At 38.8% G+C, this 144,179-nt stretch overlaps 5 protein-coding genes across 8 annotated transcripts; 3 read left to right on the top strand and 2 right to left on the bottom strand.

The window, feature by feature from the left end:
* Positions 1 to 6,156: 6,156 nt before the first annotated feature.
* On the bottom strand, positions 6,157 to 8,283 carry LOC129102822 (uncharacterized). Its single transcript, XM_054613093.1, has 3 exons — positions 8,191 to 8,283; positions 7,174 to 7,603; positions 6,157 to 6,619 (listed from the first exon to the last, which is right to left on the bottom strand). The coding sequence occupies exons 2-3, from the start codon at positions 7,485 to 7,487 to the stop codon at positions 6,157 to 6,159; spliced, it is 777 nt and encodes a 258-aa protein (XP_054469068.1). The 5' UTR covers positions 7,488 to 7,603; positions 8,191 to 8,283.
* A 36,539-nt stretch (positions 8,284 to 44,822) lies between these two features.
* On the top strand, positions 44,823 to 53,128 carry parm1 (prostate androgen-regulated mucin-like protein 1). Of its 2 annotated transcripts, XR_008531705.1 has the most exons (5): positions 44,823 to 44,943; positions 46,876 to 47,583; positions 51,299 to 51,377; positions 51,848 to 52,279; positions 52,346 to 53,128. XR_008531705.1 is itself a non-coding variant. In XM_054611975.1 (4 exons), the coding sequence occupies exons 1-4, from the start codon at positions 44,910 to 44,912 to the stop codon at positions 51,927 to 51,929; spliced, it is 903 nt and encodes a 300-aa protein (XP_054467950.1). In that variant the 5' UTR covers positions 44,823 to 44,909; the 3' UTR covers positions 51,930 to 53,128. The 2 variants fall into 2 exon arrangements, 1 of the variants encoding a protein (XP_054467950.1); XM_054611975.1 differs by having other exon boundaries at positions 51,848 to 53,128.
* A 9,431-nt stretch (positions 53,129 to 62,559) lies between these two features.
* scpp8 (secretory calcium-binding phosphoprotein 8) lies at positions 62,560 to 65,773 on the top strand. Its single transcript, XM_054611977.1, has 3 exons — positions 62,560 to 62,667; positions 63,021 to 63,100; positions 64,320 to 65,773. The coding sequence occupies exons 2-3, from the start codon at positions 63,038 to 63,040 to the stop codon at positions 64,755 to 64,757; spliced, it is 501 nt and encodes a 166-aa protein (XP_054467952.1). The 5' UTR covers positions 62,560 to 62,667; positions 63,021 to 63,037; the 3' UTR covers positions 64,758 to 65,773.
* Positions 65,774 to 71,024: 5,251 nt separating this feature from the next.
* spp1 (secreted phosphoprotein 1) lies at positions 71,025 to 105,420 on the bottom strand. The gene is made up of 9 exons (XM_054611974.1): positions 105,354 to 105,420; positions 78,304 to 78,579; positions 74,530 to 74,601; positions 74,323 to 74,367; positions 74,190 to 74,240; positions 73,637 to 73,693; positions 73,401 to 73,532; positions 72,480 to 72,824; positions 71,025 to 72,236 (listed from the first exon to the last, which is right to left on the bottom strand). The coding sequence occupies exons 3-9, from the start codon at positions 74,581 to 74,583 to the stop codon at positions 71,814 to 71,816; spliced, it is 1,107 nt and encodes a 368-aa protein (XP_054467949.1). The 5' UTR covers positions 74,584 to 74,601; positions 78,304 to 78,579; positions 105,354 to 105,420; the 3' UTR covers positions 71,025 to 71,813.
* Positions 105,421 to 119,192: 13,772 nt separating this feature from the next.
* Positions 119,193 to 141,437, top strand: sh3bp2 (SH3-domain binding protein 2). Of its 3 annotated transcripts, none has more exons than XM_054611969.1 (13): positions 119,193 to 119,237; positions 133,729 to 133,868; positions 133,976 to 134,078; positions 134,369 to 134,486; positions 134,818 to 134,885; positions 135,242 to 135,327; positions 135,414 to 135,491; positions 136,361 to 137,111; positions 137,223 to 137,346; positions 137,795 to 137,850; positions 138,166 to 138,241; positions 138,611 to 138,670; positions 138,794 to 141,437. In XM_054611969.1, the coding sequence occupies exons 2-13, from the start codon at positions 133,733 to 133,735 to the stop codon at positions 138,920 to 138,922; spliced, it is 1,785 nt and encodes a 594-aa protein (XP_054467944.1). In that variant the 5' UTR covers positions 119,193 to 119,237; positions 133,729 to 133,732; the 3' UTR covers positions 138,923 to 141,437. The 3 variants fall into 3 exon arrangements, with proteins under 3 accessions (XP_054467944.1, XP_054467943.1, XP_054467945.1); XM_054611968.1 differs by lacking the exon at positions 119,193 to 119,237 and adding an exon at positions 124,511 to 124,827; XM_054611970.1 differs by lacking the exon at positions 119,193 to 119,237 and adding an exon at positions 127,984 to 128,043.
* The last annotated feature ends 2,742 nt before the right edge of the window (positions 141,438 to 144,179 follow it).

Raw genomic sequence — 144,179 nt, 5'->3', positions numbered from 1 at the left:
TAATTTTTCATTGTCTTTATTTAATGTTTCATTCTCTTTATTTAACGTTTCGTGTTTGTCACAGTAGCGGTGCAGTGACGTAATGTCATGATGTTTTCACGGATGCTTCAATGGACGGCTCATCCTCCTGTATACCGGTGTGCCGGATTACCGGTGTTTTTCACGGTACCGGTACCTGTGGACCGGCCGGGGCTCAACCTCCTATAGCTAGCATAGCTAGAGGAGGTTGAGCCGCCCGGGAGCTACAGGAGCCGCCGTCCCGGTAGAATCCCGGTGACCGGGAAATAGGTTCGCGATCACCGCGCATTGCATGCCGGGTAGATTATATTTTTTTTTTTTTTTTTTTTTAAATTCAATAACTTTATTGAGACATTTGTTCATACATATAAAACACAATATATTTATATATATATGTATATATTTAAATTTTCAAGTTCTTATTTTTAAGATCTTAAATTGATGCCACGAAGGCTGCAATATCATCTATTATCTTTATTTAATGTTTTATTATCTTTATTTAATTTTTTCATTATCTTTATTTAATGTTTTATTTTCTTTATTTAATGTTTTATTTTCTTTATTGTTTTTTATTTAATTTTCTTTATTTAATGTATTATTTTCTTTATTTATTTTTTATTTTCTTTATTTAATGTTTTAATATCTTTATTTAATTATCTTTATTTAATGTCTTTATTTAATGTTTCATTCTCTTTATTTAACGTTTCGTGTTTGTCACAGTAGCGGTGCAGTGACGTAATGTCATGATGTTTTCACGGATGCTTCAATGGACGGCTCATCCTCCTGTATACCGGTGTGCCGGATTACCGGTGTTTTTCACGGTACCGGTACCGGTGGACCGGCCGGCTCAACCTCCTATAGCTAGCATAGCTAGAGGAGGTTGAGCCGTCCGGAGCTACAGGAGCCGTCCCGGTAGAATCCCGGTGACCGGGAAATAGGTTCCGGCGATCACCGCGCATTGCATGCCGGGTAGGTATTATTTTTTTTTTTTTTAAATTCAATAACTTTATTGAGACATTTGTTCATACATATAAAACACAATATATTTATATATATATGTATATATTTAAATTTTCAAGTTCTTATTTTTAAGATCTTAAATTGATGCCACGAAGGCTGCAATATCATCTATTATCTTTATTTAATGTTTTATTCTTTATTTAATGTTTTATTTTCTTTATTTAATTTTCATTATCTTTATTTAATGTTTTCATTATCTTTATTTAATGTTTTATTTTCTTTATTTAATGTTTCATTTCTTTATTTAATGTTTTATTTTCTTTATTTAATGTTTCATTATCTTTATGTTTTATTCTCTTTATTTAATGTTTTCATTATCTTTATTTAATGTTTTATTATCTTTATTTAATGTTTCATTCTCTTTATTTAATGTTTCATTATCTTTATTTAATGTGTTTTAATATCTTTATTTTGTTTCATTTCTTTATTTAATGTTTTAGTCTTTATTTAATGTTTCATTTTCTTTATTTAATGTTTTATTATCTTTATTTAATGTTTTAATGTCTTTATTTAATGTTTCATTATCTTTATTTTTATTTAACGTTTCGTGTTTGTCACAGTAGCGGTGCAGTGACGTAATGTCATGATGTTTTCACGGATGCTTCAATGGACGGCTCATCCTCCTGTATACCGGTGTGCCGGATTACCGGTGTTTTTCACGGTACCGGTACCGGTGGACCGGCCAGCTCAACCTCCTATAGCTAGCATAGCTAGAGGAGGTTGAGCGCCTGGGAGCTACAGGAGCCGTCCCGGTAGAATCCCGGTGACCGGGAAATAGGTTCCGGCGATCACCGCGCATTGCATGCCGGGTAGATTTTTTATTTAATTATTTTTTTTTTATTTTTTTTTTTTTAAATTCAATAACTTTATTGAGACATTTGTTCATACATATAAAACACAATATATTTATATATATATGTATATATTTAAATTTTCAAGTTCTTATTTTTAAGATCTTAAATTGATGCCACGAAGGCTGCAATATCATCTATTATCTTTATTTAATGTTTTATTTTCTTTATTTATTGTTTTATTTTCTTTATTTAATTTTTCATTATCTTTATTTAATGTTTTATTTTCTTTATTTATTGTTTTATTTTCTTTATTTAATTTTTCATTTCTTTATTTAATGTTTTATTTTCTTTATTTAATGTTTTTTTCTTTTTTAATGTTTCATTCATCTTTATTTAATGTTTTAATTTTCTTTATTTAATGTTTTCATTTTCTTTATTTAATGTTTCATTCTCTTTATTTAATGTTTTATTTTCTTTATTTAATGTTTTAATATCTTTATTTAATTTTTCATTCTCTTTATTTAATGTTTTAATGTCTTTATTTAATGTTTTATTTTCTTTATTTAATGTTTCATTCTTTATTTAATGTTTTATTATCTTTATTTAATGTTATGTTTTGTTTGTCACAGTAGCGGTGCAGTGACGTAATGTCATGATGTTTTCACGGATGCTTCAATGGACGGCTCATCCTCCTGTATACCGGTGTGCCGGATTACCGGTGTTTTTCACGGTACCGGTACCGGTGGACCGGCCGGCTCAACCTCCTATAGCTAGCATAGCTAGAGGAGGTTGAGCCGCCTGGGAGCTACAGGAGCCGTCCCGGTAGAATCCCGGTGACCGGGAAATAGGTTCCGGCGATCACCGCGCATTGCATGCCGGGTAGATTTTTTTTTTATTTTTTTTTTTATTTTTTTTTTAAATTCAATAACTTTATTGAGACATTTGTTCATACATATAAAACACAATATATTTTTATATATATATGTATATATTTAAATTTTCAAGTTCTTATTTTTAAGATCTTAAATTGATGCCACGAAGGCTGCAATATCATCTATTATCTTTATTTAATGTTTTATTTCTTTATTTAATGTTTTATTTTCTTTATTTAATTTTTCATTATCTTTATTTAATGTTTTATTTTCTTTATTTAATGTTTTATTTTCTTTATTTAATGTTTCATTATCTTTATTTAATGTTTTATTTTCTTTCTTTATTTATTGTTTTATTTTCTTTATTTAATGTTTCATTTTCTTTATTTAATGTTTCATTATCTTTATTTAATGTTTTAATGTCTTTATTTAATGTTTCATTCTCTTTATTTAACGTTTCGTGTTTGTCACAGTAGCGGTGCAGTGACGTAATGTCATGATGTTTTCACGGATGCTTCAATGGACGGCTCATCCTCCTGTATACCGGTGTGCCGGATTACCGGTGTTTTTCACGGTACCGGTACCGGGTGGACCGGCCGGCTCAACCTCCTATAGCTAGCATAGCTAGAGGAGGTTGAGCCGCCCGGAGCTACAGGAGCCGTTTAGAATCCCGGTGACCGGGAAATAGGTTCCGGCGATCACCGCGCATTGCATGCCGGGTAGATTTTTTTTAAATTTTTTTTTTTTTAATTTTTTTTTTTTTTTTTTTAAATTCAATAACTTTATTGAGACATTTGTTCATACATATAAAACACAATATATTTATATATATATGTATATATTTAAATTTTCAAGTTCTTATTTTTAAGATTTAAATTGATGCCACGAAGGCTGCAATATCATTATTATTTTCTTTATTTAATGTTTTATCTTTATTTAAATGTTTTAATGTCTTTATTTAATGTTTTATTTTCTTTATTTATTGTTTTATTTTCTTTATTTAATCATTTTCTTTATTTAATGTTTTATTATCTTTATTTAATGTTTTATTTTCTTTCTTTATTTTGTTTTATTTTCTTTATTTAATGTTTCATTATCTTTATTTAATGTTTTATTTTCTTTATTTAATGTTTTATTATCTTTATTTAATGTTTCATTATCTTTATTTAATGTTTTATTTTCTTTATTTTTTTTTATGTTTTATTTTCTTTATTTAATGTTTTATTAATGTTTCTTTATTTAACTTTATTTAATGTTTTTCGTGTTTGTCACAGTAGCGGTGCAGTGACGTAGCGTCATGATGTTTTCACGGATGCTTCAATGGACGGCTCATCCTCCTGTATACCGGTGTGCCGGATTACCGGTGTTTTTCACGGTACCGGTACCGGTGGACCGGCCGGCTCAACCTCCTATAGCTAGCATAGCTAGAGGAGGTTGAGCCGTCTGGGAGCTACAGGAGCCGTCCCGGTAGAATCCCGGTGACCGGGAAATAGGTTCCGGCGATCACCGCGCATTGCATGCCGGGTAGATTTTTTTTTTTTTTTTTTTTTTTAAATTCAATAACTTTATTGAGACATTTGTTCATACATATAAAACACAATATATTTATATATATATGTATATATTTAAATTTTCAAGTTCTTATTTTTAAGATCTTAAATTGATGCCACGAAGGCTGCAATATCATCTTTATTTATTATCTTTATTTAATGTTTTATTCTCTTTATTTAATGTTTTATTATCTTTATTTAATGTTTTATTTTCTTTATTTAATGTTTTTTTTTAGTTTTTATTTAATTTTTAATGTCTTTATTTTCATTTTCTTTTTATCTTTCTTTTAATGTTTTAATGTCTTTATTTAATGTTTTATTTTCTTTCTTTATTGTTTTATTTTCTTTATTTAATGTTTCATTATCTTTATTTAATGTTTTATTTTCTTTCTTTATTGTTTTATTTTCTTTATTTAATGTTTCATTATCTTTATTTAATGTTTTATTCTCTTTATTTAATGTTTTATTTCCTTTATTTAATTTTTCATTATCTTTATTTAATGTATTATTTTCTTTCTTTATTGTTTTATTTTCTTTATTTAATGTTTTATTATCTTTATTTAATATTTTCATTTAATTTTTCATTTTATTTAATGTTTTAATGTCTTTATTTAATGTTTCATTTTCTTTATTTAATTTTTCATTATCTTCATTTAATGTCTTTATTTAATGTTTCATTCTCTTTATTTAATGTTTTATTATCTTTATTTAATGTTTCATTCTCTTTATTTAATGTTTCATTCTCTTTATTTAATGTTTTATTCTCTTTATTTAATGTTTCATTATTTTTATTTAATGTTTTATTCTCTTTATTTAATTTTTCATTATCTTTATTTAATGTTTCATTCTCTTTATTTAATTTTTCATTCTCTTTATATATATCTAACTACAAATGTCAGTGATGACTCATCACTGACATTTGTAGTTAGATATCGTAAGTCTGGTCAATTAAAATTGTCTCATTCTTACAAGAGCCATTTCTGGGCTTCTATTCGTGCGTTCAGTCTTGTAACGGTAAAAGTTTGAGATTTCGGAAAACACCTATTCTTCTGCTAGTGAAAAATAAAAGACAACATACCCCTCTCATATCTGTCCTTTAAATTCAGGGCTACAGCCAGCAGACAGTTAGCTTAGCTTTGTACAAAAAACAGGATGCCTCTCTGTCAAATTGTAATAAAAAACAAAACAAAAGTATAAAACAATAATTTGCCAATTTACATGCAGTTATGTATCAAGCTATTTTTTTAACCACGACCGGTAACTTCCTGGATTCTCTATTGGTTGCCTGGCAACTGCTTGGAGCCTTCTCATCTAATCTCTTCTCATCTAAATATCCTCCAGAATGTCAAACTATTTCTTTAGAATAATGAGCTGATGTAATTAATCAAATGAAGTTGGTAAAAACCTTGCTAGCTAATTAGCATACTTCCTAGCATGCACTGTATTGTAGCTAAAGTTCTCCTGAAAGCCTACTGTTTTCAAATTTAAGGACATTTACATGATAGAGGTATCTCTGACCCAATTTCAAATATAGCAAACCATTAACTTTCTTATTTACCGCCAGAACAAGTTTCAGAATAGAAGTTGTAAAAGGTCTTTGGGAGAGACACTTCCACTGTGGGACTGTCACGCAGTGTTTCCACCAGTCTGAATAAAGAGACAACTCCATTCTCCAGCGGACCGAAACATATTTACAGATGTTTTACTCCTAACTGCCATTTTCTTGCAGAGGTCTGGCACAAAGTCCAGTATTTCTTAAAAAGAGTATAGTCTACTGCATACATACAGCATAAAGCACTCTCACCAAACAATCAACCATCTTTGGATGATAATCAGTTCAGCAGCAGCGGTTTTGGTAACCACTGGCATGTTGACGTCTCCAGTCAAGTTCTTCCTCAAAGGTCAGAGAGGAGTGCTCAAAAAGGATGACTTTTGATTGGTTGGAGAGGCTGGAGAGCCTGGAAGGCCTGAAAGCTCCGATCCGAGAGTACACATCCGCTTCTGAGCAGGCGCCCCACGACAGGTGAGGGCTGGGTGGGGTGTAGTGGATCGCAGGCAGCGGGAGAGGGAAGGCCAGGACGGGAAGTGTTGGGGTGAGAGGAGGTGGCGTGCGGAGCAGTGGTGGAGGCAGGACGGGAGGTGGGGGAGCGGCAGAGGGGGCGGAACAGGCACTGGTGGGGGCGGAAGCGGGGCGATGACAGCGTGTGTCACCGGGGTAACGTTTTGGACGGGTGGTGTGGCCTCAGGGACCGTCCCTTTCTTGGCTGGCAGGTCCTGACACGATGCACTGTGTTTGAGGGTGTAGGTGGCGGAGTGGTAGAAGCTGTAGTACTCTAGCGCGTGCCTCGCCCTGGCCAACATCAGCCTGCAGGACACAACAAAAAAACACAAGTCAGCACAAATTTTATTTTCCCTTTATTTTACACATAGACTGTATATAAGACAGTATATATGGCGTAGTCACCGTGGCTTTACCGATTGTATTTGAAGCCTTGAGTTTGGCATTTTGGCCGTTGCCATCTTGTTTTTTTGCAACCAGAAGTTACACAAGAGGGTGGAGTTTATGCAACGGATAGCTGAATAAGACATTTTTAGTCAACAAAAAAGTTACAATTAACTTTCATGAAGCCCAAAACACACTGCGAAAGGTTGAAGTTGTAAACGAAAAATACACGAAAACACAGACAACTCCGAGACCAGACCAAGTGAATGTTTGTGTCTTAACCATAGAGCCGGTATTGTAATATCTGAAAGCTACCACTGAAAGCTAATCCGGCATGAATTATTCTTTGATAAAAAAAATAAAAAAAAAAGCTGTGAAGAACTAACAGTAAAGAGGGTGTAAACAGCAGAAAGGATTTGATCTCATTAGATATAGATTGAGTTGGTTTCTTACAACATGTATTGCTCTGCACACACCTGTGTCTTAGCTGAAAGAGTTTGTACAGCAGCAGCAGGATTAAAGCTCCAGCTAGAGTCACCAGAAGAACAGCCACCCTCGCATCCAAGCTCCAGCATGACCTCCCGGCAGGTCCGGGTGAGCTGCAGCTCCCGGGGGGCTGTGGTGTCTGGAGGGGTTCCTCCATACCTCGCTTAGGATTGATGATGGCCTGGACCAAGACGGGCCGGAGGGTGTCCAGCAGGATTGGGTGTCGGCTCCTGAGTACAGCGGTCTCAGGCTGGGGAGGGATCTGAAGAGAGGTGCTGCTTGTTACCTGATGACCTACCGACATCGCTGCCAGGTTTGATCCAGAGGGGATGAGTGTCGTTTGATGAAACACACTCTTGAGAAGTGTGAGCAGGTGTCTGCAAGGAAGCGGCTTCAGATGGCTTTAATTGCCAGAATGCTCTGTAACATAAAAGGCTGCCATCACTGCACGTTTCAAAATGAAGCGTCAAACATAAGATAAAGACAAATCTGGCTTTTGTTTCGTTTTCCATCTGTACCCTATATCTTTAACTATGTCTGTTTGGTGGATGGGGCTGATACGGAGTGTACAGTGGGATTTTAGAGCTTTTGCTCTGAAAACAGCTGCCTGCTGTGGCCGAAAAACAACTCTATGAGAGCAGTGAGAGTGAACCAAACAAGTTGTGGGGCGGACAGCTTAACAATGATCTAAAACTCACAAACTTCATTAGGCCAAGGGGAGCTGCAGATTCAGATGAACGGGTTATTTCCTAGGTCCAAGCGTACCTTTAAATTATTATGATTTTATGGACAATCGTGCACTAAATGCTATTAATCACGCTTTATTTCAATTTCACTGTTGTTGTTAGACATGTATTTAAACATTTGTATTGATCTCAGTGTTTTAAAATCTGTGATTACAGATAAAAAATTGATTTACTGTCTATCAGGTGGACAAATATAGGACACCAAACAAAATGCTACTCACGTGAGGTTTGTCTGAAAATACTATCAAAATTGAAACTTACTTCATTCAAATGTGATGGCGTTGTAGTGGGCACATTCAAAATAGAACAAAAAAGAATAACAGAACACAACAAAGCGCTGGTTTAAAAACTGAGTGGCTATCCAGGACCAAATGCAAAATCCTGAGCACACCCCAATGGGAGGAAGCCAGTGAAAACAGCAGGAAACAGTGCACTTCCCTAACACAGTATACAGAAATGTGATTGGAGAACACTTCCTATCGCCATGGATACAGGAAACTGGTCAAGGATGTCTTTTTTTTTTCAAGGTCTACATTTTGAGTTGAGTGTGTTGGTCTGAAGAAAACACACACGTGAGCACACACAAACTCAGATTAGTACTGTTCCACATGGTCTACTTAGAAAAGAGAAACTTATTATTAGTCTTTCAGACAAGCTGTAATCCTTGCTATATAATATTATTGCACATCATCCATCCACATAAGATATAAAAAGCAAATTAAGCTGGAAAAGTAGGATGAAAGTCAAAAACTTGAGCTACAAAAAGAAGTCTTGTTTTAAGGCTTCTTTACTTTGATAAACCAGGAAACAAAACACCAAATAGTGTCTATAAAGTAGTAGAGCCGCACATACAGATCTGACCTTCAGATTCTGAGCTTTATCTGGAGGGAAAATCCAAATTATTTTTACAAAAGCATTATCAAAGTGAAATGGAAATGGTTGTTTCAGTGCCACCGACGCAGCCCACATTAGTCCCTGGCTGTACCAGTGCAGGTCAACGGATGCAGAGAGATGGTGGCTGCCGTGAAAGGCTGGCCGCTATCTGATTGAGCCAGTATTCAGGGGACGAATAAATGACACGCGGGGAACAGAAAGAGGCCAGCGCGGACGCAAGTCCAGCTCTCATTTATCTGTCTAATAAGTTTTGATGGTGGGCCAAAGCCGAAAGGGAGAGAAACTCTAAGCTCTCACTCAATATCCCCGCCTGGCACCCTCACAATCCTCTGATATTGGAGAAGAGAGTAATATTAAAAGATCTGTTATCAGAAGCCCAATTGTAATATGGGGGAGGGAGGTGATCTGCCCAGACAACCTGCTAGAAAAGGGATTCAGGACCTGTACTGTTTCTTAAAACCACAAAGACGATAATAGAAACAAGGGTCTTCGTTCAGATACCTTCATTATGTTCATTTATTCTTAATGGCTTTTCATATTCAGGTTTTTGGGTAGGCTCGTAAGAACAGGGGATGGACGAACAGTCCTTGTCATCTTTCCTATATAGTATTTTAAACAAATAGCAGCTGGCAAGTTTACATTGCCTGGATAAACTTGAATTCATTATTTTCCCAACTCCAGTGAGTACTGGGAGGAGGGACTTGTCACAATTGTCACATTGGAATAGCTGGTCCACATAAAAGGTCAGTCCACCTCAAGTGAGCCTGGGCCCTGGCTTGAGGAATTGGAGCATATATTCAATGACAAATAGCCTAAACTGTACACACACTGCACTGCTACGTTGACAACTATAACATTCTAATTTCTAATAAGAGTCCTACTTTCACCCTTGAACGCAGACTTGCTTGCGTTAAATACTCAACCTACAAGTTATTCCTTAATGTAGTTATATTTTATTAAAAAAGAGGCAGATGCTGTTAACACCCAGATGTCAGAAGCCAACAATATAATTTGCAGCAGGGCAGAATAGCCAATATAACAACCCTGGTATATATAGCACGGCAGAGACAAACACCCGGTGTCCGTAGCCAACAATGCTCTTTGCAATCTGACGTGGGTTCAAGTAGATACTGCATGTGAATATTTAGCCTACTTTTCATAAACCTAACCAAGTAGTTTTGTTGTCTAAATCTAACCAAACTGTGACTCAAAACTGAAATAATAATAATATTCAAAAAATAATAAGTCAACTGAGTGTAAAAACAGGCTTCTCCAGGGTGCAAATCCTTAGTTTGCCCCTAACATCCACAATACTCAATACTAGTATATATTTTTTTTACCTCCAGATCACAATCGAATGCTTACTTGCATTTATTCTCTATGTGTGTTGTATTACAATTTTTAGGGATTCATTTTCTGTGTGGTGATGATGATGTGGCGACGATGAGAACGCACTTATAAGGATGAAGGCAATGACGAGGACGGCGATGTAATGATGATGTTGTTGAGGAGGGGATGATGAAAGTGAAAATGATAATGATAATGATAATGGCAACGTTGATGATTGTGACAGTAAAAAAGACGAGAAGGATAGTGATGCTGATAATGAGGAGGATGAAGATGATGCTCTAACGCTGATTGTGCGAATATTAAAGACAGCGTGATGTGAAAGCAGTTGAGAGAATCGTCTGCTTAATGATGATCAATCTATTCATGAGCTCTCCATGTGAAGAGCTAATGGGCTGACGGAGCCAGCGGACGGCTGAAGTAGGAGTTCAGTGATTGGACTTTTGTTTTTCTGTGTGTATGACTAAAGACTACCAGGAGGCTGTTAAGTGCTCTTTGACTGGCCGTCCACTGTTAACCTACACTGTTAAATACAAAGCTGCTCATCACACACCACTCACTGCAACCGCCTTCAAAAGTCTTTAAGTGTAAGGAAGTGAGACAGGAAATGGAGCTTGTGGGCATATAATCACATAATAGACCGTCTAGGAGGGTACATGGAGGTTGAATCAAGAATAAATCATCAGTGTTTAGTTATGCAATGGTTTATGTTGCTAACAGAAAAAATGGCTTTGAGGCTTACATGATATGACCCGTTGGTACAGTATATAAAGGGGCTTAATAGGATCACATAATGGCCAGATGTGACCAATCCATATTAAGGACAGTCTTCTATTCTGCTCTGCAGCTAAGGTTGATCGAAAAGCCTGGTAAAAAGAGTCAGCACTTAACTCTGCTCATAAGCCCCAAAGACAGGACTGCTGAGCCATCCGTTCACTACTGAAGACCACAACAAGCGATTTAATGCTCCAGAAAAATGAGCAAATAAGTGAACATTTAAGTTGAGAATATAATTATACGAGTTACATTACATTACAGTCATTTAGCAGACGCTTTTATCCAAAGCGACTTACAATCAGTAGTATATTACATATCATTCACACACTGATGGCTACCATGCAAGGTGCATCAGACTGTAGCTAACATTCATGCAACATCCAGTCCACACCGATGGCAAGCCTTCAGGAGCAACTTGGGGTTAAGTGTCTTGCCCAAGGACACATCGACTGCCGAAGCCGGGTATCGAACCACCGACCCTCTGATTGGAGAACTACGCCACAGCCGCCCACATATTATTATAGTTATACGAGGTCATCATCTATTTTCGCAATGTTTTTTTCCAACAAAGTAAGAGCCCCAAAACCTTTTTCCCTTTACATGAACAACAGATATTTCTCAAAAAAATACACAATTTTATGATCTTTACTTGAGTTTTTTTGTAGTCTTGCTAACCAGTCTCATCATTAGCATATTGTGATTCAGTACCATACCTGGCATTGAGTACACTGCAGTCATGTCCTCTGCATTGTTTAATGTTTCTTTTTTTAACAAACAAATTAGACACTGACTTTTTATCATGGATAATTATATACCTAAGAGTTAAAAATGACAATAGTGAAAAAAAAACAGTGGCAGTGTGGACAATTGTTGGACCTTCACAAAAACTTTAGTTTATTTTTGGGGTTCATACCATTTATTGGTAAAATATGATACAATTTGATGTCACAAAAAAATGACCCAGAGAAAATGTTGATATTTTGTGTAATAAAATAGACTACTCTTGTGCCACATTCCCATTATCAGGTATCAACTGTATTTTCTTGAAAAGAAAAGTGCTCTCCACGGGAAGCAGTGTATTTTACATAAAAGAAGACTTAATTCAACAAGTAATTCAGCATACTCTTACTTTTTTTTAGATTCAATGGAGTGATTAGGCCTTATCTGTCAAGTCAACAGTGAGAAGGTAACTCACCCGAAAATAGCATCCACCCTGGCAAGCTGCAACGACTACTGGATCAAGGACTGAGCACTGAGTTTTAATTGTCAGTAATATCAAGTACAGTCCTTAGATAGATGTTGTGTTTGTGGAAGGAAATTATAAACTCTGTGATGCGTGTGTTACATTGATATCAGGAAATTGAACCCATTGCTGGAGCTCCAACAGCTCAGGAGCAAAGTGTCCGTTAATGCTGAGCTCAATAACGCAGCACACAGCATGCAGATAAATATCTGAGGGCTAAAACCGTTTGAGGCATATATGCGATTTAGGGATGTATAAATTAAATTGACTTGACAGGACTAGATGTTACCTTCTTTATCAAAACATTATTGTTTCTAAAAACCTAGCTAGATGATTCATTATCAGGGGAAATAACAGGAAAACTGTGATTAGGTTTATTAATCATATGATGTTTATATTGAAGAAAGTGCTTAAGTGACTTACGGGTTTTGATGTGATATCTCAGAATCCTAATTATTGAAAAGCTCATTCCATTTAAATGAATACATTTTCTGTGTTGCGTCCAGATGTATGTTCTGTGCTGGCCCACACTTTAGAGGAGCAATTACAGTATGATACTTTTCTGGCTAAAAAAATAAGCTAATTATATTCTGTTTATTGCAAACACAAACCAACAATGGATTGATCCTATCTAATCTGCCAGTATTCATGTTAAACGATGTCTTCATCCATCATTAGGCAACAGGCGACACTATTCTCTAGCCCTGACCATGGCTGGCCCCACCGGCTTAATAACGCAGTTTCATCTAACTGCCATGGCTCGCTCAGTTGTCCAACCTCCATCACCGTTTATCTAGTTTCACTAGACTTATAAACAGCCATTAAGTACGGGGATAAGAAACTGTTCCATTCCTGAATTATGTCCTTACACCTGTCTTACCAAGACACAACAATGTAGCGTAAAACAAGCTAATAAGCATGTTGTCGTCTCTGGCAACCAAACAAAAAAACTAAATGAAACACAACAGTTTGTGGTTGTATCAGGGCTATGTGCGGGACTGGTTGCCCTGGCAATCCCATGGTAACCACAATATCATTTTAGACATAGATACGAGATATGACAGAACATGTTAATTCGCCAGCTTTTGGAAGGCTGGTATATTGTTGTTTTCCCTTGATTACAGTCTATATGGTAAGCTAAGCTACCACTAGCTAAGCATCATATTTAGCACACAGACATGACCTGCCACAAAAGAGAATTAGCGTATTTCCTGGGACGTTGAAGTGTTCCTAAAGTACTGCTGTTGTAAAGTGCAGAGCACAGATGTTATTCAGTTGCTGCATAATTAATGTTGGCTGCATTATATTTAATATAAGTACTTTGTTTTAGAGACTCACTCCATCTTTGATGCTTAATGTGAGTAACGATCACAGCCTGGCAGGGCCGGATCAATGATTTTAGAATTCCTGGGCTCACAAGTCGAACTTTCCCCAGTGAAACCCCGCCCAGATAAGACGTTTTTGACTAGACACCAGACTTTTGAACATTTTGAACATTTTATGTATTAATTCAAACTATCTCCTGTAAAAAGTATTTCAATACAATGGTAAGTAATTATATTGGAGGATAAGAAATCCCATTAATTGTAATCTATTGAGTGTCTCCAATAAAAAAGCATAATTTTCTCAAATTCTAATCGTTCCAAAAACGATTAGAATTATCTTAAAAAATCTAATGTGTAATATGTGTTAAATTATAGAATGGAAATTCCATTTGATGTTATGTATGTAAATTGCCAGAATATTACTGACAACATGACCTCAGAGTCCTCAATGGTAGCTACGGCCCTGCCACCTGGTGAACTTGTCAAATCCTGCTATTGAAGGAAAGAAATGCAAAGAATATATGAAAATACTTCAATACTGTCAAAAACATTGTTCAGGATCAGGTCTGCCTTTCATTGTTCAATAGAAGTCTTCAACAGTGATACACACAAAGATCAATCATACAATCACCGTGGAGATTAGCAGAAGAGAAAATGGTTTGTATCTTTTCATCTGAGCCAGTTTTTGGCCCTGAATCTTCTCATCTGGCGAGTGTTCAGGAGTTGATGGGCAGGCACAGTCAGGGCTAACACCTCACAAGCTCAATATCTCGCTCCCGGTCATCTCAGCACTGACTGACTGCAGGGACTGAACTGTTGACCCATCGAATGCGTCACAGTCGCGCCACCTTACCAGACTAACTCTGCACGGCCAATTTTCAAAAGAGAGCGCTAATTGTTTAATTGATGTGCAAAGTGTCGTTGTTAATGGCGCAACGCCTCACAGTCCTCACAGCATCCTGACAACACGTCTGTCTGTCAGCCAGTCTGCGTCCTGGTGGTGATCTGCACTCCCCACATGTGGGTCCGCGGCCCCAGGTCACGCGCTGTCAGATCAGCTTTCCACGGCAGACAGCACAAGGTCATCAGACGACGACCCTCGACCGGGGCATCCCCGCGGCCGCTCAGCTGTCCAGATTCATTCTCAGTCAGCCGGTGTCCTGCACTCATACCAGCCGTCAGGCTGGCACCATTCTGAAGCCACACAAATACACTTACAGCTAAATATCTCCATCTAAAAGCATCATTTTGGGAAATTCACTGATTTGCTGTCTTTCTGGCCTTGAATCTTCTCATCTGGCGAGTGTTCAGGAGTTGATGGGCAGGCACAGTCAGGGCTAACACCTCACAAGCTCAATATCTCGCTCTGAGGGTGAGATGTCGATATTTAGTTTCATCTCTTGGCAGTCAGTGCAGAGACAGCTCAGTGTTTTAAGAGTTCATGAGGTTATGGAAATACCACTACTATTCTATTATATAAAGCTCACTTATATATCTCATATAATGTGTTAATAAGCCATCTTTAGAGGCACGGGTAGGGAGATTTTATTAGCTTTGGACAGAGCCAGGCTCGCAAGTTCCAGTCTTTATGCTAAGCTAACAGCCTCCTGGCTGTGAGATATGAAAGTGGTATGTATCTCATCATCTTACATTCGGCAAGAATGATATTACTTCACAGACTCTTCAATCCATCCATCTGTTCCATCAACAGCAAATAAATAAAAGTTTAAGGCAATGTCACATGATAACAATTGAGCGATGAGATGTGATGGGATGAGAACCCCAGAAAAAAATAGTTAGGGGACATTGAGCTTGCATATTTGTGTCAATACATGAATGTACACAACCTGCTTACAACAATTAAGGACTGTCACACATTGCACCCTCATGTCTCTTTTATGTGTTAAGAATTGTAATAATTGTCAACATAATAGTTGTGGGAAAAAAGTAAAAGAGAAGGATGGATAAAATAACAAAAGAAGCTGTGAATATAATAGTATGTTTCATGTAATTGTGTGACATGGAGACGTCAACACAGCAGTGAAGAGTCCATCTCTGATCACTGGGCCATGACCCTCTCTCCTCCCCACACCGTGAAACAACTCACGGGGAATGAACGGAGTCTTAATAGACCAGTAGAGGACAAATTGCAAGCTGTTTAGGACTCTTGATGGCAATCATTGGACAGCTTGGGCGGAAATTGGTGCTGCTGTTTAATGTGTCTCCGAGCCTGACAGAAAACACTGATGAGGGCTGAAGAGTTTCACCTTCCAAACCCTTCAACCCACACAAATAACCCACACATACACACAGACACATGACAGGACGGGCTACTAATGTCACCAAGAAGCTGCTCTTGTCATTACATCCAAAGATGAGAAACAAAATGAAAAAGAGTTTCAAAGGAGAATTCATTTTCATTCTTTCCAATTACAACACTCGGTATGCAGGGAAAGGGAATTGTGTTCCTACAGTGTTCCAATGTAAGCAATAAGAACAGATACAATAAAACACTGAGAATAAAGAACAATAGTACCAGCTATTGCATTTTGATTGGCTATTTGATAAGTACTGATGTCTTCATTTGCTCGCAGTTGGCCGTTTGGAAGTTTTGAATAAGGTAGTTGATGGTCAACATGAAAGATGAGGTTTATCCACTATAGCACAAATTGGGAAGTCTGCCTTTGAATTTTTTTTTGAGATTAAACACCTCTGGTAAAAATAATCAGATTTAATGTGGCGTGGTTCTCAGGATCTCGAAGGATCCTTCTGAGAGGATTACCAAACTTGAAAGCAGCAGATTATTACCAAAATTAACAGCGCACACAAATGGGGAACTGAGCATAAATTGAGGAAAACAAGTAGGCCTATATGTTCAGTCAGTTTGGGAAATGTGAAATTGCACATTATGTCAATTTTAATTAAGTCATTTTCTGGTTTTGCATCTGTTCAAAGCAGTTGTTGTGATATAACTTTAACACTTTTGTAAAAATAAAATAAAAAAATGATGTGGAATACCAGTGCTATGGATAATTATGGTTTGGGTCTTCTTTCAATGTTTGAAAAAAGAAAGACTTGACGGGCTGGTTGGTGAACTGCTGTGGCTAGTTAAATAATCCTTAACAAGCAGGATAACCAGGAACTTGCTCGCATTAGTCAGTCACAATAGCTTGCTGATCCTCTGGCTGTTTCCTCTGTAATGGGCTGTTTTCTCTGCCTGAAATTTTGCTCATCATTTCATTTAAACTTCTATATGCATTTTCTTAAACATACTGCCATTGATATGAACCGTTGTGCTGTGAAGGTTTAACCAGATTATCTAACTATTTTACTTGGAGTTCAAACCCTAAAAGTAGCGCACCTCAGAAATGCCCAAGACTGCAGTGGTTACACATCACCACTTTTATACCATAGCCTGGGCGAAAACTTCATTCTGATTGGCTGCAGGGTTTCACTTAATTGAGTTTTTTTTATATTGATATATTGATTTGGGGACAGTGACATGGCCGGATGGCTAGCTAATCTTGTTGTTAAACATAGGGTCAAATTATATTACTGATCGTCAACCATTTGCAATGTTGGTGACTTTGAATCTTGCTAGCATAATGTTAACATTCTGGCTCATAGCTGAGCCAAAGGGTTCTATGAGCTGAGCTGATTAGAAATATCGTTTATTGCCAAGTCGTATATACGGTCTGTCATATTTACTGGAGAAGTGAATGTTTCCATTGCATAAGGACCTTGTGGGTAATGATTATTCCAGGTATTAAACAAAACAAAACTGGAAACTGTGTGTATGGCTTGTGTAAAAGAGATGTACAGAAAATGAATTGACTTTGCGAAGACAACTTTCGGGCATTATCCCGTGATGTATGGTCACAGTCAAAGTCCACATTTGTACCCTTCACAACTCTATAAGAAGTTTTATTTCCACAACTTGTTCAACACTTAAAACCTTTGAGATCTGAGTGTGTACTTTAGGATCAGTTTTTACGCTTCGTGATTCAAAGTGGACGTTAGTGTCAGACTTGGTTTGTTGTGAATGTGGAGATGAGGTGTGGGTTAAAAGGCTTTCATTAGTCCCTAACAAAATGCTTAATAAATGCTTCACACTCATCAAGCTTTGGTTCAACTGACTTCATAATTTAAAAGCTTATTTCCATAATCATGGCGGTGATGTAGGGGTGAGAGTTTGAATCATTGTCAAGGTGCCTTTGAACAGACTTTATGTTGAGGATGTCTGGTTCACTTTACTCTTCTGCTGCGCCGTCTTAACGATTACAAGTTTGTTTATCACCTTGGAAACAGCAGACAGGTGAAACAATCTCAACTCAAATTGTGATATAATCCTAAAAATAAGTAATTAAATGTGTTCCTCAGGTTAAAAATAAACCTCCATGCTCAACGTCGAGGTCTAATTACAAGATTGGCCCGGAGCTTTTGACCATATCACATGGTTGTCATTAGTGAACAAAGTTTGTCAATGTCCGAACTTTCCATTTTTTTTGAGCACACGAGAAGCCCTGATCAATTTCTATAGTTCCATGACAACCCCATACTCTGATGAAGACTGTGTGATATGGTTGAATGAGATAGTAAGTGGACCTTGAGTTGAGATATTTCTCTTAATAAACTTTCAAAGTCACTTCTTAAAGATGTCAGATAAATGCAAAGCTTAAACATTGTTGAAGCTACAAGAAGGAACTTTTACTTTGTTTTTTATTTCGGTAAAATATATATAAAGTGTTTTAGAGCACCAGAGTCCCTTTAGAAAACTTCTCATTTTAACTGCAGCAAGGTCTAACAGTCTGCCCCGCTCAGTCCTGGTTCTAGTTCTCCTGTGCCTCCCATTTCTTCAGCGGCCCCAGCTATACAGCCTCGGTCTCCAGCAGCGTGGTGTCGGGTTTTGGCTCCCAGAGGAGCAGTGAGGTGGAGCTCTGCTGCTAGTCGCAGGGCTCTCCACCTCCTGCCACAGATCCGAAGGCAACAGCGAACTTAGAGGAACGTAGAAAATAGCTGATATAGAGGCATCAGTATTAGATTGACTGTTTCATAACAAGTTAAGAATTCCTCGCAGTACCTTTATAAATGTTTTTGCATTAAAAAACATCACTTCAATCACTGGGTATGTAATTCAAATTAGTAAAAAGGAAACAGCAGAGAAACATAAAAAACTAATCTAAACTATCCAAACTACCTACTGTCCTTTGTAGAAGGCATGATGTAGTGTATGTACCTGATTCCCTAATTACTTCCAACATCCATCCAGTGTATGTCTGCGTATCTCCAAGGTGGGCTGTCTAGTGACCTGCAGTCATCTTCACGAAAAAACAATTAAAGTTCTCATTTCCAGCCAGACGCATCCTTCTCACTGAATGAACTGAAAAGCTCTAAATCAAATGACTCTGATGACTTTCATAACTTCAACTGCACTTTCAGTCATGCAGGTGGTCGAGCACCTGTAGGCTCCTTTGTATGTAGTAACACACACACACACACACACACTTAGTGATTAGGTCACAGTTACATACGCAAATGATGAGGGAAAAAAATAAAACGCCACTTTTTTACCTTTTTTCCAGCAGCAGATAACAACTTTAAAGGTTTTCTTTGCCTCAAATATATCGACAGTTTTTTCCAAGGCAAAACAAACAAATTACAGAGCGACATACACAGTACTGTAGTCACAACAACAGGGTTTTTTCAGTAATTAAAATCTTCAGACAGAACCAAATCAGTTCATCTGCAAATAGATGCCCATCTGTGGGTGTAAACCGGTAGGAGCACTATTCTGAATCTAGCTTTATAAGCCACAAAAACAACTGGTTAAGAGAATAAACGTATCACTTCACCACATACTACCGCGCAGTAAAAAACATCTTCTCTAATCCTTTTAACAGCCCCTCTCCTGTTTGCTGGAAAGAGACATACGGGCTTTTGTCTCAGTGAAGGCAACATGAGGACACAGGAAGAGATGGTCCAAAAGCAGAGTGATTACAGTGCGTCTGGGAGCAAACTCAATCATTTTCTCTGAATATGTCGTAGGTGTTAAATTTAGATGTGTGCCTCCTCCTCCACCTCCACCTCCTCCGAAGATGGCTACACAAAGTGAGGAAGTGGGAGCCGTTAGAATTATTGCAATTTAAAATCCCCAGTTCCTGTATGAGAGATGAAGAAGAAAAGGTGATTTTGACATTCACTTTTATAATATCGATAAAACGAAAACGCTGTTATATATTGTATAGCTTAATTAAAGGGATAATAAGGTGATTAAGTAATGCACCTTCAAATACTTTAGGGGCTTGTGAGAAAAGAAAATTGAAGCAGAAAAGGCTGAGATATCGTGACTTTCAGCCCCTAGTGCAAGTCAAACTCCCAAAACACTGGATCCTACACTTCCCATAATGCAAAATCCGATTTTAAATTTCTGCATTGTACTCCTCATGACAAATTGACGAAATGTAATGCGCAAGAATGATGGACTGCCCCCATAATGACAAAGAGCAACAAGTGGCACTCATTCAAATGTAAGGAATTGTCCAATTCCCACTGTATATTTCATCACATCCATGCCTCACACAGGTATTGTACACATGCACACACATATCATACATAAATGAGCCCGCCTACAAACAAGAATAAACTCTATATTACAATTTGAACAGTAAATACCTAGCCTGGGAAGACCAAGAAACAGAGGAAAAAATATATATTTGTATCTATTTTTTGTTCTTGTTAGTCGGGAAGCGCAGAAGAGACTTTGTTTTGCTTAGTAACACCCTTCACTTTACCCAGCAGTTAGGAAGCAAGACAAGGGAACTTTACTTGAGGAGCTGCAGCATTTATTCATAGACAAACTGGAAACCTAGACTGTACATTTACTACCACTTACTGATAATTCTGCTGAGCCTGCCCTCTCTCTCTCTCTCTCTCTCGATGGACATACTACTCTTATAACATGCATAAAACTGTCTCGACCCTCTAAAAATATAGGATTGATATACCATATGTTTGAAACACATATGCAGGGAAAGTTAAATTTAGATAGGAATAAAATACATTATTTTAAAGCGTCCGTGAATTTCTCAGATGCGGCTTTCTGGGGAGCTCAGGATTCCTTCAGGAATTCCTTCAGGAATCCTGAGCTCCCTGCCTGTTCCCATGAGATAAAAATGAAGGACGACTTTGAAGAAGGGCATAGTACAAGTAAGAGTGCTGGAAGAAAAGGGGTGGAAAGTAGGGAAAGGGCCATCATTTTACGTCCTTGGTTCAATTTGGAGTTGCGGCTGTTGTGATCCCATCGCAAGATGGTCTCTAGTTTGATATCAATACTGGCTATAAGCAGATATATTTTCTGCCATGAGTCTAAGTTGCAGATGGAATCCATTGTAATTTATCTGAATCCAAACTGACTGCAGCTGCTTTCTTCCAAGAAGGAGCAACGGTGCAAATAAAACTAAAGTTTGTGACCAACAGTGCAGCACAGCGTTAACTTTGCACTTGAACATATTCTGCTTGTCCACTGCAGCTGAATGATGAAATGTTATAAACATGCAGTTTGAGTAACATAGACAGAGTGGTCAGGCCTCCACATGTCTCTATACAAACTATAAAAAGGTCTTGTACACAGTGAAAGGACGAGGCAGTCTGTTGTCCAACCTGCCTTTAATAATGTGGTTTCTACAATGGCCATTGTAGGTAAAAATAAATAAATATAGATACAGTCAAATTGTGAGTTCTTTCTCGTAAATTTGCCACCTTAATCTTAAAGAATATCCGTGTATATATTTCTCATAAATTTACAATTTGAATCTCATAAATTCAGGGGTTTTTCTCGGATTATTACCACTTCACCCGGCTCTGTAATTATTGTTTTCTTTTAACCTGCAATAGCTTTAATACGGCGTTGTAGGTTTGCATCAGACAGCTTTCTTAAATCTCAAAATATGCTCTTTGCTCTTTGTCCTGTGAGGAATGTAAATGCTCTGACAGAGAGAAATAGTCATATGCTTTTAGTCGCCATGGTTACTGTGAATGGTGCGACTCGGTCACCGGAACATGTGGAAACAGACATTTATTGAAATTTGGGTCATGTGTTTTTTTTGGTGAGAATGGAAAATGTCTGACAAACATGGGCCATGTGGGGAAATGTAGGACTGCACATGTTAAGTGCATCCATTTGAGATCATTTAGCCATTAGAGGCTTGAGAACACTGCCTCAACAACAGTGGTGCAAGCAGGCAGTAAGAGGGAGTGTACTGGAGACTTGGTCTGAGGATGAGGAAGAAAAGACTCAAGAGAGAGAGAGACACAAAGAGGGGGAAAAAAGCTCTGATATTCCCTTAACATTGAAATCTTGTCAATCAAAGTGAGGCAAATGATGTAGTGACAGTGCTGAAAAATAAACAGACAGTGGTTATCATAGGGCCAATAGACCAAAACATATAGCTGCTACAGTCTATGAAGATCAAGTAGTTATACAGCGTCTACAGGGCGTACAATTACGCCCTGTAGACAATTATTGTGTACAATTATTATATATAGATATGGTCACATGCAGTTATATTCAATAATGTACAGGGAAATGTATAACAACCTGCATTGTATGTCATGCTGAAGCAGCTTTAATTAATTTAAAAGGCTTCGATCTTGATTGGGTAACCATTTGCATGCGTGCCAATGGTGTCACATGGTAGCTTAACCAATGAGTGTGCAAGAGAGGTTTTTGTGAAATGTTAAAGTATCAAATTGTCTGAATGCTAAATAATCTCTTTCACAGTTTGTTTGGATTTATTTTTCCCATTCGGCGAAGACACACCTTACACCACCTCTGATTGGCGAGTACTCGTTGCCTTCTTTGCAGTATTTTTTTAGTTTATTGCTGATGAACAATATTGGTGGACGGTTGGGAGGTGTAATGATTTAATCTCCGACGTGGATGTTTTTATAAGGATGGCAGCCTTATCTCTCATATAATTGCAATATCCTGATTATGAGTGAAAGAAGTTTTAAAACAATGTTGCGAGGCTCTTTGCCTGTATGGATGGAATAAAAAAAAACCCAGATCTGTTGGAGATTTACATTTTTATGTGGTTTAACTTTAACGTGATTAAACTTAACGTCAACATTAATGTTGAAATGGCACACTGATTAACAAGAAAATGTAATGGCACTTCATATCAAAAAGGTTGAAAAACTGTTAGAAAAACAGGGAGAAATGAATGTGAATTGGTAGCAGACAAATATAATGTAACATAAATTGCTTATGTGGAGGAAATATTATTTTGTATAATTCTTCCAGAGGGGAGGAGTTCATATAAGTTGTTTAGATAGATTAAGAGGGGATGTGCTGTGACTTTCTTGTCCCATGCGGTGGCTGAGTCAAACCAGTTCGTGATAAAAGGACTGGATCCAGCAGAGGTTCGGACAAACGGTGCCCCAGGCCAAAACCCGCCTAACCACCGCCCCACTGTGTGTCTGTGCATGACTGATCCTAATATGTTATACTATGGAGGAAGAGCGCCGGCCTAGCACCACCGTGTGTGAGTGAAGGTGCCTGGAGTGTGAGGCTGCTTTTTTGAAAGTCGAAGAATCAGATTTATCTCCTGCTCCACTTCACCAGTCTGCATTCAGCTGTAATGACGAGCTCTCAAAACTGGTTCTGTAAATGGTTAGTGACTACTCACAGGGCTAGCTGGCGACTAAGCGCTAACACACTAGCCAGCCTCGACATGCTAGCACTGGACAGTCACGGTAGTCTCCTCATTTCCTGAATTCCAAACTGACTGTTGCCTAAAGCATGCTGAGGACCTCCACTGACTGGATGAGCAGCTCCTATTGTAGTTTGAACATCTGCCTTAGTTAACCATTTATAAGGTTAATTGAGGCTTCAACAGAGGTCAAACCATACAAAGGCAGTGACACAATATCAATTATTGAAAGTCTATTCATCATCAGTTATTGATCAGCTTTGTCAGTAGCCTTTAATTACCCAACAGAGGGATGCAAATTTTGCTCATTGTCCAAAGTGAAAATTTGGGCTACTTTTTGTTCAAACCGAATGCCATTTCAATTTATTACTACTAAGGTGACACTTTTAATTTTCCAAGCATTACTTTGTCAAATGCTCTGTTATCAGAGATATAACATTTTATATCTGTTATGAGTGAAACATGAAACATCTAAGACTAACTAAAATACTTTAGAGTTCCTTTTTTTTATTGAATTTGACAAACAAACAAACAAAAACATACAAATAAATAAATAATATAAAATGCATAACAGTTTATATATTCCAGACAGTTACAAATCATTCAAAATGATGACTTTGTCTGTCTTTCTTTAAAATATAGGATAGTCTCTCTGTTTGTCTCCTGTATCCAGATTCCAATAGGAGGTAGATTTATATTCTTCCATAATAGTGCAATTATCTGGCTTTTAAAAGCCCAAAGTCAGTAAGCAGTGTCTGTTGCACTGACAACAAAGTTTTCAGGGTACATTCCCAGTCCACAAAGTTTGGCTCAGAAAGGAATTTCCTCTCCAATATTGAGCATTGTGCATTTCATTACACTCTTCCAGAATCTCTGTAGCATTATACACCCCCATAAACAATAATTATTTTTTTCACTCTGCACAATAAGGAACATTTTACTTAACATTCTAGGTGTAAAATAAGTTTGCATTAACTATTTGTATTGTAATAACCAAAATATTGCATTAAAGGACTGGCTCTGGGCCTTAAATTAAGTTAAAAATAATAAAGCTATCGTAAAAAAGAAAAGAAAAATGACATTCAATATTATGTATATGAGAGTTTTTCTTGATTTTTAGTCACCCAAATAAAAAATACTGTTTTATTTCATGACTTCTATAAATAATCAGTAAAATTAGTTAGGCTAATTGTTAAATGTTAAAATGGAGGCAATAAGACCGATTTTGTATTTATTCTTGCCCATCTACTACATTTTTGGGGTTTAAAATACAAGTAATACATCTATCCAAATATTCTATATCCTGAACTGGGACAATCCATTATAGGTAAAACCATCTATTTAGACTTATCAACACTGACCATTGCTGCCAACGAAAATGGTAAAATCAGTTTATATTGATTTCAAGTCACACATAGAGTAAGTATGGTATGGTCAATTAGAGAAAGAAGAGCCGAGTTGGATCCATATCCAGTATGCGAAAGAAACATTTGACACCTCATTAAGATGGGGCAAATGATGGATGCAGTAACAGAGAAGATATTGACACAGTGACTGCATGTGTATGAGGTCGTATTTCCTTTGCAATTGAAATGAATGTGAATGAAGATTCTCACAGAGGTACTTCACATGATAGCTCAATAAAGTGATCTTTTAGGTATCCTGTTTCAGGTCTCATTCCAAGGGTGTCAAATACTAGCGCTTGGACAGTGCCCCTCTGTGTCATGATACTGACACACAATGCACCGTTTTGCCTTTGTATGAAACGCACCTGGCTTTAAACTAACTCCAACTAACTAACTAACTAACTAACTAACTAACTAAACCAGTATATTGATTAGACACAGAGCAACGGATGCAGTATTAAGCAAAAGTCCACTATGGGTGGGTGGTGGATAGGACAAACAAACAGAGGGTTTCAGAGGACCGGCGTTCATGTCCCTAGTGAAACCAAAAGTTGAGTGATTATACGACATTATGTAAAGGGACCATGACATTACAACATACTTCTCTAAAGCCAAACCATGCTGATTTTTCTAACCCTTAGCTTATCTGCGACAATTTCCCAACATTCACCACGCGTTGCAACATTAATCATGACCATTTCAAAGCGTGAGCCGTGTGTTACAAGTTAACTGCAGCCATTTTACAACGTCAACTGTTACAATGTTAACCAGACTGTTTCCTAACTTTATGAATTTCTTAAAAGATTAACCCCAACAGTTTTGCAATCTTAACCACGTGTTCCCTGTCATCGTTTGGAAATGTTGACCATTGTGTGGATGGACGAAAGCAGATTGAGTTATATTTGCATAATGTATTTATATTTTCTTCTGCTATCATTAGATAATTACTCAGCTAACCGCTATTGTAGTTAGCATTACAAAAAAAATTGTTAGATAGCGCGTTCCTTCTTACGGAAGTCTTTTGCCGAAACAGAGAGTAAACTAAATTTTTTGTGGATTTCTATATTTGAAAAATGCTATTTTGGTGTCAGAATGTTCAGAAAATACGTGGCATGTGAAATGTCAGTGCATCTTGATTTTTTTGTATTCCTAAAATAATATAGCCTGACCGAGGCTCCAACAGCTGTGGATAAAAGAACAACAGCATTACATGTGGAAGTCTAGGGCACACTATGGAGCAATGTTTTATGAATGGGACCCCATTTTTCTTAGCTTAGGACATGCATGTGCTTGCATGCAGGTGACACAGTACACACTCCAGCCAATGGTTTCGCAAAAAGTAAGTTATGAACAGGTGGCTGTACCATACCAAAAAAACACACTAATGCAATGTAGAAAACAAAATTGTAAACATAGATTTAAGGAAATGCATCCAACACCTAGACCTCAAGGACAGAAACAATGTTTCATTGATGATGTTTAACAGAGGAACCTCCCCAAATCTGCATAGATTATGTGACTGTGTTCAGACTAAAGCTGTGCTGAAGACCAGATAGGTTCTTTGTTGTGGTAAAACAGAGCGCGGGTAGAAGATTGAACGTCCTTTGCTGAATTTCAGAAAATCCTGTTATGAATGTAGTTATGAATGTATTTAAAGAGCAGTTTCCAGGAATCGACTGAACACTGATATAGTAAAAATGAGAGAAAACACTTTAACTTTCAAAACATCTGTATTTCTTTTAATTGAGCTATTAATCTGAAAACTAGCCATTTAACAGGCTGAGTTTCTCCCTCTTTTAAGAACCACTGAAAAAATGAAATTTGAAGCAAGAAAGGCGGACAAAGATTTAGACAAGCAGAGCCACCAGCTGCCGGTGTGTCTTTGCCTTTCCAGCCTCTGCTCAGGACTAGATTTGGAATCTGGACAGGAGTATATTTGCTCAGGACCCCCACAGCTGATTAAAACCCTGTGTGATTACGTTCTGTAAGCGACCAGGCTACAAATTAATCGTGTGTGAACCCCAGGGCGATGCGAATTGTGAGCGACACTCAGAGGAAATGACACAGTCAGATGATTTTACAGTGTTCGTCCACCAGCTCACATCAAAGAACCTCAGCTGAGTGATGATTGGTTTTTAAACGAGCTGTCTCAACTGCTGCCTGCTCAACATGATGATGATAATTCTCATTACCCTTAGGTTATAAAAACGCTGTGCTTTGTTATGCCCGCTGAGGCATTACACTGGCGGCTAATTATCTGTCATTACCTATGACAGCATCTGCCATTTGAGCACATACAGGATGTCTCAATCTGAAGTGAAAAAGAAAAGTACGCAGTGATAAACACGTGTAGAGAATTATGTCCCACAAAGCTCTGTGTATGTACATTTAGAATTTGAGCATTGAACTTTGCAACTTCATCTTTTTGTCTTTTTGTCTTTGACACTTGAGCACATTTAACATTATGACAGAGTATGCTCATCAACCTCAGAGAGGGAAGCATCGTGATTGGATTCATTTATGGGGATCCGACCTTGAGACGATCATGGCTGACCACCCAGCCAGACCTGCTGGACCAAACGCCACTGAAAGGGGAGTGGGCTGCCCCAGAAGCAGAGGGAGGAGAGCCAAGCTGGAAGCTAAGTCTCTCAGCTAGGACCTAATGCTATTCCGTCCAATTCTGGCTAATGTTCGGTCACATAAAAATTAAGGCCAAAACGAGAAACGGCATGTTGGTGGTCATTGTGCCGACATCTCTACAGAGACCTGGCTCTATCGTAGCATCAAGGAAAAGCTGCACTTGACCGTTGGACCGCAGGGCAGAGCGCAAGACCCTGGTGGGATGTGAGGAGGCAGACTCTTTTTACATCAGTGATGCTTGGTGCTCAAACATATATTCCCAGATGATGGACAGTGTTTCCCCCATGTCCAGTTTTTAATGTTAAGATGTCAGCAATATTGTTTAGCAAATTTTTTGTATGCAAACGCTGCTGTTTGCATTCCACTTAATGCATGTTCAAAGAATACTCTCAGGAATGTACTACTTTTTTTTGTTCTGTTCGTCATGTTTTTTTGTGCTACAACTGCATTTCGTCGTGCAGTCCCTGTGTTTCATAATGAAAATAGATTATGCTTGATTCCTTGAGTTTCAGATCAAGGCTGGACAATGTGTTAAAAAAAGACACATTTTAGAGCGGCCACTGATGAAAAGTGAAAGAGAGCGGCAGGTGACGGGGAATTATGAAGTGGAAGTATTTAGTGATAGAAGAGACCAACAAGTAGAGATGCATCGATCCAGTCCACTCGATCAGGCACCCGATGCTGCGTTCACACTACTAAGCATGCTGGTCATTTTCAATTGAAGACGATATGAAGCTACAATCGCTAGCTACAGAGGCCTGACATTTGTCAATGCGTGAAGGGCTTGGCTTCAAGACCCACCAAAGAGACGACCAATCAGATGCTTTTTTTTTTGTAAGTTGATGCGGATTTACTAATGCTTCGGGTAGGTGCAAGTACTAAAAAACCCTGACCCACGCATCATTACTGGGTTGAAATGCGTTAATGCTCACTCAAACCTGTTTGGTTGTTTCAGCTGGTCAGAACGATAGAATCTGGAAACAAATATTAATACCAGGTGTAAAGGTATTTACTTTAAATCATGTTCAGATACAATTTGGATATAACACACATTTTAATGCATGTGGGGCGGCTGTGGCGTAGTGGAGAGCAAGGTAGTTCTCCAATCAGAGGATCGGTGGTTCAATATCCGGCTTCGGCAGTCGATGTGTCCTTGGGCAAGACACTTAACCCCAAGTTGCTCCTGAAGGCTTGCCATCGGTGTGGACTGGATGTTGCATGAATGTTAGTTAGAGTCTGATGGTGGCACCTTGCATGGTAGCCTGTCATCAGTGTGTGAATGATATGTAATATACTACTGATTGTAAGTCGCTTTGGATAAAAGCGTCTGCTAAATGACTGTAATGTAATGTAATGTAATGATCTAAAGGGGGTCATGAAGACATCCAAGAAAACAGAGGAACGTTATTAACAAGGTTGCAAGTGCTGTATGTTTTTGGTCAGTGCTTTATGAGAGCAGTTTTAAAGTAGAACTGTAATAAAGGACTAGTGGCAAAAATAAAAAATAATAATAATAAAAAAGTAATTTGACAAACTACACAAGACTCAGCTTTTCAGGCACTTGGCCACTGAGAAACAGCAACAAATCAATCTGGCATCAAAAGTTGTGTTTGTTGCTTACGGACTCATCCATGATAGCTCCCTGAGTCAAACCTATCTCCTTCTGAATTATTGCCTTTCAACCACCAAAAACAATAAATGTACAGTTGTATAGAGAATATATCATAACAGTTATTTGAAATCACTGATTTCTTAGCACAGGTTGTATGACCGTAAAGTGCACCATATACAACATTCACCTTCTACGTGTGCGCACACCACCCGGTGTTTTGCTATGACACCTACAGAGTCCATCACCTTTCCCAGCATAAACGGGGAAGATGGGCTCATTTGAGAGAGGAGAGTCATCAGGCGGCATCTCGCCCACACAGACGCTGATATCTGCAATCAGCAGAAGAAGGAAGAAGGGGACTCGAGAGGGCAGCTCGTCAGCTCTGATAAGGCCTTTTTGTATCACCTCTGATTGAGTTGGAATACTTAGAAGATGCGCTATAATGATAGTCATCTCAGCTATAGTGCCAGTCTGAGGTCTGTTGTCTGAGGATCTCGGCCGTTTTGTATTCATGTGTGTGTTTGTAACAGCGAGGGAGTGAAGAGAGAAAGCCAGGACTTGAGTGTTTGCGTAAGTCAAGAACTTGTGCAGGGAAAATGTAAACACGACACGGCCGATCGACCTCCATCTAGAGATTCAATCTAATGTCATGTGGGATGAAATGGGAATGCAAAATGAGGACTGTCGGGAAAAGAGATACCGCACGCATTTGCATTTACATTGTGGGTGTTGTGCTGAGGCTGCTATTTAGGGGGATTTAGAGTGACTCCATCAACACAGTGAACATAGTTCTTGTTATGGTTCAATTGACAATTACCTGGAAATTACCTGGGAACCTTTTGCGATTGGGAAATGTATGCCCTATCTCTGTTTCAAAAGCCTTAACTAGACAGGATTTATTTCTCCAGGGGCAGTGTGACTCAAGCGTTTCATTGGTCAGTTCTGCTTAGGCCAAACACAACACTTGATTTTCCTTTTCCTGCCCCAATAATTAAGTGTTTCAAATTATTGATACATGAAAATTGAAATTATGACTTTAATATGATAACTACCCAATTATTTTTCAATTGAAACGATACCACGGCAAAACTTGATACATCAGGAAAAGTAATAGAATAAGATGACAGAACATGGAACTTAAAATTCATATTTTTTAGTGTTTAGGGTTTTGCGATAGTTTTCTAGAATCTGTATGCCAGAATGCCAAATATAACCTGGTTGCTGGTCCCAACATGTAAATAACTGCGGGTTTTCTGAGTCTTCAATGATAGTAAACTGATTATTTTTAGGTTATGGACATTTGTTCTGACAAAACAACCAGTTAGGCTCTGAGGTAATATGAAGCGTTTTTGCGCATTACTTTTTTAAACACTGATAAATTATTATTGGGGCAACAAAAAAAAAATCAAGTAGAAACTGTGAAACTTGTTGTTTTATCACAACTACCAAGAAACTAAAAGAAAAGAGCTTACTCGCTGACCGCCTAGCAGGCTGGCAAAGAATGGATCAGCAAGAGGCAGCCCTCAAATAACTGTATACCACCAGAGAAAAGGCAAAGTGATCTACCTCTAAGAAACAAACGTACCCAAAAGAAGAAACCAAAATGCAGTTTGATCTTTGGCAAACTGAGGCATTCGTAGGAGGATCTGTTATATGGGTTATCAATTGGACGCTGGTATGCTGGTGTACTCAGTGACTTCAATGCTGCCATTGTCCTCAGATAAATTCAGATCACATCTTAAAACATTGAATACTGATTGTATCTGTGATATAACATTTGCTAAAAGTCTACATTGCTGTGGATACCAGTCTGATTTGTCTCCATACACATTTTTCGCGACTACCAAATTATGCGAGATAATCCCCGGGGAAAATGCTGCTATTTAACATATTTGTGTACTCTGGTCATACTGTCAGTAGTTACCCAGAAGGGTGTGCATCTTCACTGGGAGATAAACGTGATAGATTCTGACACTCAAGTGCTACAGTTAATTTACTTTTATTGGCCGTACAATAACAGATGTCAAAGACTTAATATCTACAGGGGCCATGAGAATTCTTTAACACTATATGATGATTCATTTGATTTATTGTTAATATGAAATTATTGATAGGTGCAGCTGTAATGCTTAGCTCCCCTGTAATATAAATCCAGACCACAAACTCGGAAGCAAACTGTTGTCTAAAATATGACTGATTGATGTAGTATAAGCTGTACCTTCACTGAAACGATCAGGCCCAAACCATGAAAAACAGCCGCTTCTGTGCAGAAGAAAACAACTTCCATCTATTTTGAGTGCCACTGTTTGCCGGCGCCTTATTTACATGATTGTTGGTGGGAGTGGTTGTCTGGTGCTTTTTGACTTGCAGCATGTAGACGGTTTCCCAGAAAGCTCTTTGGCATCATAGAGCTGTCAAAACGTAGAAGGTCCAAGGCAGCTGAGCGTGCTGCAAGCAATCATATTCACAGATGACCAAGGCCATCCTAATATTATCTGATGTTGTCATATGAAGCTGGTATGGTGTGTTATCATAGTGTGTGCTGTATTAGTATTCACTAATCTACTTTAATACGTTTTACAAGCATAATTATTAGATTTTTGTTGGAAGATTAGATATTTTTTGTATATCTTTATTAAGAGCATCGTAAGCTTTAAAAAAAAAAGTACATTCTGTTTATAGTCTTGCATACAGAAACAAGTTATGAATGAACACAAAATATAGGTGGGATCACATTAACCTGACGCGCCAGAGGGTTTTTTCCACGGAATCATCTGAAACACCGTCATTGTAAACTGTTAGGGAAAAGGGCAGGCATTTCCAAAAGATACTTGGCAGGTGATTTAATGAAACATCTGTCAATCAAACTCTTAAGAAATGCTCTCCAGTTCTGATATAACTAATGCTATTGGAGCAGCTACGCTAACCTATTTAGAAGGCGCCTATTTTTGTTGTTTTAAACTGACAGATGCCTCTCTGTGTTGCCACATAAACCATGCCTGTAGCTGCCCATAGCTCCTTTCAGATATCTGATTGGTTGGATCACAAACACATAAGATGGATTTTTGTGGGATCTCATGATCCTGATAGATGGAAAGATGGATGGACGGATAGACATACTCCGTTCAGAGCTGCAGCCTTTGTCAACTGCGTTTCAAGCTCCTGCCCTGTTCCAACATCCGTATGAGCTATTTTCTCCCAGTTATAAATCAGAGCCCAGCTGCTGATAATGGGGCTCTGCCTGTGGTGAAGAAAAAAAGCCTGTAGCGCATTTTGGCCTTGGAATATTAACCTGCGAGGGCTCTATGGAAAGCCACTGCTTGTCCCCCAGAGCTTCATTCTATCTGGAACAATACTCCACTTTGAGAAATATGAAAATGTTTATCTGCAAAACCCTCTCCATAGAACAAAAGAGGCAAACGTTTTGATGAGCAATGTTCAAAGAGATGTAAACAAGCTGCTGAGTTTATGGCAAAAAAAAATACCAGGTAGACAGTTTCACACATCCTATCTGCAGTATCACCACCCACAACCGGCTACATCTGCTCACAGTACACAAGCTTCTATGCCCCACCCACCCAATCATCCCGCCAGTGGGGGAAGAACAACAGGTGATGGGAATTCAACTAGCGATTCATTGTATGTATTGTATAGGCTATAATCCATCTCAGGTCATATTGAGTACTTAGTAATTTTTTTTATTTTGTGTGTTTTAGGCATTTGATATATGTTGGCATAAAATGTTACATTAAATAACTATGTTTAACTTATGTACTTAACAACACCATGTACGTATGTTACATAACAAAACAACAGTGAAATAAGTTAACCAGTCTCCATTGTCAAAGTCCTGTGTTTGTTTGACCCATCCGTCCACCTTCACCTTCTCCCAAAACAGACTTTCTCTTTATACTAAGTCAGTTGTTTTTACCTTCTAATAATGACGTCGCTGGGTTTACATTGGAGCTGGTAGAGAGCCCAGTGAGTCTCATACTGTAGATGCTATAGTTTGCCTCAGTGCGTAGGTATCAGACGTCGAGGGCCGCTGACATAGCGTTGGTATTTCACGTTAGGACGGAGAACTGGTTGGTTCAGAAAGAGTCCATTAGAAAACCTTTTGTTAACATTCCTGTCAATGTTTTTATCTTAATTGAGTTGACCAGAATATTAACTTTGTTGTAAGAATGACTGGGTCGTGAACAATATAAAGAACCACATATATCCCAGGGTAGTAAACACTCATTAAGAGTTTCTTGACAAAGGTCAGAAAATTAAATGTGACTCAGGATTCCAGCACATAATACATTCAGCCAGAAAGTGATGTCAGCAACACATTTTTAAAGCATCATTTTGTGCAGTTTTATTACAAAGCATATTCTGTATGCATTCATATGGATTGTCTATTGATCCATCACCTCAGTAGATGACAACATTATTGCTACTGTTGTGAGGTTTATTGAATGATTATATGCTCTCCTCCTATGGAACAAGCTTCCTGAATATCTGAGGTGTACTGAAACTGTCAGCTCATTTAAATCAGGGCCTTAACATTTTTGTTTTCTGTGGCTTTACAATAAAATGGACACTTATGTTTAGTCCGTAACTATTTATTGGTTTTAATTGGTTTTTAAAAATGCGAATTCTCTCTTATTTTGAATGGCTTATTTGCTTGTTCTCACTTTCTGTTTTTGTTTTCATTGACTTTTAAATGCAACTAAAGAAAATTCTCAAAGTATTTGGTGTAATATATTTTTATGCCCTTGTTTAAGCATTTGATTTGCTTTGTGTCTGAATAGTGCTCTTTAAATGTTATTGCCATGCCTTGCCATTAAATATGTGTTTTTGTATCTCAGAAAATTATTAGAGGACGGACAATGATTAACCCCTATATTCCTCCCAATTAATAAAATCAACAGGGCTAATACAAAATAAGCTACTGGTAGTATTTTTACATAAATTAGGGATTTAATTGTGGTTCTCTGGCACTGGAGGTTAGACGAATAAAAGATGCATGCGTGAAAAAAGGTGTTGGTTTAATGAAAATGAAATAGAGGAATCCCCCCAAAATAGTTCCAGGAAAATTAAAAACCAACTAAACTGAAAAATTCACTGAGATTAGACAGCCTTACAGCTAGCTGCTCATAACAAACACTCTCCCACTCTAAATGTTTCAGTGGCTGATATATATATATATATATATATATATATATATATATATATATATATATATATATAAATTAAACCAAAGCCGTGATTTCGTTGATATTCTTATTGCAGTATTTTAGTTATTGCAGTATTTGAAAAAGGACTGTGGCATACAGTGAGGCAGAAACCTGAAGTGCTCAAGTCCATGGAAAGGCATAAATAAGTAGAGACCAAAGCCACTTCTGTCTGTGGCATTATCGAGGTCTGACATTTTTCAAGTTGTGTAGGCATTCAAATGGTGCATTATTCTAAAGGAAAAAAGAGTGATTACCTACCCATGAAATATATTTTTTCACTGGGAGAAAGCCTGACCTCTTCACAATTTCAAAATGCCGCAGTTCCTGTCATTCACAGGTCCCTGCTCCTTTTTGCCTTCCAGTCATTTCTGCAGTGGGAAACAGAATGCATCACCCACTGCTACCATCTGCCCGTCTGCACCGGCCTGACACGGGTAAGCAGGTTTTCACATTAACCAGAAGCTCACATGACCTCTCTACTTCCATATGGAGAAAAAAAAATACTTAAGCACATGGGGGATCAAAATTTTGGTGGCTGACAAGTTTATGCATCACTTTAATGCTTCTAATATGTATGTTCTTTGGTGTCAGAAAGAATTAACTGATTACAGCAGTATTATTATTATTATTATTATTATTATTATTATTATTATTATTATTATTATTATTATTATTAGCGCATGTTATGAATAATAATAAAAAGGGGAGAGACTAGACTGTTAAAAAAACCCTGGTGCAAATGACGGGCTGCACGGGCACATGCATGACGTGTCTTGTAATGTTTCAGGGTTTAATACTGTGAGATCGCTGTCACAACCTTTTTAATGGACTTAATAAACTTACAAAGTTTGTAGAGTCGGGTACAAGCCCAGCAGTTTTACTAGCTGACGAGCATAAGTATTGATTTGCATAAATGGGTTATATACATGGCCAGATCAATTATCAAGATTGTTATAAGATTGTTTGCGGAGAAGTTTCCATGATCAGGAGATGGATTTATAAATAGTTTGAAGTAATGGTAAAATCACAAACCACAAACGAACTGCACCAGAGTCTGAACCATACGGACCAAGCAAAAGGACCTGAGTTTGATTAAACCAAACCAAGCAGGTTAGGTTTGAAAGATCGCTTAATGTGTTCATAGACAAACTTCTAACACATAAGGTATACACCTGTCTGTATGTCAAAGGAATCAATCTTCCTGGAAGTCATTCAAGAAGAAAGTCAGGTAATTATGAGCTGTGCGAGAACACTGTGAGAGAGTAATTAAAGCAGAAAGTAAAAATAACACTGAGATGTGTGTGTGTGTGTGTGTGTGTGTGTGTGTGTGTGTGTGTGTGTGTGTGTGTGTGTGTGTGTGTGTGTGTGTGTGTGTGTGTGTGTGTCTCCTGGGGTGTGTGTCTCCTGGGGAGAAGAATCTCATTAATTAAAAGCACCCTGTTCAAGGTAATTGGGTTAGACTGCTGTCACAATATGGGACCTTAATTAAATATAAGACATCTCTGACAAAGATAATGATATTCATATATAATTTCAGAGCTACAGATAAAATAGGATGAGCATAATGTAGGTTAAATTAATGAACATGCAGCAATAAAACAAAACTATGTACTCTTTAAAATAAATTGTGGGAGAGGGATGAAAAAGGTTGGTTACAAGCTATTAAAATGTATACATTTTGATTTTGATGAAATTTAAACTATGCTTATGCTTAGCATGGTAGAGTGTTTATTTATTTCAGAAATCTACTTGTGCATGAAAATTATTTTATTTATTAGAGTGTTATCAAATAACAATAAAGACCAAAATAAAATGTCATTTTTAAACCTCCAATACCATAACTACCATAATATTAAGTATGCCGGATTTAATGTGTACCAATGTTATTGTATGTAAGATTGTATATCAAATGCAGAATGCCAAAAGTACCAGGATGTCCTATGCAAAAGGCTGTATTTTGCAATATGCAAGCCAGCATGCTTTTCTTGCTGTTCTGACCCACAATCCTCTGCTCAGCAAACATATGAGCAAGACGGTCAAAGATCAAGTTGCAATGTTATGAGACTGTAGTGCATACTGTATGCAAAAGTACATAATCTGTAAGGGCAGCGGCAGTATGTTCTAAAAGTAAAAAGAAAAAAGTATGCGATTCGGAAAGTCACCTTTTGCCACTGCCATTTTCCTGCAAATGCAAGATCTGTACTGTATGTGCAACTCTCAACAGAGATGAGTGGGAAGTGAGATGGGTCAGTCCTTATCTATTTTCCGAGCAGGCCTTATAGTCAAATGGTAATTGTAAGTCCAATATTCTCTCTCTTTTAACTCTGTTTTTGGTCTCTACCAACTTCTGAGGGAAATATCTATATATTTAGCTGCTAAATGCTCCACTATGTTCACCAGCTAGTATCTAACTGTGTATGTCTGCTGATTGGTGCTTAGTAGGTAGTGTACAGAGGGGTTTTAGAGCTTTTTTTAGCTGAAAACAGCTACCTGCCATGGCATGAATGAATGAAATGGCAAAACTATGAGAGCTGTGGGAGTGAATAAAAACTGTTGAGTAGCAGCCGGCGGATAAACAATGAGCTGATTTTCACTATAAAGCTCTGCAAAGCCGAGGGGAGCTGCAGAATCTGGTGATAATTCTCTATAGGTTCATCACCATGAGCGACCTCTGACATTGTAGCATTGTTTTCACATTACCATTTGGACTATGTTATAGTATAAATATCCTCTAGAGCTGCTTTGAGAATACTCTGTATTCTTTATTGGTTTAGTTGCTGTGTCTCTGATCAAAACCGTTTCTCTGATTGTCATTAGCAATGTTAGAGAGAGCAAAACTGTCTCTGCGCCCTCTCCCATTGGTTTCTTCTCGCAGCAGCTATTGATTGATCATCGCCATCGACCCCAATCTTCACAACGACCTTTGGGACTTCATCAGAACAATGTTTGAAACAACATGAAAAAAGTTGTCTGGTTTCATCTTGGCTGGGCAGACCAAATTGCGCCCAGATGATCCAATGTGTCATTTTTATCGGGCTGCAGCCGTTGCAACCGCCACTGCATCAATCAACATATTCTTCCCGTCAATATAAATGCAAATCGAACAATCTGGAAAGGCTGTGTGGATTATGACTTAGCAGTAGGCTGCCTGTGCAGAATGATGCTGTGAAAGGTCACTGGCTCATTAAGTTTGGGCGATTGCCAGAACCGGAACAGCAAGCATAAGGGGATGAGCAGACCCGTCTGTAGACTGTAAAGAGCAACTCTATTGCCGGGCCTTTTTCAAGATGTTCAGAGCTGGGACTGCTGCATCGGGTAGCAGGTGTACGATGTGTCTAAACACTTACAGTGAGGCAAACCTGCACACAGAATTGTGTGACCTTTCATCATTTGATTCAATGTTCATATACACTGGAATGGAAATTTAGTTCATTCTGCATCTCGTTTCATCTTTAGCTAAACTGTTCATAAAAAAACTTGAATTGATTCCTGCAGTCAACATATTATGGTTCATTATTTAGTTTTAAGAAAATTCTAAATCACGCAATAAGAATTAAAGAGGATAAATCGTATGGGGGAACAGTTTTACAGGTCGGAAATGTATAACAAACAATACACAAATTGAATGACTAGTAACCAAAATACCCACTACATAGGCCACATTACATGGACTGGGCTTTAGATGAAATGAGACACACACTCACACACACACATAAGCACATTTGCACAACTGACTGGATGGTTAGGATTTCAGTAGTTGGTTTTTTTTAACTCACTTTACATTTTAAAGCCACATCATATTTGATGTGGGTTTGGTAATTGTTGTTTTTTGATTTAGAAGACCCTGTGACATTTCCTCTAGTGCCACCTACAAGACAAGCTTTACATTTTAAGTCTACCGGAATAGAATTTATTTTTATTTTTTCTGTCTAACTCTTTCGTGTTAGTGTAGACACACAATAACAGGCATACATATACAAACACACACACACACACATGACATATCTGACTATATATTTGTATATATATATATACAGAGAAACTGACACCTCCATTCAGGACTTAATATAGTGGTTGCTAAACTCCAGCCTCAATCAAACAGTCCATTTTAATTGCAGACCTTTCTCCACTCCAGGGATAATTGCCCCCATTATTCCATTGATGAAGTGGCACCTGAAAAATCCCTTTAATGTTTTACTCCCTTTGTATGTTGCAACAGCAATACACCTTTGTGCTGCAAAAAGTTCTTTAAAAAAAGGTTGTAATGACCTCCATAAGAACCAAATGTCCACCTGTGTCAAACTGCGGTAAAGGAACACTTTACTCCAACAGCTGCTTCTCTGTGTTGTTAACATACTAAAGCAACAAAGTCCCCGTCATCTATTGTACCATAGATGATTATCATTATAAAACACTGAAAAAAATATGAAGTTGTTCCTCATATATTAGAGAAGTATGAGTCTTATTATTCATTCATGCAAGCCCTTCCTTTACTGCCCTTCCCCACAGAGGTTTCAGTGGCACGGCAGCAGTCCTCATTTGTTTTAATTCAGGGCTATCAGCAGCCAGGCCGATTAATTAGGCAAACGTTTGGGAGCAGAGGGAGTTAGTCACAGCAAAGTCACTGCAAGAGGCGTCCATTATTCCCATCTCCCACTGAGGTGTATTTAAACCTCTTACTGTTGGTCTTTATCAGTGAAGACAATACTAACCCACAGCAGAAAATGTCTTAACATAACATAACATAACTCATTTAAGGATTTTAGTGCAGGCCTTCTTCAGAAATAATTTGTTTATGACATACAGGTCATGGTGGTAATTATGTTACATTAAAGCCCTTAGTGCCAGATTGCTGCAATTTGCGTCAAAAAACCATACTCCTTCATAGAGTCATCTCTCGGTCAGAATTGGACAACCAAACAGTGTTACACATATTTTTTTCATTCAGAGTAGCTTGCACTTTTTTAGGATGTTATTATCTGTACACGTCGAAAACACGTCCATAGCTCAGAAATCATCGAAAAAAGACGCTCCTTATAATTTTCTGAACTTGCCTGAGAATCGTCACATTTTAAATTTTCTTCAGGGTCATAGTCATCCAGTCATAGTTTAGATAGCTTAGATAGGGTGCCTCAAGAGTTTTCTTCCATGATGCTGGCAAGCCTCAGCTAAAAACTTGGACAGGTAGTACATTCTGACATTTCTCTATTTGACCAATAGTGAAATTTTCTGTGTCATGGTGCCTTTAATCTCCTATGGCTTCACTGGTTTTGAAATCTCAGGTTACATTATATATGAATATGCTGCTCCCTTCTGGTTTACAATATGAACTGCAGATAATGAAAAAAAGCCACAGCTAGAGAATTGAATCAGTAAATATCAGAGCAACTATGAGCATTATAGCATTACATTTGTACACGAAAATGGGAAATCTTGAACCCCAAACATCCAGCACCAATGCCTGAACCTTTACCAGCTCACCACAGGGTCAGCTGTGTTTCTGACGGACTGAAAGAATGAAGTGAATCTTACCAATTCACACAATAACAATGATAGTCCAATGTTCTCAATCTGCATTCATGGGTCTTGGCATGCTTTCATTCCATTTATCAATAAAAAACTGAAATAATAACAAACTGCAATGTCTCATCAACATCTGCACCTCTCTACCTAAGAAAAAATCAATCAATTGACAGAAAATGAATAAACTCGGTTTGAAAAGTAATAATTGAATCATTTATGAAGCAAAAATGCTTCTCAAATGTGAGGATTTACTGCTTTTGTCTGTTTTATATCATTGTCAGTGCATTTTATATGGGATTTACACTGCTCATCTAACAAAACAAAAACCTGACAAGAAACTCATGGCAATTTTTCACAATTTCCTGACATTTTACAGACTAAACAATTAGTAGATAATGAAAACAATCATTAGTGGCAATCCATATTTCTGTCAGATTCTGATTCACGTTTTCTAGAATGAGCCAACATCACCAGGACGTCAAGATGGCCAGTCATGCATATTTTACTGACCAAAGCTTCCTGGTTATTTTGGAGCATGCACTGTTGTTCTTAATTCATAACCTGTGCATTATCATAACTCTTTTGTTCCATGTCTTACACACAGTGTTGGGGAAATTACTTATGTAATGTAAATGTAATCAGCTACTCATTAAATATGATTAATTGAAAAAGCAATAGTGTTACTTTACTAATAATCTCAATAAAGGGATTCTGCACTTATATTGAAAATCTGTATGCAACGCAACAAGAGTTTGGTATGAGAAGTGTTCTGGTTTCTGTTTATCGTCTTGTTGTATTGGGCCCACGGTAAAGGAAGTCTTGGAATGGATATCAGCAGGCTACACAGGAACCCCAGAAATATAGCCCCTTGGCCCCAAAGACTTATCCATCGTCAAATGGATAGCTGATGGGTTCAGATATTGCTCACTTAGTTGACCCTTTTCACACACTCTCATGCTACACATCCTTCTTTTTCAACGCAATGAAAAAAGAATGTGGCTGTCACAGTCTCCGTCGCGAACACTTCTTTGGCCTACTATTCAGTAAGCAAATGCCTGGTAAGAAGGCAAACATGCATGCCCTCAAATTATCTAAGTAATGTAGCCTTACTGGTATTAAATACTGTAATGTAATAACTGAATTTTAAACTGTAATCCCACAGTACTTGTTGGTGAAAACAGTAATGACATAAGTGTAACACACTATTAAGTAATTTCATAATATGCATGTAAATTAAGCTCTATATCCAATTAAACTTCAAGTCAAGCTGCTTAACAAGCTGCTGCCTTGGAGCTAATCAAGCCTGAAACTCCCCAAAATTACCATAACCTAGACATCTAGGTGCAATATTTGGTTCAGTTTAGTTTTTTTTCAAATTAAAATGAAGTCATCATTCAAGTGGTAACTTGTGTTTTATTTTCTTATCTCCACGCTCAGTCTGATGCCTCTCCCTTTTTCTGTGGTCTCGGACAAATTCTGTTTAATTCTGAGGCTTTGAAACTAATTGTCAAAGTTGCATCCCAGCATCGCTTCATTGCTTACCTTGAAACCGACCATCCGACAGATTTGAACTGAAAGGCATTACATGATCTGATCCACATTGCAGACCTTTAATTCAGCATGCACACAACCTCGGATTCTTAGGTAAAGCCATCCAGAAGTCTTCTGCCTGTCAGGAATATAGAGACAGGGCTGTAAAAAACAGGGCCTCTGCATTGTAGAATGACCTGCCTGAGGAGCAAAAGACCAGTGAATTAAAGACAATCTGGAAATAATGTAGGAATTTGTATTGACTGACAGGAGAGTAAGACCAAACAATGTCTTTGGCCAGTGTAGGTGATTTTGAGGACATTATGAGACCAAGTTTTGGGAAGCAATGATTTTCTCTCTGAAGGTAATGCTGGCACACTTTGAAAGGAAACTGTTTTGCTCATATTGAGGGACAGTTTTATTGGAAAAACCATAGGATGAAGATTCATTTTGGATCACAACATTGCGTATTTGTCAATAAAATGTGTTCTAGCTACGAGCAATAGAAAACTTTAAGGATCCTTTCTAATTATTTGTCTGTGTGAAGGCCAAATTAAACAAACTTCAAGTTCTCTAACAACATTGTATAAGTACGTTTTTACACTTTTTATTTAAACTTTCTGCTCCCTGACAAAAGTGTTAAAACTTTGGTACCACCTATGAGGATAACATAAGTATAAGATGGAAATATCTGTTATAAACAAAATGTTAACAGTTAAAAAAAAAAATCATCAATTTATAATTTAATTTCAGGCTGCAACGAATTACCTTTTATTACACATTGGGGATGCCGCTATGCAGTAAGAATACAAAAATATCATATCATATATTTTAGTGTCTATTTGCCCTTTCTTTGTGAAGTACTTCAAGTTTTGAAAAATGCTCTATGAATAAAGTTTAATAAAAGAAAAATAAATAACCACAACAATAGTAATAATAATTATAAATTGTATCATTATCATTATTATTATTATTATTATTATAGTCTTTATCGGGTATTGCTCAAGGTTCAGTTTTAAGGATACACTATAGATTGACTCTGACTGATGGCATGAAATGTTCCAAAACCTCCATTACATTACATTATAGTTCCCTTTCAAAGTAGTTGTGCGTTTATCTCTGTACCTATCTCCGCTGTATGAACTTATTATTAACTTATTTTTTATTAAATTCTTCTTTTAAATAACACCATTTACAAATCATCCTTTCAGTATCAACATGATGATTCACATTCCTTTGCAAAGAAAAGAAGTGAAAGTCTTGCCCTGACGGTTGAGCTCTCCCTTATCTAAATAAAAAAACTTGAAAGCTGGATGAAACAGCTTTATTTGACCACACAACAGGCAATGAATCTACAGTTTCAGTTTAGTTGCAGTTGGTGGGATTCCATGTATATGAGCCATTTACGGGAAACAGAAACTCATCTCAGAGTCAAATACTGTATGACCAAAACAGGAAAGATTAATCCTCCTCCCAATCACAAACAAACACACACACACACACCCTTCTCCTCCCTCACAGTTTAACTCCACCTTGATAAATTAAACATGTGTCTTGTGTAATTGTAGTATTCTTTGAAGTCTCAACGTACAATTATTTTATACATTCATTTTTTTTTTAAGTTGCCATTATATTTCACTTGATTATTCAGTAGTGGTGCAACGCATCATAAAACTCACGGTTTGGATTGTATCACAGATCGGAGTCAGCACAAAAGAAAAAAGGGAGCAAATAAAAACACACAATTCAAAAGATTAAGAAATGAAAGATTGTATTTTTATGGATTATACAAATCTTGTCATTAGATTTAATGATGTATAATAAGCTGCGTAGAGCTATCGTAAACAGGTATGATGTCAACACTGAAATTCTGTCCAAATTTTTTTTTTTAACTCACCACGTTTTTTCTTTTTTACTTTTGTCCTTGGAGCTGCTAAATACACTGATAAGGCCATTACGTCTTTTGCCTGTTACCTTAGATATTCCATTGGATAAGTGTTTGAAGCGAAAACGGAGCGCAGAACACACCAGTAAAGTCTGCTTACTTTTGTCGGATGACAGCCACCAAAAGTCTGAGTTAAGCCTGGACATTGCCATCTCTAGACCCATGTGGCTAGCTAGATGGCACAAATCAAAAAATTCTAATTTGAATTCCTGTGTATTTACTACCAAGCTATAAATTAAAGAAGAACAATCGTTGAAGCTACTAAATACTGCTAGTACAATACTAGTTTACTGATATAACACCAGTGATCATACTGTTACAGTAAGCTAGCTGCATTATGAGCTTGCTCGTTATATTTGTTTTGGTATACCTCTGAATTCAAATTCTACCTCTATCACAAACACCTCTGCTTTCATCCATCAAAGATACATTTACGATGGTTTAATTAACAGATATCTTGATTTTTCAGTGCTGCTGTTATGCTGTGACCACACAGGACAGACTGCAGCTGCCTCCACCCCAATATCTTCATCACCATCCTCGGGTGCACTGCACAACTCTCTTCCACCCACAGCTGTTCCTCTTTTGACGACTGAGGACAATGTCACCACCATGGACTCCCAGCCTACGTCGGTCTCTGTTACAGAAAATACCACAACTCTCCAGTCCTCATCTGCCCAACCTACCCCGTCACCTGTTGAGGTGACCACGACAAATTCAGCTCAGTCCACCAGGGATGGTGAATCCACTTCTACAGATTCTACTCAATCCACCGAGCGAGTTACAGACAGGATGAGAGAAACCAGAAACATCAGGACAGTCACCCATCCAGCTTCATCACCAGTGGACACCTCCTCTATGTCTTCTTCTTCCATATCCCGAACCAGCTCTACTTCAGGGCCTGACCCAACATCTGTGACCCAGACTACACCAGCCACCATCAACTCCTCAGGTAAGTTGATCTGAACACAAAATACTTTAGTGGAACAAGTCCAAGATTTTACAGACATGCTAGCGTCATTCTCCCACTGACAATGTTAGCATGCCCATATTTGGCACACATAATGTTTAACTTCTTGGTTTTACATGTTAGCATGCTATCATTTGCACAGGTACAACGGAGGCAGACAAGAGTGCCAGTAGTTTGGCTGGTATTTGGGTTTAAATGAAAGTATTGAATACATTTTAATCCTGAACTGACTGATTTAGCCTTGCATTTATATCACATTGTCGGACTCATGATTGAGAGTTGAACGAGGGATCAGAAACAGATATTTTCTTTAATATTCCACACATTAATCTCCCTTGTCAAAACCTGGCACTTGCACCACCCACATTCAGATATTTGAGTGTGTTATGCTAGTCAAGGCTCCATGTAGCCCTGGGCCGATAGCCTCGAGGAGCGAGAATGTGAGGTCTGGTAAGGTCACTTCTTTCTTACCTGCTTTCTGTTCATTTTCAAACTTGAAGTGTTCAGCTCCACACCAACACTGCCTGAAGTGATTAGGGCAGCTGTATAATGCTACCAATTTTTGGTAGCAAGTGGTATTCTGTTGGATGCAATCTGCAGCCTCACCACTAGATGCCACTAAATCATCCTTGAAGTCATCATTAAAGCACTTCATACTTTGAACAGGCCGTTCTTTTTTTCTTGTGTGTGCGTAACTCAGTCATCACGTAGCCTCGCCTCCAGGCTCTTGTAATCAGTCACCTCGAGTCACAGGCAGCCACACACACTACAATCTGTCCACAGGGAGCACAGAGCGTAGAGCTGCAGTTGTTGAGATATACAGTGAAAAGAGCACAATGATGAGGGTCAGCCTGCAAGCTCTGATATCATGTAAGTAAACTCTGACATCAATGCATGCTATTTGATGTGGTGACTAGCCCTGAAATCTGATTTCTCTCTTTGTATTTTTTTGAGCAAGACTTGTTAATGTCTCGAGCATGTCAGAATATGTGGAAGATCACGTCTCAAGTGTCAAGAAAATTCAATAAATTGAAGAAAGTTTTGCTTAGGGAAGTGGAGGGAATGTAGACATACCACTCTTAATATTTGGTTTTGTGTAAACCCTTGGAATTGTCAAAAATCTCTACAAATTTTGTTTAATTTGCTGTTTGCGTGTAAGTCAGGCTGGTTTCAAGACATTTTTTAACAATTCAAGTTGCAAAACCTCTTAAGAACAGAGTTTTTTACTGGTCTAAAAAAGATGTTAGTTAGATAGTATTCAATACAATACAGTTAAAATCACAAGCTGACACTTCCGGATGAGGGTTGACGTTACACAACGGAATGCTTCTTTGGTGTATAACATTTGATTTGGTGCTGAGCTGTAAAAAAGTGAGAAAGTATATTGGATATTTTAACTCTTTAAACTTTGTGATGATTAAACACATTTGTGTAGGTGGTACAGGGCAGGAAATCATTTTTTTTCTTCTTATCTTTAACTTTGGCTGTGAAGAAAACTCTGTGCAGTTGTAAAACCTGGGGGTAGTAATGGAGTTCTTACATCACTAGGTGATGTGTTATCAGTTAAATCTTCTGTCAGAGGATGATGTTTCTATACAATTCCAGTAAAATTGTGTAGTGACGTTCAATTCATACCTGATCTCTGCCCCGAATTCCTTTTTATTAAAACAAGAATGACAGCACTCTGCCTCTCCTACTAGAGCATTACATGGTTCTCAGAAAACAGAACCATGACATTTAACTGTGAACCTATCGGTTCTAAAGGAAAAGTTGTGAGTTGGTGAACTGTGTGTTAAAGTCCCAGCTGTTGAAATATGCTGATATACTGCATTGTTAAAGGATAAGGCTGGCATTATTTAATATTTTTCTGATTGTCAACAAATCCCTTGAAAAGAGTAAAACCAACAATGTGTCAATTAACCAATAAATCAATAGCCTCAGTAATTTCCTTAAACAGCTAATCACTGTAGATTTTTTTACAATCAATACTTACACAGGAGGAAATAGTGCATTTGGTGGCGACTATTTTTATTAATATACATTTAGTGGTCTAGTGAGTGTTTACGGCAGAAGGACCAATTCATTGATGGATTTTGACTGAAAGAAATATGTATTTATATATATAAGTTTGGTTGTATGGCACTCTATGTATTTAGTGCACTACATGATCAAAAGCATGTGGACATATGAACATTACACCTCTCTGTGATCGCCAAGCATCTCATTCCAAAACCATAGGCATTAATAATAATACCAGCCGCTGCTCCTCTCTTTTTTCAAATCACCTGCATTAATGTTTTACATAACACAACTCCTTTGCTAGCCCAGTTAGTCTTTGCCTTGAAGCCAGCTAACTTTACATCGGCACACCTGTTTTGCTGATTTATTTTTCTGCCTCGCCATCATTGGTTGATTTCAAGGCATCTTATTATCTGTTTTATTACTGATATTATTGGTAAAAGCCACGAAACTTCCATGAGTTTCAGGTGAACTGTAATTGCCACATTTGGAGTTGTCAGTGATAGAATTGGTAACAAAACACACAATTAATGTTAAAGGGGTACTCATATGATTTAGTATTTCACATCCATGACATCATCAGGGTTATTTTTCATGCTGAGTAAACTACCCGTAATGTGTAAAATACATGGAGTGTAAGATCATTATCATCCCTCTTTGGTGTCCTCAGAGATTATGGGGGCCCCTAATAACATCAAGAATATCTGTTATATGCTCTTATATCTGTTGAAACACATTGCCGTCGGAATGTACTTTAAACATTTTCTTGGTTTTAAATCGCAGGTCTGCTGTTGGGTGGTGCATTAACAGTAGAACAAGAAACTCAAACAGGGACATTGACGCCTGCTACCTCGACCACCGTCAGCTCCCAGGCTACAAGCTTATCATCTACTCAAACTACCATGTCAAGTGATGTCACCGATATAAATGACACCAGTGCAACTCTGTCCACCAACGATACAGCTTCCACCCAAAAGACAACCAGCAAAGAAAACACTCCATATTCAACAATTTCATCAGAAACACAAACCACGTCCTATTCATCTCCTTTCTCATCCCCATCCATCACAACTGACACCCAGGCCTCTAGCATCAGTACCACCACCAACACCGGCAGCAGCACCGGCACCAGCACAGGCACCAGCGCCAGCACCGGCACCAGCACCAGCGCCAGCACCAGCACAGGCGCCAGCACCAGCACCGGCACCAGCACCAGCACCAGCACCAGCACAGGCACAAGCACCAGCACCGGCACCAGCACCAGCACCAGCACCAGCACCAGCACAGGCGCCAGCACCAGCACCGGCACCAGCACCAGCACCAGCACAGGCACAAGCACCGGCACAGCACAAACCACCAGGCCCATCACAACCCAAAACACCATAAAAACAAGTACTACCAGTACCACCACCACCAGCACCACTACTACCAGTGCCATCAAAACCACCACACTGGTACAGGAAGGACATGAGTCCGAGGCTCTGAGCTCAGGTATGTAGAATGCTAACATTTGCTAATTCCGACCAAACACAAAGTAGGTGAGACAGTCATTAGTTTTAAAGTTATCTGGTCATAACAACATTGTTGAGCAAATCAAAGTTTAGACCAGATGATGATGCGAAATGAAAGGGCTCGAAGTTACTGCAGTTCAGCTTCTGGGCACCATGCATGTCCCAAACTTTCACAGCAATTCATCCGGTAGCTGTCATGATATTTTAATTTCAACGATAAAAGTCAAGCAGCTGGTAGCACAAATGGAAAAGTCGCCGTCTGACATGAGAATGCATCGTCTGGGGTCCATGAATGTCCATTTCAAATGTTGTTCCAAACAATCAAGAAGATATACAACATCACAGAAATATTTTACTGGTAACTTTTACCTGGAGAATTCATCCTTTAGGGACCCTAAATATGTGTAGCAAATTGCATGGCAATATTTGCAAAAGTTGTAAAGATATTTCACTCATAGAATATCAACCTCATGGTGATGCAAGACCAAGAATAATTAGGGCTCAGCATAATAAGTACAAAAAAATAGATCCGTCAGTTATACTTTACATTACATTACAGTCATTTAGCAGACGCTTTTATAATCAAACTTACAGGAAATAATAATTATAGGAAATAATATGGCAAAATACAGGTGAATAACTTCCCTCCACCCATAAATCCATGCTCACCTTTATAACTGCGGTGGTTATGTCAAAGAAAGCAACTAATACATCTATTTGGAAATTACCTGCATTACTTTTTTGACAAACATCTCACCAATGTTTTTGAACACGACCAACCTCGACCTGGGTGTGTTTTTCAAGGGCGCATTTAATGATTTGAGGGCCCTAGGCAAACCCTCTTCTACTTCACTTTTCCCTCTTTCTCTTACTGGGAATGTTGGTATTGGCAATTGAAGAAGAAGTACTCAAAAAAATGTTTTAATGTAAAAGTATAGACTATTTAAAGTAAAACCATTAATAACGCAAGTCAAATCTGAATCTGCAACATAGCTTGTAACTTTTCTATGTCAGGTTAATCTAGTACCACAATGTTTTCCTCTGAGGTAGAAGTACACAGTAAGTGTAGGCTATATCGCTGAGCTGCGTATTTTAAATTGCTTTGGGTGCTTTTTGTTACTTATTTCGGGATACAATGATTAAGAATGGTAACATTATTCGATACTTTTCATATCTTAACATCATCATTTATTTATAGCTGTTCGGGGCCCTTATATTTGGGTCCCCAGGCCCATGGTGCCTACCTCTCCCTTTTTATAAATCATTTTATAAAACATAGTCAAAACATATTGGCTGTAAACTGCATGTCATCTCACCAAATCAATTTGTTTTAATGTAGATGGTCCATCTGTCCTAAAAAATCAAAATGTGAGGGTCTCTGAGTGAAAAAAACGAACCAATTGACAAAGCACCGGTGATCAAATCTCTCTGATTAAAGAGGTCAATGTACGCATGCAGAGTCGATGTATCTCTTCCTCATTCTCTTTGACCTATTTAAGCACTGTGTCGAGCTGTGGTTAATATTTGAACAAAACACTTTACTCACACACTTCCTTGTTTACTTTGCAGTTGAGTCTTCACTAGTTGAATGAGTGAAAATGAACGGCGTAGGTTTGAAGAGACACGGCTGTCTGCCAGTTCTTTCCCTGCTCGTTCATCATTCACAAAACTGTTCAACACAGACCTGTGTTTTCATGGCATCCAGTCTTTGTCACCACGTCGTTCATTGTGGTAGCACAAGCCATTCATTATAGACCTCCTGTTAGTAAAGGCAAGGAGTTGTACCGGCAAACCTGGCATTGAAAATTCATAAGCTGCAATTGAGAAACTATTCAAATTTTTCCTTGTTTCTCAAGTTGTATGTTCAGTGATCTCTTTTGGATGTATGGTCTGTTTCATCATATTCAGTAACCACTGAATCTGATAACGCCTCTGACTCAGAACTTTTATGATGTGCCTCCGGGGCGCTGTTTTTAATGTGGACTGTTCTAGGCTAGGTGTCCAATAAAAATGTTAAGTACAATGAGTCACCCATGTGGCCAGAAATAGCCCAAGAAACTTAAGTCAGGAACTAAATGTGAAATCATTTTTCTGCAGTAATACGCTTTAGCAGAACCAAAAGTCCTAAACTGAAAGTACATGTTAGATTTCCAATCACATCTGAAAGCAAATTGGACCGGGTACAGTTTAAACCTTAATGGTTTCTTTGTTCATCGATCAGAACCCACCCCTGAAGCAGAGATTTTTAGGGGACGATGAACTAAATTTAGACCCTTGTTCTTCCAACTAAAATGAAAGTAAGGGCCTGAGCTCGTACAAAGTTTTCTGGAAGAGTTGTAGTGCTGTACTGTAAGACTGAATTTATTAACCAAATGTCTCAACAACTATTGGGTTGTTTTCCATGAAATGTAGTTCAAACATCCATGTTCCCTTCAGTATCAATTGTAAAACCAAAATACCTTTACTTTTCCTTGCTATCAAAGGTCATATTTCAATTTGTCCATTACAAAACGAACTAAAAACATTCCTATAGGCCTCAGCTATATTTTGTGTTTAGTGCTATTTGGCTAATGTTAGCATGCAAACACAACAAACAAAAAGGTCCTCCAACGTTAGAACACAACAAAGTAAGCAATTGCAATTTTCTTTACAGCTAGTTTATACATCTGTAACTTACTGTTTCTATTATCATTATTGTAAATTTTTATGCCTTAATTTGGGAGTTACAGTAGAGCGATGACAGGAAATCATGTAGCAAGGGATGGGGAATGAGCTGCAACAAAGGAGTGGCTTGGAGTGTGACAGGCACCTGAACATTATTTCTGGGAATCAGTGTGCTTGGTTCCTTTTTCCGGCTAGGATATTACTCATTAATACTTCAGCTCAAAGGTCAGCGTAGTCTGCTTGAAAATAAATTATCTTAAGGTCGTGGTACATTGTACCAGGGGAAGATTATAGTCAGTCACACAAAGTATAATCAGTTGAGGCCAGCCATGTACTGTATGGGTCCGACAAATAAGGGAACTATGAGGCGTGTTTGGATGATGACATGACATGCAACCTCATGAAAAACCTAAATGGCACAAACACATTTTTAAATCGGACCTTGTAAATCTTAAACAAATATGATCCTGTGAAATTGTAAATGTCTCAAATTCATTCTGAAACTAGATTTTTGCTGTGCTTTGCTAGTGTCATGGCTGTATGGATGGCAATGACTATCGGTCAGTCCATCAGCCCACCATTGCCAGATATCCATTGATTCCCAGATGATCAATTGTAATCAGTTTGTTGATCGCCTGACTGTTCATCTACCACCACCATGAGGTTGTCTCTAATATGTCCTTCTTTTTAATTATAAAAAACAACTACACAAATACATTTAAAAAGCACATTATTATATTTCAGTTGGACATAAAAGGCACCTTTGATGGAACCGTGCTGAGTAACAAAAAAAAAAATGTAATGAAATGCATTACTTTTGCTGAAGGGAATTAGTAAAACAGTTTGATATATACTTGCACAACACTGGCAAGACAAGATATACAGTTTAAGTTCAGAAGTATTTTGTAAAAGGTGGAAAGGAACTAATAGGAAGAAACCTAGGCAGGCAAAAATGTATTGATTGTCTGAGGACTAAACATGTTTTTACAACCAATCTTATGATACTTGTATCTCTCCCTTTCTCTCTCCAGGAAGTATTGCAGTCATTATTTTCATGTTCATAGTGATTGTCATCGTAGTGTTGGTTGTGCTTTTCTACTACAAGATCCGGTGAGTCCAGAACTCAAACAAATCTACCAGTGCATAACAAGTTATCATTAATGTACTAAAACTCAAGTGATGACATTGTGTTGGAAAAGTAACTTTAAAAACAAATTTTGCAGTTAATTTCAGTTTTATTCGTCAAAGTTTTTGATCTGTCTCTGAGATTTCTGGAAGATGAATGGAATTTCTTAGTGATGCTCATAACTTTAAAAAAAATAATGTGAATATCAAAAACATGTATTTTCATGAACCAAACACACCTGTGTACAGGTTTCATTGACTGTACTTACTATAGTAGAGGAGTGATTATTATTATTGTGTCAGAGTAACTCTTTAATGTTTTTTTAACCAAAACAGCATTTTGTATAGTATCTTAATTTCCCATTGTCTTTTGTAAATAAGAGTACAGTCATCATATTCCTTTCTCTTTATTCAACTTCTATCTTCGTTTTTTCTCTACTTCCTCTCCATTCCAGACATAAATCCTACGGCCCTCTTCTGGACTTAAACGACCACGGCAATATGGGAAACTTCGGCAACCCAATGTATGACCCTTGAATCCTTTTGAACCTCTAACTCCAGAAGTGACCCCCCAAACCCAGTCAGTGGATGGAAACGTTCTGATCAGAGTGGGTTTTTAGTGTTTGCGTAATGAGTTCAGCGAGGTCACATTTTATAACTGTGACTTGCTGATCGCTTGATTGCCAAAATGCAAAGCAAATGTGATGTTACTATTGATCTTTTTAAAAGTAGCCTAATTTTTTGTTTTATTTTACAGTAAAAACGTACAAAAAACTAAGGAATTGTAAAATGAGGCCTTAAGACTAGGAGTTGTAATAGATGAGGAAGATCTGACTGTCGCAAAAGTAGATGAATGTTCCGATACAAACCCGATATGTTGACAGGCTGTCTTAGCTTTTATCGAGAATGAAAATAGGAATAAGACAATAAAAATAGATTTTTTAAATCAAAAGGAAAAAAAGAAATAAAAATGAAGAAAAAAAAATTCACGTCTAGTGCTAATTCCTTAATCTTGGAAATATTTTTGACCATTTTTTAAGCAACATGAAGGGGCAATGTTAGCGTTAGCGGCTACGATAATCCAGAAAGAAGACTATTTTGAGGAAAATGATTTGCAAATTAAGTGTGTTAAGGAGTGTTTTTACATAAAAAGATTTCCGTCACATGCAGGTAAAATGAATAAGAATTGTTCTCATACTACAAACTGAATGGTGAAAAAGCAGAGAGAGACAAGCCTTTAAAAGGATAATTTCTGGTTTAAGCCCAGTGTTTTCATTTTACTGAAGTGAACTAAAATTGTGGATCCTCTCCTGCTCCATGTGCTGGTATGCATCTGAGCCTGAACGCTGAGCTCTCTGTGGAGGAACCAAATAAGGCAGCAATTGTTTTAGCATCGAGAACATGAGTTCTTAGAAACATCTCAGAAAATCTCAATTTACATAAAATGTGGACTAAATAAAATGTTGGGCAGGGAAAAGTGTCTCCTTCATACCGGATCAACTTTAACTACTATTTAAGAGTGAGTTCTTTTTATTATTAAATGTTATCAGTGTGATGTTTTTTTCATGTTTCTGTGGGTTTTTGCCTTGCCGAGCAGCTCAGCCAGGTTGCTTTTCTGATTGTAATTTTTTATTCCTTCAGTATTTCATTTAGTATTGATTGTTTGCATTCAGGTGAAGAATGATGTAACAACATTTTATTGTGTGATATGATCATATTCAATTGTTTGTGCAATAAAAGTGATAAAGGAGTAATTTGAGTCCCTGTGATGGTTGTGTCGATCAGAGAGGCTCAGAGAGAAATTTTAAGACACTTATATGTACTTGATGATAATGAGTGGCATATGACATACAGACACACACAAGCATTCATATGCTGTTCTCAGGGTGAAAATGTCTACCACTTTAGTCCGGACTGAAATATCTCAATAGGCTACTGGATGTATTGCCATTAAGTTTTATACAGACATTCATGGTGAGCAGTGGATGAATCATACTGATTTTGGTGATCTTCTGGTGATGAGTTTGACATATGTGGCTTTGAGCAAAATGTCTCAACAACTGTTTTGTCACATATTTTTATATATATATTGCAGACATCCGTGTTTTTTGACTGGATTATTTGCATTTACTTTTCTGTTTTTTTCATCGAGCAATATCACCAGGTAAAATTGCAACTTGTCAGGTAATTTTGTTTATGACCAAATACTTGCAAAACTAATGACCTTTCCACCAACTTTCGCTGTGCTTTGTGTTAAGTGCTAACTGGCAAACTTTAGCATGCTAAAATGCTTAATTAAGATGGATGACATGGTTAACATTATAGTCCCTTAATGTCAACAATTTACCATTGCATTTGTAGGCACATCAACATGCTAAAATTAGCATTAAGCTAACAAGTATGGCTAAAGCCTCACAGAGCTGTAAGCACGGCCGTATACTCTTTGTTCTATTCAACGCATCATAACGTTATATTTATTTATTATATTAAGGGGAAATTTGATTAAAAAAAAAAATTTAAAGTCTCAAAAATATAAAAATACCAACAAGTAAATGTTGTAAAAATACAGTTGTTTGGTTCAAAATATTGAGCTTTGGGGAAAAACATTGCAGAATGGATAGTCTATACATTGATTTGTCTTATTACAAATTCTGAAGTCATAAGTAATAATCTTAAACCAATAGTGTTAGTTGGTGATTTATGTTGGTCCAATTGTCTTTTATTTACTTAAACCAACCAAGGAGCAAAATGGGCTACACAAAAAAAAACATGACAGCTTTTAAAACATGTGAAAGAGATAAATTGATATGTAAACACAGTGTGTGCGTAAAAGACTCATGGATACTAAGGTTCAGCACGATGTCTTCATCTCTGCTCCTCAATGGGCTGTAGAGCATGTATTAGTGGAAGCTTTAATAATGGTGCTGTCTTCTCTGCTCTCCCATCGTGACTGCTTCTATTCTTCCTCTTTCTCATACACTTTCATGTAGCATCCTCTTCTCCTGCCCACACTCTTCTTCCTACTTTAAACCACAGTAGCTTCCATGTGTTGTTTTTATAACCTCCCATCTTCTTTCTTAAACTCCATTGAGATCCTAAAATTGTCAACTCTGGCTTTGTCATTTAGTTGACAAATTAAAATAATCTATTTATTGTAGTCTTTTTGACACTTCCATGGTTGCATATTGCTAAAATACTGTACTGTGACTGGACAATCATTGACTGGTTAACCTCAGCAGATAAGTCGAAGAACCCTGCGTGTCACCAGTTATGTTAAGTTCTTTCCTAACCAGAGTTACAGTTTAACGCTCCCTTCCTGGTTATTCACGAATTGACTTCCTGTCATATTCTCTCAAGATATAAGTTAAAATTTCACAATTTACATGTTTAACTAGTGATCAGATCCCCTAATTTAGGTAAAAGTAGAAACACAATAAAGTAAAAATACTTAATTAAAAGGAAAAGTCTTGCATTCAATATTATACCTGAAGGTAAATAGAAGTGTTACTACATATTTGTTTGAAGCCTTTTGTTTACAGAAGCAGCTGCGTTATGTCTGATAAATTGCATAACACTTTACTATCATAACACACCCAAATCTCAGACTAAACTGTTGATGAGTTGTTTTTCCACTTAAATTAGACTTTTAGTCAATGGCTTGTGTTAATGTTGAGATTATACCACATTAAAACATACCATAATGTAATACTAGCAAAGCCATGAAGCCAGCAAACGGACACAGTTACACAGCATATCAAAAGTTGGCTAAAATTACCACCATACCACACTAAGTGACGCTATAGCAGGAAAACCACTGAAATTATTCAGGATGCATTTTATTGCTTATGAATTTAGCTTGATGTGTGCAGTTTTTTAGAGTATAATATAAATATAATAATAAGCAAATGGAGGTACTCAAGCTGATGCAATTACCTCTAAAATGAACAAAAGCATAGTAGTGTAAATGCACTTAGTTACTTTCCGTCGCTGCTACATTGCCTCTGTATTTGTCGTCATTACTGGGCTGCAGTAATAATAGGGGTTGCAGATTTATGTGAATGCACTGCTATTATAAGGCCTTAAATACTCTAAGCATTGTTGTGTGTGTGTGTGTGTGTGTGTGTGTGTGTGTGTGTGTGTGTGTGTGTGTGTGTGTGTGTGTGTGTGTGTGTGTGTGTGTGTGTGTGTGTGTGTTTCATTATAATTACCCAGAGGGAAACACTGGACCATTTTCTGACTAAACAACCATCTGGACAGCAGAACTCTAAAATGATATACTTTAAATGGAGAGTCACTGTCTATGACCACTATTCAGGAGAGTGCACCTATGTGTCGGCAAACAGGGATTAAATAAGTAAATGTGCATTATGTTGTAGTGGCATGAGAAACAAGAGGAATAAAAGTCTCACAGGCCAGCAGTGATGCTCAGTGAAAATATTGGACAGTAAAGTTTGAGATACTGTAAATGATCATATGTTTTGTTCTTCCGTTCATTTACTGCCCTCATTGTACAGAGGAAGAAGCCATACAGGAAGAAGCCTCTTCCTCTCTCAATCTTCACTCGCTCAGGACTGTTTGAAACCACAGTCTGACAACATGCAGTATCGACACAGTAACAGAGAGGCAGCTTACACAAAGTATGAGAGTGTACAGGTATGCTAGCAGCTTTGCCAGACTCCACGTAGACACAGTGGAGCTTTGAGCTAAATGATAATGTCGGCATTGCTAACACGCTGATGTTAAGCAGGCATGATGTTTATCATGTTCAACATCTCAGGTTAGTGTGGTAGCATGCTAAAATTAGCTAATTGGCAGTGAACAAAAAATACAGCTGAGACTTGTGTCAATAGTTTGAGGGTATTTATGCATAAACCAAGTTTTACAAATCAATAATTAAAGCTGCTAAATGTACAAATCCCCAAAATTATTACAATTCATCCTTTTGGATATTTTTATCAAATGTTATTGTAATCTATCCAATAATTGTTGCGATATTTAAGTCCCAAATGTTTATATTGTGAGGCTCTTGAGGAATAAACTTAAAATAGGAATGTTGTGAATATGTATAAAGATAAAAAGTTACAGAAAAGTATAGAAATTGCAAGTGGAAACCTGAACCATACAGGCAGCATTGGTGAAGGGTAATACATTTTAACTCTAGTCTCATACCTTCAAAACCACACACACACACACACACACACACACACACACACACACACACAAAACACACACACACACACACACACACACACACACACACACACACACACACACACAAAGATCTACTAACAGAACGGAAACAACTGCTGGTTTCACTTTCTGCCCGACTGAGACTGAAGCTTCACCGTTTCAGGTTTCTTCTCAATTGTACATGTTTTAACTTTAGTATAACAAGCTGTTGTGAGGTCTAAATACACTTGAGTGTATAAAACATTCCATGACCCATTTGAGAAAGTGAAAACTGAAATTGAATTTTGGAGATGCAGTGAGAACAGCTGCATGAATATTGGTGGCTGTTTTATCAAGTGAAGTGTTTACTTCTTCTAAGAATAATTTCTCTGGTAATTGTTACACTTATTTTGACCTTGGCCCGTACTGGGGCTTCACAACCCTGTCCCACCACACGGTGAGGAATGTCACTGTATCCTTTGCAAAGTACTCGTGCGAAAAGTGTTATATTTAGATTCAGAAATCTGCATTTTTAGCACAAGGGTCCTCTTTCCATTTTCAGGTTAGCAATGTGAGGTGTTTCTGTTGATTTGTCAACCACCTGAAGTTGTGGTTCCTGTAGGTGGCACATGAGATTTACCACCAATAGATGTCACTAATCACCAGGGCTTGTTACATACAAGATTCAACACAGAGGAGACAGCTGAGAGGAATTTAAGGGCTGAGAAAGTGTGTGTGCCTGTGTGTGTTTGTTTGTTTGTGTGTGTGTCCATTCTTGTCTTTCTCTGTTTATTTGGACAACTGACAAAACACCTAAACTTTTAGCATCTTAGCAATTTCCTTGTGTAGACCAGCCAAAATGTCCCCCAAAAAATAAAAAAATAAGATGAGCTTGTTTTGGTCCTAATGATCTGTATGAGTTTCAGTAACCATCAGACAGGAGTATTTGTGTTCCTGGTCTACCCCTGCTGACCACACTCAGGTATTGCAGGTGAAATTTAATTTAGACGATAAAGAAGCAATCCAATTGTCTGCCTATGGGTTGGGAGTGTTATGATTGGCTGTTTCAGTTATGTGAAGCATGACTGTTGGGCTGCACAGGAACAAAATGTATGTATTTTAAAAACCAACTATATAAAAAATCTCCAGAATTATTCAAAATAGATAAATAATGATCATAATCATGATCAAATTTTGTAAACAAGTTACAATCTAATACAAAATACTTGAAAATGAGCTCTTCATCAACCAACTACAACCGTAAAATCCGGCTTTTACTTTAATGCAGGAATAATGGTAATGATATTGATAAATAGTCTGATTTAAATTCTCCTGCTTTAAGTCGATCTTACTGCCACTGTGTGTTCTTGTGCTCTTGATTGTTTGAGCGCACCTCAACACTTCAAGTACCTCCAGTTGAACCCACCTAGGACTGATTGATCTCGATCTTTTAATGTTAATAATTGTGCTCTATCTCAGTATGTGATGTTTGTGAATGTGCTGCATGGCTTCGGCCACCGGGTGGTACCTTTGATTGAGTCTAAGGGGAAGAGCGGTGCTCAACGTTGGCAGACACTGAGCATCAACCCAAACTGCACACTGCAGTGCGGGGTACTTGTAATTGTAGGTTCTGTATTAAAACATAATACATGCACTGCAGACATAAAACATGTTCATCACCACACTGAGACTGAGTACCACTGGTAGATATTGTAATTTCTCTGTTCAGTGAGTCAATGCCATACCATTGTTTGCTTTATTGAAAAGTGTTGATAATATATTAAAAGTAACAGATCATCAAATCATCACACACACACACACACACACACACACACACACACACACACACACACACACACACACACACACACACACAGTCAGACCACTAATAGACTACTTTCAACTTTGCACTTTCCTCATTTTTATTTTTTATCTTCAGGTCCTAACAGCAGTATATCAAACCAGAATAACTTTGCTCTAATTTGTTTTAGAAAAATTTGGCTTTATATAATTCTCATCTAAAATCAGTTTGAAGGTTGCCAGTCTTTTCCACATCTGAAACAACTCATATGTGTATACGGATCTCTTACATGAGAGGTTCAGGGTCTTGTCCCCTCCCAAAATGCAAGCTGGAATTGACATTTAAAATATTTAACTAAGAACACAATCTTCCCTTGACCCCAAACCAAGTTTTTTATTTGCCTTTCCGGACCTTAACCATGCAATAGATGCAGATTAGATGAAGAGAAATAGAGTGACATGCAGTACAAGATGTCCTTCTGCAGTCAAATCACATTGTCTGTTCATCAATAATCTCTTTCCATTTGCAAGGATAAGGGACAGTGTGCAGAATCAGCAACCACCTGCTGGTCTTCTCATGTATTTTATCCTTTGTTACCCCGTTTGTCACTTTAAGCTGAAATGGTTCTTGATTTAGTAACAACAAATATGTGTGGCAGCTCCGTGTTGCTAAAATAAGCAGCAGTGTTGCAGGAAATGTTTTAAGGCTGTGTTTGAGCAACAGACTTATGGGAGATGATCGGTAAACCAACAATAAGCCACAGCCTACTTTACTATTTTTTTTTTTACTCTCATGAAAGCAAGAGCAAGATGTCTTAAAACAACAGGCCCTATTCATGAAAACAGAGATTATGACCTTCAATTACCACAGGGGAAAGTACGCTGAGGGGGAGACGTTTACTGTCAACTCCTACAACATTGCCTCAATTCTTAAATCAACAAGGTTTCTATTGTGATACGTGTTTTGTTTTTTTAATATTTAACCAAAGCAATAGCTTTACTGTTTTAGTCGTCCTACTTCTAAACTGACCAGTTATCTTAAAGACTTCAATGCGGCTGTGGCACACAAGGTAGAGTGTTTGTCCCGTAACCACAAGGTTGGTGGTTCGAACCCCTCTACAGTCAACATGGCGAGGTGTCCTTGAGCAAGACACCTAACCCCAAGTTGCTCCCCGGGCGCTTCTTAGCAGCCCACTGCTCCTCCGGGATGGGTTAAATGCAGAGAATTGTAACTAATAAAGGCTTACTTATTATCATGAGCACTTCCTGTGCTTAACCATATGTGACTGAAGACTGCTGTGGTTGGATGACAGTGATATTTGACCAAAGTTAGGATTTTCCCAAGGATGGCTCTGGATGAAGATTTTCAATGTGGTTAAATCTGTTTCCAGAGCTGACTCTGACTCAGAGCAGATTTATTTAACTTCGTTCAAAGACGCTTACATATGCGTACGTGAATGAGGATGTGTGTGCAGTAGGAAGTGGGTTGATGTCTCATGCTGTTGGAGACATGTCGTCTGTGTGCCATGAAATTGATGGATACACTCTTGTGTGTCTTGTTCCGCTGTCACAATACATGGCTTTTTTGCAATATTACGTGTTGACATTCTCACAGTGGCATTACTGACATGCTGATGTTTAGCAGGTATAATGTTGACCAAGGTTACCATCTTAGTTTGGTATGTTAGCATGCTAACATTTGCTTAATATCACTGCACACAAAATACAGCTGCGGTTGATGGGAATGTCATTAGGTTTGCAAGTATTTGGTCATAAACTAATTTGTTTTTCACAAATTGATATTTTGACCTGATGATGATGCTAGAGGAACATTTATTGAAGATCATCCACAGGGGAACATGAGTGTCAGTATTGCATTAAAGGGTAATCAAACAATGTATCCTATGAATAGTTTTACCCAAAAATCCAAATGTCAACCTCACGGTGGCGCTGGAGGGGATCACCAAAGTCATTAGCATTCATTAATGTCGTTACAAATTTGAGTACAAATCTATCTAGTAGATGTTGAGATATGTCACCACATAATTTAAAACTTTGTCCTGCGCCGGATGAGAATCAGACAATCAGTTAAGTACTGGGATGCGTTGTCTGGGAATCACCGAAGCCTTTCTTTCTATTTTTAAACAAAAAATGTCAACCTCATACTGGCACAAGATATAAAGCAAAAGGGTCACCTTACTGACAGACCGACATTGCCATCCCTAAAGCCATGCTGCTAACGTGGCTTAGAAAATGGCCATCATACATTCCCAGAGCCCAAGGCTTGTTTTCTCTGACCAACAGTCCAAAACCCAAATTGGATTTGGTTTGTAGTGCTGATCTGTGTATTTAAACTTCTAAATAGTAAACCTTTCATGATTCATCTTTTCGCAAGGAGAAGAGAGAGGAAGAGAGGAGGGGGGAAGCTTTAGAGTGATGAGGTAACACAGTGGTGTCACACACACACACACACACAGATCAAAAGTGTGGCTACACTCTGACTCCAATGTAACATTCCACTGACTGCCTGTATGTTGGGTCATGTCTCAATCACCTCATTCAGACTTCCTTCTCCATTTGTCGTTTCTCAGTCGCCTCCTGTCGCCATGTCACATTTCAGTTCAGCCTTTAACACAAAGCGTCATCAAGCATCTTACCCCCGATTAAAAGTTCTTTCTTTCTACAATATCTGTAAATGGCTACTATGGTGTGGCTAAGTTTTTGGGAAGATTGTGGTTACGGTTAAAAAATATCCACCATGTCCATCCTCCATCACCACCTCAAAAGCATAACTTCCTGCCTCACTGCATAAAGGGTACACTACTTCCTGCATTGGTACTGATTATTTACATTGGAAGTGAATCCTAAGGAGCGTAGGTGACCATTCCTTTGTCCAACACCCTTAGTTACAGTTGCTAAGTCGGACAAAAAGAAACAAAGCGATGACGGTTCCTTTGAGGCAATATTGCTTCTTCAGGCCAACAGTAACAACTACAGCATGTGATGGGAAAAATGCATTCACAATAACTTTTACTCTAGTAACTTTTCCTGTTGAGATGTTACACGTCCTGTATGTCCAAATTAATAACACGGAAAGTTACTTTTCTTGGGATATTTTCACGCCATCTTAAAAATACGTCAACAGCCAACCTATTTTTTCCTTTTTTCGAATCTCTTTGAAATTACCATAGAAATAAAGAGGAAGCAAACCTGACTGACGTTGATGTTATTACATTAGGCCAACTCTTCTTGATAAATCTAATGTGTCTTACTGACATTAGCTAACTTAAGATGTGACTACATACTATACAAAGTGTCCGTGAAGATTGTGACACCGATGTCACCATTATAATGTTTCTTTTGAAGAGACGTTGCATATCTAAGTATAACAGGAAAAGGGGTATGCTGACTGACCAACTGTCATTAGAGCACAGAGCGAAAAGGTGCGGGACATAGGAAGGGTCAACGGTCCAATATGGACATTATTCCTATTATCTATATACTTGATGACTGTTACATTTTATTTGTGTTTTATTGTGTGCTTTCTTTTTGATTATTATAGCTAGTACCTACATGTTGTTCCCTTTCATGTACAACATATCCTGGAATGACAATAAATATGCTTATCCTTTTCCAAAACATTGCTTTACCCCAGGTATGGTTAAGGTGTTGAAAAGGTTGTGATTGCATGTTTTTTTTTATAAGGCAAACATAATTTAACTCTAGCCTCGCTACATAAATAACTTTCTGGGCCAATCCTCCTTTCTTAGCTTCTACATGTAAGCAGATGACAGACTCGTGATCACATCACCATAAAAGGTAAACTATAATGGCCCGTCTGATATGCTGAAATCAACAAACGTAGTATTTGATGCAGGAATATTTTACTTGATTGTACTTCCATTCTTCCTGGTATTTAGTACAGCCCCTAAAAGTAATGAGTGTGTAAACTATCTGCAAATTAGCCAAAGAAAATACATGACTCATTAAACACAATAAATAACATTTCCACTGATTCATGCATGCATTTAGGTAATCCAAAACTGTGTGTGGTAAACTTCCTCTCCTGCCCCTCCCCTCCAATCCACCCCCCTGGCAGCCCAGTCTTGCCCAATCCTCCCTCCAGGCCCTGTGACCGTCACAGCCCTGCCTAGCCCAGCCTCTATCGTCCAGGCAGCATATATGAGAAGCAGCCAGTCTCACATGGGGGTCAGTAGTCTGTCTGCATTAAAACAGAGAGTGATCAAAGCTGAAGAGGATCCCATTGATTTTATCAAGGATTTAAGATAATTAAGAAAGAAAATTGGTGAGTTTTTTAAAAATATATATTTACAATTTTTATTTGATTTAGATTTAAATGGTAAATGGTAAATGGACTGTACTTGTATAGCGCTTTTCTAGTCTTCTGACCACTCAAAGCGCTTTTACACATTTACATGTCTGTTTTAATGTACTGTATGTCTTGTGATGTTTTATGGATTTACGAGCAAGTTCTCCCCAAGTATGTAAATATTCATGTGATCTTGAGAAAATATGTTTTTATTGGATAGATTATTGCAATTCTCCAGTGTAAATCTGATTCTTGTGCCTCCGACACTGCCTTGTTCCTGGTTGTGTGTAAGTGAATGTGTTTTTGTGTGTGGCTACCCTCCTTCGCAGACAAGGACCAATCAGAGATGCAGCTTCTGACAACCGCCCTTGTCATCACTCTTCTGTTTACAACAGCCTCCTTTAAGCCGGTAAGCTAACCACAAAGCTGAATCTTTCCTCATCCTCCTCCCTCACTGCTCTTTCTCTCTAACTGACTGTGCCTCGGTTTCCCTATTGTTGTGTTTTGTTGCCGGAGTCAGACTGTAGTGTTTTTTTAATATAAATATTAACAGACTCTGTTTGAAGTATTCCGGTTTAAATAACCTCTGTTTATTGCTTCGTAGTGTTCATACTGAGACAATTCCCTGCGTATGCTGAATTTTAATTCTCCGCCTGCTCTAGTGCTGTATATTTGTTAATTACATACCAGCTTTACTCTTTTGATTACACCCTAAGGACACAGTTTTTATCCCTTTACTGATAAGCCTCTAAAAAAAAAGCTTATTACTGATAACCCTATGTTATAAGGATCAGTCTGTTTCAACCAACATATTCCTGTCATTGTATGTAACATTGTAAACTCCAGGAGGGCACACTATGCTTTAGACTTTTGGTTTTGTTTATTGATTTTTGTTTATTTTGACTGTTTGTACTTCGCCACATAGTAAAAACCTCAGAGATTATTTCCCCCATTCATTTACAAATATCACACATACATAAACTTATAAATAAACGTATCAATCATAACTTGCTCATTAATCATGAACTAGATAGATAGATTTTGAAATTGTACTGAAATTAGAATCCTTTTTTGTTAAGTTATTGGTAGTGGTGTTTGTTTTGACTTGTGTACGTATTTCGTTAAAATAAGCATCAGCGCAGAATTGCCAAAACCACTGACACTAAAAACATTTTGTTATATCACGTCAATTCTAACAGCCACACAGGAAGTTAACTAAGTGAGGGTCAATAGTGCCACGAGTCGGTATTTTGCTGGTGTTGTGAATTTTGGCTTACGGTTTTCTTTCAATGATGTTCAACTCTCAATTACCAATGTTAAAATGATATATTTCTGCAGCACCTGCTCATCGCAGCCTACTGACATTATGGTTTAAGGTATGGTTAAGGTGTTGAAAAGGTCATAATTGCAGTTTTTTTTTATAAGGCAAACACAATTAAGCTTTAGCCTTGCTACCAACTGGAAAGAACACACTACCTCCTACATTGGCGCTGAACTTAAATCACGTGCTGAGGAATCATAGAGGTGTTATCTAGGGATACTGGGCTGGAAAAACAGACAAGAAATTGATGTCTTTATTTGACAGCATCAGAGTGTAACTTCTCTCTCATTCGACATTCCCTCCACAGATTGGTTGGCCTCGGCATCAGGATGCTGACATCGCTGACAATGACTTGACACAGGGATTGCTGGACGGGACTAGCAGGTTGTCTTGGCGGTCTACTGAAACCTCCAGATACGATGACTCGTCTTCAGAGTCTTCGTCTTCGGAATCTAGTGAGTCTTCAGAAAGTCAATCTTCAGAGGAGTCTTCTGAGGAAGATCTGATCACAGATCAGACCACACAGGTTGTGATCGACACTGCCATGACGACCATCGCTACAGAAGGGACCACGTTCACCACTGAACCAGACACAGTCAGCACAGACGAGCCGACTGTGACAACGCCCCCGCCGGTAACACCGACCACATCTGTAGCTGCAACGTTACCTGGATGTGTGACTGATTGTTTTACCGAGGAAATTCCAACGGCAGCTCCCATCACAGAAATGAGAGGAGACAACTAACTAACCACATTCCTATTAAAGATGAGTCACTATGGCCCACTGATCCAAGCCCTGTATATGCAGTGTTACAAATCGGGTGGCGACTTTTCTGGGAAAAATAACAAGCGGCGCTCTCCGGGAAGTGAGATCTAAAAACACACCTTCAACAGCTTATGGCCACAGGTTCCGTCAAATAAAACAGGGATCTTAGAGATTGTAATTGTAAACCACAGAGGGCTGTAACAATTCAAGAAGCAAAAAGGTCAATACATAGGTACAGTCGGTGAAGCCAGTGTGAAATTAGAGGGTCCTATACAATAACTAATAACAGCATCACTAACTGCCTCAAGATACATTTGCTTTGCAGTCCACTAAAAAGAAGATATTTCTTAAAAGAAATTAAGAAATATTCTGTGCAAAATCATATTCTTAAAGAAAGCATCATGTTGTTGTATGCAGGCCTATATTTAAACGTATTTTTTTAAATTTAATCGATTGTTTTAATATTGACCAACAAATGATGACACTGAAGAACAACTTTCAGAGACCAGACTTATATATAGTAACTTTACATAAACAAATCTGTGGCTCAGTCTTGTTTACCTTTTTAAGTGTTAACTGATCAGACAAAGTACAGGGATCATACTTTGGTGGATTTATTTCAGTGAGCAGCGTAAGCTTGTAACAACAAGTGCATTTACATATTTTACAACAACCAAAAAAAAAACATCCAGAGTATGTATCCCGCAGCAGTTTGTTTATATACTGGGGTGGGTGCGCCCTGTTTGTCTAATTCAGTGTGTACAGACAGAAGACAAACTGGGTTATTGCCACAGTGGGTTGGTTTAATTATGGGTTGTGAATACATATTTTCCAAAATGAAATACAAAGACAATACCTAAATGTTGTTGGTTTGTTTGTTTTAACATGTGTTATACTTCATTATGTTTAACTGTATCTACTGGATGTGCAGGATTTTGTGTGTCGTATATAACAACAATGTTTTTTTCTTCTAAAGGAAAATAAAGAAATCTAAATTCCAATGAAATTGTCATACTTTGGAAAATCCTTAACTTTACTCAGGTAGATTGTGTTATCGATTTTTTTCGGTATGCTGGGGTCTTGTAATTGGTTTTACAATTGGTTTTTTTCTACCCTACTTTGAGAAAATTTTAAAAATAATTTGAATCTAGTTTTAAAAGCATGGAGAGAGCTGGAGGCAATTATTCATACTTACTTTTAATAAAACAAATATTGAATAAATATACCTGTTTATCATTACGAGAAATCACCCATGATGAAGTAAGAACATGGGGAATAAAATGGGGGTTCCGTTTAGGTAAAGATCAGTCCTAGTGTGCTCATTGTTGTTTAATCACGTGAAACTAGGAACGGTTGTGTTTTAGTTGCCTTAAAAATATTCCTTCATTTCTACATAGGGAATGGGTCCTCTTCACGGAGTCCATAGTGTTGCACTGCCATGTTTCTACAGTAGCCCAGAACGGACAAACACAACAATGGCTCTGGAAAAAGGTTTTCACGTTTTTTACGTTACCTAAAAGGCCACAGTAGTTCTCTGACAGTGTTACTATGGAATGGATAACCTCTAAGCGAGGCAGCTAACGTTACTGCAGTCTTGGAAATGGAGGAGTGAGCGAAGGGGTGTTCAGTTGAAAGCAATCTGCAACCACACCACTAGGTGCCACAAAATCCTACACACTGTCCCTTTAACAAAACAACATCATTTCTTCTGTGCTTGAAAGCAGTGATTGGGCCAATCATGTGAGAGACAGATTGCCTTGTATTGTAAGTAACTGCTGCAACTCATCTCCAACTCTTATGTCCTGCTTTAGTGTCCTTAACTGAGACAGCATACTGTGCCATGTCACATGCTGTATCTGCAAGTAATATTGACCTTTAAGTCCTTAAAAGTTGTTACTAACTACCGGGGATACTATCAAATTGCTTTGATCACTGCATAAAATACTGTTTGTTTCCTTTAACTCAAGTCTAAATAATAAAAATGTATCCTTATTCAAGGCAAGCATTGTAGACAAGAAGGTCTTGCAAATGGCATTTTAATGAATCGGCCCCATCTAGTGGGAAAAGTGATATACTACACACAGCACTACACAGGCGAAGCTGCGGTAGGCCCATTAAAATCATAAATGTGTTTTTCTTGACGGTTGGGACTCTGAACACACTGTTCCTCTCCAAAAACAGTCACTGTTTCCAAAGACTTGATTTGTTGATCGGTTCATCACGTCTCAATCCCCACTGCAGAATTACACGTCTCAATGTGACTCATGGATAAATAGGGTAATCAAAATTAGCCTATTACCCTGTTATTATTACTTCAGTTTTGTACATTAAAGTTAAGATCCGGCGTGCTTGGTGAGCTGTCAGTGGCCCTCCCTGAAGGAGTGGCATGATGCCGAGGTGAAGGCGAGGGCAGGAGAGATCTACACCAACCTCTGCAGGATAAGGACATCATTAAATAATCAAAAACCTGTGAAAAAAACACTGTTTAAAAAGTCTGAGAGGGGCCACCAGACGGTTAAAGACTTGAACCAACAACGTTGGGAGTTAAAATTCTGACATTTCTCACCTCTTTTTTCTCATTCTTATATTTCACACTAGTCTTTTGGCACAGCCATAAGCGCATTTCACCACACACATTGCTAAGTATCATTGAATCCTTAAAGACCACACAGCAAAAAATAAATAAAAAATGTTGAGGGAATTTCAAGTGATAAATATGACAGAATATAATATAAAGAAGGACATCAAATGCATCAGAAAGTATCACTGCATGTATCAAAACAGCACTGAAGGCCCACAGTATAAGAACATAGCAACACAAAACCAGATCTCATTAGTAAACTGCACAGCTGCAAACACTCACAAATCAACCAGGGAGCAGACAGAGTGAATCTGGCTCACGTGATTTAATGCTAAAGCCCATTTTTCTCTCCTTCATGGTGATGAAGTGATTTATGTCTCAGTTACTGTATATTTTGTTCAAAACTCCACCACTGCTAGCAAACCTGCACCGACTAGCTGACATTTATTAGCTGCACTGGAAACTAAGCTAGCCTACTCTGCCTGGGGGGTTGATTTAAATGTCGTTGCTAACTTTCAAGGATTATTGCGAGGCCAGAGAGCTACTTACTTCAGTTCACATTCTCTCTTGAACAGTAACTGATACACAGTAAAAGTGTATCTGACTCTTTGAAACTATTTTTCTTATCAGTGTAAAACTTAATGTGCTTTCTCTTGGGCCCCTCAGTGGTGGAATGAACTCCCCACTGACGTCAGGACAGCAGAGTCGCTGCCCATCTTTCGGCGCAGGCTGAAAACTCACCTCTTCAAGAAGTACTACCCTGAGCCTTCCTCGTAGCACTTATTGTATTCGTATTAGTTTGTTGCACTTATTGTTTTCGTAGTAATTTGCCTCTGCACTATACTTTTGCTCTGGTTTATGCTTTTAGATGCTTGTTTAAGAAAGGAGATGCACTTATGACTTCTGGTGACTAGTAGTTCTCTTGAATACCTATGTTGAATACACTTATTGTAAGTCGCTTTGGATAAAAGCGTCTGCTAAATGACTGTAATGTAATGTAATGTAATGTAATGTAATGTTATGCAATAATAGGCTCCTGACAGACTGACTGACAATTACAACCCAGAGGGTGATGTTTCCCACATTTGGAGAAACTCAATGAAAACTGGGGAACAGACGGCCACAAATCAACATAGTATAAGGTACATTTTATGTTAAGTTTGTATTTATTAGTTAATGAGAGTTTTGGTATCAAGGAGTCCTGGATTGCCTTAGTTCCTGTCATAAAACACACATAAGAACCATGTACATGCTACCCGTACATTTATGATAATCAGCATTACTAACAGAGGCCTCTCTTTGCACATTTATTTTTGCCTTTTTTAAGGCACTGAAGTCATTTACAGTGTATGTCTTTCTTTTTCAGAAGGGAAAATGAATCAAGTCATGGCCTGTCAGTGCACAACTGATTATCAAATCTGAAAAATTAAGATATCAGACTCAAATACTGAAACAAAGACAATAAAACAACCAATATGGGGTATTGTTTTATTGTTGCTCTGTTCTCAACTTCCTGGCTGGCTGCAGTACAAACACAATAATTAATCATTATGACAAATGGTGAAATGCTTCTGAAAAAGTACTGAGAATAGGCCGACTAACTATATTACAACTGTTCAGACTCACTACCACCTACTACAGCGCGCTGATCTTATCAGTCAGGGAAGCCTGCTCCCTTATTTTACATAAAATGATGGGGGGGTAGTGTTTTTAAGAGCATTGCCAATTAGTTTTACCTCTTCTGCCCTTATTTTTTTCAATTAAAATCACTTATCATTAGTTCAAAGATGTTTTCTAGGACACGTATAAAGTATACTTCTTTTTTTAATTCAGCCTGCAATTTGTTCTTTAAATTCTTGACCATATTTTGGCAAAATGAGGGGTTTTCTGTCATAGTTTGTACTGCTCTTCCCGCAGTCAGTTCAAATCATTATTAAACCGTGGTAAAGAGATGCTTTTTTAAATAAATACGTGCCAAATGAATGAGTGTTCCCTTAACTTAAATGACAAAACATGAAAAGTTGGATTACCGCAAGTATCTTGAGATGAAAGGAAGCATAAGCCTCTGTCTAAAATGAGCAAATTTATTGTTACCAAGGCAGCAGTAAAGTCTCTTTGCCAGCAAAAACACACCCTCCAGTGCTGCTCCTTTTGCTGTAGACTGTGGATAGTTGTACCCGTGAATAGACATCACTGTCGGTTCATTAACGTGTACCGCAGTTCAGAGTTGTGACAGAAACATAATTCTTAACACATTTTTTAACTGTCTCGTCTTTGCACCTGAGGGGATTCACAGCTGAAGTTTGGGGGCACAGACGATACAAAGTCTATAATCAGTCAGAGCTCCCTCTGTGTTTATATGTCTATACAGGGAGGCCATTGACAGATGAGCAGATGAAGTCTAGACAAAAGGGCCCTCAATATGAGATTTCTGTATAAATCACTATTTTATTGCAGTTTGTTCTGAACATTTCTGCCTTTAGAGGACACTAAGCAGGTCTGCACTCAGTCCAGGGCTTTGACTTGACAAATACAGGATATTTACAGTTCTACACGGATTAGAATGTGTTGAGCACATCAACAGAATCGTCCTGTCCTTTTGCTACAGGCCTGGCCGTCTACTTGATTTGGCTATTTTTTAAACAGATACCTATTTGCATAATTGTTGAAGTAAAAATGCAAGGAAGAGCTTTTCACAACTTATTTAGCAGTTGCTTGCTGATTTATCATTTATTTCATATAGGCTGAGCTTTGAGCTGAGGGCTGAGGAAGCAGGGGGAAACAGAGAATATGGGAATAGCTCTCTCAAAAAAGAAAATTTGTGGTTTTTACAGGGAGTTACGTGCTTTCGTCACAGCAATGTTGCCAGGCAACTACTAGCGGAGACGCTGCACTGAATCCATGGCAGATTGATAAACACCACCAAACTCCTCCGAAAACCTCATCTGTCATTTGTACATATCTTTTTGTCCATATGTTCAACGTATCCTAATACAACGGTTTGTATGATATGTTACATAAGTTACTTCTAAGTTTTTGTGAGTTCTCCTAAGAATTTCTAGAAACAAGAGCGATTGTTGCGCCTGTGCAAGCACCTGCAGTGTTCAGGCAGCAAAACTATTTTGTTAGGTTTAAGAAAAGATTGTGGTTTGTGATAAAATTTGTAATTTTGTAAGGTAGAATAAGTTTGTTTGCTATGTAACTTATATATAACAAATAGGATGTTCACTAACTTTGTAAGTTACATAACCAAATTAATTTAAAATAGTTGACCTTTGGTTTCAGTGCTAGTCCTTTCATAGGAATGAGTACAAACAGTGAATGATTGCAGCCTGATGTTCATAGTTTGTTTTTTTGTTTTACTTTGGACAGAGCCAGGCCAGCTGTTTCACCCTGATTCCAGTCTTTATGGTAACAACGTGCCTGCTGGCTCCTGCTTCTTATGTAACAATCAAACATTCTTTTAGTCCACTTCAATTTGTTTTGAACTGTTCTTGTATTACATTTTTTAAAATGATACATTGCTTTTTATTTATTTTCTCCCACCCGACCATCTTTATATCTAAGACAAATGTTAACAACCAGCATCCCTTTTTATGAAAAAGAACTTTATTAATATTTTAGAAATGGTACAATATGATACATTACAGTAAACAACATGGGACAAACAACATGTTCAGGTAGGTAATTGTGCAAATGAACAGGAATGTGTTGTGTGTACTGTATCTATACCGGATTGAACCCTTTGATAGATGGGGGTTTCTCTCCGTCTAAATCCTTTTATCTACACCAGCAGGTTTGATACTAGCGAGCAACTAAGCTAAGCCATACAGGCAGCAAATGTATGGCTTAATGTCAAGTTTAAATTATATCATGCTTGAAATGATTACAAGTACTTAAATAAACGGTGCACTTTTTTGCTCTTGTCTTATAAGCACAAAAACAATGTAAGTTTGCACGTTGCAGTTATTAGGTAATGGTTAAATGTAGTGATGTGCGAGTGTAGATATCAGGACTCAACTTTGTATCTATGTTCTTTTCCAGTTTTGACCTTTAACCCTTCAGTTAGAGAGGGTAGAGGACAAAAGTCATGAGGTCAGTCAACCTCTACGTTGCAGTCGTCTGTTTCAACATCCTACCACTTTTCCTCTGCGGGGTCAAACATGGGAATCTAGCAGGGCAACCAGACCACAGGATGCAGGAGTTATTGGTTTATTTAAATACAATCCAGAAGGAAAAGCATTTCTGTTTCCCAAAAGATGCACAAATAATCACAGAAATATTGTCTGAACATATTGAAATCATTAATATTTAGGCATGGTGGTCCCTGTTTGGCCCCAGAGTGGGAAGTGGCTCTGGGGGAGGGGGGAGTGATTTGCACCTGGATGCAGCGTGTGCTCTTTATGTGACCCTTTCTGACACAGCCCCCCATTCCCCTTTCAAGGAATTATCATCTATTTGGCAGTGATGACCACTGGCATGTCAGTGGTGGTGGCTTGTCCTGCCGCCTTCTCATCTGAATCGCTCTCGGTGCTCTCATCTGATTCGCTGTCAGCGGCTCCGGGCGTGGCAGTGGTCTCCTCGCTGCTCTGGCTGTCCTCGTCCTCCGACTCCTGGCTGGTGCTTGCACTGGCGGAGCTGTCACTCTGCTTCTCCTCCTCCTCCTCCGGAGTGCTGGAGCTCTCGCTCTCGCTGGTGGTGGCGTCGCTGGTGGTGGCGTCGCTGGTGCTTGCGCTCTCCTCCTCCTCTGGGAGGGGAGCCTGGCGGGGGCTGAGGTCCTGGTCCTGAGTGGTGCTGGCGGAGATGTCGAGGCCCTGGCTCTCCACCTCAGGGGTGCTGGTGTCCTCCTCCAGGAGGTCGGAGTGGACCTGAATAGCCTGGAGGTGAGGCAGAAGAGTGACGGGAGGATTCTTTTATTTAGGTGGTTTGAAGATGAAGTGAGATAATATTTAAGCACCAGTTCTAATTCAGCATAATTTAAAAGATTACATTTGGTAGGTGCAAGTGAGAAGGTAGCACTTCTGTGATTATTGGACAGTTAGTGGTAAGAACATTCTACAGCAGCTTAATGTCAAATTGGATTTCATTTGGACTCTATAGAAACTCAAACTAAACTGTACCTTGTACACCTTCAGTGACTTGTCCACCTCATTGCCCTCCGTCATGTCGTAGGCCATCTTCTTTCCTGTGCCCATATACTCGTAGGACTTGTAGGGAGCGGGGACCTTGTGGTAGGATTTGTCCTCCACGTAGATGATGGACTTGTAGTCGCTGGGGTAGCCTCCCAAGCTGTCGCCGCGGGCGGTTTCCATTTCCATGTCAGTGACGATGGTGGGCACGATGGGCTCAGCAGTGGTTTCAGCAACGGGTTCCTCTGTGACGATCACAGGGGTGACGGTGACAGGGGCGGGGCTGGAGGACTCGCCTGACTCTGTGCTTTCACTATCTTCATCCTCCTTGGTTTCCTGGAGACACAGAGGTGGGAGGTGAGCTGTTGCAGAGTTGGCGACTGAAAATGTGATTTGGTGTTTTGAGCATACAGGCATATAGCCGCGTCAGAAAATACATCCAATGGAAGTCACCATCTGTTTCACTCGTGGCGTTTATTGCAAGTCTACTTGCTGACATTGCCTTAACATAAACATTCTACTAAATTTTGTTTGGCACAAAGGTCAGGCAAGGTACTAGCTTGTTACTGTTAGCTTAAGCAGCATTTGCTACTGTTTCTGTCCAAAGTCAAAACAAAGTTTGACTCGCAAAAAAGTGGAAGAATTACCAGTAACCATAAAAAACATGAGCTTAATATTAATATACTGAATAAGTTAGTACTCATTATTTAAAGAAAAAAATGAAGAGGCACTTATAACAGGCCAACAATATTTGAGCCGTACAGTTTTGAGAAAATGAATGTCTATTTTGTCTGTATTATTATTGACAGGTGGTTATTGCGAATTATTTGGTTGAGTTAGGGTAATGAACTAAACACAGACCTTACACACTATATGTAGCCAGGTGCGTTATCCATGTGTTTTTTTACTCACACTCTCCTCTGCATCATCATCATCATCATCGCTGTCTTCACTGTCCTGGCTGTCGACAGTGGCTGTATCTGGGGATGAAGTTGTGTCCGTGATTTCGGATTTGACTTCTACTGGAGCCTCTGCTGCCGCCTGCTGCAAGAATCAATAAAATACACAGTCATAAGCTTCACCAGAGCTGTATTTTGCAGACTAAATACTTAATATTATGAGGGACATTATTGGAAATATTGTCTCACCACGTCTTCATCTGAACTCTCTGTGCTCTCGTCTGAGCCGGCTGCTGCAGCAAAGTTCTGCAACATGGGAGCGACACAACAAGTTTGATTCATTCTTTCTACTTTTACTGTTTTATTGCTTTTTCATTCATGTAACATGTCTCCAAGCTGTTGGGCGCCTGCTGACTGCATGTTCCTCCTGCTCTCTTTCTATTATCAACACAGGGCCTCAGGATGAGGTATTGATGCCAAACTTAAAGGGGTACTCCAGTGTTCCACCTCCATATAGTCGGGGAACTCATTAGACACAGGTTGAAAAAGGAATGGTTGAAATAGAAGAAGCAGAGGCTGAGATATCCTGACTTCCCTCATGAGGGTAAAGTTCCAAAACACTGGATCTTGCAGCTGAAATGCCCACATTTTTAGAGCCCAATAACTGCAGTTTGTAACCCGTCTTTTCTGTTGAAAATGTCATCAATTTTGGGAGAACCCTGATGACATCATCAACGAAACATAAGACAAGAGTAGGGCAAGTCGAACTAAACATGGCGGAGAGAGAAATATAATATTTCACCTGAACAGGAGCTGCAGGAACCTCTGCCGGCGGGGCTTCTGGTCGTCTCACCTGTGGACGAGACCAACGTCCATCAAAGTGGAAAAATCTCTCTCTCTCTTTAACCTTTTTATTTCTCTCTCTTGGTACTCACCACTTCCTCAGAGCTCTCTGAACTGCTGGCAGGAACTTTTCTCGCCTAAAAAGCAAAATAAATTTACACAAATGTAATTGAAGTTTCTATGTATATAAACCAAAACTCCAAAATGTATTTAAACTAATGTCAAACATTTTATTTGACAAAGCTGCATTCAGCAAAAGTCATCTTTCAGTTTTGACTTGACAGAAAAAAGCGACTCACCGGCCGGCAGAGAACCGTGGCGAAGAGCAGAACGAAAACAACGGCCACTTTCATTGTGTCACAGTTTGGTATCTGGATTGGGAGACAACCAGAGAGGTTAAAGTCACACAACAAAAACAATCAAACATAATCACGATGCACAGAGCTCGTATGACACCGAAATACCCGTACGGAGGCCATAACTTCACAGGAAACACAATGACATGTCAAACAGAAAAGGAGCTGCTAATCGTCTCGCCCAGATTCCATCCTAAAAATGAAGGCTGCGTGGTCACATGACCGTTAACTAGCAGTGGTACTTCCTGAGGCCTTGGTAGTTCACAGGAAGTCATTAAGTCCTTAATTACAGACATAAATGAGTGGTTGTGTCTCCCTGACATCTCTGTTTCGACACAGTAAAACATTTTCTCTGTCATCAGAGCGAGAAAATCACATAATTTGGTGGTTTATTCTAATTTGAGACAGGATGTTTCAGGCTGATTCTGGTCAAGACTATGTGAGAAAATAACAGGTATGACCTCAAAAGAGATGGATGTGGGTGTTTGGCTGAAAAGAGTTTAGACAGTAAAATCTGTCTGGGTCTAGCTTACATTTCCATCAATTACTCCACAAAGTACTCTCCAAGGAAGTACTGATCTTTACGTGTATTATGAGAGATTTAAATCAGCTGTTGTCTTGCAAACAGATCAACAGACATCCACTGCAAGAAACCCAAATACTACAAAATCATTAGGCCTTAGGACAAACACTATATTTATCTTGAAGTCCACATGAGCTCAGGGCCTGGTTTTAAGATTTTTTATAAAAAGTGTCAGCATGGTGAAATTTTAAGGAATAAGGCAAAATGCTGAAAAGGCTTTAAGAAAATAGAAGGAATAGTGCATTTGTTTGGGACTACTATCAGCAGAGTCAGTTCATAGTTGGTTTAAGTCTAGGGGTTTGTTGACAATCACAGTAACACTGAAGTAGACATTTAGAGTACTTTTGAAGTGAAATATCAGCAAAATGTTGTGCATCCCTCTTTTTACTGCAGGTATTAAACCTTGTAAACAGAAGCTCTAAAATCATTTCTATTTTTCTCTGTTCCCCTCCCTAACTGTAACTTACTTTTTGTATGTGCTGAGGGAGGAGCAGTCTGAGTGTCTGCATCTATCTTTAATGGTAGACTCGTCCTATACTGTGTAATTCACCAAGTTATAACTGGAAAGCCACAGAGTAGCAGAAACATGACACATGGCCATATGACCGTATGCGTGTGTGTATTTCTGTACGTCTGTCTTTGAGAGGGCCAATTTAAGTTTCAGACCTCAAGAGTATGGGCAATTTGTCTAGGGGCCCCACTTCTTTCAAGGGCTGCTTGAAGGTTAAGTGTTGGTTTTAGGGTGTAGGTCAGAACTGGGTTAGGGTTAAGGATAAGGGTAAGGATTAGACACCTAGCTGTGGTGGTTATAGGAATAGTTCATCATTTTAGGAAATCTGCCGACCAGCTTGAAATTTGTATGAGAAGACCATTACCAGACTCATATCTGTATGCTGCATTTATGTAGCTAAAGCTAGCAGAGAATCAGCTCAGTTTAGCATACAGACTGAGAGCAGGGAATGGAAATGTTGGACTGGCTCCGTCTAAACGTGACTAAATCCACCACCCATCCCTGCAAAGCTAACCAATTAAAGGGTGGGTCCATCTGCGCTCTTTTCCGTTTTTTTGTTTTTTTTTAAATGGAAACGCCCACTCAGTAGTTAGCAAAAATCAGTGAATTAGGTTACCAAAGTAAGCTGATCGATAAGGTTATTAATAATGTGAACCCTAAAAATGGCGGAGACAATGTTAGCTTTTCTAATGTTGGAAATAACTGAAAGGGTTAGTTCAGATTTGTGGAAGTAGAGTTCCAGTATACATCTGTGTTCTGAGAGGAAAAATTACTTTTTGTGAATCGTTGCATCGATGGGTGAGTTTGTTTGTTTTATTGTGTGAACTAATATGGCGTCAACACAGCCATACATTGCTTAGCTTTTGTGTTGGTGCTCCCGTCTGCTTCTCCAAACCGAGAGTATGAAAAGGCCATCTAAGTAACTGAAGGTTATAATACACACTGACTATGAATTAGGATATATGTATATATGTATAGAACGTCATCATGCAGAAAGCTACATTAGGTCACGTGGGAAAATGTTTTTAGAAGGACAATAGCATTTTGATGCTAAAACATGCGTACTTCCGCTAAAATTTGAATCTTCAGATTGAATGTATAAGAAACACCCATGGTAAGCTACAGAATCATAAAAAAACCTCAATAAAAAATATAAAAAACTTAAAATAATAGACCTGCCCTTTTACATATAACATCTCTTTTGGTCAATCTATAAAATGTATTAACGAGTTGTGGTTTTACAAGGGGTTATGGGCCAAACTATTTATTTTAGGAGCATTGACTTCCAGGAATCTTGCCTTCACAGTGAGATTTCAGGCAATCTTTGAGACTCAATCACTTGGCCACCAGGATGCCCCAAACCATCACAGCTCTTATTTTGAAAATTAACTCAGGGGTCTAAGAAGATGACATCTCTGACCCACCTCTCTCTTCAGTATAAAACACTGTTGACTGAGCTGGAAGTTAATAAGCATGTATGTGTGTTGTTAGTGTAACTTCCTGTAAGTTGCTTTGGATAAAAGGGTCTGCCAAATGACTGTAATGTAATGTAATGTAATGTGTGTTTATTCAGTGTGGTTAGTCGGGGCTGGACCTGCTCATGCGACACAAAATTCCATAAATTAGTATTGTGCTGCCCACAGCTTCCCCTTCCTGCTTTGGTGTCACCTTGATGCTAATCAGCAAATTAAACACAGCCGCCTCCACATTCAGCTCTGACCAATCACAGGCTGACTCCCACAGCTGTTAAGTCTTTAAAAATAACTCATAATTAACTGCAATAAAGTGCAGAGCTGCCATTGCAGATGACCAAACCCTCTTTGTGGTTCAACAAGTTTAATGTTAGTTTGCTCGACACTGACTTTTAATTTCTGCTAATGTTCTGCAGGTGTGTTTAAAATACAGTCCAAAAGAAGTTGCAGTTTGTAAGAAAACCCTCAGCTGCAGTTGGACTTTTTACCTTTTGGACTTGTTTGGACAATGTTTTATAAAGAAAGGTTTAGAATAAAATAATAAAATAAAATGTATTTCTTTATTTGTTCTTCTTTTCGCAGTGTAGTGTTCGTAAAATTAACTTTTTGATTACATTCACAACACTGGAAGAAGAAATGCATAAAGGAAATACACTACGTGGTAAAAAGTGCATTCCAGTTTGTCCCAATGGTGTTGGATTGGGTTGATGTCAGGGCCATGTGCAGGCCAGTCAAGTTTTTCTACATCTAACTGGGAAAATTATTTCTAAATAGAGCTGACTTTGTGCACTGGAGTAAAAGGCCTTCTCTCAAACTGTTGCCAAAAAGTTACACTAATGTCACAAAGTGATTCCCTTCATTGGAACTAAGATGTCCAGTCCACACCATGAAAACAGCCCCAGACAAAAAGTCTGTAGTCAGGGATGTCCACACACTTTGGCCATATAGTGTATTTTGAATGCATAAATTACTTTTGTTTTTAAGTTTCTAAATGTTGAATTATATTCTTTAAGTTAAATAAAGTACATTTCCAGCAGCTCATACAAAATAAACCTGCCCTCCCACTTTTCATCACACCACCAGTGCTGCAGGAAAAACTCCGGCCCAACACTGTACACAGTAAATATAAAGTCAAGTATATTCATTCTGACCTTGTTTGCACAGGGAGGAAGCTTCAGGAGTTCAGCGGCTGTAGGTTGTTGGAGCAGAAGCAGATAGACGTGGTCTGTCTAGAGTTTATCTCCTGAGTTTCCCTTGATGTCGTTCTCTGCTGAGTGATGCTTGTGCTGATGGTGAGGCTCCTGGTTGGCTTATAAACCCTCAAGCCTCAGGCAGCAGCCAATCAGCTCGCAGCTTGTGATGTCATGAGGTTAACCACTCCGTGGTCCACCTCTCCTCTCCCTCTCCCACTCTTCCTGTGGTTGGTGCTGTGGTGGTGCGGGGGCACACACACACACACACACACACACACACAATGCAAAGACAAATACATGGATGAAGACATGCAGACATTTACAGCCCAGACAGAAGTATGTGAATGTACTTTTTTGTGCCTCGCTCCTTCACTCCTCTCGCTCCTTGTGTGTGAAGTTAATTTAAGGACATGTAGTGACAGGCTCTGGGAAAATAAAAAGCAGCATATAGTGTCGGGTGGTATGACAATGATTCAGCTTCCTCACAGACAGAAGAAAATCATATGACTGAGGTCTCTCTGGATAATTGAGATTTTGTCTGCAACAACAGACTGATTTGTGTGTGTGTGTGTGTGTGTGTGTGTGTGTGTGTGTGTGTGTGTGTGTGTGTGTGTGTGTGTGTGTGTGTGTGTGTGTGTGTGTGTGTATGTGTAACAGTCTGTGTTATGTTTCCAAGAATATGAATATGTGACTTTTTAAAGCACAAATGATTGACATTTTGACTAACTCAACTAAACAACGTTGTTACATTTCAAGGGAATTTATTTTCTCTTTTATTACATATTCAGGGGAGATCAGGGTGGACATTTCAGTCAAACATTATTTCACACAGGAGACTGGTATTTGTGTCCCGTGTGAAACCAAAAGAAACATACTTATTTTATCTGAAACCATAATCTTTTACTAAACCTAACCAAGAAATTTTGTTGACTAAACCTAAAAGTAATTTATAGTGCAGTTTCGAAAAGCCACGAGCGGTTAAAACACTATCGATTTGATAAACACATATGTAATGTGTGGATATGGAACAAGTTTTTGGTTCGGAAACAATGAGAGTCAATGTATCCCTGGTCTGCAGAAGCATCCAATTTTATTATGGCGGAGGGGTTGTGATACATTACGTTTGGAAAAGGAATTGTCTTTATTCTAATGTGTTTAGTCGCCATGTTTAATACAACATTGCACTACAAGTCTACAAACTGTAGCATTGCTCTCATACAGGCTACTGTCTACAGTTTGTGATAACTCTGTGTAGTATTACCTTGTTACCTACCATGACATCACTTTCAAGTCACGTCATTTTTTTTACGTGACCAAAAATGGGACAATCCAGAGGAAAAGCAACAGACAAGGATACCATGACAATAGTCAAATTAAAATATAGAAACTCGGCAATATAAGGTAGATTTAAAATTAAAATTATTAAATTAAAAGTATGGATCACAGTAGTGTATAATTGAGACACTGTACAATTCCTATTTGAGTGATAAAGCGGAGGTCATGAGAGGCAAAACAAAGTGCTCTCAGTAAAGTTTACAAATATTGTTTGGTTTTTTGGCTCGTATCCAGGCAGACATTCCCCGAATTCTCTTGTCATTTGGATTTTATGGCTGCAGAGTTGTTGAGATATCACACACATCAGACTTGATTGGCTCATAAAGTGTCTGAGTCTGTCTGATGATATACACTGTATACATACACACACATACACACACAACCAGATTCAGAGTTGTTTACATCTAGGTGCACTTTGCTTCTGTAGACATATTCCTACATGTTTTGAGATTCATGGTCTAGAAAAACAAATGGATAAACAACAGAAAAAGAACCGGAGACCATCTTGCAATTGGATCACACAAGCTGCGACACAAAATCGGGCCAAGGGCTTAAAGTGTGCAGGGGACAATGGCAATCTTGTCCACAAAATCTGTCCCCAGACAGAAATATAAACACCTGGCAAAGTACTCAAACCGCTCCTGTGGTAGTTCCCGCCACAGTAGGTGTCTCCAGGGCTATGTTTTGTCTTGACGACACACATTCAGACTCCAAGGTGAAAACAATACCATCGGCGCTGTCGTGGCTGGCAAATACAGATACTTGATGTCAAAAAATGAAAAAATATAGCTTTGTCATATATATGTTTCTGAAAAAACTCTAAAGGAAGACCTATGTGATTGCTTACAGCCATTCACACACTCACGTTCCGTTTCTTTCTTCGCTTTCGCTGGTTAAACTGTAGCAAACGCTCAGCAGACACAAGTCAACAGTCTCACTTCTGATCAGCTCACATAGCCTACTATACACCCATCAATGTTGGGAAAACATCCGTCTTGATCTGGCTCAACAAAAAAGGTTATTCAACCTCTGTTATAGCCCAAAATTATCAATTAAATCAGCTTAAATTAAGTCCTTATAAAAATCTTTAATAGTGTATTGTAATAAATTTAAAAGCAAATGAATATCCACTTTTGCACTATTTAGTATTAGAAAATATTGTATTAAAACGCTTTTTGAATGGCAAATACTCGCTATCTGGCACTGTGCAGGTGACCTAACCGACAGATGGTTTATTTAACAGACCTTCTTTGAAACCTTTGTGGAAAACTGTTTGGAAAACCGGCACTCTCATAAAATACTTGATGGTGATTGGACGAACCATATGTTGGACACTAACGCAATACTTTGAGTCTGACAAGATGGATTTTCTTATGGTCTAGTGATATTGCAAGAATTCAGCTGTGGTGTGGTGACCGCAGGAGAACTGATCCAAAAAGTGATGGCAGACGACGCTAACTGCTGCATTGTAAAATTGGACATATACTTTTTAAAATGCTGTCACAGCAAAGCATATCCCTTTTGCTGGAAAACATAACTTAGATTTACAAGTCACAGTACTCCCTGCTTTGTAAACATTCCTAATGAACCTAAATCAGTAATTCAGAATAAACACAAAGGACAATTGGATGGCGATGGAGAATGTACACACAAACACATTTAAACATGCACAGGTGTTACATAAATAGTAATTTAATGCATTAGACACACTGATTTTTGAACACACACAAACACACAGAAGACCCACTGAGTTTATCTGTCGACGCCGTTAGTCACTGGGTGAACACACTCACACTGACTGACTGTCTGATTACAGTAACACTATGTGTCATCGCTCTGATCGTACAGACGTGTTGAACACAGACAGCTTGATGAGTTCTGAGGCCTCACAGTCACAAACGTACAATTACCCAACCGCTCAAATCAAAGCTTTCTCCTTCTACCGACACACTGAGGTATGTCGCACATGAGACACAGCCGGAGCGTCCTGCTCAGTCTTGTGTGAACCCGGAGAACCGTCGCTGTCTGATAATTGAAGATGATATATCTTCAATGTTTTTAAAGATGTCCTTGTCTAAGAGTCGATGAGTATTTAATCTTCCTATTAAACTAAAGCACCTTGTGATCTTTATCAGGACAACTGACTGACTTTTTAATACCTCTGTCGGGTGTTAAGTTTTGTGTATACTCGTGCTTGGCACCGTAGCACAAGCCCCTGCAGACGCTGCACAAGCTCCGAGCATGAACGGAGGCATTCATTCTATATGTGCTGTGTGCTGCATTATTCCCCGAAACACAAGAGGGTATACCTCCAAAATGAACTGTGAAGAATCAAAAACACAACGAGTGTAACCCTGAGATATGCCCATATACTGTAAGTGTAACCGGCAAAAAGCCACAAACCAACCTTCACAATGACAGGGAGGGATTGTGACTATCTGTAAACTCTAATATGCAGGGACTACTTTATTGTACAAACCTTGTAAAGAAAAAAGTCAAGTATTATATGCATTATAAAGAAACAAATGTTGAAAATCCTGTAAACAATTTGATTTGGCTCGCAACCTATATACTCACATGCAGATTTGTAAGACTAAATGTTTGTTAAGCATTTAAAAGCGAATTGGCCTTCTTTGTATAATCCCTAGCGTGTAAAAGGTCTTATCAGTGACGACCAAGCGCTGCGACCACTTGCGGATCATACGGGCCTCACGCGTCGGCAATTATTATATCATTTTCTGGCGGGTGGGATACTTGCTGCACTCATTACGGGGAGTATACACCAAGGTTTAGCCTTCATGTATCTGTCCACGGAGAATCTCGCACACTTAGACATCATTTTTTGTGATAGTATATGACTGTATGCTCAAGAACCTCTCGTGGTTGTGGTTACTGACATATTTTGAAAAACATACCGGTATTGACTGCTGACTCCTCACTCTTCTTACCCGGCCAGTAGGGGCCGCATGTGATCAGCAACCGTTTCAGAATCAAAAGGCAATTCTGGCAATAGCCTAGGCTCAAAACAAGCTCTACCTATTCTGTTGCATGCCATGTTTTTGTCCTCTGTCGAGACTCGAATAATGCCATCAAAACCTCAAAAGTGTTTGTCTCACATTTGAAATGTTTAGTTTTTTTCCATCAGTGAGCAGCTGTTTCATTTCATTTCTTAATTTGCAGTGTGGGGCAGTGGGGGACAGTCCATCAACAACCCGCTCTAAATTCAAACCAATTTGGTCTGCAAGCTAGCAGGTGCAGACAAATGCTAGTCTACGTACTCAAAACTCGGGAGTAGGATGTGGTGTACAACTAGGACACATGTACTGAAAACCAGTAATAAAAAGAACATGAATAGTTTGCACATGAAAGTTAATGCGATTAATTGTGTGGAAATGTGTCAGGGTCATTAATCATCTAACAGTTAAGCCAACAACTCCCATGAAATCTAATCACCAAGAAATTAGACATGAAGAGAAAATTGAAATGTGATGTGTCAGTTTCTGATTAGAAAATTAATGATTGAAAAGTGTTAAAGACGAAACCAGCTGTGACACCAAAATAGCTTGAAGAAGAAGAAGATGACAACTAAGACAAACCGCTGTAGCAACGATGAAAAAAGAAAACAGTGAAAACAATGAAAACAGTAAAAACATCAAATGTGATGAGCGGAGGATGGACTGGTCTGGGACACGGAGTCTCCGGTAAGGACTCCTACAGTTTACAACGTTGGGAACAAAAAATAAATCTGAGTTTATTTGGAAAAACACAAAAGGGTCGTTTCATAGTTCAATAAAATAGTCCCAAAACGAGAACCATTGTATAAACCAAAAACAAATCAAGTCCACTAATATGTGTCTGTTTATCTCTGTTTGTGCGTGTGTTACATATTGGACTGTCTTATTTGTGTGGTTTTCACTGCCAGTTGCTGTTTTCTCACTTTCTGTCTTTTTTTCAATACATTATTGCATTTCTCATATGTATGTGTATGTATTTAAAAATGATTTACACTGACATCTTCCCCGCTCCCTAAATAGATATCAAGGGCTCATTCTAAGCTAATAAATCAGCTGAAATGCTACATACTGGACTTCTAAGTCGACTGCAGGCAAATATAATGCTAAATATCATAGATATGCCAAAGAGCCAGGCCTTAAAGCGGTTATACTGGATATTTTTATAATAACAATGTATCAAATGACTGTGAAAAAATGTGGCCATGTGAAGGGCGTCCCTAAAGCAGCTCCCCCCGGCTTTAGGGAGCTCTATAGTGAGTTTTAGCTCTTTGTTTAGCTGTCCGGCTGCAGCTTTACTGTTTTCGCTCTCAACGTGTAATTTTCAGTCGTAGTAGGCAACTTTTTTCAGAGACAAAAACGTAAACACACCCACGGTACACGACCTGCTCCGCACCATATAGACATATAAGTATATATCATAAGTGCTTATAGTTTTTTTTTTGGTTCTCTAGGACTGAAACTCACATTCAGGCTTCTCAATGCCAACCGGTATCAAATAGTATAATTATTTACTGGACAAAATAAACTGAACTTGACATACGCTGACATCATTGGTCATTTTCTTCTTGCCGCTTCTTGTTAAATGCATGTGAGGGGCTTCTATCTCTGTGGTTGCCTCAGTGTGGAAATATTCCTTTAATAGCGACCTCAGGATATTTGTGTGTTCATACAATTTGCTGCATTAATCTTTAATAGTCCACTAGTTCATCAAGTTCTGTTATCGTAAAAAATATATATGAGAGTGTTAATGGATGCTGGGAGAGATCAGATGTGGTCTGGCTGCTGGTGGAGATGCAACAACTCGTTTAACACAAAAACACACAGACACACTATCAAAGACATGTATGAATATAATGCATGCCAACACACACACAGAGGAACAAATACACACACACAGTCTCCAGGCTATAAATGTAGTGGAACACTAGCTGGCAGACTGTAACAAGATGAGAAGAGTGTAAAAACCTGCTATAATAAGAACTTTCCTAGACTTTGTGTGTGTGTGTGTGTGTGTGTGTGTGTGTGTGTGTGTGTGTGTGTGTGTGTGTGTGTGTGTGTGTGTGTGTGTGTGTGTGTGTGTGTGTGTGTGTGTGTGTGTGTGTGTGTGCAGTGCAAGTATATGTGTTTTTTTGCTTATATGAGGACAACACTAAAACACTAAGAAGATGAGAAAAAGATTTGACTTACTTTTGCTACATCCCATCAATTCTGATGTATCAAAAATGTATACATTGACATAATCTGATATTCTAAGTTGTTTCATATCGATTGTGGATGATAAAAATGCTTTTTGGACCAGTGTGCGTCACGTTACGTTGCCAGAAAATTAGGATAAAGAGTATGGCCACTACGACTAAATCTCCTTGGATGTTCAATGTATCCTCATACAACTGTTCGGATAATATCTTACCAAAAGTGAATCCTCATTTTTTGTTTGTTTTCCTACGACAACCAGCAACATGTGTCAATTTTTGGTCATTACATAAATACAGTCTTTTCAAAATAAACTTCCAGCTTCACAGAAAACTACTTCGATAGGTTTATTAAAAGATTGCAAAATACTTGAAAAAATGAATGCTGGATGAGCCCAGCCTGGGATGGTTTACCCGGCAGCGACAGGAGGGCATATAGTGCACAAGGGCAAAGTTCAATTAAATGAAAGCTGGACTGGAAGAGCAGGAAAATTGGGACACAGCAACAAATCCCGACGGACAATTATCAATAAATTACAACGTAATCTAACGCCACCTCTTCATGCCAACTCTAGCTGCCCATTATACAATACAAGTGAGCCCTTTATATGAAACACAAGTAGAGCCCATACAGTAACATCACTTTGTGAGACTATCAAAGGACCAGATAAATGTGCAAGATTTGAGACAGTGGTTGTTCTAGCAAGCTTCTGCACTGATTACCTTCTTAGCCCCCCTGATCAAATGTCATTCTTCAGATAATGTAGCCAGATACGGATTGTAAGTTATTAGATGGGTCTGTATGATGAAAGAGCAAGTCTGAAAGGACACACGTAGAAACAGGCAAAGCTGACAACAAACAGACAGAGAAGCAAACAGAAACTGAAAGAGAGAAAGAAAAGGAAGCAGAGATACAACAACATTCACTCATAATACACATACTCACAAAATGGGCCAGCCTTTTCAGTTTTGACAAAACAAAATGAAAAATCAGGCCTTGAGCTATAAAAATGTTGAAACCGACCACAGTTTGGATCTTTTCCTCCTGAATTTTGCATCTCCCATAAACAAAGTCTGGATAAGCCGCGGTTGTTGAGACAGGAAATAAATACATTGTGAAACAGACTCCCGGCTTTATGTGACTGAGGTTTCCTATCTGCCGTGTATAAGATGCCAACAGTTTGACATCTGCAACACAAACACAGATTTCAGTAAGAATAACACAGTTAATCCGGTGAAAAGCTCTCAAATAAAAAAACAGTCGCCTCTCTGAGACAAGCTCTAAAACTGAGCAGGACGTGGACCAGAAAAACAACTCCTCTATGTTGTTGCTGATTTTAAAGCAGACATGTTTTTCTCATGTTCCAAATGAAATATTAAATTAACCATAAGACCAGTACGAAGAAAAGAGTGACAAACAGCTTGTAGTAAAACATGTTTTTGAAAAACAGAAAAATAAAATTGTTCTTTCAGAGCTTTTATCACTTCCTGATGTGATTCTTTTCTTGCTGACCACATGTTCACAAATCAAACACACAAACACAAACACAAACACACATAGACAAGTCAGGCACACACGACAGGTCTGTTGTATTTTAAGCTTCCACCCCCAGTTTCCACCATGACTGTGTGGCCGTTCACTTCCTGTATCTGGTTTGGCTACACTTGCTCACTTCCTGGAACCAGCAGCAAGTTTCCATGGAATGACATGGCTTTCAATGTGTTTGTATGTATGTGTGTTCGCATATGTACATAGCACACAAACACACACACACAAACAGGTTTTTAGGATCATGTGAGACAAGTCACGTTTTCATTTGTTCTAGGTGGGGCCTTATAATAATTTTCAACGTCAACTAACTTGTCTTCATATTATATGGCAGTTTTTCTTAGACAAATTTAAAATTCGAAGGACTCTTGGGATTATATATCATCCCAGAATCACTTTTTTATGTGAGATTTGTTCATACCAGTGTTCAAACTCAGATTAATCAAGCTCTTTTAACTACTCAAATTTGTCATAAATCCCTGGTTTTAAGCCTCTTTTATCATTTATAAGTGTTATTGTGCATTTTCACTTATCCTTTATGCCTGAGTGTAAACGCCGTAACTCAACTAAGATTAATGACCCCAAAACAAAACTCCCTAAATTTGAGTCTCAGTACAAGATATATGAACATTATCTGATCAAACTACAGGGAACAAACTCAAACACCAACATCATGGGTTGGAAGATGATTTAGGTTGACGTTTAAAAGCCAGAAAGCTAAATATTTCCTACCTTTAGCCGTTAAAATCTAACACTTTACAAGCAGTTTGACAAAATTTTGGTTTTGACTCTCCTGTTGCTAAAATCATGTGACCCCTGTTTACAAGCCCTGGATCAGTTGTAGATGGACACTGTAAAACGAAATATGACAACTGTGCTTCAGACCAAAGAAAATAACTTTAGTGGTGGTAACAAGATTTTCCGTAATGGCAGAGCTTGTGGAGGTGCTGGTTTGGTGAAGGATGGTCTTCAGTTTGTCAGCAGTGGTGCTGGCTGATTGTCATGTGGTGGAAACATGACCGGTGTTTTACAGGGTTTTGATCAGAGACAAAATACAGGATTTAAACAGGCGTATGGTTTCCTCCCTGAGTTTCTTTTTACAGCGTAAGCCTGCAGATTCTGATCAGAGAGCAGAATCACTTGAGTGAGATGTCATCGTCTGTTTCATACATTCATTCATTCAAGGTTTCAGCTGATGCATTTTTTATCTTATCCCAATGAAAATATTCACACAGTATGACAAGGAAAGCCATACCCATTGAAAACCTTCTGCTTCTTTTAATCTTTGCAAGCACAACGCATAACTGAAGTGATGGTGCAATCTAATTCTCAAGGTTATTATATAAATGTAAAAATTGGAAAGCCACTATAGAATTTCCCCCCTTAAGAGTTCAGGTTCAGCTCAAAGTTAAGATGCAGATTTACATTTTTCTTAGTTTTTTGTTTCCCCCCTTAAGAATTTGTGTGCTTCATTTTCAGCTACTCCAACAAAGTAAATATTTTTTTCTGTTCCAGAGTGTACTTTTTCTTCTCTTATAGAATCACTTTCACATTACAGCAGGTTGTATAACTATAGACGCTCTTTTTTCTGCCACTGAGTTTCATGTCAATCCTGCCAACTGTACAGTCTGTATATAGACCAGTACAGCTGTGTGCATGCTGCATGAAGAGAAAAAAATACTACTAGTTGTACAATAATACTGCTGGTGTTTCACAACTTTGTCAGGCAGGAATTCTTCATAGTAGAGAGGGTTATCTGAAGTCCGGCAGAAAATGGAGTGAACAGATTTCCCTTGTACATTTAGGGGAAACACCCCAGGTGAATAGGATAAAAAAAAAGTATCTAATATATATCGCCCTGAAAGCTTCCCAGCTGATTATTTACATTAGGAATATCATTTTTTGTATTGCAGGTTTTCTGAAAGTTTCTGTTTAAATAGGCCAATGAGGCATTCTCTTATTAAATATGTGCTAGTTGTGCATCGTTTCCAGAACACAAATCTGAACATTTGAATAAAGCCAGTATCAAAATTCTTATTTCATGTTGTTGACATACAATAGTAAAAGCATTACAGAGGTCTTTTTATCACTCCATGAATCAGGAGATACTGCCAACAGCCATGAAAAGATAAATAAATAAAGTTGTCTATAAATCAGGCTATGAATGATCAAACCCCTCTAAAAAAAAAAAAGGAAAGTTTTGGTGTATATAAGTTCTACTGAAGTGGAGATGTCTGGCTCAGAGTATTTTTTTAAAGAACGCTGCCTTTAAAGACATGTATTGTAAAATGACATACATTCGGCAAGACACTACAGGTGAATAGGGTAACAAAAATATATCACATGAAACTTCCCCAGTTGATTACCTACATTAAGGCAATCATTTTTTTAAAAGTTTTATTAAATGTTATGTTTAAATAAAGCATTAGTTATGCCAATTTAGGTGAAATCTACAGAAGCAAATGGACAAAATAGTAAAATAAACACCTAAATGTGTATTTTAAGATGTTTTCTTTCCACTATTTTGAAAGAAGATGTGTTTTGGAAACAAAATAGCCCCAAATCTCAAAATGAACCTGTATATGTAATAGTCTTTCCTTAAGATGATTTGATTTGCCCAATAGTTATGGTTGTGGGTTGGATCATTCTCCGGAGAGACTGTATACTGATAGACAACAGTTACAAAAATGTTGGGTGTTTATTTTTTCTGAGATTGGACAAATTGCAAAACAAATAAGAAGCGAATGATAAACATTTTCATCCAATCTTGTGGTGAAAATCAGTTTCCCCAGCAGATTGGACATTTTCTTTGGCTCTGGTGAATGAAATGGTTTAAAGAATGTGGAGCACAGCAGAAGGCGTAGACTTTAGGTATATATTTGCTGTGTCTTTACACCAGGATCTGCGTCAGTTTTAATTCACACAGACATGGAGCAGAGCAGGATTACAGGTCTGAAATATACGTTGAGCTTCCTGTCTGTGTGAGGAGCTCAGGGTGGTTCCCTAACAACCTTTCTCAGACATTCCATTTCTAATTATGCATGACATCTGCTCAGAGCTTGTATTTCACTGATGAGCAGCGATTTAATGGTTTCAACGTGTCCAGTTTCACAGAAGACAATGTTTTTTAACCTAATGTCCAATAAGATGCTGGCTGCTCCATGTTTTGAAAACGCCGCTTGCATTATGTTGCAAGAGGTGTCACAGTTGATTAACCAACACTGTAGTTTTTTTGAGTTCTTTTTTTTTTACTTCAAGGGACATTGATATAAATTTTACCAGTCAGGAACTAATTTTTCCAAATATTCAGACACCACATGAGTGCAGCACAAAAAATGCCTTATCTCGCAATGCTAATGAAAGGGAAAAATAAATAGTGCATAAACAGACAAACATAACCTCCTTGGCGGAGCTATCTAATATATTGACCTAAACGTAGCAGATGTGTTTTCTTGTCGAAATGTGATCGTGAATGATGGGATGTTGTATGTAGGTTTTGGCAGGGAGATTTTGTCCCCTCTTCCCAGTGGTACATGTATGCGGCACTGAATCTTTTAGTGGTTCGGAGTACCAGACTGTGCAGGCCTACTTTCACCGCTGCTTTTATCAGAAACACTAACATTTCTTTTTTTCAATTGTTAAATCTATTCTGTTGTTAGCGAGGATCAAGACCATCGTGCGGGTTTCTTTGGCTGCTGCCTTAAAGACTTATGTCACCCATTAGCAAGCAGTGTGACTATTATTTTTAATGACAATTATTCATTTTTAGAGTTTGTTCCTCACTCATTAGTGACCACCACAACCATTATTTTTTTAGACATTTAAGTCACTCCTGCTTCCTGACAATTTGCGGTTAAATTTGCTGCAGACTTGTGGAGTTAGATCAAAATGGGACAAGACCCAGCAGCTAATTATGCTCCAGTAGACGGAACCAAAATCAGAGGTCAAAACAAACACATTTAACCAGATTACACTGAGGGTAACAGCACTGATATCATCTCAGACTTTCTGTGTATGTGTGTCTCATTAAATGTTATGAGAGTCTGTGTGAACAATTAACTGTGGAGCGTTTCTGCTCTCTGAGATGTTTTTGCAGGAGCAAGGCAAGGTTTTTAAACGTGAAGATAACCGACACAGAGTGGAAACAAATATCAAGAACACCTCAACAGTCACATAATTCACTTAATTTCAACACCCCCGCAATAATTATTATCTTTGTAAATATTCTAGTATCCATTCTCTTTTGTTGAAATAAATGAAATGTATATTATTTTCTGAGAATATGGTTATTTTAAAGCTATGACTTTAATTTGTGTTGATGTTGGTAGAAAAACGTTTGAGTTTCTGAGCACCAGAGTCCCTTTACCAAACCTCCCATTTTACTGCACCAAGGTCTGAGAGTTAGTCTGCGCGAGTCTGCCCTGCACAGTCCTGGTTCTGCTTCACCCCTGTTTCCCTTCCCTCCAGCAGGACCAGCAATACAGCCTGGGTCTCCAACAGCTTGGTTTCAGTTCTAGCTCCCATCAAGGACCAGCAAAGCAGCTCTGCTTCTTGCCGGAGGGGGAGCACAGCTGCTGCCGGGCGCAGAGCTCTCCTCCTCCCAACAGAGCTTTGACTGCAGGTTGAAAGCAGGAGCGATGCCAGATCTGGGTCTGTCAACGGCAGACTGGTTGAAGAAATCTCTGGTGGACCTGAGTGCCAGAACTCGTTTCATCTGATTTTGCGGGGAATCTGACCCGGCGACATTCATTAAGAATAACTATATAGAAATAGCAAATAATCTCTTATGAATGTCACAGAGAGGCATCAGAATAAAGATGTCACTGTTTTATAAACATTTAAAAAGTTCCTTGTAGTAACTTAGAGCATCAAAATGATAACACAAAGTCAACCAACAAAGCTCTCAGACACAATCTTAGGAATTAGATCTTATCCAGTAAAACCTAAGCCAGACAGAGCAGTATTTTTTGCATATGTATTTGTGAAATGTGTTAAACCATAGCTGAAGAGAGGTTTCTTTTTGGACCAGAACAGAAAGTTGCTCATCTCATGACTGGTCTGTTCCTCAATAGCCATGGCCAACAGGCTCCCAATAAGCCCTGGGGTCTGAGTACAACCATGTTAAAACAGGTTTAGCAAGAGAATGTTGCAAGTCCTTGATCCAAGACTCCTTGCACAATATGACCTCTGCCCATGACCACATCTATGAAGTTTGTCCAAGTCCTGATAGACCAATGTTTCAGATGTGCTGAGTGTCTTAGAAAGAACTGTTACTGACAACCATTAGAAGCTTTACTATGATGCTGAGAGGATGGTGAGCAGTCGACAAGTCACCAAGTCAAGCCGGGAATAATAAAGGAGCCCCAAAAGGAGAATGCAAGCCAGGAGGAGGCAAGCTCTGCGTTAATGATCTGATGTGAAGAACTGGACCACCATCAAAAAGGAATTGATCTCAGACAGCTGGGTGGGTGAGTGTTTTTGTCTGTGCCACTCTGACGAATGACTTAAACTTCTGGGAATATCCAACTCCCACTTTATAGTTGACTGTCGCTGTTGTTTTTGAAGGTCACTGTGAGTAACCAGTGATGTTTTGAACAGTGAGCAGTTACTGCTGCGTCTGCCACCCAGTTATGTTTTTGCACTATATTTTGAGAGCAAGGAGCTTTAGCTAATGGCTGCATCAAGGCAGACCAACCCTTAGCGGCTCTCAAGGGTACTGCAAACCACCCTCTAATCTCAACATGTAATATTTACATAGGGTTGCAGCTTAAAAGATAAAGTGTTGTTGTTTCTAATATTAAGTTCAAATTTTGGTTTCTGGATGACTTTTTTTTATGACATCAGCCTCCGCAGTGGTTTGTGTTTGGACCTAATTAGCATGTTTTCAGCTCTTTCTCACCAGTCTCACAGAGCTGCAAGCATAGCTGTAGACTCATAGTGTTGTTTCTGGCTTATGTAATATTCGTTTGGTCAATAAAATGTGTTTTTTCCAATCTGAATGCATTCCCATGTCATTTATACCTGCACATGCATCTTTTGTTCATGCATATACAGTTTCAAGATACAGATTGCATGATAATTCAAGGTGTAAAATGATCTAGGAGACATGTAGGCTTTAGTTTTCAGATTTTTTCACGAAAACCTCTTCTAAGATCAGAATTTGACCAATAAGTCCCCCAAAGTCAGTCGCTAAAAGAGAGGATATGAATTCCATTATTGACCATGTGGCTGCTCATTCCACTCACCATGTCCCGATTCTTGGTACATCCTGAGCAGCTTACATCAGTATTTGAATTCAGATTGGCAGGGTTTAGTCAGTCCCATAGGGAGGTGTGTATGTGTGTCACCACCAGAAAGTTGCACCGCCAAAAAACTTATTGTGAATGATGTTCAGGCCATGCACCACCATGCACTGGCTTGTGTTCTCTGGTCATGTTGGCCCTGACTTGTTTGGGTGTTGGTCAGTGTTTTGGGGTATTCTGCTCACCAATAATATTTAACAAGCAGCCTGATAAAACCAGCCGTAAAGTTAAGCTCCAATATTGTGCACCATAACAGTTAAAAAACACTCTGGTGTCAATAAAACAAAGAAATATTTTTGCTTAATAGCTTATTGGCGCTCCTGAACCCGACCAATCACATATTTTTGGTTTCAGTATGAGAGCTTTGTTTTTGAGAATTGTCTGTGAATCTTCATTCCAATACTTTGGTTATAAACAACTAGATGCTTGATCGAGTTACATCTCTGAGAAGATTTAGGTCGATATTGTAACTCCATATATTTTGGTTTAAAAGCAGTATAGTTCCCCACAAGCGCCTGTGTAGTCTGTACTATATTTGCGCGAGGGTGTGGCTGCAGAAGGGTTGCATGGGGTATTTTTGTCTGCAAAGATGGACGCCTGTGTTCATGTTGTGGTCAGACTCTCCGATCGGACCAGACAGTTGCAAACTGCAGAAGAGAGAAAAGTAAAAAACATGAGAAAAGGAAGACATAAGAAGAGAGGAGAAGTAAAGAAGTTGCAGGAAAGGAGAGAAGAGAAGACTGTAACATTGGTTTAATGGTTTTATGAAGTTTCTTTTTTTCTTTATGATCCTTTAATAAAAGGTTAAGATCATGTAGCTACACTAGCGGCTCTGTGAAGCTGTACTTAGATGTCCTCTGGCAAATGTGTTGAACGTGCATCTCAGTGACCTGGTTACATTGAGTCTGCAGTTTATTTTGGACGGTAAACGCTACAGTTTAGTCCCTTATAACAACAAGCCAGCCTCATGTCATATACAGCCTCACTGTGGTGTCTGATACACTATCATTGTGGCAAACTCTACTTTGGCCACAGGTTTCTATCTATTGTTCTCCAAACCAATAATATAAATGGTGGTAGCTACTGTTGGGAAACCCCTTCTTTGTGTTTTTTCACCAATTCGGTGTGTTACGGAAAAATCAAGCAATAAAGTCAACAGACCTTCAATGAGTTGACTGTACAACAGCTTCTGTGTATATTTACGTGAAAGTAGTACTACTGTCAGATGGATGACGATTAACTGATGGCTCACATGTTCCTTTAACAAAACAGAAACAGTCATCAAAAATAGTTTGGTACATTCCATTACCAAGTTAGATTGGATGATCGGTACAAAGTGATTAACGGGTACGAGACTTTACATCTCAGAGTCCGCCCTGCTACTGTTTTGACCCCATGGCCTGGGATGAATTCCAATATTCAGCAGAAACTGTGCACATGTATGGATAGAATCTTACAATTTTCAAAATGCCTATTATTAGAATTATAAATAAACTATAGTTGTTGGCTGTGTTAACAATATTTGATCCTCTCAGCCCTGGGTAAATAGGGAGGTCATGAGATTTGGGCAAATTCAAGAGATCCAGAGACTGAAATCAAACTACTGACCTTCCAACTGTCAACCCCAACTGGCCCCTGTTTAAGCCCTATGATTAACTAGCAACCTGTCTAGGTGTACCATGCCTCTAGCCCAATATGAGCTGGGATAGACTCCTCTCACCCGCAGGATAAGCATACTGATGAAGATGGAGCTGTTAGATTCTCTGTGGCAGAAAGAGTGGTATGGTGAGTTAATTGTATGTGCCAGAGGACAAACAGTAACAAGCCATTTAATTTCTTGCACAAAAAAAATCATCCAGTGTTTTGCTCTAATATACTCACAAGCAGCCATAATTGACTAGACTTAACCAGAAAAAGAAAACATTAATACATCCAAAACTTATGTGCTTTCCCTAATTTAAAAGCTATGTATAGACTCCCGCCTCCCAATAAACATTTGGTTCTCAAACGTTAATTTCTATTCCAAAGTGACCCCAAACCTCTTGAATATTTACAGGAGATTTCCTACTAGCTTCTGACCCCTCTAATTCATTAATTTTCTAATGAACAGGGTTTATATGTAATATCTGCAGTAAAGCTGACCGCTGCGAGGTCGTAAATGTGGATTTTCATTGTGGCAAATGTGATGCTGAGCATTATAATGACAAAAGCATCACAGCTGATACAACGCAACTGTGAGATCAGAGACCCGAAAGTGTCTCACTGCGGGATCGGCAGTTCTCTAGTTTTGTTTTCATGGCCGACCACTGACGACTTCTCAGTGTGTTGCAGGTCCTAACAAAACGTTGAAATGTATTCATATGCAACTTAGACATCTATGTGCTTGGTCCACAGAAAAATACCATACAATGATTTACCTCCTATGTTTTTAAGAACTGTTCAAAATGAGGAAAAATGAAAAGGGAACTAAAACTGACATTGTAGACAAAATATCCCTAGAAGAAGTAAAAGGTTCCTTCGGTTTAGCAACTCATTCTGCTGCAATCTGTTGGATAAACTTTGAAAGTTTTCCAGAAAACTTGAACCTTAAACTGCCTTAAACCTAAAATGAATGCTTTTTTGACCACTTTGGTTTACTTATTAGTAAACAGTTGCATTTTAACACATAGACAGATAGAAACCAAGAAATCCTATTTTTTACATCCTGATGAATGTCAGTCCAATTTTCATCTCCTTTAGCTCACTTTTGGTCTCCACCAACTCCTGGGTAATACTAATAATAGCTGCTTAATACTCCACGGATCTGAGTAGGGAGTGTACACTGGGATTATCAGAGCTTTTTCACTGATAATAGTAACCAAAAATCTACAACATTCATGGATCAGTATCGTTAGGGTATTGGGAAACAAGCTGCTTGTTAAAGGACAAATTACCTACTGTCTTTAAAAGATTAACTTGTTGTGCTTTTATTCATTTCTTTAAACACAGTTTCACTCACTTCTCATCCGGACCCACAGTTTGGTGTTAAACTGCATGACTTTTGCACCGTGCATCAAAAAATTTCCCTATGAATCAAGGCCGTTATTAAAGCTGTTACAGCAGTTAGCATGTGGCCACGGCTAAAACACAGACACAAAGGTGGTGAATTTAGAACAAAAGCACAACAGCAGCTGTGAGCCAGCCCTCAGAAACCAAAGTGAGTGGGCTGAGCTTCTCGCGTGTTTACATCTTTCAGTCCAATCCTAGAAGAAGAGGCTGTGAAAAGAGCAGATTGCTTTACCAAGTAAAGCGTCAGAGACAGGGAGAAAGACACAAAGGCAGTTTTAACAAAAATATTTTGAGAGATATGTTTTTCTGAAAACTTTTTTTCCTTTTCAGAAACCTTTTTTCAAATATAATTTAAAATATATACTACAAGGAAATAAATCAAAGAAAAAAACAATCATAATTAAAATCAACTAATAAAGATGCTCTCCCTAAAGTTTCTTCCTTTTTTCCCTGTCAAAGTTTTTTTTATGTAAATACAGTGGCTCAGTGGAGAGCAGGGTCGTCCCCCAATCAGAGGATCGGCGGTGCGATCCCTGGCTCTGGCAGTCCATGTCGATGTGTCCTTGGGCAAGACACTTAACCCCAAATTGCTCCCGCAGGCTGTTCCTGCGGTGTATGTATGTGTATGAATGTTAGTTAGGGTCCTGATGGTCAGGTGGCACCTTGCATGGTAGCTCCTGTCATCAGTGTATGAATGGGTGTGAATGGGTGAATGATTAGTAATGTAAAAGCGCTTTGAGTGGTCGGAAGACTAGAAAAGCGCTATACAAGTACAGTCCATTTACCATTTACAGTATTTCTCTATTCCTTCCATTCTTGATGATCTCAACATGTGTGGGTTTTTTCCGCAGACACATGACTGTGTTGAAGATGACACTGCTGTTTTAATGGTGTTTCTAATAATATCACTCTCTCACACACACACACACACACACACACACACACACACACACACACACACACACACACACACACACACACACACACACACACACACACACACACACACACACACACACACACACACACACACACACACACACACACCACTACATGAAATCTGTGCTGAGCCAGTGATTCTATTTCCATCTTTACAAGCTCATAAACCCTGTGTAACCTTATTGCTGTCAGCAGCATCTTCATTTACTGTATCTGCTATTAAATTCCCACGCAGAGAGACAACGCTTTCAATGTGGACAACTGTGTGAACTTATTTTAAGTCATATAAACATGGCCTGAAATAGCCCTACATTTGTTTGGCCTAATTGCAAACAAATGTATGTCAGAGTTCCTGGCCACATGTTTAAATGTTTACCAAATAACCTGCCTACATTATCCGTTTGAACTGGCATCTCTTCAGGAAGTTTCTCTGCAGATTAGGCTAATGCTGGAACTTGGACAGAATGGCATTTTTGTTTATAAATGCTGCATTCTTCCTTGCGTCTATAGCTTCCATTAGTGTTACATTTTTTTCTATATACTGTTTAAAGTTACAATTTTTTACTTACAAAAATGATCACAAAACTCCATAACAGTTCCCATGCAGTTGGACAGAAGCAATGTAAGAGAAATCCATTTCATCTGTTTGATTCATACTTACTGCCCCATTTTTATAAACTGCTCCATACATGCAGAGGAGGTAGCTCCTCTGTAAGGGAGATTAAAGAAAAGTTAAGTTATTAATGCAGCATTTGCTGAAGTCAAGTGAGGAGTCAAACATTGTGTGAGAGAAAGTCATGTGGAACTTTAATAGATTATATTGTCCTTGATGTGACCAATTTTGTTTTAAAGTGGCCCTATTATGCTTTTCCACTTTTTCCCTCTCCTTTAGTGTGTTATATATTTATTTTATTTTTTTATGTAAAAAGTCCGTAGAGTGTAAAGCCTGAAGTCCACCCCTAAAAGGAGTTACCCTCCCCCTCAGAATCACTGCTCCTGAGCTGCCTGAAACGGCTGGATTGAATTCTCTCCTTCACTTCCGTAACTTTATGAGGTCATAATGTTACGAAAGTGATGTAAAGCTCCTTCCGGCTAGTTTGGCCCGCCCTCAAACAACAAAAGAGAGGGACGGAGCCGAAGCTCCTGAAGAAGAGTTTTTTTAAATGTGAAACGTTGACCAATCACAACAAAGCTGGCTAGTTGACCAATCAGAGCAGACTTTACTTTCTGGAGGGAGGAGCCAGCGCTACAACGGAGCATTTCAGAGAGAAGGTGAGAAGAGGTGCTGCAGGACAGCCAGGATGAGAAAAACAAGGTGGAATATGAGCATTAACGCATGTAAACATGTTGTAACTGTAACTTGAGCTAAAAAATATGCACCTGGAAAATAGCATAATAGGGCCTGTTTAAGGGGGACAGTTCAGGAAGTTGTACCGCTAAATGTTAAACAGATGTTCACTGTCATCTTTGGAATCACTGGTAGTTTTAAATCCACATTTTTTTCCCCTAAATAATGTTTTGATTTGAAGTTAGAAACAGCATTTTCTACATTGTTTAACATTTAAATTATGTTCTGTGTAAATATATTAGTGTTTAGGAGTTCAGTTACTAGTCTTGACCCTCCAGTTTTGCAACCTGCATGAATATGTGTGCCACGCTGTATCACTGTGCGTGTGTATGGACATAATCTCAGTGGTTAAAAGTTCACCACTTGTGGTAATAATATGAAAAGACTTTTAAGTGGTGTGTGTGTGTGTGTGTGTGTGTGTGTGTGTGTGTGTGTGTGTGTGTGTGTGTGTGTGTGTGTGTGTGTGTGTGTGTGTGTGTGTGTGTAAGCTGTGTGGTCAGTGACACATGACAGAAGGCTCATCCTCTTTAATGAGTCTGCACCCCAAAAGATTTAACAACACCGTAAATGTCAAACTTATTTTTGTGAGTCTTGAGATGTTTGTCTTTGTGTGCAAGCTTTTGTGCAATTTTAAGTGTGTGTGTGTGTGTGTGTGTGTGTGTGTGTGTGTGTGTGTGTGTACATGTGTGTGTGTGTGTAGGAGCATGCAGGTATGTGCTTTCTAGATATTGTGTGTGTATTTTTTGTTTGCGGTCACTCATGTCCTCATTCCGTGCCATGAGACATAACATTGTGCTGCATAAGTAGCATTTTATGAGGTATTGTTTCATATTTTGCCGCTAAAATAACTTATTAAGATCAAGCTGAAGGATTGAATCTATTTAAGACTACGTTAATGTAACACTTAGCCTACTCAAAAACGTATGAATATATAAAACATTTCTTTATAATACATCTTTTCTTTCTTTCTTTTCAATTAAAAATATACTTGAGGTTTTGTGAAATAACTTTGTTTTGACAACTTTGTTCTTTGAAATCTGGTTTAAAATGGACAGACTAAACAGTAACACTTTAAAGAACTATTTGGCCATGCCAGGTCACAGAAAACATTTTCATCATTGTGAGGTGCTTGGTGGAATATCTTTAGGATGGCTCCTCAGGTGTTTCAATCAGTAGAGACAAGTCAGATGAGGAAATATAAATGTTTATCACCACTGGTGGTGGTGGCTGATGAGGTGGACAGAATGATGAGTTGATGAAGCTAAAGAATCTGGGAAGATTGGGCGGAGATGCGTGAACGTACTGAAGGTAGATTTAAAAGGAGACAGCAGCAAGATGATAGGCTAACGATGTAATAGTGTTGCTGTGCTATTGGATTGAGGAGACCGGCTGATCTAAACAGCTGATATCATGATTGACAGCCCCGAACAATGACAGCAGGGATATTATGAGTGAGCATGCGTGAGGAGAGAATGGCAGATGTATGAGAAATAAACTACAAGACTAAGCATACGAGAGTATTGTCTTCCTGACTGAACTAACGCTTCCTTTGTCTAATACAAGGATCTGGTTGACTGTAGTGGAGTGTAAAAAATGTGAAATAAACATAATTCAAGGTCTACTTCATGGTCATAGTCGATCATATGCCTCTTTGAATCTCTCCGACTGTCTTCATGACCTAATTTATACTCAGTCACTTCATTTGTCTTGGGCGGATAGAATAGCTATTTGGTTTCAAAAAAGCTTTGTGTAAATGTGTGCACGTCCAGAGGTGGTTTGAGACGCATTCTAGCCAAATGTAGGAAAAAGTGTGAATGATCCCGTCTCTCCAAGAAGCATACGTAGTCTTTACTCCTCCCGTAGTATTAACTGTGTCAGAAGGCAGTCTGTGGAAATATTCACTCACCGTCTGGTTTTCAGGATACATTCATGGACTGTCTCCTCTCTCCTTGTGATTATGGCAGCTAAAGCTACAGATTGCAAAAAAGTATGATCTGACAAACATATGTGGCTTTGTGTAAATGAAAGTTTCTTAAATCTCATCTTGATTTCTCCGGACAGAAGTCACTTGAAATGAGAAATTTAAATGAGGCCCATGTTGCTGACTGTTAGCAGGTCCTCTACAGATTAAATTGATACAGCTGTAACGGCTAGCACTTCACTTGTTTTATCCACAGAACTGCATCGTGAAGCATTTTCTGAAGTGTGAGATCTATTGACCTACAACTTAAAAACAAGTAAAAACTGTGTTCACATTACTACATCTGCCTTTTGAGTCTTCAAGTGGAGTCCAACTTTCTGAGCAGTAGTCAAAACTGTTACAATGCCCATGACACAAAGCATTATTATAACAAACACTGCTATTAAAAACCTGAATTACTAAAAAACTAACCATGCCAAAATTCTCAAACAATCCACTACTAGTACTTTGTAGAGCTACCAGTTTAGATATAAAGAAGGATAAACAGGGTTTTGAACAAGCCTGACCATGAGAACAATCTGTTAATGGGCTCCTTTTTTATAAATCTTTACTTCTCAAGATATGAGGTATTATTAACCTCCAGTGAAAATGTATACATTTATACAAGGCTGTTATCATAGACTGTATATAAGTAATGGACAGTCATACAGTAAATTCCCCAGTGTTAAATATGCATTGTCAAAGTGTATTGACTCTTTCAGAGTTATAACAACAACAGCAAGAGTAATTCCAACCAATATATCCCCCAGTGTTGGTGAAAATATTCAGAGTTAAAATTGTTAGTGTAAAATAGACAGTGTAAAAGTACATTGACTATTTCAGTGTTATTACAACAACAGCAAGAGTAAAACGCCGCACAGTGTTGATGAAAATGTTCACTGTTACAAGACTAGTGTACTCTTGAAAGTACTCTGTACTCTGGTAAGCTCCTTCTCCTTCTCCTTCAAACGGACTACCAGTTTCACCACCGCGCCATTTTACTCTATCGAATGACTGTGGCAAGTTTCTCTAAATCACTCATGAAACCACATTTTGACATTTCAGCAGAAGCATCATTTTAGAATAACTAAAGCGAACTTTAGTCGAGCAGTTTTTGTGTCTTGAAATACGGAATAGCAGAGGGCTAACGTGACCGAGTGAAAGCGGCTTAAATGTGACGACAACATCAATGTCCAATGAAGGCTAACAAGCTAACTTGAAACTCGACAATGTGGGAAGAGAGGTCAATGTGAAGGAATAGTGTTGTATTATTTTGAATGTCCATAGATGACATTAAAATAGCAGAGACTTCATGTGTGGGAAGTGGGTTCAACTCTTTAGGTAGAGTATCCAGAACAACCTAACGTTGTGTGCAGGTTCTTAGGATTAACTTTCAACCTAGTGTGAATTATTTACTGCATATAATCGCTTTTTTAAGTTAAACTAAATAAGCACTTTTCAAAGCAATGTGAGCTTCACATTGCTGTCTAATTACTGTCAGTCCTTTCTAATGTGTGTTTGGCAAAAGCTTGTCAGTGTTAAATTGAACTTGACCGTGTTTTCTCAGTAACATAAAGATAACGTAATGTTACTGCATGTGATGCTATTTACTGACTCCGTCTTGTTTTTGATTGGTTAGGTTTCCTAAATGAATAAAGCCTGTAGTATTGATAAGTGAAGCACGTTAACGCTTCTAATAGCGTCACATTCTGACGTTGTTGTGCATTTTATCATCACTAGCACCAGCTAGTAGGTCATATTTACAGATGAATTAACAGAGCACAGTGGGGTGAAGGCATGATGACAGAAGCCTGTTGACAGAGAGGAGTAAGTTGTGTTACTGCTTATGCATTTAACAGTATAGACACAGTATATTATGCTTCAAAACTACTACTATTGCTTCTGCTCTCTGCCTAATGTAAATATACAAGCTAATGGCGTGCAAACTGTCACAATCATGTAGCCTGATGAAGAGAGACGGAAAAGTAGAAACCAAAATATGCACAGGAGAAAAAAGGACAAAATACTATTGTTTATGTGGACAAGGCTGATGGAATGTTTCACCTTTATTTAACAGACAACTAATGATGAAACATCACAGCATTGTGTCCTAATGAGCCTAATTGAGCAATCTGATCTGATATTATCAGAAAGATAAGTCATTGATTGGGCCACTTATCTAATCTCACTGTCTTGTTGTGACACAGTATTTTGTAAAATTGTATCATTCCCGGATATAAGCTAACAAACATTGTTTTACCTTTATTCCTTTTAAGTACATGGAATTTCTCTACTTTGTTTTTCAGATTTCCCCATTCCGTGCTATGGTTCAGTGATGGTAGGTAACATTTCGATAAATTAATACAAACAGAGGTCTTTGTTTACACACATGTCAAAATGATTTCTGCCTGCATGCCATAGGGACTCCACACAGTCCAGTTACTTTGGAATTGGGCAAATGCTGATTGGGATTTTTAAAGCCCAAATGGTACAATATGGTTTTCCAATCTACTATATGCCAACAGGAGCTGATGTTACTGTCAAAGTATTTTGTGTAACAGATTATAATACGGTTTAATTTTGTCGTTTTACAGACACCATCATGTTGATTAAAACAAGAATCTATAACGAACAGAAATATGTCAAGATCAGCGAACCGAGCTTGGATGAATTTTTGAATGCTGGTAGGTCATCATTCATATGCCATTGTAAAAACAAAAGGAAAGTAGATGTGTCAGTTCATAACTTTTGAGGATGCACCTCATTGTGCTATTTGTTGAAAATAATTTCAGTGTCTCACCTTCTGTCGAGCTACATTTAGTGGCAAAGTCAAAATATATCACTTAGAGTCTGGGTTTACACCCTTACTTATTCTTGTTATCTCATATGTATTTTTTCTCTTAAGCTTTCATGAAGTTCTCCATCCCACCTGTCACTGAAGGGATCAGAGTATATGATGAGACGGGAACAGAGGTGGATGCAGACGTCTTTGAAGAAGTAGCACAGCAGCCCAACGCTGGTGTTTTTACTATCAGATTTGACATTGGTAAAATTGTACTATCTTGATAACCATTTCTTTCAGCATAGTTCATGGATTGTTGACTAAGACTTAGTTACACTTTAAGGTTTTGACAAACCAACAAATTGTAGGTGTTTTCTCCCTTCCCTCTTTCTCCGGAACTACACATAGATCCCCAAGGAGCAAGTTCATCAGGCAGTCCATTGATTGATGTCGTGGACCTTTCACTCCTGAAGATATCCTGCAGCTCGGCTCTGATGATACAGTCATCCTAGGTGAGGATTACAGTCCTTGCATAAAAAGGCAGAAGGAAGATCAAGATGCCAGACAGGTAGGTTGATAAAATGTTTGTTGTGAGCTTCCTTTAGGGACTGCCCCCTTTAAAAAAATAAATAATCCTGTGTATCTACGGTCAATCATTTCATTTTTAGTGAATATTTTCCTGTCGTTTACTCTCATTTTACAGTTGGTTCAATCTGCGTTGGCCAAGAAACCTGGTGGAGACCGTATTGTCAAGGAATACAACCGGACGAAAGGTCTGACTGACTCCTCACTGTGATGGCACTGTGATGTTCTGAATGGGAGTTACACTTGCATCTCAAAACCTTATAAAAAATGTATATTGTTATTATTTTAAATAAATTGTTATTAAGACATGGATATAATGGTGTTTGTTGTTTTTCCCCTGCAAACATTTTGAGTTTTACTGGGTAAACTGTGTTAGCTGGACATAGTAAATGCAAAACTCTTATTATTGTTATTCTGTACATAAGGTGTTAGGTAAGAATAACACTAAAAAGGAGTGAATACAGGAGTAAATAATTTATCACTGGCAAGAGTCAGTTAAAAATCAACACTGTATTTGGAGTTATTTCGTAATCAACACTAAGTGTCAAGTAGATCTAACACTCATGTAGAGTAACTTAATAAGAGTTAGTTTTGATTAACACTTAGTGTCAAAGTGTCGAATGTTAATAACACTACAAGTGTTATTTACACCATAGTGTTAAATTTGAGTTACACTTCTCAGTGTAACGTAGTGTAAAATATTAGTTGAGTTGAATTTACTCTGAAATTTTAACACTATGTTCAGTGTAACTTTAACACTCTGTAGATAAGGACCATATGTTCACTGACTTAGTGTTAAAATTGACTCTTTAAGTGTTGAATTGACACTGCCGATTTTACTGTGCACCAGAACTTCACCCATTGGTGTGTGGACTATGGTTTAGAAACTGCCAGTTGGGTATTTTGCTGTCGCCATATTGTTTTTTGGAACCAGAAGTGACACAACACCGGATAAGATATTTTTAGGCAACCAAATGTTACCTTTCAATCACAAGATAGCCACTCCCTAAAGCATACCCTGCTTTATGGTCTATTTTACTCTAAATGGGAAATTAATTTACTAATTGAACATCATGCTGTATTGAAGAAAGCTTAATACTAGCGATTGAGACCATAAACTCATGTTTACAATGTTTACTGAGGTAATAATTCAAGTGAGAAAAAGGTTCATTTTCTCATAGACAATCTATACAATCTGACTTCTTTCTGCAACCAGATGAGTCGCCCCCTGAGGGCCATTAGAAAGAATGCTAGTTTATGGAACTTACGCATTAATTTCACTTTTTAGAACCAGAAGTTGCCGCCTGGCTGCCGTACAACTTATATCACGGCTCTTCACTCTGCCAGTTGTCACTGCAGCTCTTGCAGACAAAGCAGCATTGCATTCATTCGGAACAAGAAATCATGGTCTTGCTGTATAAATAAAAATGTGGTTTTGTGGACTCCATACCATAGTACAGTTAGGTTGAGGGTTGGCATTTTTGCACTGTCCACTGAAAGGAAAGGAAACACAGCAGCCATAATCACGGCATCTCATGCCGGCACAGAAGCACACCATAGGTCCAGCCTAGCTCAACGTGGCCTCAAGAATTTGTGTTGCGACCACAGAGGGCCTCCCTACACTTGTATGTGTGTACGCATCATCCTAAAATAATGCAGGAAGTGAAGGAGCCATTGCCTTTGGACCTGCAAGTGACCTCACATAAACCTCATGTTTTCAGTCACTTATGAGAGCGGTCCAGCAAACATCCTGGCAGCCAAACAGCTTTCAGGTTGGTGAAAATATGTACTGCTAACCGCGATGCACGGACACAAACCAGCGGAAACACAGACAGACTGGTGCTTCAAGAGGAAAATAAGCCTCTGTGGGATTAATTCAGCAAAACGGACAAATTATTTGGTATCTGCAGATAAAGAGGCGCAAGACAGAAGGAGGAAAAAATGTCTCACTCACCTAATTGGCTCACTCTGTTCACCTGCCTGTCACTCTCTCTCAGTTCACTCTGGCCACTCCCAGTTCCACTTCCAGCTCACAGCCCAGCCCTCTCTCTCTCTCTCACCACACTCTCCCTCACTCACCTAATCAGCTTCATGCAGTGCACCTGTCTGCCACACCCACCTCATCAGCACCATCCCTCTCACCTGCTCACTCTGCTGCACCTACACCCTGCAGTATTTAAACCCCAGTCAGTCACACACTCCCCGACCACGAGTTTAGCCTCCGCTTCCTCTGGTTTCCATCTGCCTGATCCCCTGCTTGTTTCCCACTGTGAGCCTGACCCTGCCTGTCTGTCTGCTGTGTGCTCAGCTTTAAATAAAGCTCCAGAACTTCATCTGTGTCCTGGTCGTACTGCTTTTGGGTCCACACCACATCCGTGACACAAAAAACTTCATAACCACCTTTTTTATACTTATATGGTGGCGTCTGTACCTGCAGAGACCCTGCATTCTCCTTGTATTTTTTTTTTTTTTTTTCACGTTGTAGGTTACCTTTCCAACAGGTGCCAGATGGTAAGCATGCATCCAAAGATAAAGTACCAAAACTGCAGACACAGCAAAAAAACCAACACAAATATAGCGAAGCAAAATGCCAAGCGGACAAAGATCATAATAAAATTAGAGTGAAGGGGACATGTGTTTTTGGTGGAATTGAGCTGGGGAAAAGGGATCTTGTATTTGACACTATGATATTCATCCTTCCTTTAGCAGGTTTTTTTTTTTCCTCAATAGTAGGCTAGTTAGGTCAAAATGTTCACTTATTCTGTGGAATATCTTATGTTAGCATGCTGATGTTAGCATTGAGCTCAAAGCAACACTGGGCCTCACAGGGCAGCTAACATGGCTGTAGACTTAGTCTTGTTTTAAAGAACTGTGACAAAGTAGCCTACTGAGCAAGACACTTTGCAGATTGAAAAAAAACTTATTACCTGGTGCACTAACAATGTAGAGGAGGCACTTACCATAAAATTAATATTTCTTTACCTATTTATTTTCACTCATCAGCTGACTTGTATGTAGATACCAGAATATGTGTACTAAGAAAAAAAAATCTCACAATAAACCCCACTTTTAAAACAAGTGTCACTTGTTTTGTGCATGGTTCATACTAAATATAACCACCCCTCAGACTTACAGTACCGAACTCACCCATGTGTACTGTAAACCAGCTGTTCTAGGAAATTACTGTTAACCCACTGATCCAGCCGACACTGTCTCAGCTTTAACCCCATTTACCCCAGACTGGTCTCTGTACTGTCCCATGGTTTGGGAGGTTTATATATTTTCAGACCTGCTGTAAATGCATCAGTAAGATTCATACATGCTTTGTCATTTACCACTGACCGCCACAGTGCTGAACTGTGCCTTTGATGACAAGTCAGCACATTTTTACCAAAATGATGTAAAGAGTAAAAATGTGATTTTTGGACATATCTCTATTCTGTAAGGATCACCGATTTTATCACAAATTTATGTTTTGTTCTTCAACCATAATTAGCTTTGCTCAATTAACATGCTGGTCCAATCATCATGATGTATCCATTGGGGTAAACTGTCTCTCTGATTGTGTGAAGCTCAGTTTTAAACCAGAGTGGAAATGAAAATACTGGAACTACAACATTATTATACTTACACAAACAATATCGCTCTTTATTACTTGTCAATGTATTGTTAAGTCAGTCCTCTTGTACCTGCCAGGACCCTTTAAGAAGGATGACACGGTTTATCCAATGATCGGATTGGTCAGTGGCCAGGCTGTTGGCAGGTTTTGATCCGATCACCAGTTCGCATTGGTTTCCATGGTAATTAACCTGGTTAAGAGTGAGCCAGTTTTGTGATACAGGAAAAACCCCAGAAGATACACTCCCCACATCATACACACATGAACATGTGTGTGCACATGTATGTAACATGGGCAAGTGTAAGGATTATTTATGCTTAAAAATTAAATTGTCTTCCTGTGCATGTGTAAACATGTGATTACATGTTTACACGTGTGTTTCAGCTCTAATTTGAGACGTGTTTGGAGGAACTTCCTCTACATCTGAACTAACACTAACGTGGCTCTCTGAGACTCCGGCCCTCATTGGACTAAACTAAAGTAATTACAGACCACCAGACAGAGGACGATGGCACTCCCAGTCGGCGAGCCCAGCCAAGAGGCCCTGTTTCTGGGGGAGGAAGTGACCTTACATGGGCACTCTGCTGGAACTGTGGCCTGTATCTCTACTCAGTGGTTCCCCGGTGCAGCTGACCTACAATAACCTTATTCTGTGAGTCTGTGAACATTTAGGCTGAGGTGATGGTGGGGTTCTGGTTTGAAAATTTGCTATTCGTAAAACAGAAAAAAGGGTACAATGAATAGAAATAGTAGAAAAAGAGGGTGTGAGCAGTGCTGCTAAATCCCGTGGCTCTGCAAAAATGTCCAGGATAATATCATAATTAGAATTAATTTGGAAAATCAATAGACAAATGGTTAGTCGGTTTAATCAAATTTGGTACTAATGTGCATTTGATGCCAGAGAGTGAATTACGTCAATCATAGCAAATTTGACAAAACAGAAAATATACAGATATCGCAAACATCCACAATTGTCCAATTAGCCACAATTAGTAGTTTTTTGTTTGCTTTCACTGTGTTGACCTTTCACCTTATATAATTTGCCTGTTACTGACTCGCTCCAGTGATCTCCAAAATTTCTAAGATGAAATCACAGATAAATGCCCATTAATCGCAGAAATCATACAGGAAAAAATGCTCTGTATAATGTATAGTTTAGTTATCAGACATTTTTCCTCAGAATTAAAAGTAAGCTCGGGTTTTTGTCCGTGCATTTATGTTACAATGTAATTTCCACCAGATCAGTTTTGCAGTTCAGGATGAAGCTGGACTAATGTTGTTCAGGGTTATTTTTACCCATAGATGTATGTATAAATAGCTGTTTCAGCCTCGGGTTGGACATAAAAAACAGAAAGCCTTTTGGTTCTGGTCTGACTCGGTAACTGCACTCGGACTCGGGTTGGGTTTGAACAGAAAAATGCGCCCTTAGCTGCACTCTAGTATAGTGAGGGTTCATAGACTCAAAAGCATGCTAGCGTGGCTGTTGAGTTTTACAGTCTTGTTTTTTGCTCAGAAATAACTACAGGTTTGATTGTGGTGAAATAATGCATATGTTATGTAACACTTAACATCTCACTGGTATGAGCACTTGAAGAAAAGACACACAGTCCAACAAACTGAGCTAACTATAGATTGTTTTGCCATCTTCCAAAATCTCAAACCTGGTTTGGACCGGTTAGCCAACTGGGTATGAGTGAACAAAAACAAAGTCAACTTTCCGCTCCGATCTGAAACTGAGAGGATGAGAAGGAGAGTGAAAAACAAAGCATTAATGAAAGACAGATAGGAAAACATGGGGAGAAAGAAACAGACAGTGTCCAGTCTATCTTCAGCATGTTTTCCATGTTTAGGCCTGCACAGACGGTGAGAAGTTTCCATTAATTGGAAATCCTCACCTTTGTTTATGTGAGGGGGCGGTTCAGATCCTCTCTGTCGTCAGCAGAGGTTTAGGTCAGACTCGGGGGAAGAGTTTACTCCCAAAATACTACTATAAAAACATTTTTATAAAGATGTCACTTAATGTTTATGTTTATTATTTCAGTCACGGGTAATTACATCATTTTGATTTCATCATTATGTGAGTAATGGCACTGTTGACTTATGCTAAAATGACTTTCCCAGACTAGTCTATTTTAAACTCCACAAGTCCTTTTGTGGACGTAGGTGTGAATTCTTGCGGGCAGTGAAAAAAACATTTAGAGAGGAAAAGAGAGCACAGTAATAGGAGAATGAAAATTTAGAAATGAATCAACTTTTCATCACGAAGACATGCATCTATTTACAATGCGCTTCATCCAGGATAATTACATAAATGTTTCATAAGTTTGCATGCTTTTCCTTCATTATTTATGATTTGCCAATTTTGTTGGCATTAGCTTGCCAATAGTTTATACATTGATGCCACAGCAATATGACATTTAGTAGACTATATGGATGATTAAGAATACATGCATTAGCTCTTGAAGTTATATGGTGAACGTTTACCTTTGCCTGGTAGCTAGCTTGAGATGGGGTGGCTGTTTGGCCCCTAGTTTTGGTGCCATGTAATTGCTCCGGGCGACCCATTAATCTGAAACCCCATTATGAGGAAAAAATGTCCCATTGCACCGAAAGCCCCTTGGCTAGTACTTTTTGCATTCATGGATTGGGTTTGATTAGGTTTAGGCATTAAGAGTGAGATAGCTCTGGTTAGGGTTAGGGTAAGAATGTCAGTGTGAGCCAATCAGAGGCATAGTTGGGCAGGTCGTGCTTTTGCCTATGTAGGAAATAAAATCGAGAAGGTCCGATGATCTCATTTTGATTATTAGTGAGCCATGTGCTTCCATTTTTGTATCGAGGCTGTGTCATTTTTTTATCAAAATTGGCGTTTGTTTTCGGGATAACACTGTTTTCGGAATAATGGGAACTCCCCTTAGGGTTTTCAGTTAAGCTACTGTTGCTAACAATACAGTCCTCTCAATTGCTCTATTGATGTTCCACGCACAAAAGGGCTGCGCCAATCACTGCTCTGGACAAACATGGATACGGCCATCTCATTATATATGCATATAGAAAATTGGAAACATTACGTGATAAACCAAAACACACAAAAAAAGTAGGAATTAAATTTAAAAAATGAAATGAGACTTTGAAAGAGTAAAATAAAGAAAATTAACAGCGTGTCATTAAAGGGGAAAAAGCCTTTTTTTTTACTGATTGGGCCAAAGTATAAGTATAATGTGTGTGTTGGACTAATATTAAATTCATATTTTACACACTGAGATCTTATTAAGGCAGAGATACTTGTGTGTAAAAGTCAAGTGTAAGACTTTCCTCTTGAGGAACCATGCAGAGGTCCTTCAATGCTGCCTGCTGGGGTTGACATGAGACTGTTCCACAGACACAGAGCTAAATATACACTCTGTAATGTCGGGTCTGAGTCTGGACCTGTGAACAGCCAGAGGAGGGTTTGGGTGGAGGCCACGCACATCTGCCACCTACTACTACTGCGCGTGTGGTATTCTGGCTTTAGGACTAATATGAGACCTCACACTTTATGCATGTTGAGGTGAAGTTCATCCAACATTGTTATGTATGACTCTTTCAAATGAAACACATCAACTAAGTTACGGATAAGGGAAATTATTTTTTCTCTACTTCCATCACATTAATCTGCTAATTGACAATTATACCATTTATATCCTTAACAGCTCTATGCAGTGCAGAGTGAGAGCTTTTCAGAGATTAGCTTCCTGCTTCATACTAGACAGGTCACACTGTAATGGTGTTTACAGGACAAACTCAGAGTGTAAAAGTTTCATTAGAGGAAACACTGTCTTTTGTTGGTGGGTTTTATGGGGTTTTCCCCATTTTATTTGATGCTGTACTGGCTCAACAAAGCTACAGTTTTAATCACTGATGGCTTTCTAGTTGGGCTTTGTTCCATTTCCTGAGTTTTAGCAAAGCTCGTAAAAATCTGTTTTAAAGAGCTTGAGAAGACAAGAGGAGAGAGAGAGAGGTGGAACACTGAGGGTGAAAAAAGGAGAGTTGGATGGATCGCATTTGCCAAATTTCAGCTGCTGAGTGGCGACAGTATGTTTGCATTAAAAATGAACATTGGGGTGGCATGAGATGAAACCACATAGGATCACCAAAGTCAGTAAGATTCGTCCTCAGGGCTCGTAGATATCTACATAAAATTGAAAATCCATCCAATAGTTTTTGAGATATTTCAGTCTGGACCAAAGGAGGGGACCAACTGATATTGTTGGTCCCCTACTTTGTTGGTTAACTGGTTCTCAAAGGCCAATTTTAACAACATTTTTTGGGGGGAAATGATCCTTTAAGTAATTTTTTTATAATTTGACCCTTATTGGGGTGTTTTTGATACTGCTGCTCGTATCCCAATTATTCCCGCTGTATAAAGCTAACACAAACTTTTACTCTTCCTGACAGTCTCTGTGTTGTGCACTTGGTTTTGAATCCGTTCTGTGCCAAAACAGTTGCAATAATATTTTTACCATACTTTATTTTTTATCTCTGCTGTTGTTGTAGTTTAACATTTTTTATTCCAGGTTATATTCTTTTATCAGTGCGTTTACATTCTCTGTTAAGTTTTGTGTTTTGCACAAAAATGGAACTGGGTTTTTGAAGTGTAGGAAATTCAATGAAGAACATATGAAAGCAGTGTGCTAATTGAGCTCTACCTATAGCCTTTACTGAGTAAAAACAGTACATTTTGACATTCCGGTCTAAATTGTCTGAGTGAATCATTTGACAGAGCAGTCTGCATGAAGTAGTGTTGAAGTTGTGGAATTATAGAAAGTGTGGAGTTCATGAAATTGACCACTAGATGAGGCAATTTTTTTATGCTGTTCATGGGAAAGCCTCATTCTTTTGGTCTTATACCCTATTTGCCACCAGAGGGGAGCATCTTTCTTTTCAGCCAGAGCTCCCATAGACCTCAGTAACCTGGTCAAATAAATCGCATTGGTTGAATGAATATTGTTACTCAGAATTTATTGTTTTAAAAAAACTAATTGGATCCACCTTCAGGGAGTAACTTCACTTACTTGTGTCACACATTGTTTCATTAGCTTAGAATTATATATATTATATCCACATAGAGAGTGGCTCCTCTTCACTGAGTCATCTGTGTTCCATGGTTCTATCCTTCTTTTTTTCTACTTTTATCTTGATTTTTATCACTGTCAAAGGCCCTTTAAGCATAAAAAGTATTCAAAAAAATATTTCACCACAATCTACATCTCCAAAAGAAAAATTTGTAAATTCTTGTCATTTTCATATTGTACAAGTGTCAAATAAAGTCACAGATCTCCTTCTGGGGACTGAGGTAGCATCTGCATTATAAAAATAAGGAATATTTTAAACACTTGTGTATTTATATATAGTACAAACACCAAACAAAAAGCTTCCCAAAAGGCTACAGGTCACAATAGGCTAACTGAAAAGCATCTTTTATGCTATGAAATTGAAAATACCAAAATACATGGAATGATACAAAATAATCACTTTGGACTTGGATTCAAAATGTTCAAAATTGTGAATTTTGCATAAAGAGGAGTGCATGAAACGCTTGGAAAGGGAGAAGCGAGTTGAGGGGTATTTGGTTGGTGGGCAAATGAGAAGAAAAGTTGTTTCAACATTAAAGCTTGGTGTGGAGCCTTTGAAATGTTTCTTTTTTTTAAATGTTATGCTTTGCGGCACAAACAAAATGAATTTGCCTGCATTGTACTGAGGTGGTTAGCACTGTCCCTTCCCAGCTGCAGGGCACAGAAAATGACTGAATGGATGGATGAAAATATTTAAGTGGCAGCAGAAGCCTCACAGGCGGATATCTCTAACCTTCAACAATCAAAAAGGAAGTACAGCGACTGAGAACATCAGGGTGCATTTTGAGTTACAGTAAAAGTAACAAGACCAAAAAAAAAAAGTACACAGACAGAATGCATTAAGACAGATACCAAGACAAAAAAAAAAAAAAAAAAACAGCCAAACAACAGAAAGGAAGAGATGAGTCAGAGACCGAGAGACAAAGACACAGAGTGAGAGTCGGCTGAGTTAGCTGGTGTGGTTCAACATGTTTCCTGTCAGGGATAATTATAGAGCTGTGTGTTCCTCTCTGCGAGAAGCGTGGGAGGAGGAGCGGCAATGTGAAGACGTGGGACGGCCGCTTGCTGCTGTCACTACAGGGGAAACAGCAACATCCCCTTCAACACAAATACACACATACAGTACGTACACATGCAACGACACAGTGGGTCTCAAATGTGGGTGCTCTGACACGCACACACATTTATTTTTATGCGGCTTCTTTGGAATCCCAGAATGCAAAATAAATAATGTTCTTCCTAAATGCATCATAAGTCAATTAAAGGAGCAACACACAACATTAGTTGGGTTAAATTAATATAAAGTAATCGTTAAATGTATTATATAGTTCAGTCAGATCAGAAGTGTGAATGTGTTGTGGTTTTAAAACAGGTTTATATTCAGGCTCCTGTGTTGTGAAGGCCAGCGCAGAAGAATAGGAGCCTTGCGTCTATTGGCTGAAGAGGCCACTGGTGGTTACATTTGTATCATGTTTGCAGCGGTAGTTATCGAGCATGTCAGAAGTGAAAGATCAGGGTTAAACCACATAAGTTTTAAGAGAAAGACAAACAATAAAACATGGGAAGGAGAGCATATAGTGGTGTGGCCTTTCAAGATGGTGCAATTGTCTGCTTGTTCATTTAGGCTGGTGTGAAAGCTGTTATTAAAAGTCTGGTACGAACCAAACAACAGAATAAACCTAAACTGTTGGTTCTCGGTCTTGTTCCAGATGAATTGCGATGTTTTTGCATTCTAAGCTGAACTAAACAACACATTTTTGCATATAACAAGCCTGGTTCCAGATCTCTGACTCACCACCTACATCTCTGACTTGTATCAGTCATTCAAATAGAGAAGCCAAGTCCTGATGTCCCTTCCTGTCCAACCTAGAAGAACGTTCATGAGTTTCTTTCTGAAAAATAAAGCATGATCCTGATGTTTACTTGCCATTATTCTAAGCCAAATTGTTAACCCCTACAGCAGTTGCTAATACAGGTTGAAACATTTGTGATTTTAGTTAAACAACAATTACTTATGAGCAAAGAAAGAAACTACAACAACCATGGAAATTAGCCATCTCGGCAGCACAAAGTCTTAAATTCATCATAATTCACCAAAGCTCTCTTCGAAGTAATTTTTGCCATGCTCAAATTGTAATCTTTTTTGTGTCAAAACTGTTCAGACTTCTCTTTCCAGCTGTTATCACAGACATGGCTGAGCTGGTTTCAAACTGGTGACCATTGTGAAGGACATATGGGATATGGTGTTTGTTAAAGGCAGCTAAAAACTGAAATATTGAAAAAACATAACGATAATGAAAACATAAACTTTAGATTGTTGTTGTTTTAAAATATCCATATTTCCCTAAACCATAGACTGTATAAGGAGTGAACATAGTCATCAAGACGTAACTCTTTGGTTTGGCCATTGTTATCTTGTTTTTTTATACCCATAACAAAATTGCTGGAGTAAAATATTGACACAGTTGTAGGTTGACTTAAATGAACATAATACTTTTATTACTTAATCGTTAATTATCTGCTCAAAACAACTGACACTGCAGCTTCCGTGCCAACTAAAAATGACATGGACAGGATGCATGTGTCACTTCTTACTGATTGGTAAGGGCACACCAAAATAACCTTAAACAATAATTAAATAGCTGATTTAATGATTAATTCACATACATGAGGCTGTCTGAAACTTGATGTTATGTTGCTCTTGGCTCTACATATTTTATATGTCATTTTAACTAAACTATCATTCTGTAACTTCTTGTATTTTTTGTTATTTTGTATTTCCAAAAATAAATTTGCACATGCATTAATTTCACATGCTGTTCTATGAGAAAATGGACAGATGTACAGATCGATAAAGGCCTCAGTGGCCAGACTGTGACAAAGACATTTTTGCATAGAGTTCGAGCACAGGAAGTCAACAGTTCTGTGGTTATTTTGGTGCTGTATGTCTTCTTGTATACGTGGAAACACACACATTCAACCACTCACAAATACATATATCAGCCTGTCCCCCCACCCCCACCCACAGAAATGACCTTCAAACAACCATGTCAGCACTAAATATACCTTTGAAATTTGAAAACCACTTGGTAAACTGATGCAGACTTTGCAGGTTTACTGTTTGGTGTAGTCTCCTGTTGTACCACTACCTTGTAATTCTTCTTTCCAAATGCTCTGTTCTGTTTTTTATTTTAGGCTTTACTGTTATATTGGATTGCTGTCCTTGTGCTGATGCAACAACCTCATTTTCACACCCATTTGCCAGTATGCTGGCTTTGCACTTTGTACTAAAATATATGTTTCATTTCAGTGTTTTAACAGCTTGTGGCGCCTTTGCTGTTTCGCAACTGCATTCTCAATTACGTTTAGGGTTTAGGCAACAGAACTACTTGGTTAAGTTCAGTAAATAATCATTGTTTGAGTTAAAATAGGTTGAGCTGACAAAGCTCTATTGAATACACTGTTGTTGAAACCTGCAAACAGTAGGAATTGTAATTGTAAAGTAAAAGTTTTCTGTCAAAGTAAATAAAAGGCAATCTGTCCCAACAATCTACCTGAAGCACAGACAATGTGGGAGGTCATAGTTATAAACTGTTAAAAAAAAGCTTTTATAGTATCATTGAACATGTCTGTAAAATGCTTAAATATTAAATTGTACTATGCAAGAGTAAACAAAAATGGACATAAATCATCATCATGTATCAACTGTACAAATGCAGTCTCTAAACAACAATGAGAAACCTGAGAAGTTCCAATACACATCTGTTCTCCTACCTACAGTACCTCTTTATACCACCCACCTCCCCACTTACCACCACATGTTTGCACATACACCTACACCTTTCTGTCTCCCAGAGCCCCTTCTTCAGAAAAAAACTGCAACATGCAAATGAACATTGCATGGTAACTCCCACACAGAAAAATATATTTTTTTTGAATCTTTCAAAGCACCAATTTATTTGAATACTGTTTTTTCACATCAAAGAAGCTTTGCTCACGCCCGCAGTGTTGCCCCCATAACTCACAAAACAGGTGTGTGGTTGACACTGACCTTCATTCCGTGGCAGGCAAATTCAACACTCAGAGTGGGAAACAATAAATGTATGCATTCAAAATGTCTTCTGTATAAAAGGCCTATTGTTGAACGGATGAACATGAAACTTAACCATCTGAGATGATATGTAAGGAAGCATGTACATTAAACCACAGATGGAGAGAAGATGGGGTTGTTTACTGCTGACAATAAGGTAACAGGATAGATGCCACAAATGATGGAACAACATTGACTGGACAACGTTATTTAGGTTGAGGCCATGTGGGTTGCAATCAAAGTAATTCAAACAAATTACATTTTGGTTCTTGTATGGACTTGGAAATAGTTAAAGCCCTAGAACATATTGCGTTTGACTGATATCTCTTCTAATTTTGTTACGTTGGTTAAGACAGGGCAACCTTGAAAGGGGAACTCTGATTTTACAAATCATAGTCTGTTTACAGGTCTTTGGGGTGGCTAACATTTGAGTTAGCACAACACAAGTGGGTTTCCATCGAACAGGAACAAAGCAGAAAAAGTTTTGCTTACCTTTGAGATATGCTCGAAGTTGGAGGTTCATCAAACTGTAAATAGCACTTGTCGTCCGCAGCTAAAAATGATGAAAATTGGGCTAGAAATTGAATAATTAAAAGTAGTAGGAGCTAGAGATACATGTTGTTGTTCAAAGTAATTCAACTTGTATACAAGTCTTTAGTTTTGATTTTGGTGAGTGGATATTTGCGTTTTTGTTAAATACAACATTGTGTTAACTTCAACATCCTTTAACTGTTTGGCACCAACTACCTAATTTAAACTGAAATCAAAAATGTCTAAATCTTTTTGGATGAAAGGTTTTCAATGATTTATTATACTGTTGGACTGCCAGACTAATGTGAAGGTAGATCAACCTAGCCAAAGAGTTTGTATAGTCTGCATATTTGGAATTTCCCTGTGTGAGGACGAAAGTAGGCCCAAGTGCGCACTCTTTCTTGCTTTCCCATAAAGGCTCATTGCAGAGCAGAGAAAGCTGTGCACCAAAAGAGGGGGGAACTATATAAAACCGAGAGGCTTGTGGGTTACCACTTTAATTCTGAAGCATTGAGGTTCATATGGTGGAGTAAACTGGCAGACATTACTCCAGAGCTGTAGGACATATAATGACTGGTTGAAATGCCATTTGCTGTGTCTACTCTGGTTGGTCAGGCTGGGCCTGTTGTTTAGCTGAGATGCTTTCTTTTTTAATAGAGGAACAAAAATAAAAGCGTACTGAAACCACAACATTTTACAGGGATTGTCAGTAGTGCTCCCACCAAGCAAACAAGGTAAGCCCAAACAGAACACATATGTGACAGGCAACTGCAGGGGAGATTCTGAAGTGTACTTTGGTCTTGTTTTTACAACTTCTGTCATCTATTTATTGCTCCTGAAACAGTGGTGGTCACCATACTGTGCGGGTGTGTCCATGGTTTTCCCTAGAAGTCTCTGGCTTTCTGTTAAATCAAGCAGCTACACGAGGCAGGAGCTTAAACCAGGTGAGTCAGTATCCCCACATGCTCATCCAAGCAAAGGTATTTAAATCTCTCATTTTAGCTAAAAGGCAGCTTTTGTGTGTTTACTTGGCATTTGCAGTACACTAGCTCGACTTTTTGTTTAAATCTCAGTGTTTTAGAAGATGAATATGTTTATCTTGTGGTAAAGTGATCCAATTTCTCCAAACCATCAAAAAAGGCCAGACTAGACACAAGCTGCAGGCAGATGAGCTGCGGTGGAGGAGAGTTCGGCTTCGTTCAACGTAGCTCACAGAGACTGTGTGATTACTCCCTGTGCACTGACAAAGAAGTAAATATACACTCTTCTTGTCAAATGTCAAATTCTGCAGTGACAAAAATTATACCCCATAAATGCTACCAAAGGATGTGCAATCAGCTTTTACACAAACAATATTTTGGCAATACAGGAGAGATGATTTGACATCTAGCTAAAAGTGGGCCAAAAGCTTGATTCATGGTCGATGCAACCGGTTACAGTTATGAGGAAAGTCTTAAGAAACAGTCTCAATTTAATCAAAATCATCAAAAATCATGCAGGTTCATCAGATACTGCTTCAGCTCAGACTCCGGCAGCGACCAGCCGCCAACCCGTTGCACCGCCGCCTGCGCCATAAAAGAAGAAAACTGCTAAACATTGTAAGTAAATAATGCTCAGTTAAGAATGATAAAAAAATATATGTTTTTTTTATTTTATGTGCACTGTTAAACAAGTGATTTTACTTTTATTCGAGTACTTTTTTTTTTAAGGAACAGTACTTACATAACATATTTATGTTGTGATGATAAACATATTCAAAATATTTTTCTGAATGGACAACACAAGACATGTAAGTTATAGTATGCTGTAGAAGACCAAAAAAAAACATGCTATTTAATTTCAGTGGACTTTTACAGAAAAGCTTGGATTTCATGCTCCCCAGAGGATGATCCTCCATTATTTTGATGACTCTAGTGCCACCCTCAGTGCATCGACTCCTTTTTTCTTGGCACACACACTTGGTCATAAACTACAGGTTAGATATTGTATGTGTGTGTTTGTTTATCACATAATTGCTGACCAGATGTTAGAAGGAGTGGTCCGTCTACACTGCAAAGGGGAAGTTAGTCATGATGCTCATGCTGCGGTCATACAGCCAGTGAAACTTGATCCACGAGAGCAAAAATGCTCTCACTGCTTTGTGATATCTGGTGAGGATTCAAGTCACAGTAACAAAATGGGGCAAAGCAGGGTTAATGTAACAAGATAAAACAGTTAGTGCAGCTAAGGAGTGCTGTTCAGCCACGTTTCTTGTTTTTATGTTCAATGGGTTGTATGACTGCCCGTCTGTGTTTGTGAGAGCGCTGCATTCAGTTTCTCTTGTGGTTGAAGGGAGGGTGTCATGACACTTTATACAGTAGCTCTGAAGCGCCACGCCAGGAAGTGAACCGGGCTGAAGCCAGAAGCGGAGTTCTGCAGGGCTCAAACCCCTGATGACACAGACAGACACGGACAGAAGAGCTACACAGCTGAGGCAGCACTCCATGGGTGAGTTTAATTAAACATTTTAACAAGACTTTATCCAAGATGTGTGCTTTTTATTTTTTGTTTGAAAGGGTAGCTCTATGGTTTTTAGGTTTTCTTAAGCACTTGCTGTGTGAAGCACACTCTACATATATGGAAGTCTTTCAGGTTATAGTTCATGCTCTGTCTTTGATATAGTGGACCAGTTCATGGATCTAGAGAATAAATCTAGATAACCAGTAAAGTGCAGTAGACATGTCAATGCTGAAAAAGTCTTTACTTAACCTCATCAATAATGATGCTGTTAGCTATGATGCGATATGCCAACACTTAGCTTTGAATGTATGGCTGGTTAAGGACATTATGTATTCTCTTGTGTTTTGGTTGTAAAACAGGTGGCTTAAAAAAAACTAAAACATAAGACCATCTAAAGTTTTTTGTATAACTCATAATACAGCTCCATGCAAACCACTTTGGCAGGCTAACTGTGAAGCAAGACGTGAGCGGCGTGTACACATTCTGTCATCCAAACCCACATACAGACTGGGAAGCCTTGATCAATACGGTTAATAACTTCAAAACAAATACAGCAGAATATTTGTGTGATTTAAACAGCTGTATATGCAGAATTGGCTTCACTAAATGCTAAAATATTTCAAGTGTAAAAAATTGGGATTTGTCAGTGTGGATTGACACATTTAATAAAATACAAATTGATCTGTTTGAATGTGTGATGTGTTCTATAGTTTAAACGCTTTCAGTTTTGATTTGGCCATTAGATACCCAAACGCAACAGGCCAAGCCTGCCTGGCTATGGTTGCCAAAATAGGACTGGATAATCACAAGATTTAGCTTGTGATTAGTTTAGCTTTAAGCCTCAGATTACTTCATATTTTTGCACGCATTTATCATACTGTGTTATATATTGTTGTCACAAAATATATTTTTTTATATTTTAGATGACGATTTTGCTGAGCCCTACTGAAGCGTCACTAAAATAAGCTTGTTTGTTGCCATGCCAAGCTATGCAGGTGGAAGCACTGGGGTCACAGTTGTGTGGGGTCTTTTTTTTTTGGTTTGTGTTAAGAAGGTTATAAACTTACTTTTCTTTTTAACACAACTTCATACAACTTCTGGTTTATATGGAGCCATGTAAAGCCAGTTAGAGTGCATTGATGTGTGTTTTAGTGGGGATCATTCTGTTGCTGTCTCTTTTAAAAGTGGAAGTCATATGTTTTGTGGCATGTAGGCCTAAGTGGGTTAGGTTAAGTAGTAACATGTATGTAGGGTTGTAGGGTTGGATTTAATTCATTAAACTCTGCTGCGCCAATATAAAGGAGTTGATTAAGTCATAAACCCCCCCAAGGCTACTTTTGAAATATAATTCAAAACAGTAAGAGCGTGTAAGTTACTTTTTACGTTTGGGACCTTTCTGTAACAAAATAATCCAAGCTCACAAGTCCACTTACTAGCTTTCTGAGCTTTCAGTCGAGTCCAAGTGTGGAACTTTGGTCACGTGATATCAAGTAGTTGTGAACAATATTGGGATGGGAATCATAAGCCTAGTCTTTGTTCATAGATGTTAAATGCAGTCAACTGACTCCTGGTCAGTTAATGCTGTTTTGATCTGGAAAGTGTGTACAACAGTGTCATCATTTTTAAACACAATGCAGCCCTCAAGAATCTCTCTAGTAAGGGTTAAGGCTTGGGTAGGTGACATTGCAGCCTAATGAGGAATGGCCAATAGATGTGAAGCATCTGGACAATTTTTTTAATCCTGGGTAGTGTATCATAGTCTAAGACATCTGTCAACCTACATCTGTTCTGACACAACCAATAGGGTGTTCAATTTTTTTTTGGCCTCTTTTATCTTGTTTGACACCTTCTACGATATTTTCCTGAAACTGCATAAGTACCCTGTCATGGCCAAGTCACAATAAGAATGTATGTCTCTAGGATGGCCTGATGTGACCAAGTGGCCATCTGAAAAGGCAAAAAGACGGGTGTGCTACAAATACAGGTAGGAAAAGAGAGGAGGAAGTAAAGTAGGAGGGGAAAAACAGTAGCAGGTGAGGTGGAACAGAGAAGAGGGATTAAAAGGAAGAAAATAAAACAAAAGAGAAACTGAGTCCATTCAGTCTAACTGTGTGTCACTCCGAGGTTTATGTGTTGATGATTACTTACTGTATTTTTCCGTTTCTGTTCTAAGAAACAGACAGATTTGAAAAATTCCAAGAGGCTAAAGGGCTATTACTGGAGGGTTGTTAGGGGTTTGAGATTCTCAATGAGCAGCGATAGAATGGAGAATGGACACCAGCAGGAGAACCAGTGACCAGTGACTGCACTGCCAGCTTTCTTGCTGACAAACTAAGGCCTTGTGGTTTCATACTGGGCAGATGACTCACTGTAACAGGAACCAGTAGCCTAATATGAATAGCATATGTCACACCACTCCATGTGTATTTGCTTTCTGTTGCTATACTGCAAATGTTCCTAGTCGGCTAATACTGTATATAGACTCTGTAATCTGAAATGAATCCTAGTTGAAAATGTTTACATTTATTAGTTTGATCTTAGGCGATGTGTATCTGCCAAAGCATTTCCTGTGGGTAAACAGCAAACGTGCCAGTCATTGCAGTAACACACTCAACAGTTAAACTACAAATAAAGCCTGAGGTACTTTTGCCCTAACGATATTTTGCCAAAAATGATGTAGGAGGTTTTAAAGTCAAGCGCTTTTGATCTGAACGATCACCACTCCAGTCTACTTGACGTCAAAAAAATAAGCAGAAGCTCTAATGCCTATATATGTGACAGCACATCTTTTCCAAATATGGAATCAATTAATTGATCTTAGAAAATAACTGGCTGGTAGAACAACCTCTCCAGCGCCAGCACCAATTTTAATGAAATCTAACTGGAGTTGAACAGGAAGATTAAGACAGGATGAAGACAGTACTGGGCACCAGTCTCCTCTTCAGCATTTACCCATCAAACTTCCTCTCGGTCAAAAACATCACAGTGGCCTTATTAAACTTGCATTTGACTGAATTGATTTTCAGCCATGTGTAAAACAAGCTGTGAAACTGTGTGAGTAGTTGCGTGTGATAATCTTTCCAAGGTGTTACCATAGAAGATCATTTTTTCTTTATCATAGATGATAAAGAAACTTAAACAAGTACCCACCTGATCCACACAATCTCTCATTTGAAAAAGTGGAAAAAAGAGAGGATTTGTTTGGCGTTAAACTGCCGATAATCTGTATATTGTCTATACGTCAAGTCTGGTTTCTGAAACAAAAGGCGCAGCGAGGCACAGCTGGAATTGGAAGGTTCAGTGAGGTAATGCTCCTACAGGATTCTTGCCGCTGTCCCGATAGAAACATTGGTGGATTGGTGAGGCATCATGCTCCTTTAGACACATGCCTGTTGGGAGGTCTGAAAGAAAAGAAGGATAACTGTCAATCAGACTGATGCAAATTCTTAAACTTAACACTTGTTTAGTCGACTCATGACTGCATAATAAATCCTCACATGATACCCCACATTGGATGAGGCTTTTAATGCCCCTCAATCAATTCACCATCAATGCCCTCTTAAACCAAATGAGGCTTCAAAAAGTAACTTACACATGAGAGGACTTTTTTTCTACTTGGTGTTCCTATCAAGTTTTTAAAAAGTAGCAATATATTACATGAATAAAACTCTATCTTAATGAATAAATGTTCTACCTTTAGAACAACGATCATCATTCTATTGCTGTATGGCGCCTGCTGAAACCCATGAACAACCGATCTGATAAAAGTTGCTGAAAAGAGGACTGTATTCTATCTGCTACAGTCTCTGTTGACCCTTAATGTCAAACCTGGTGATTCAGCTCAGCAGCAGCAGCAGCAGCAGCAGCAGCAGCAGCAAAATAATCTGCTCTTTATGTGGTTTGACATTCTAACTTTAGTGAGACACCTCACAGTTTTAGCTGGGACACTGGTTAGAGGTCTTGCAATCAAAAGAAGACTTTGCACTGCTCTGTTGTTCGTGGTAATTTAAGAGGTCCTCTCACAGTGTGCAAACTGCAAAAAAACTGAGTTGCCATTATGGTGATTTTGTAATATAAATGTCATCCATATATTTATGGTAAGATATTTTGTTGTTTTCCATAATCTCTCTCTTGGGCCTCAGTGATGTTTTCAGTGATATAACATTTTGTGATTAACCCTGACACACTGTGATAGAAAGCAATACAAACCGTCTTTGCCTATTCAAGTTTATTTTTGAAGACCGAAGACTGATGAATAATTCAAGCTAAGGGTTGGTTATCTTCTTCAAAAACATTTAGTCATATTTGTTGAAATTCTCATTACATCACTGGATCGCGGCAATGGATGAATCAAATGCTCTGGCAAAGAAATGTAAAAAGGGTAGCTGTGGCTGTTGCAGGACTGCAATCAGTCTGTAAAATAATTTCATTCGGCTTGGAAGAAATGATTTGATGGGATTCCTACCTGTCTACCTACCTATCTACCTGTGCGCTCTCTGCCTGAGCACTCATTGCTCGTCACCGGAGTCCCAAGCTGCTAACTTAACAGCTGTGGTCACTGACAATAGCCATGTTCATTGTTTCCATTTATAATGGTTTTGGGGGAGTGCCTTTGGAGGGAGGCCAGAAGGGACTAGCTGTCAGTTTTGCTAACTTGGTGACTTTCTCAACACATTCTCACTCCTAACTTGTCAAATACCGACTCTTGTTCTATGGCCCTAAGCTCAAACTATGAGGCTGTACGTACCCCTCTAGCATCAGTTTTGGACATGTCAGGGACAGCGTGACTGTCTCTACTGGTTTCATGCATAGGGTCTTTTCATAATAAAAGTTCTGTGTCGACAGAAAGTTGCAGTACTCATAACAGATTTCAAATGTTCTCCCGCAACCTAACGCAGACACCTTTCACAACATATTTGTGGCCATGTCTGTATAAGTGTGTGTGTGTATGTGTGTGGGTGTGTGGGTGCATGTGTGCAGGACCTCTATTGTTCCAGTCCTAAGGGATGGAAAGTCCCCCAGCCTCTTTCTCAGGTCCTGTGTGTCCGACTGTGAGAGGCATATGTGTGTGTGTAGTGGTGTGGGTTGTATCCGGCAGCCAATCACATACTAGCTCTGAGGAAACAGGAAGGAACATGCTGCAGCCTGTCGACCAATGACAAGTCGGGGTTTAAGGAGGAGGCCCCTTCAGGAAACAACTGGCAGAGTATCATGGGTTTAGACCTCTTACAGACTTCCTTCAGACATCAGACCAACACGACTCATTGTTTTAACTTCCCGTCCGTCCACTACTTTGATTTGTTTTTCTATATCCAGTCACACTTTTCTTGCATTCATCTGTATTATTGCCAGTTCTTCAAAATCTTGCCGGTCTAATCCCTATAATCTTGAATCTGCATCTTTATCCACTCTATCCTCTGTCGCTCCACGCGTTAAAAAAGTATGGTGGTAAATTGTGCAGTGCAGCCGCCTTCATGTCCGCCGACATGTCCGCTCCATCCGTGAGGAATAAGAAGTCATTTGCTCGGAGCTACAAGCCAAGCGTCAGGATGTGTATTCGAGAACAGAGGGATTCCATGTAAGTTCAGTCTTTACTCTCTGCGAACCCGGCAAACTCTGTGTTGTTGACTTCATCTTTTGTTGTTGGCCTCGTTGTTGGCCTCTGATGTGCACTAGTTGTTACTTTATGTATGGCTGTATTCCCAGAAAAGTTGACTGGAGGGTCTTCCTTAACTGCCAGTTCTAGGACCTGTTTGTAGGTTGGCTTCTGTCTGTATCTGGGATAGCTTCTATTTTTTTAGGTGTCTTACATTTAGTGATTCTTGGTTATCAACTTAGGTAAATGGTGGTGGGATTTGCAAAACCACTCCGCTGGTATTTTACATCATCTGTATTTGTAATTGTTGTAAAGTTTCTTCCCCTTTATAAAAGGTCAATGAGGCAACTGAGGGAGTTCCTGTCTTTACCTGTTGAGATTCGCCTCAGTGAAGTAATCTTTAAATCTTTTCACATTACTATTTTATTCTCTTGTGTGCTGATGCTGTTGACCTAAAAATTGTTCATTTGATGGCTGCTGTTTCTATTGTTTAACCTCTCAGTCTACAGTATTGAGAACCAGTTGAGCCTTTTAGGAAGTCAGGAGGTCAGAAGTTAATACACAGTTTTCTCACGACGCATCGGAAATAGTGGCATGCTGACAGCTTTCACCAGACGTGAAACTTTGTTCAAAACGGTTCTGAGCAATGTCCATTTTAAGCAAGCTGAAGAACAGTGCTTACACTGCAGCAGGGACACAAACTGTATTTAATACTCTCCGTCAGTGTGCAGACAAACAGACACACTGTGTAGAAACTAAAATAAAAGGTCATGGTCAAGAAAAGTTGAGTTTAATGTAGTCAAGCTTTGTTCCCAAAAAACTTGTCGGAGGAAATGGTTTGGTGTTATAGGAGCCATTGATACAGAATCTACGACAGCAAAAAGGGGAAGGTTAGAGGGTATTAAACCGTTCAGGTCATTCTACTGAATGAGGCCTGATTACCTGATGTAACAACATTGCAATGTACATCATCACGCACACAACGTAGGCTGTTCAGTTGGTCATATCCTCATTTAGATGTGTCAGAATTTAGTGGGCATATTTCTGAATGGTCTGAATTTTATTCTTCCAAGTTTAATCCAAAGGGACTTGTAAGAGACCCAGTTGTTGTTGTTTTTTAGGTGGGGATTGGGGGTCTTTAGGTATACATCCTCTGACAGCTGAGAACCAGCTCAGCAGTTTGTGTCAAGTTGTTCATGGATCAGGGCTTAAAGAGAAAGGTGCTTAAGCGGAGCTAAGATTTATGAGAAAAATAATGTTTTTTGAACATGTAAATGTAAATATGTTCCAGAAAAAGCCCTAAATACAAGTATGAACCTGAAAATGAGAATGAAATGTTTCCTTCAAGACCTTTAAGACGAGAATATATGTCTGAGATGTGAGCAGAAGGGTAATTAAGATAGAATAGTCTATCTATCACACTGTGCCGAGTTCACTGCTTTGCTTCACACAAGAGAGGCACACGTTTGGGCAGACAGCTGACATCTGTTTGACCACAGAAATACCTTTGAAGATGCTACATTACATTTTGATAACTGAGTACAGTACAAAGCACCAATATCACAATAGAGTTTGGTTCATATATGCAGTAAAAAGTAAGGTGACATTTTTTATCGGATTTTGGTCATTTTATACTCAAAACATCCAAACAAAGCGTGACGCAGGCATTAGACATAAATCAGGTCTATCTGGTGGTATTTCAACTCACGGACACATACATTTTATTTTCCAGTGGAGATAATTCTTACGTCAGCTGTAAGTTGTTGCCACGGTAATTCCTCAGCAAGGTTCATTTACAGGAAATGTGTTCTTATTCTCGACCCTGTGTCGGGGGGAGGGAGGGTGGGCATGCAGTCAGGGCAAAATCTCATCGCTCTCTCCCTCTCTGCCTTTTTACAGATTTCTCCTTAATTTACTGTACTTATTTTTGTTATCTTTGTGGTATTAATTTCAGACTTAATACCACAAAGATTTTTTTAATCGTTGCCCAGTCTGTGTGTGTGTGTGTGTGTGTGTGTGTGTGTGTGTGTGTGTGTGTGTGTGTGTGTGTGTGTGTGTGTGTGTGTGTGTGTGTGTGTGTGTGTGTGTGTGTGTGTGTGTGCTACTTTGAGAGGACTCCGTACTGTAGCCATTATGGAAGTGTGACAGTTCCTGTTGAGTAGAATTGCCATATTTGGACACAGGAAATGATGATGCGTAGGGGAAGCTATAGGTACTGTTTCAACTTTCAATAAGTCCAGTGCAGCAGGTGTGTGTACGTGTATACGTGTGTACGTGTGTGTGTGTGTGTGTGTGTGTGTGTGTGTGTGTGTGTGTGTGTGTGTGTGTGTGTGTGTGTGTGTGTGTGTGTGTAAAGTAACATTTAACTTTCGGTTTCTGTTCTGTTTTTGTTTTTGGAGAGAGAACCAAAGGTTGCCACACACTGTCGGTCACTTGTGGTCACTTTATTATTCATTCCGTCAAACACAACCGGCAGCATCCAAATTTAAGGTATTATGCAAATCAAGTCCAACACAAATTTTGGGCGATAGAAAAGCTTTTGGAGTTCTTCAAACATTTCTCTGGCAGAGATAGGCCTTAAATCTGTCTCTGTTTAATTATGTTATGAGTTTCTCAATCTACGTCGCCCCTATCTTGTTTGATAATTTATCTGACTCATAACCACAGGCTGAGATTACCTGCAGCAATGACAATCAATATTGGTATTTTAATTGCATGAAAATGTATTTTTAAAAGTATTTATTCAGATTTTCTGAAGGTTTTACTTAATGTCTTCAGTGTGCAGACGTTCTGTCTCGTGCGTCTCGTGCGTTGTTAATCATCCATCTGGATAAATAAACCAAAGGGACAAAGCAAACACTCCAGAGTTCAGATAAACCTCTCTAAACCTACTAACTCTTTAGTTTCTATTCATGTGTTCAAAGTGGCAGTGACCATGTGAAGCTGAACAGCAGTGGAGGAACCGTTGTGGTCGACCGACAAGGGGGAACAGGAAGAAAATACACGCTCTATATGGCGGTTTCTGTTTCCTGAGCAGGACAGGAGTTTTTTTTTTTACTGCAGCTCGGACAGCGGTTTACCTTTAGATCTGCTCATGGGTTTTGTGCTTTTTTTTCCGCGCGTTGATTCGGGGAGGCAGTGGGGGTCTGATGATCAGCTCTGAGCCTTCCGCACACACTTCGCTCATTGCACTGCAAGGTAATTGGTTAGCCACACACACCTGGCAGCTGTGTGTCCTACCATCACAGATGTTGAACTTAAAAGTATTGTGGAACAATAATTAGACTTTACACACACACAATTACTATTTCACACAGTTTGGAGATCCTAAGCACTCTACTTCAGAGCTTTCAGCCATATCATGCAGACTTCGTGGTGATGGATAAGCTGATTGTTTTTTCTTTATCCAACCACTTAAATCCCCATGACATGTCAATCTTTCTCTGAGTTTTTAAAATGTAGTTTTTATGATGTTCTTCCAAAGAAAATGTTATAATCAGTCAAAATTGATTTTTAGCTAAAGATGGAAATAAAGAATGATCGACAGTTACAAGTCTTTGTCGATGGAACGAAATGGGATTTTCCATAGAGGTATTTCATTAATCACAGGCTTACAGACGTTAACATAGCCTCCATTTATACGTAACATCATAATGTTTAAAGGATACACTTAGGCCATGCACTGTATTATTTTTAATAAATTTGAGTAAATTTAAGAGCAGCAGATGCAGAAATACTTTTTGTGACATGTGGGCCCACCAGTAATGTCAAAAATTAAACTGGTTAGTAGTATGGTGTAGTTATTTTGAAAGGAAATTCATTTTCTATGGCAAAATTAGGTTTTCTGGTCTAGAAACACAAACAGATATTCTTGCAGTGTAACAGGGTGACAACTAGGCTACTCTTCACCTAATATGGATGTAAACACCCTTAAATTAAAAGTTAACGTTAGAACTTAAAAGTCCTAGAGATTGTTCCATTTCATATCTAATGCCCTGCAGTGTATATTCTGCTAGTCATACACTGCACTCTGTCTTTATATTTTCCAATGAAATGATACAGGCTTAAATGAATGTCTTGTCTTCCCCTGCCACTGTCATTGTCCTGCGATGTGATTCATCAGGGGTTTTCCATCACACAGCTGTGCAGGTTTCTATTTCAGTTTTTCTGGTCAGTCAACTGTTGTCAGCGTGTTCTCATGAATCCAAGGCAGCCCTCCTTCTTCTTTGTAAAAGGCAACATACTTGTCACAGAGAAGAGGTCTAAAAAACTCAGAAGAGACACATTTCTTGGAAAGGCCTTTTTACAGAAAGGCTCCTGGGGATGGGGACAGTTTAACCGCTTCCTTGATCTCTTCAGAAAAGCCCAGGAGATTATATTCTCACATTGGTCAAAGTCTCACCCCAACACCTGGCTGTCAACATTGACAAGCTGTCATCTAAGCTTGCACGTCTTCCGATCTTGTTATTACACTTAAACATTAGTTGATCAGGCCGTCTGCTCTGCAGTCCCATCACACAGTTAAAATCTCAGAAATGAACACTGCTTTAAATCCCTGTTGAAACCCAGACATTGTTTTGCGTTGTGTCTGTATCTGTGTGCCCAGGGAGGAAATGTGTTTGAATGGGTCTGGTATGTGCTTCCCTTCCTGGCAAACAGCTGCTCTCTGATAAGCATCTCTGGCTCACAAACGTCAGTTTAGGATGGAGAACTTAAAAGAAAAACCAAAATAGTGGGGTGAGAGGGTTTAAAGCCTTAGTGTACTTTTACACTCATTAAATTAAACATCAACCAACCAGATTGTAATTTGGATCAGTGTTTTTCAACGTGGGGGTCTCGTGAGATGAATTAAGATATTTTAGACAGATGAATGGTTTTAACATTGCATTGACTGTACCAGTGGTATTATTTCCATTGACCATTCTGAGAAAAGTAAATGCACCAAATTTTAAAGAGTAATTTCTCGCTGTTGTTTTTTCCTACATGGTGTTTCTCATTAACAGTATTCTTGTCATGCAAATGTGATGTAAGGAGAAGTAAGTATGACCTGTGGAAAATATGAATTTCACATGTTGGTGGCTTCATGTTGCAGTTTGGGTAAATAAATCCTGTTACCCTTTCCTGACAGAGAAATCAGTCACTGTTTCATTCATCATCTCCCTTTAAGTGGAGGAAGTGACCTCATCTAACACAAGAACTTATTTGGGCAAACAAGAGTGATTCTACTGAATGTCATTCACAAGGTTCCCTTTTTTGTGTCCTCTACACATTGTTTTCCAAGTGTTTATTGAGATACTTGAACAAAACTATGACAGTGCCAGTATTTAGGGCTTTTATAAATAAAATAATATAAATATTGTAAAAAGAAAATCCAGATTTGTGTCTTTTTAGTTTTAGTTTTTTTTTTTTAAACACTAGAACTACAGGACCACTGATTTCTTATTTTTTTTGGGGGGGTGGGGTTATATTATGAGAGAAAAGTCAGGAGAGAACGCGACATAATTAAAGAATATCAAACATTACACAAATTCTTAATGACGTTAACAACATTTTTGTAAAATAATACAGATAGATACTTATTGCAACGTTTCTTCTCAAATATTGATATTCTTAAACATTTCAGATTTTTCTTTTCAAACAGTGACTCTGAAAACAAAAGGCTATAATTTATAACATTGCAATCTAATTTGCATTTAACATTTATAAAAATGTTGGATGCAAAAAATGTGTCAAAAAGAATAAGAGCCAAAAGCAGTTGAAATTTGAATCTAAAGGTTAAGTATGTAAACACTGAAAGCAGTTGGTGGAATAAACTGATGTTACAGTTGAAAAGAAAGAGACAGCGTGTGCACTGCAAACAGTTGAAGTGGCAGTTGTTATGTAAGCAGTGAGAGCAGTTGAGACGTCATGAATGTAATCAGATGTCCGTCCAGTTTTTACCTGAGCAGATCTCGATCATCTGTTGATGGAAAAGTTGCTGAGGCGTAGAAACATGAAACTGTCATCGGAGTGTCATCATGTCGCTTCACTAGGACTTCAGGAAATCCTTGTATCGATGATGCATTTGAACTTTGACCTCCATCAGAATGACAAGAGGTTTACTTAACTTTAATTTATCTTTGTGTGGGTGTGTGTGTGTGTGTGTGTTGTTGCCTGTGTTCGCTAGTTATCAGTTGTAGGTCTTTTTGAAGTCCCCCCCCCCCACACACACACACACACACACACACACACACACACACACACACACACACACAGTTCACTCAGGGGTCAAAAACAAGCAGCAGCTCCACCCCAGTGATTTATTGTGTCTTTCTGTTCTCATTCCCTCTCTCTGTACACACTCCCCTGTTTCTGATTTTTTGCTCACTCTGTTTTAATTCTTCAACATTGCATATTTTGCCAACATCTCAAAATGAGAGTGTTTGGTTGGAATCTTTGAAGCAGGGTGTCAGACCTTTGACATCGCTCGTTTACTCGCCAGACTTGGTGAATATTAGTGCATATTAGTGAATATTAGTGCATATTCGATCTAAAGCGACTTGTTCAACAGACCAAAACTTGAATGTTTAGGTTTGCGAAAGTGGAACCAAGGATAGCGCAGGGTTACTCCGACCCTGCGAGCACTAGTTGCACAATTCCGTTGAAATAAAAACATTTTGCTCAGAAATTCTGTTTCAAGGCTTTTGTGCTTCTTCACAGTTGGGAGAATTGCAATCTGCAACAGACTGTTCAAAGAAAGATTCCTCGAATTGGAAACAGAAAGAGGATTGTCATGACTTTTTGTGTGTAGTGCGACAACATGAATGCTTTTGATGACCGAATTTCCACAAGTGTTTGCTTTTATCCCCATTTGAACATGTCCTCATACATCATCCCTGTTACGACATCAGGCTCTTCGCCATAACTGCTGCATATTAAAACTGAATTTGACATGAAGAATAACTGGAGTGCAATTGTATCAAATGTCAGCCTGCCAGTCACCGCATGTCAAGGTCACTTCACACATGAAACAGGTGTGGAGAAAGCAGATGTGATTCGGTACACTGAGTAGCCAAACAACCGTCCCTGCAGGTTTTTATCTCAGTGAAAGGGAGTGGATTTTGGCGAGAAATCCTGGTAAATGTGGAGTTCCTCATTCCTGAGTTTCACACACACACACACACACACACACACACACACACACACACACACACACACACACACACACACACACACACACACACACACACACACACACACATACACACACATCCCTCCCTCCCTCTCCCTCTGAGGTCAGTAGATGCTGTTGATAGACTGGAAGTAACACATAAACACATTAGAGGATGAAGACCTTTACTTGGGATGTTTATTTTGACTACTGCTCTCTCTGTCACACACACACACACCTTACACTGAAGCTTTGAACACATGATATGTTTCCTGTCTGAAATAAATGTGTCTGTGTGTGTGTTCATGTAGAAATCTGTGTGAATACGTAAGTACACTATCTCAGTTTGAGTGTGTTTATGTGAGAGGGAGGGCGAGAGAGATAGAAATCAACGAAGGAAGTCTGAGAGAGAGAGAGAACGAGAGATCAGTCGGGACTGAGAAAGCATCAGACAGTGAAATGAAAAATAGATCAGAGGAGGCAGAAAAACCAGACGGACAGTTCCCCTCTCAGTTCTGGATCTGATGAGACAGTGAACAGTGAACCCACTGAGGACAGAAAGAAAAGAGGAGTTTTATTTGTCTCGGTCATGGACCTACTGCCGGCGTCAGCGTCCACAGTGTTAGCCTCCACGGTCAGCCTGTTGAGGGAGAGCGCTGCCATTCAGAGCATCAGCAGGACGCTCAACAGGAGGTAGGCAACACCTGAGCAGGTCACACCTCCACATGACTGTGTCAGCGGATGATATTCTGGAGCAAGAAAGATTTTTGAGATTGAGAAAAAAATTTAGATTATCACACTTTTAAGATAATGGAATACCACATTACATATCTTTTTCCCCAACGTGTATATCAGCCACCAGCCATTGCTTTAACTTAGTGTTCATGATAAGCCTAGAGTGAATGCACTCAACATACAGTAACAAACACCTGATGGGTGTACCATACATGCTGGATTACTTAAAACACGTATTTTTATCAAAATATGAGATGAAAACCAAGTCAGTTCAGATTTTTTGTGGTGTTGTGAGAGAGATTATGTGGGCAGGGTTGATGCAGAAGTCGCATTGTGAGAATTTGGTACTAAATTTCGAAACAGATTTTTTGTCTTCATCTCGGGCCTGGGACAGCCCAAAATAATGATGGACAGGGGCCTGTAAGGTGTATACAGCACTTTGTAATTTATAGCATCATGTCATCGGTGTATGAAACCACTTTACCGAAGACACATTTCTATTTTCATGTGCATTTTGAAGTTTTGCCTTAGAGAAGCTGTACATAAACCTCAGAATTTTGATAAAAAGTATTTAAATTGTTACGCTCGCTTGATCTGGTTTTTGACTTTGTCGAAAAAGAGTTGATGTGCTAAATGGATCATGGAAACGCCTTGCCAAATAACTTCCAATGTAGTGAACATTTAACTCGCATGACCAATCAGCTGTCCATCACAGTGCTTAGAGGAGTGAACAGTCTCTCTGAGAGCTTTGAAGCTCTCTGTGTAATAGTTGATGTAGCTTGGAAAGCCCCCAAAGCGTAGCTGTTAAGGAAGCAGGTTTAGGGAACACACAGGTTGTGGGTTTGAATCCTCTCTGTATCTTCAAATATCTTGTTTTTTCTTATTTTATTCAGAATATTTTGTGCGACTCCTGAGCTGGCTGCCTTAACTGTTTGATCTGTCACGCAGTGATACAACAATAATAATAACAAACGCTCCTCTCTTTTCCTCTCTGGCAGAACCATGTCATCTCCAGAGATGTGCTGGCCCGTGCCGATGCCGGCCATCGGGGCTCAGAACCTCCTCACCATGCCAGGAGGAGTTTCCGCGTCGGGATATCTCCACAAGAAGGGAGGCAGCCAGTTCAGCCTCATGAAATGTGAGTTCACAACAAAAAATATGAAGTGTGTGTGGACAGAACAAGCAGTGCGTCCAAGACTATGTTGTAATCTCCAGCTATCTAAATGCATGTTGCCTGTTTTGCAGGGCCACTGAGGTACATCATCATCCACAAAGGCTGTCTGTATTACTTTAAGAGCAGTACCTCTGCTGCACCACAGGGGGCGTTTTCTCTCAATGGCTACAACAGGTCAGTAGTTCACATCTGTAATTATGATACTTCCAGACTCACAGTTTTGTTAACCACCTGTGTATGTGGTTCACACTGTATATCTGTATACAAGTCTCCAATACATCAACACTCAAAATATCCTTTTTAGTTGTTGAGGCCTGAGTTAGAGTACATTAACCTGCACAAAGACTTTCCAGCGTGAGCTTGTGGCTGTGTTTGCATTTAAATGCAAAGCATGAGTGCAGGGCCTTTATTTGAAGCGCTTTACAAATTTTGTCTGAGCATAACACATTGATCTTCTTCCACAGAGTGATGAGAGCAGCAGAGGAGACAACGTCCAGCAACGTGTTTCCCTTTAAGATCGTCCACTTCAGTAAGAAACACAGGACGTGGTTTTTCTCTGCAGCCAGTGAGGACGAGAGGAGGGTGAGAACAACCACACACGTACTCTGCACATTTACTCACGTGTATGGACCCCTTGTGAGAATTGTTTTTAACTGCCACAGTAGCTTTTATGCCTTTTAGAACTATTTTTCGAGCCATTTCACACATGGAATTTGTTCATCTTATCCAATAAATCTAAGTGTTTGTAATTGTAATAAAGATGAGCAACCAGGTTTGAATTGGTTAACTGTTTTATAGCCATATATGAGGAATAATTGGCTCACAGAGTGTACAGTTGCAAAGGTCACTCACTGTCACTGTCACTCTCATCTGCTAAAAATCTTCATACTATATATTGGTATTCCTTTTACAGAAATGGATGCGACACCTGCGGAGGGAGATAGATCACTATAACGAGAGAAAAGAGTCCCACATTCCGAGGTAACGGCACACTGTAGACTCAACTGTGTTAAAGAAAGTCTTTTTCATAACATATGCTGTTATCAGGGGCATTAGCAGCTCATTTAATAGATTGTCTTTATATTGAGTGTCTGTGGAGCTCAGGGAGCCTGATTTCACAAGAAAACATTGTTTTTTATTGGATAGGATGCCAACATTTTAAAGTAGACTAACCAGCATTCATGGCTTCGTCTCATAAAGTCGTTCAAAATGAATTAACTGAACAATGCAATAAAAGAAGCCCAAATGTTTTTGGATTACATGTCTACTTTAACTCATTGTTCAAACCTATTTTTAAATATCACCTGTTCATGATAACATTTTCTTTGTTTCCATAGTGACTCTGACTCAGATGCAGACAGTTTCTATGGCACGATTGAGAAGCCCATGGATATTAAACACCACGTGGCTAATGCAGAAGATGGTAAGACCACCTAAATAACTACAAAAAGTGACACAAGGTTTACTTGTGCATCATTACACTGTGTTTTCTGTTCTTTCTGTGTGTAGAATATGGAGATGATGACGATGAAGATGACGAGGATGACTATTTGGAGCCAGACAGTGACTGTTCATCGATATCGACAGGTGACTCCACCCAGCACAAACACACCGCTCTAGCTGACTCGTACATATACATTCCATTACAATGGAGGAAACAGCACATTGAACTTCAACTGTTACATCAGAACTGAGAGTGATGAGGTCAAAGGTCACATCCGGATAACCAGACCCCACGTGTTTTTGTTACTTATCATACGAAAGTGGAGTTCCTGGAAACTGATAAACAAGCTGAGTTGAAAGAGGCAAATAGAGGAAAAGCAACTGGGTTGGAGGAAGTAGGGACAATAAAGGGAATGCAACTAGAAGTACACTTCTAATGGATTTTGTAATTTTCTGTGTGTGTGTGTGTGTGTGTGTGTGTGTGTGTGTGTGTGTGTGTGTGTGTGTGTGTGTGTGTGTGTGTGTGTGTGTGTGTGTGTGTGTGTGTGTGTGTGTGTGTGTGTGTGTGTGTGTGTGTTATTTTTAAACACATCCAGGAATTTACTGGGGTTTATTTGAATACAAAAAAAGAGAGTGATGATTTGATTTTCTGAAAATCAAAGTGAGAACAAAGCTACGTGAACAAAATGATATCTATATGGGCGGACTGTCTATAAAACATGTATTTATTGAGGGACACCAGTTGATATTATTTAAAGTGTTTTCTGTGCTGTCCTTACTACCAGGTGACCTCTTTCACTTTAAAACAGGAAACAAAACCACTTTTAAACAATCTGAATATTTTTCAGTAATATTTTTGTTTTTATATTCAGTTGCAAAAAGGTGCATGTTTGTATGTATGTAGTATTTACAATTTTACACATAGGGAAAACATTAAGTGCAGTAAACACGAATCCAAAACTGAGAAACCAGCCTGATTTCTTATCTTTCTTTGTTTTTTTTTACCTTTTCAGGTCGACCTGCGGGGCCGCCCCCCTCCTACCCCCCTCCCCCGGTGCCGGTATCGTTCCACCTCCGTCAAGAGTCCAGTCCAGGCTTCCACAAAGGCCAGCCTCCTCCCGTCCCGCCGCTTCACAGAATCCCAACCAGCCCGCTCCCCAAAAAGCCCCCGCCCTTTGTCCCCCCTCCCTCCATACTGAAGGACTTTCACAAAGGCACGCCCCCTCCTCTCCCCTTCGCCCCCCACCTGCACAAAGCCGTGTCTCTCGTCCCCCCAACTCCTCCTCCCCCCAATGCAAAGAGAATAACCCAGTGCAGGGCGACGTCCGTTGGGGGACCCGGGAACGACCGGAGAGACTGGAGGCCTGTGCCGGCCGTGTTGGTCCAAACCCCCGCCACTCTGCCTATCTGTGACCAATTAGAGAGCAGGATGGTCTTAAATGGTCCCGCCCACTGCTCCCTTAATGCTGGAGGGAGCCAATCAGTGGGCAACAACCACCATGGGTTGATGAACAACCACCGTGGCAAGCCGAGCCTACCTCCTCAGTATAACATTGGAGGGTCCTCGCTCAGGCCCGTGATGTCAGAGTCCCTGTCCCTCAGCAAGACCTCCTCCATTCACCCACCAATGCCTGGCCACCTTCCGCCCTCTCCTCTACTTAAACATGGACTACACAATAAGCCAGTGATTCCCAAACTTCCTCCACCTACACTCAAACCCCCGCTGCCTGCAGCCAAGCCCAAGCAATCAGGAACCCAGCTGCAGTAAGTTGGACTCGAACACACAAAACATTAAACACAGAATTCTTTAATGTGAAATAATGTAAAGGGTTAATCGGGTTGAAGCTGCCACACTAAGGTGTATTTTCCCCCCAGAAGAGCATCTCCAGATGGCCAGAGCTTCCGTTCGTTGGGAAGCGAGACGCCAGTGGAGTTCAGGAGGAAACGAGACTCGTCCAAACACAGCGGAGGAGAGGAGTCTGACGAGGACTATGAGAATGTAAGAGAGACTGACGTGCTGTCACAACTGATATTGACCCGCAGACCTCTCAAACACTGTGCATAGATGTTGCTTTAAGCCTCCTGAGCCTCTGAGTTGAGGTGCTGCTCACACCACAAGACATTTTTTGGTTCCAGACTGTCACGTTGACGTGAGGTCGCACAAACAACGTAACCGACCGGGTGTAGCTACTGGTTCCAAAATGATCACACTTAGAGAAATCATGTGAAACGTAACTGACTGCTGAAGGCATGCAGGTCTAAAATGTATACCTGCAACTTCAAAGTGTGTTTGTCTGTGTCTGTGTGTCTGTATATGTGTGTGTGTGTGTGTGTGTGTGCATTTTCTGAGCATATATCTCAATCTCAAGATCTCAATGCACCTCATTTAAGCCAACATCAGTGCTCCAATAAACACGTTGTGTTTAACCAGGTGTTTCTATCTGCAGGTGCAGCTGCCAGACTCTGTGTTTGTTGATACCACTGAAACCAGCTTCGTAGAAAAGTAAGATGGATACACTTTTTTTGTAATATAGAAGTTAAAACTGAAATATCCCCTCAGCAGGCCATAGCTCTGCTGCTTTGCAGAGCAATTCTGCCATCTAGTGCTTTGTTTCAGTTTATTGACTGGGTCTTTATTTATGAACCGGATGTGCAGTAAGATTAGTTGCTACATTGTTTAATCGTTGTTATTAACAGCTTTAGTTCACCTCAGTTCATACCAATAATGTAATTTGATAACACAATTCTTAGTTTATCTGTGATGATCTGTTAAAAGTATGTGATAACCTGTAACCTGAGATGATGTTTGTACCCGCAGGATGTTCAGAGAGAGCTACATCCCTCCACAGGACGGACTGTACTGCATCCGAAACTCAGGATCCAAAACATCAAAGGTAAAAATAAAAATAAAAAGCTGCTTTTGTCACTGACTTCACAAAAATGTTACCAGTCTTATCATATCAGCATTTACGTTAATCTTTAGATAACTCTACTAATGACGTGAAAGGCAAGTTAAAGACAAAATGAGTGTTATGCAATGATGAAATATTTGTTATAGGTCCACAGTAGCCAGAGCTTCTCTGTGTAAGGTCATTCAGTTAAACAAAAATGTCATTACAGGTTTGCAGAAGCAAGACATCTTTTGTTCGAATTTCTTATATCTTAATATCTAAAGTCTGTGTCATCGATATGACATTCAAGTTAAAATATCACCTGATCCTGACAACTAAGTCCTAATAAAAACTTTCTGGTGTGTTTCCCAGGTGCTGGTGGTGTGGGATGTCAGTATAGGCAAAGCCAGAAACTACCGACTGTTTGAAGAGGTGAGAAGCCCGCTGTTATATTCATACAGTTATAATCATTTCTGTGCAGAAATTAAATAGAAAGACAATGAAACATTTGCAGTATTTAAGTCTTCTGTTCCCCGTGGGTGTTTTTTTTGCCAGGAGGACCGCCTGTTTCTGGACAACGAAGTCACCTTCCCCACTCTGTCAGCTGTGATCGAACACTACTACAGTCATCCTCTTCCTCACCACGGCTCGCTCTGCCTGCAGAAGCCTTACACAAAGACGTAAGGCTGCTGATCAACGCAGTCAAACCAAAGAGGAACGGAGAGTCGGGCCCTCCTCTGCAAGTGAACTCCTTCTCCGTCAACCAACTGCTGTGGATATAAACTCACTCAGACAGAAGAAATAACTGTCACAGTATACCAGAACTGATCATGCCTCTCACTGTTCAGTGGAAATGACCATAAAGCTTCATGTTAAACAGCAACCACAGTAACCTTTCTAGAATTCTGACTGCTAGGACACCAGGTATTTATTAGAAGGAAAAAAACATTAGCAATCAACAGTTAATGGAACATAATTGACCTTTTCTTTAACACACACAAGACTCTTATCTTAACAAAGCAAGCTGTCCTAATCCTCCTCTGTGCACTGAAAACACAAGTTACTGTAAATACAAACCAAAATACATACCTGTTGATCAGTGTCAAGAATCTGAAGAATCAGTGTCAACAGGAAACTGTGTAATGATGTAATGATACTGATGAAACACAATCCATGAGCCAGTGTGGCCATCCACAAGGATGCAATGTATTTTGCCCACAAAGGGGCGCTATCACACCAAGTGACAAAAAAAGAATTCCAATCTAGCCTCATCTGGCATGTGGGTTTAGCTGCGGTTCCTTTGGGTCTGTCCCATTGCGCCCACACTTGTGCTGCTTGGGTAGCAGTCAAGTCCCTGCTTGTGTGACGTGTTTCAACTGCTAAAAGTGTGATGATGTGACACAGCGAAGACCATCCTGCCACTCATGACAATACATGACTCATTCAATGCTCAGGTGGTTTTATACATTTTTTTTTTTACATAAAGGACAATGAGGTAGAATCATCCAATCAGCATTATTGCTACATTCAGATGACAGAGAAAGACAAACTAACATTCAGAAACACCTATGTGTCTGTGCATCAAATATATATCATAAATCACAGGAATCATCCAGAAAAAACAATTGTCTTTGAAACTACTACATAGGAAAATCCTTAGCAAAAGTAGAATAATATGAAATGGTGATGTATTACTCGCCCCCGAATTAAAAAAAGTAAAAATTGTATCGATGCCTACAAAAAATGAAAAGGGAGTTTGCATCAACAGAAATAAACTTACAATCAAAGCCAGTTAGACATTTGTTAAAGAAAGGGAAAACTGTCAATAATACTAACAAAATACATATCACTGATTATTAACAAAGTATTTAAAAAAAAAAGAATAAATCCCTTAGATGATAGAGGTTTAATAGAAACTAGAACAACCGCCACCAACCAGTCATACTGCAGTTTACATCCATGTCTGTTCACAAAACTTCACTTCATCATTTTATCCTTTTGTGTGAAATTGTCATTATTAGCAAATGAATTCTTGAGTTTTGCCAAAAACTGTCACTGTCACGTTTACCATGTATCATAGTGTGGATGGGTCATGTTTGAGTAAGTTGTTGAAATGCAAAGCCTGTTTGCACGTAAAGTACTAGTATGATCTGAAACGTGGGTCTAGTGTGTTGTTCTCATATGAAAGTCAAGCACAGGGACATTTCCTCAAATAGATGGCTTTATTTGTGTTACAAGTAATGATAGCCTTGATATTGACTGTTTAACCGAAACCCGGATGAGTAAATGGATGACATTTAAAGTGAAATGACATTGTGCGCACTGTGCACACTTGTAATTACCATCTGGAATGACAGACAAGACATCAGTAGATTGTCCTGGAGGAAGGTCATCTCTGTGACTATGAGATTGTGAATGTTTGGAGCACGTCTGTACACAATGCCCGGATCTTTTTTTATTTTTATGATTTAATGATTGGGATCAGCATTCAAAAAATGCCAATGATGCTGCCCAATCTCTTTTAAGTTTTTTCCTAAAGGAGAGTAGTTTATAATGCAGAAGATGCCTCCGTCATCTAAATCATTCCTTCAGAAAGAAATATTCCAACATGTCATAGAGACCTTTTTTTATGTCTGTTTATTATCGGCAGACCTAAAAATAACATGTGGGTGCTACTGCCAACAACTGGACCAGTGTGGGACTGTTATGAGAGGAACGCACCGTCTTTATATATTTCACAGATCTTCAGCCTCTCGTCCAGTCTATGTACATCAATTATTTGTGTGTTATCAAAGGGCAACATCTCATTTATTTAGTGTGCAGAACACATGCACCAAGTACAAAAACTGTAATTGCAATTTAAGCATCCCAAGGGCTTGTAACGCTTCAATATTATGTACTTTTTCTTGCAAGTCCTTGGAGGGTAGAAAACACCTCACATATTAACAAGAAATGAAACCAGACAATACAAAGTGGTGCAAATTGTCAGACTGAACATGAAGAAATTTGTTTGTTCTCAAAATTTGTTTGTTCTCAACTGCGAAAATGTTGACATTGTGCAATTACAATTTGCACAGCACTGACTTCAATGTATACATTTCTATATATTTATATGTAAATGCTGTAAGTACTGTAAAAAAAAAACATGTCAAAATGTAAATATATTGTTTTTCTACATAAATATATGTTGAGAGTGTATAAAGAATTGCTAAGAGTATCTAATCTTTGACGTTGCAGCTTCCTGAGTGTCAATTAAAGGCACAGGGTTGAGCTTCATAATGCTGATAGACTGCGGACTGATCTTGAGTAAGACCCCACTTATAACTTGTCTAATGATAGATTTTTATTTTTTTATTAATACATTTTTCATTTAATTCATTATATGTCAGCACTTCAAAAACCGTCTCCGAGCCCAGAGATAATCGATTTACAAAATTCCAATCCTGACATCTAAGGGGATGGAACCAAACCACTAAAGTTTGTTGCTTTTTTTCATATATGACTTACTATACTTTTAACCAGTAGAGTTAGTATAAATACAGTATATGAACTTAGCACACATGAATCATCTAAAACTCTGTTAAAATTTAGGGTGAAGACACACCGAGAGCAACCAAATTGCTTTTTCCTCTTTTAAAACCAAAACATGGTGTTAAACGATACAGACAATAAAACATAAATCATATATTTGTGCGGCTTGTCCAGGTGTGATCAGACATGGCAGTTTCTCACCTTCAGTCAACAAGTCATACTGGGATCATTGCGGCCCCCTGTGACCAGAAAGCAGACAATAACCAGTGCATTCATACATACTGTGCATTTCAATTCCCATACTACTACACAATTTATTATGCCAGAAATAGATTTAGTATATTTATTGTAGTCAAATGCAAATGCAGTATGTCTAAAATACAAGGATGTCCTGCTGCACTTTAAAAAAGATAAAAGGTTCAAAGGATGAGTACTTACTGACTGGTCCAATAAGATGCATGTCTGATTCTGCCAGTGAGAGCTTGTTTCAAAGCTCTCACTGGCAGAATTGAAAACCACTATCACTGAAAACACACTGACACAAAAACAACAATCTGAAGATTGTAATTGAAAACACATCCGAATGCAAAAAATAGAAGTTAATGATATTAGAAGTGCAAGGTCATAAATAAATCAAGTGTGTTACATCTACTCTTGGAAGCTGGGATCTTCTTTTTAGCCTGTGTTTTATTTTTTAGTGGAACTTTCTTCAGAGCCGATACAACAATTTCCAATACAAGTTATCCAACGTCAGTGTTTCCTTTACAGTTCAGATTTTGTTTTCAATGCCAAATTTTGGCTCCACACAGAAGACCACCTCCACTGGGATACAGCTGGAAGCTGAGGATAACCTTAGTGAGATGGAGGCTGCGGGTATCTGAATTGGCATGGGACGAGAAAATCAGTGCATGCTTACAATGGGTAAGGAAAAAACAGCTGATAAATACCAGGTGTGCCAGTTGATCTCTCAGTTGTATTATGCATGAACATCATCGCACACCACTTTGCATAAAACATCAGTTCATTCCTTCTTGCTTCATTTAGAAGGAGCAACAACCCCGAATTTCCAGATGAGCGTAACCAGTTCTGAGTGTTGCTGTCTGTGGTGCTGAACAGCGTTTATGAGGCCAAAAGGAGATTAATAACTGGATTAGCAAGATAAATGTGATCCGCCCATACATTGATTATACTTCATGGATATATAAGCAGCTGTACATTCTATTTTTATTTATTATTCTGACATTTTTACTATGTTTTTGTTTTAATCCACCGTCACTGTGCTCTATAGTAATGACTTTTTTTTTTTTTAATCTACTCATCAATTAAGTGAAATACATTACTTTATATTGTTCAATGTTGTGGTACCAATCATTGTTATCATTTTTTACAAGGTTATGGCTCATTTTGGAGAAGATGAATCGGTCTCCCCACTGACGTCAGGACAGCAGAGTCGCTGCCCATCTTTCGGCGCAGGCTGAAAACTCACCTCTTCATGAAGTACTACCCTGAGCCTTCCTCGTAGCACTTATTGTATTCGTATCAGTTCGCTGCACTTATTGTATTCGTATTCGTTTACTGCACTTATCCTATTCGTAGTAGTTTGTAGCACTTATTGTATTCGTATTAGTCTGTTGCAATTATTGTTTTCGTAGTAATTTGCCTCTGCACTATACTTTTGCTCTGGTTTATGCTTTTAGATGCTTGTTTAAGAAAGGAGATGCACTTATGACTTCTGGTGACTAGTAGTTCTCTTGAATACCTATGTTGAATACACTTCCTGTAAGTCGCTTTGGATAAAAGCGTCTGCTAAATGACTGTAATGTAATGTAATGTAATGTCTGGTGTGCTGTTAAGTCTCAGCAGAACCTCCTCTCCCTTCTCCACCGCCTTCTCAAAAGGCTAAGTAGCGAAAATAAAAATCCTAAAGTAAGGGGACTACCAGCCCTCCTTCACAGAGAGATAAAGAAGCTCCCCTTTGGCCACACACATCTTCAGAAACCTGGCCCTGATCTGGGCGTGATTAAATGTCTGCTTGAAGCCAGTGGTGAGAGCCCCCGCAGCTTCCTGGTGAGATGAGGATAAAGCTGTTTGGTCTGAGGAACTGATATCTGTGGGCTGTGTGCAGTTCTCTGCCTTAAAAGGGTCGCTTCACAGCTGGATTTTAACATGATGAGACGAAAATGAAAAAATAAAACCCTGCCGGGGCCTTGTTTTATAAACCATCTGCAGCTGAATTCCTTCAGTTTTTATCCCTTTTGTTTTGGATGACTCTCTGTTTCGGCTTGTTTTTTTTTTATAGCCAGCTATTAAACTGCTGTTTCATTGCACTGCTGGACACTTACTCAACATTTGTCTCCGTTGTCATGCTGTGAGCCACTCCGCAGGGACAGGCATTACAAAATGAGCTGTT

This window comes from Anoplopoma fimbria, chromosome 14 (assembly GCF_027596085.1).
Source record: "Anoplopoma fimbria isolate UVic2021 breed Golden Eagle Sablefish chromosome 14, Afim_UVic_2022, whole genome shotgun sequence".
Lineage (NCBI taxonomy): Eukaryota > Metazoa > Chordata > Actinopteri > Perciformes > Anoplopomatidae > Anoplopoma > Anoplopoma fimbria.
This window is presented reverse-complemented; position numbering and strand designations above follow the sequence as displayed.

Bases quoted from the DNA above. Each gene is read 5' to 3' on its own strand.
- LOC129102822 (XM_054613093.1), bottom strand. From the start codon at position 7,487: ATGTCGGTAGGTCATCAGGTAACAAGCAGCACCTCTCTTCAGATCCCT. The intron at 6,620-7,173 runs GTGTGTGCAGAG...TGTGTCCTGCAG, and splicing joins CTCTTTCAGCTAAGACACAG to GCTGATGTTGGCCAGGGCGA.
- parm1 (XM_054611975.1), top strand. From the start codon at position 44,910: ATGATGAGGGTCAGCCTGCAAGCTCTGATATCAT. The intron at 47,584-51,298 runs GTATGTAGAATG...TTCTCTCTCCAG, and splicing joins GTCCGAGGCTCTGAGCTCAG to GAAGTATTGCAGTCATTATT. The intron at 51,378-51,847 runs GTGAGTCCAGAA...TCTCCATTCCAG, and splicing joins CTTTTCTACTACAAGATCCG to ACATAAATCCTACGGCCCTC.
- scpp8 (XM_054611977.1), top strand. From the start codon at position 63,038: ATGCAGCTTCTGACAACCGCCCTTGTCATCACTCTTCTGTTTACAACA. The intron at 63,101-64,319 runs GTAAGCTAACCA...TTCCCTCCACAG, and splicing joins CAACAGCCTCCTTTAAGCCG to ATTGGTTGGCCTCGGCATCA.
- spp1 (XM_054611974.1), bottom strand. From the start codon at position 74,583: ATGAAAGTGGCCGTTGTTTTCGTTCTGCTCTTCGCCACGGTTCTCTGC. The intron at 74,368-74,529 runs GTGAGTCGCTTT...TTTGCTTTTTAG, and splicing joins CCACGGTTCTCTGCCGGCCG to GCGAGAAAAGTTCCTGCCAG. The intron at 74,241-74,322 runs GTGAGTACCAAG...TCTCGTCCACAG, and splicing joins CAGAGAGCTCTGAGGAAGTG to GTGAGACGACCAGAAGCCCC.
- sh3bp2 (XM_054611968.1), top strand. From the start codon at position 124,724: ATGTCCGCCGACATGTCCGCTCCATCCGTGAGGAATAAGAAGTCATTT. The intron at 124,828-133,728 runs GTAAGTTCAGTC...CCTCTCTGGCAG, and splicing joins CGAGAACAGAGGGATTCCAT to AACCATGTCATCTCCAGAGA. The intron at 133,869-133,975 runs GTGAGTTCACAA...CCTGTTTTGCAG, and splicing joins CCAGTTCAGCCTCATGAAAT to GGCCACTGAGGTACATCATC.